Source organism: Drosophila erecta, unplaced genomic scaffold (assembly GCF_003286155.1).
Source record: "Drosophila erecta strain 14021-0224.00,06,07 unplaced genomic scaffold, DereRS2 tig00000305-arrow-arrow-pilon, whole genome shotgun sequence".
Lineage (NCBI taxonomy): Eukaryota > Metazoa > Arthropoda > Insecta > Diptera > Drosophilidae > Drosophila > Drosophila erecta.
The window spans coordinates 199150-343328 of record NW_020825220.1 but is presented as its reverse complement, the minus strand read 5'-3'; the positions used below and the strand labels follow the sequence as shown (position 1 = coordinate 343328).

At 40.1% G+C, this 144179-nt stretch overlaps 4 protein-coding genes and 2 long non-coding RNA genes across 6 annotated transcripts; 3 read left to right on the top strand and 3 right to left on the bottom strand.

Annotated features, from left to right (window-relative positions):
* The first annotated feature begins 24837 nt into the window (after nucleotides 1-24837).
* On the top strand, nucleotides 24838-25965 carry LOC113564681. The gene is made up of 4 exons (XM_026983521.1): nucleotides 24838-24911; nucleotides 25477-25645; nucleotides 25708-25860; nucleotides 25960-25965. The coding sequence occupies exons 1-4, from the start codon at nucleotides 24868-24870 to the stop codon at nucleotides 25963-25965; spliced, it is 372 nt and encodes a 123-aa protein (XP_026839322.1). The 5' UTR covers nucleotides 24838-24867.
* Nucleotides 25966-47621: 21656 nt separating this feature from the next.
* LOC113564672 lies at nucleotides 47622-89590 on the top strand. The gene is made up of 2 exons (XM_026983515.1): nucleotides 47622-47771; nucleotides 89214-89590. The coding sequence occupies exons 1-2, from the start codon at nucleotides 47635-47637 to the stop codon at nucleotides 89437-89439; spliced, it is 363 nt and encodes a 120-aa protein (XP_026839316.1). The 5' UTR covers nucleotides 47622-47634; the 3' UTR covers nucleotides 89440-89590.
* On the bottom strand, nucleotides 49169-50436 carry LOC113564675. Its single transcript, XR_003408232.1, has 2 exons — nucleotides 50212-50436; nucleotides 49169-49443 (listed from the first exon to the last, which is right to left on the bottom strand). It is a non-coding gene; the product is annotated as an uncharacterized LOC113564675 (long non-coding RNA).
* A 6392-nt stretch (nucleotides 89591-95982) lies between the features above and the next one.
* Nucleotides 95983-96303, bottom strand: LOC113564676. The gene is made up of 2 exons (XR_003408233.1): nucleotides 96225-96303; nucleotides 95983-96168 (listed from the first exon to the last, which is right to left on the bottom strand). It is a non-coding gene; the product is annotated as an uncharacterized LOC113564676 (long non-coding RNA).
* Nucleotides 96304-97436: 1133 nt separating this feature from the next.
* On the bottom strand, nucleotides 97437-117635 carry LOC6543504 (fatty acid synthase). The gene is made up of 10 exons (XM_026983508.1): nucleotides 117407-117635; nucleotides 104824-105341; nucleotides 102954-104771; nucleotides 102470-102893; nucleotides 101106-102383; nucleotides 100425-101037; nucleotides 99831-100105; nucleotides 99419-99768; nucleotides 98258-99353; nucleotides 97437-98197 (listed from the first exon to the last, which is right to left on the bottom strand). Exons 1-10 carry the CDS (start codon nucleotides 117542-117544, stop codon nucleotides 97523-97525), a joined length of 7185 nt encoding a protein of 2394 aa, XP_026839309.1. The 5' UTR covers nucleotides 117545-117635; the 3' UTR covers nucleotides 97437-97522.
* Nucleotides 117636-121499: 3864 nt separating this feature from the next.
* LOC113564680 lies at nucleotides 121500-135283 on the top strand. Its single transcript, XM_026983520.1, has 3 exons — nucleotides 121500-121548; nucleotides 134407-134493; nucleotides 134552-135283. Exons 1-3 carry the CDS (start codon nucleotides 121500-121502, stop codon nucleotides 134839-134841), a joined length of 426 nt encoding a protein of 141 aa, XP_026839321.1. The 3' UTR covers nucleotides 134842-135283.
* Nucleotides 135284-144179: the final 8896 nt, after the last annotated feature.

Here is a 144179-nt window from a genome sequence, read left to right as displayed (position 1 = left end):
AGGTAAATAGCAATACTGGTAAATTAATATTTTATTGTTAACTTTTTTTTTTTAAATTTGTTAAATTAATTTTTCAAACTAGCATCAAAGATTCTATTGAATTTAAAACAGATCAAAGTGCGCCGCAAAATAAGATTTTCATTTCGATTACCTAAAGCTCATACACTAATAATTGACCAAAGTAGTTTAGTATTTACGTATTGCATATTTGAACACTCCTCTTGAATACAGATCATTCAAACTTAATAATTAAAATTTATACTTAAAAACTCAGGTACAATAATCCAAGTTAATTTTCATAAGTGTGAAGATCTAGCAATCGTGTACATTTTGCATGTTTTACTTTACATGGGTTTTTTGTTAGAAGCATGCCATATATTCACCATAACTTCAGTTGGACAATATTTAAGTTCAATTAATTCTCACAATAAATTTCTCGTACATAATAATAACAAATATCTATATGTTTTCATCTTGCATGTGAAACTGGGTTTTTAACTAGATACATATTACTTAAATTGTCTACAAATATCGTAATATATATCTCATTTATATACAAATTCATTTAATTTAAGACTGTTTGTAAATAGGCTGCTTGGGTGCCTGGGAAAGTGTCATATATTCAGTCTCTGTGCTCAATGCTACTGACGTCTTGTTCTTGCTTTCCCATGCAAAAGTGCTGTAGACCACCATTTGTCCAGTCTTCTGATATTTCACCTTCAAATCCATCGTATCGTCGTATCTGATTTGCTGCTGGTATATGCTCTCGTTGCGATAGCTTACATACCGAGTTCAATAAATCAGGTCGCGTTGAGATGGCTATATTCATGAGTGTCCCTATAGTTAATTGGTACTTCACTTGGTTCACCAGCTGACACGATTGACTTTCTCATTTGGCTTGAAAGACTGCATCTAACGGTACTGAAAAGGTACGACAATTGGGAATGCAATACTGCTGCAAGAGCTGCAAAATATTATGCAGCTGGTTTATAGTAATTGCGGCAGTAGACCCATCTCGTTCACTGCTCATGCCAAGAAATTGCTGAATCGGCCTCTTATCGCCAATCTGAAATGTATTAGAAATTACTTTCTATATCCCCTTTTACTCACCAATATCTGAACAGCAGACTATAAGGTCGTCAACATATTCCTTTTATACAAGCATGGTTTGCTTGCGCACGCTGTAAAATCTTTTCGTTGTAGCATCTCGTCTAGCCTCAAATTCCGCATTCGACCAGACTGTTTGAGGAATTTCTGTTCATGGATTTCTTGAGCTCCAAAACCCGATCATTGCCAAGCTTAAATTGTTCTGGCTGCTTCATATATCTCCATTTAGGTATGCTGTTGAGACATCTAATTCGTGCATATGCAGTTCCAGTTCAGCCACTATTGCTAAGACCATTCGAATTGTGGCATATCTGACCACTGGTGAAAATGTCTTCTCGTAGTTTACGCCGTAGGTTTGCTCGCAACCTTTCGTCTGCAGACTTGCTTTGTAACCCTCGATTTCGCAAATACCCACCAGCATCCAATTCCTTTTTGGCCTGGGAGCAAGTCTGCATCTCCCAAGTCGAATTTTGTATTAGTGCGTTGTACTCCTCTTGCAATGCCATTCTGGCATTGCATTGTCGCTGGCAAAAGCTTCTTTAACAGTTTAAGATATTCGTTGTTAGTTTTTTAACATGTTGACAAAATCCAGTCCAGTTCAGTTGTCATATTTGACTTCTTCTTTTTCTCTGCTGTCGTCTACAATTTCCCTATTGAACTTTAGAGGTTACATGTTATCTTGTATTTCACCCTTATCTGAAATTGTATAATTAGTGATTTGATTTGAACAAATTCAATTTCATGAGAAACTTATTCTATATGTTCGATCTCTGTCTCTGCTCTCAATCATAACCTTGGCGACTTCTTTCCCAGATCTCTACCCGTTGAGCGGAATTTCTCACATTCCATGACTTCATGACCTAGTTGTTGATATTTTTCGTAGGTAAGCAGCAGTGTGCGTGACTTCAGCCCGAAACTTTTTCTCTAATGCTGCAAGAAATTTCATGTGCGAACACTACAACAGTATATTGCCGACGAATTCCATTTCTTTCTTTTATTGTCGAACGTTCAGTTTTGTTATCCCTTCGCAATATTTCAATTGTTTTTCCCGTTTAGCACTTAGCCATTTTGTTGAACGATTTGAAAATGTAAGCTTAAGGAGAGTCTGAACAAAAGTATATGAGCAAATAAACTTAACATCCTGAGTCTAACGCGGTCTTACTAGCGATAGCGTCTTCTCCGCAACGATCTTCCGATCTTCTTAGTGCACGTGCTGAAAATTCTGTCTAAATCCGCCTGAAGCTAGAAACTGCTCCACTGATATCGGCATAAATATTTATATTTACGTTAATATAATGATATCCAATTTAAAAAGGACGAGTGAATACTAAGCTTAGATAGTTGGGTTCGGAAGGCGCGATGACAAACAGAGACTGTACACCGAATCACCTAAGAATGGGGCTCAAAGGCTTGCATGCATGGCTAGGTTGGTAGTGGTTGAGTCCATGAACCCATGCTGAAAGCAATTGATACAGGGTGTGGACTCCGCAATTCTTTTCTCACCACGCCAGGTCCTTGTCTTCTGCTTCTGTAGCACCCTCACCGTGGTGATTTGTAGCCTCAGCATTGCAGCATTTCCAGCTCACTTACGGTGTCTGTCCTCCAACTTTTTGAACTTTTGGACTTTTTTGGACTCCTTGACGGGTTGTATATCTAGCGTACGCCTTTGGCCTGGGTTACGACTGTCTTGCCGCACGCACGGTTCTTGACTGGGCGACTTGCGCTCATACTTTATCCTCGTACCCGTTTTCTAACTGATTCCCCGCGTGTTCTAACTAATTACCCCGAGCTTGCACCGTCCCTTTATAGGCTAAGCGTTCTTTTGTTCGTTCTGTAATTAAGTCGCTTATACACATTCGCTGTCGTAACCCGTACATGCGCGCAAAATTGCCAAATTTCGCAATAAATAAAAAAAAATTAAATCTATTCGTTCGAAATCGCTACATATAAATCCTATATTCATTTCGTAACAAGTAGCAAATAAAAAAGCTTATTATATATATAAAATATAATATATAATATTATATAATAATGGCCCACAATAGTCGATTAGGTTGCACTTTGCACTTTGCTGGTGGGATTCCCATTACGTACTCCCAAGTCACAGGCTTCATTCCAAAATATCGGACGCATTCATTAATGACGCCAGCAACGAACTTACGGCCACCAATCGATCAGAAGCTTTGCAACGTCTGCATGCAAATATTTCTCATGATAATGAACAATGAGTGCTTTGGTGACTGAATGATCATTTGGTAAAAGTATCTGATGCCGAAATCGTAGTCCAAGCTAGCATTCTGAAGCCTTTTACCGACTTGAAGTAACCCATCGAAAGCGAGTACAGGCCTAAGCGAAACCAGCTTGCTTTTCTGTGGTAACGGCTTGACCTGGCTAGAAATCTCTATTCTTTCGTCAAGTGAGCCTGCTGGATGCTCCTTAGAGAAGTACAGATCCCGAATTGATCTCCTCCACTAAGCACGGCCCGTTAATGGCATATATTTGGCTCTGCAATTTCAAATGAAACGAAAATGAAGGTATTCAAGTACTCGCTGCAACTTTACTGCATCTTACAAGGACGACCAATTCGTCCAGCTTTGCAGAAGGAATGGAGGCCTGTTAGTTCAAAGGGAATGCTCCCGAAAGTCTCTGGGTGTACATCTTCGCGATCATTTCTTTCGTCATCTTCTGAATTTTAGCGATTCTTTGATACGAATATGTTAAACTCCCTCGGAGGTTGCCGAAGCCACGCCAACACAATAGACGAGTCTGACCAGCAATGAAAGGTGCAATCGAAATCTATGGATTCCTTGACGTTTACGGTTAAAAAAAACCAATACAAGAGCTGCGGAAAGTTATAATCTATGAATTTTTAAGGCCTTTAGTGGAGCTACTCTTGACTTGGCACAGAGAGATGGACTTTTGATTCCCCATTAGTCTGCGATCGCAAGCACGCTCCATTGCAGAATCCATGCAACACAACGGAAGCCCTAGGTTGCATAACGAATAGTGGAAATTTTAAGTTCTGTACAACCGATAACTGTGAGGTCAACTTTCATCATGACGAAGGAATTGGATCTGGCAATGCGTCATCCCAATCCGCGTTAGCACTCAATAGAGATTGCAGATAGATCTTAGATTTCGTGACAATTGGGGTTATTAGACCAAGTGGATCATACAATTTGGCTATTATTGACAAGGCAATACGCTTGGTGGGTCGATGATTGGTCGGTATTTGAGAAAAATGAAATAGAAGTTGATATGAAGCTGGATCCCTGGCTAATCCCAATACCTTGGCGATATACGATCCATTGTGAAATTTGTCGCAGTCAGGCTCGCCTTCCAGGGCTGCTGACTCATTCGACACTATTTACGGATTGGGAAGTGGCATCGCGACATTAGTTCCTTCCCCTGACGGAAAATTTCTAACAGTCCCCTCCAGAGATTAAATCGTCCACATAGAAATCTCTACGAACAAATGATTCTACGAAATGATTCCTTGGGTCGCATGACGAAGCTGAAAATTAGGTGGATGGTGCGTATGGGTCAAGACTCATGAGCATTAATGAGTTTTTCTTCACGCGACAATATTTTTTTTGCCTTTCTATGGAAGACTCGGACTCAAGTTTAAAAATGGAGAACACTTTGGCAAATATTGATCCTTCGCATCGCAAAATAAACAAATCGGTTAATTTAATAAAATTGATAAAATTAATTGATTGATAAAACCCCCCGCGTCCTATGATCCAGTTTCCAAGCGACGATGTGAGTCCTTGTCCATCCAAAAATTGTTGCGTAGTGGGATCGAATTGCCCGCTGATGTGAGCTCATGGAAACACTGAGCTCCCGAAGACCCTTTGATAATCCCTTCTCGAGACTTTTTAAATATAGCCTGAACATGTGTAAAGTGTAAAATAAGCCTTTTTATACCCGTTACTCGTAGAGTAAAAGAGTTACTAGATTCGTTGAAATGTATGTAACAGGCAGAAGAAAGTGCTTCCGACCATATAAAGTATACAAATTTTTGATCAGGATTAATAGCCGAGTCGAACTGGCCATGTCTGTCTGTCCGTATGAACGCCTCGATCTCAGGAACTACGAAAGCTAGAATGTTGATTAAGAATGCAGCTTCCAGAGACAAAGGCGCAGAGCAAGTTTGTTTCGAAATATTGCAACACCTACTCCAACGCCAACAAACCGCCCACCCTTTTGAAAAATGTGATATTTTTTAATTTTTTTTATAGATCCAGTAAATTTCTATAGATATGCCCAAATATTTTTTCCACGCCCACGCCAACGCCCATTAACCGCCCAAAAATGTCACGCCCAAACTTTTATATAATATTCAAATTTATTTTCATTATATTATATTTTTTCCCCAATTTCTACCGATATTCCAGAAAATGTTGAAATTTCTCGTTCGCACCTCCACTAGCTTAGTAACGTGTATCTGATAGTCTGGGAACTCGAATTTAGCAGTCCTTCTTGTTATAATTAGCATTCGAGGTTTTGAGCGAGCGTATGGTCTTCAGTGCCACGTCGCTTAAACTTGACGATAGATACTGTAATTTTTCAATATCATTTGAAGATCCATCCAGTCAGAGTTGTATCCATGAACCGAAGCTTCCTAGATTGAACAGATATATCCGCATTGTAAGTAATGTCAACAGATGTTGAATTGGCGGCGATTCAAGCCGGCGACTTGCACTGAGCATCTAATCATCAGCTTAGTTTCACCTTCACATCCATGAAAACTGCTGAAAATTCAACCCGATGGTCACTCTAGATCTCCGTAAAATCCAATTTTTCGAATGATGTCTGCGTCGGATCGAACTCCAAGCTTAAGAAATCGATTCATTCCACTCGCGCCAGTAAATCAGCTTTATCACACTGATCATCCGAATAAACGCTTAAGTAAAATTTCATCGGGTTGCTTTGCGCCAAATTGATTGTGCCTTGGCTCGGTAGAAGTTCGCTTCACTTGGGGATTAATTTAGAGCTCTTATCGAGCCCGATACGGAAAAGAATCAGACATTTTATGATCATGAGAAAAAATAAAATAAAATGTCCGATCGCGTCAGACATTTTACCTTTCGCCCTTTACTTTTACCGTGAAATTGTAGAGGTAACAAGCGTCACCGAGGTGAAATGTAATCATTAACTTTGTTGGTGTTGTCCTTGCCGGCAAATCGCCTTCCTAGCAACAGCGAATATAACTGGTTAACGACTGAATAAGTAAAAAACTAGTAATATGTTGCCCTAGAAACTAAGGAAATTGTATAAAATGCTGACTCGCCCTAATCAAGTTCAGCGCTCCGTGCTAAGAACGGACAGCATCGGAAATCGGAAAAAGGGTCCGGGGTACCGCATTGCGCTGCACAAATGCTGAGTCGGCTTTCCGACCATGAATTCATGGCGTGATGCATTGGAGCTAGGGTAAACTCATATTTTCCCGTTTCTTTGTACTGTAACGAACACGACTGTTTATCTACGTCCGAGAGTCTTCTCTGTCTAACTAACTTGCCGATTAAGTTCAGGGCTGGAGTGCATCGTTTTGACTCTCGAATCGCAGTCGTCACATTCCCAATATGAAGACAGAGACAATATGAAAAGCGGACGTGAAGGTTTAGATGCAGATGGAAAGAAAGTTAGTTCAGCTAGCAGTGGAAGATTTAGGTGGTGGTTTCTTCCTGTCTATACCCGCCCTCCTGGAAATATGTTCGAATCAGTCATAATCAGTTCCCCTTTGTTGCAAACCGTTCCTCCCTCAGGCGACTTTCTGTAGATTTACTTAATCATATTATTCTTCATCGTGATAATCTCCATTTAATTATTAATCATTGAATATATTCTAGTAACTAAGCAACACGTGTGGACTATGTTTTTTTGTTTATAAAAATGGTTCTTCATGGAAATTTAAATTTTAATCGTCGCTTCAAAACTATCGCAACTATACCAAAAGTATTCCACTATTTGACACTTATCTCTAAGCGATCTTTAATATATTTAAGTCAATATTCAAATCTACGTGTATCTTTGTCGGACTTAAGTTCCTGGAGGAAACACATACATAATAATAATTGCGGCTATACCGTACATACGGAAGTTCCCACGAAGTCAGCAGGCCTGATGACGTCCGATGTTATGCATTAATTATGAGGTTATGAACAAATGCTCTTTACAGACTCGAAGTCCAACAAAGTGTACACGTTAAGTTTAAAGGTTACATCAAATCTTATGCTTAAAATACTTGTAACTTTTAAACCGAATGCTATAGAATTTTATTGAAACAGAGCTTAGTTCATTTGATCACATGCCGCTCACTCTTTAAGGACTCTGCGGGGGGTGAAGTGATCAGCACGTAGTAAGCAGATTCCATAATGATGATCCACGCGTGGATGCGGAGTCCATAATGATGATGATCCGCACGTGGAATGCGGAGTCCGTAAGACGATCCGCACGTGGAATGCGGCGTCAGCAATGATGATCTGCACGTGGAATGCGGAGTCCGTAAGGCGATCCGCACATGTATTGCGCCAGTTGTTCTTCGGCAGATTATGTCGTCTCGGCTCGTCAATTGAGTCTCATCAACCTTCCAGGGGTAATGGCCACTAGGGGTGCTCCGCCCATGGGTGATGGTAGCGCCAAAGTTTCGGCCGCGTGTCAGTTGAAAATAAGTATCATCAGATTTTGTCGGAATAGGTGCTCCAGCTACGGCGATTGTGACTTGGATTAACACGCGGTTTTATTTAATTTTGCCAGTACTACTTTTCACGTCTTCCTCCATTCAGATCAGTATAACCAGAGACCGAACTGACGCCGAAAATAAAGGCAGTAAGCTTTAATGACCTTCAATGTGAATTTCTTTACTGGCTTGAGAAAGGTAAATTTCGAAAAGTGATCTAAGATTATGAAGATTCAAATATTTCCTCGCTTAGATTGCGGGAAGGGTGCTATAAAATCAACGCACAGCCTTTGAAAGGGCTGATGCGTAACCACTGGAGATCCCATCTGTGGCTTTAACGATCATATGGGATATTTTGAATTTTGACACAGTTCACACTTGCCTACAAAATCCCTTACGTCGACAACCATACGTGGCCAGTATAATAAATACTTACGGATGTGTTCCAGAGTTTTGGAATTCCCGCGATGGGCAGCTACTGGTTGACAGTGCGCAGATTCCAAAACGGATTGTCTAAGAACAATCGGAACAAACAGCTTCCACTCGGTGTCGATATCTCCTTTCAGTGATGGAAACTTAGGACGATGGTATAAATACTTATCAATGACTTGATAATCTGGAATTGCAGCATTTACGATTTTTTCTTTTAGCTCTAGATATTCCTTGTCTAAAAACGCGTGAGAGTCTAATTTGATTGCAGGGATCGTGATAGCGCATCTGCCACTTTATTTTGTGATCCTTTCCTATGTTCTATACAAAAATAGTAACCCTGCAACTAATTGGCCCATCTCTAGAAGCCGGCTGAGATACTTTTGGTTCATTAACCACTTAAGACTGGCGATGATTATTTTAAACGGGTGTCCATCGATGTACATTTGAAATTTCTTTATCGCCAGTACCACTGCCAAACATTCCAACTCAGTCACCGAGTAGTTTCGCTAAGCTTAGTTTAGTTTTTGTTCATATAAGATAGCTCATTTCCCTCCTTGTTTAGCTGTGCCAATAATGCATCAATACTATAAAAAGACGCATCGCATTGGATGATAAATGGTCAGTGGTAAATGAGATGTCGAAAAAAGGGTGCCGAACACAGTTTGGATTTTATCGCCTCAAAAGATTCCTGGGCAGCATGAGCCCATTCGAAAAAACTGTTCCATTCAGCCGGTCAGAGATTGGCGCAGTAACAACTGAGTAGTTTGGAAAAAATCTCTGGTACCACCCAGTCATTCCTAAGAAGCGACGCAGCTGACGCTTTGTTTGGGGTCTCGAAAAATCTTGTACCGCTCATACCTTCTCTGGGTTGACTTGAAGAGTACCTTCGCCCACGATATGACCGAGGTACTCCACCTTTTTCAATCAAAAACTGGCTTTTTCGAATATTGATCATTGATCCAGCATCTCGCAGGCGACTGCAATTAAATGGCTTAAGTGATCCTCAAAAATAGATGACATGACCAGAAGGTCATCTAAATAGACGAACATGTGATCATTCATTGCGTAGGGAATTACTTGATCCATAAGGCGACACATAGTTTGTGGAGAATTACAGAGGCATGCGTGTGAATTGATAGAGAGGCCTATTCGGTATGGTAAATGGTGTCTTTGGCTTGGAGGTAGCATCGAGGCAAATCTGCCAAAATTCATCCTTGAGATCGATTTTAGAGATACAATGTATCCTTCTTCGTTACCTCATTCAGACAGTCTAGACAGAAACGATACTTGCCTGGTTTTACTATTAGTATACCTAATGATGACCTTGCGGAACTTTTTGCTTCTCCGATAACCCCTAGACTTAACATTCGATCGACCTCCGCACATAACCGCTTCTCTTTGGCCAGCGATTTTGGATAGAACCTTTGTTTAATTTCGCTTGTCCGGTATCGATCGTATGTTCAATTAACGTAGTCTTTTCCAGTCCATCTCGTTCAAACGAGGGAAATAAGTCCGTCGTCGCTTGTAATTCACGTTGTTGGAAGCAGTTAGCTAAAGTTGGGTCCTTAGATTCTTCTCCGATATCGTTGACCTTTATATATGTAAGCGATAAATGCGCCAACTAAACGCTTATCTGTAAGTTATGCACAGTTAAAAAGCGAAGAGGCAAAGTGCGTGCAAAATAACGGAATCGCCTGTTTAACAATTGTCGGTCTGCAAACCTTTAGTCTGTAGCCGATATTGCACTTCAGGCTAGAAAATTCCTTTATTTTGTATTACATTTTGTTTAAATCCATTGCACAACAATATGACAACAATATAGCCTAATTTTCCAACTAAAAACTCAGCCTTTGGGAAACGCTATAAATTTTATTTCTTGGTAATTTGCGCTTAGAATAGCGGCGACAACAACAAAGGTATTTTGCTGCGAAAAAGTTCGCCGACAACAATGCTTAGCGATAAGGAAACGAAGAATGACAAAAAAAAAAAACGACCGCCGGCTGCCGGCTGATATGCACTCCATAGAAAAACCGAGAGAGAGCTGCTAATGCTGCGGCTGCTGCCTTACATTATAATAGGCACAGAAATAACATTGTTTAGTATTAAGTATCTAAGGAATTCGATTTTCGATTTGGCTGCTGTCGAGAGTCAATAAAAATTCCTTTTCTTAGTTGGAAACAATATTCGCGTGTACTTATGTAAGACATTGTTAAGTTATGCCTGCTATTTTAGGACATTTCTTGCCATTCGGACTACAATCCGAATTCAAAATATGGTGTATGTGTAGGGTTATGACCCTTTTCCCGTTTCAACCCAAGACACGCAACTTACTATCTACATAAGTGTGTGCTCTTTGGACCTTATAACACTTGTTAATGATCTTGGTGTTCTTCTAGTTCCTAAACTAAACTTCAGACATTATTTCGTCATAATATTTAATATAGTATTATAATAAGGACAGAGGTGTGCTTGGTTTTAAAAAAAGGTGGTCAAATGAATTTAATGATCCTTACATGACCAAAACCTTATTCATTTCGCTGCTCAACCGTTTGACGTGCACAATGCGAAGTTCAGTCAGACCGCATTGAATCGGTACAAAAACACTTTCTTGCCTTACGGCGCCTAAATTGGTATGCAAACCTTAATAAAACGTTAATAAACTTACCTTCGCTAGCCAACCATACAACGATGCTTGTAAGAGTCTTTATGTGTATTCTTATTCGGGGTTAAGTTGATAGTCCCTACTTGTATAGTCGGCTAAACTTTTCTGTGCCAAGTAAATTCACTAGAAAATACGCTCCCCTAATTTATCCTAATATCTGTAATTCTGGATCTCTTAAAGCGATCATTATTACCTTTTTTACTACAAAATGAGATCTTACTTATTTTTATATATTTGCTTGTTCTTTACTGTATTCCTATATCGCGTCGTTTGATCTGAGCCTGTTCCGAGTCTTCCGTAAGAATTGAGATTTCAGCAGAATGCATTGTACCTATGAAACTCTTCGATGATGATACTACTTTGAACTAGTTGGTGGTGGCTGTATCGGTCACGGCTGGGCAGCTGTTCATTATCAGACACACAAAGATAACAAATCCCACATTAACGCGGAGAATCGGATGCCTGAACTGTAGATGATTTTTATATCAATATTTTGTAAAATTTTGGATTCTACATTTTCTATCGTCTGTTAATTTAGTTTCAATATCTTAGTTAAATCTTAATAGCTTGGATTAAGGATTGTCTTTTATCTTTAGATTGCTTGCTCTGAGTCTTATTATAACAACTTTTTATTGGCCCTCATAATGATTCTTGACGGCAGACAACGTCTCGCACGTTATTATCTTATAAGGTGCCGCGGTACACAGAAGGCATTCAGATGTAAAAAACTCTTAGAAAAAAAAAAATATTTTATAAGAGGTATGCCCAATGGTGTAATCCAGTTGATGTGGAACGGTACAGACAATACAATGGGAATTTCAGTTTTAGAAGAAACTCTTATTAATTAGTATATCTCTGATGTTTAAAATAGCATCAGGACTATACTCTCTGGTGATTTATTTATTCTAAAGAAAAAAAGAACGTTATAATCGAGTATACTCTATAAAACTTATAGATAAACTCTAAAAACTATACTATAATACTTTTCTCATATCGATAGAAATCGGGATATAAAATACAATGAACGAAAAGTGTTCTTGGTTTACCGATAAAACTACCTAAACAAATAAATAAAACATTTTTTAAAAGTGCGGGCGTGACAGCTTATGGCGGTTTGTAGGCGTTAGAGTGGGCGTGGTAAGATTTCGAAACAAACGTCTATGTTTCTATGTTGTATTAACTGTATTTCAAGTCATCTTTTTCCTTTTAGCACGCTTTTTTCGTCATCATTCTAAATGGGTCAATTTATTTCTAGATGGAAAATTGCTGACATTTGCAAGTAGTCTTCATATTCCCCACAAGTCTTGGTGCAGGAGATCGTTATTTAGGAGGCTGGAAATAGTCAATGGCAAACAGAATGTCAAACAATAAACAGAGAACAGTGGACCTTATCCGCTTTGCTATGGTGATTTAACGTTGGACTTTGCAATCGCGACGGCCAAGGGCTAAGAGGACGTACGGAGAACGTGCTGTTGAGCCAATAAACCTTTTTGTATTAACTATTTTCTACGAAATGAAAAGACAGTTTATAGGTAGCGTTGCAAAATCGAAAGTGTATATGCGATTTAATTGTAGAGAAGGCAAAGGTGCCAGCGAGAGAGAAGGTGAGCTTAGATGCTTAAATAACAAAAGATTATCGCACATCTGAGGTGCCGTAGAGTTTCATTAATTAAAGTTGGTATGCTTACACTTAAAAAACGCAGACGCAGCTCACTCACTGCACGCTTCGTTGATCCTGCTGCTGTAAGATCCTTCAGCACGATAATTGAATTACAGTCATTAAATTCCAACGAAGACTTCTTCAGCAAGTGAGCTAGATGAATGTACTAACAGCTTAGCAAGACTCTTCGACGAAATTGAATAATATCTTGAGCAGCGATGCAGGAATCTGAATACCATGCAAGCTATGCGGCAGGCTATCAGGTGGAAACCAATAGAATTTATGATTTGCGACGAATTGTCAGTACTGTCGTCTCTGTTAATGTCGTAGGGTGCCAAAAAGTTATGTTGCTGCGCCTCGACAGACGATTCCAACTCGGTGCCATCTGAACGACTGCAACCTCCAGAAACAATCTAGTCTAAGCGAGTCTTTTGAATTAGAGGTAATTCCGGCAGAAACTTGACTTGACCGACGCACGGCAGCTCGTAGAAGGGAACGATGAAAATCCAGCTGCAAATATTATATATTGGATGCAATAACAGCAGTGATGTCGGTCGAGTATTTAGACGTTCGAGATCGTATTGAAACATTTACTGACGAACCATCTGTCTCATAACTAGAATCGCATTTTCCGGTAACACAAGCGGTTGATTTTCTCTTCTTAAGTTGAAGCTGGTTTGTAACCTTATAACAGGTGCGGTTGAGAACCCGATTCGAGAAGGGCACGGCAAGGAACAACGGTTCCTAAACTGAGTCACAAAGGTCACTAATACGGTTACAGTGGACAACATCTTTTCTGAGATCCTGTGCTAGAAGAGCAATAGGCCTCCCAGGCAACGCCGAGAATTCTACGGAATGATGTGAGCCAGAGGCAATCGTTTCTCTATGATGTAGTCTTACTTGATCATCCCTGTTTCGATGAGGCCCTTGGGCCGAGACATTACCTAATTGCGATAAGCAACATTTGCCTTTCGAGGTCCAACGGGATTCCTTGCAGATTCCTAGCAGGGCAATTATTGGTTCCCCAAATATACAGACAATTCAATTTTCAGTATTACGTTATAAACATTATTCGATAATATTTCCAAGCTTCGGGATTGATGTCCAGACTTGGACTGCCTCTAGCAGAACGCTCTACCGAGCCAGTATATGTTGGGGACACTCAACAGCAAGTAGTGCCGGGAGTGGTGTGACCACAATTCGAGGCATTCGTCGCTTGCGAAACGTTCGGTGGTTCTTCAGCCGTTTGCAACATAAGCTAGACATAGCTAGCATTTGGAGAAACAGGAAATTACTTGGAGTGTGATCGGCAGGCACGGGATGTGGGGTGTGGGGCGTCTGGTGTCAGCGTTTGGTGACGAGTAATGTTTGAGGGATACCTTTCGTCGAAATCAGTTTCCTTCACAAGAAGTAGAAAACCGTTACTGGTAGCTGGTGTAGTTTTTTCCGTCCTCTCTGTTTTATTTGTAAACTCAACTACGTAAGTCCGAGTCAGATGGTGTGTCCTGCGTCCAGCTTCCAGCATCCCATTAAAGTTAGACAGGAACATCGTCCCGTCTTCAACCAACTGTATACGCGCCACCCTATAGGAATTTGGGGACCCAAGCGCTCTCGTCCTTGCCGTCCATTGCCATCTTGTCATATTTAACCATCACTTGTTTCCCTAAAAAAATCGTGGGGAAAAGGAAAAGTAAGCGGTTTTTTCGGGCGACTTTAGGCGTTGCCGGAATGTATAAAAGTGCCGGTGCATTCGTTAGTACGGACGGGGTCGAGTCAACTCGTTGATTTGGTTGCAGATGATCACTGCGCTTTATGGAGTAGGGCCGTCATCGTGTGCTTGTCTCCACCAATGCCGTTGACACTCGTTGTGACCTTGTTAATTCGTCTCTGGAATTTATGTGAGTTGTCGAACAAGCCCGCGTTGATCGTGACCTGTTGGTCTGCCAACTTTACTACTCTCTTCTGTGCACGAAGAATAGCATCCCAATCTGATACGTCCGGTGAACCCGCAATCCACTTCCAATCGGAGCCGATCCAGTCCAGTGAACCTCGCCTCTGCGGCGTGCCCAACAACCTTGACAACTCCTCCAACGACTCCTGCACGTAATGTGACCCGATCATTCACAAATCGATTATGTGGGCTAGCTTAAACTGCCCGTTGACACGCCAGACGTTGTAGCCAGACAAGCGGAGCATCGTACTTGAAAATGTTCGTTGCTCCCACCGTATGGGCAAGGACGACGCAAGGACGACAACATTTCAATTGTGTCGAAGAAAATAAGCTTATAAGTACAATTTTTTTGGTGAAAGTAGGTTAATTTTATTTTGTTTAAAGTGTGAGATGTATTTTGGGTTTTTCCTGTGATATTTTGTTTTTAGCAAGTTTATTTAGCAAGGTAACTGCTAAATTAGATAATAGTTCACCTCCTATAGGTACCAGTGCATTTCGAAACCCCTGTGCGTTCGGGGTCAAAAACGATTTGGTTACGTACACGTCGATGGGGATTTCTACATGGGAAGGAAGTGTGACGTGTTCTCATCCGCGATATGGACGGTACAACATCCTTCGGTAGCCGAGGCAGTATCAGAGCTTCCCCAGTCAAAATAATGGTTCATGGGAAGGATGCATGGCGTCGGCAACAACGTTAGACTTTCCGGGTTGTACGCAGTTGTACTTATCTAGTCTAGCCCTCCAACCCTTCAACTTGGCGTTAAAATTTCTGCCCTCTAAGGCACGCTGGTGTCAGCGCTTGGTGAAGAGTAAGGTTTAATGATGGAGGGGTCCATCAGATAACTTAATTGGAGGGTCATAAACTACATATTAACTGCCCTGCGCACTCGCTCTCGGTCTCTTCCATACAAAATCGAAAGGCTTAAGCGTGCAGACTGCGCTCTTATGATACATTTATTTGCTGTCCTGCTAGTTTTTATTTAAATTCATTGTACAGTGGTCGGAAATAAAAAAAAACACTATTACTTATACTTCCCTAAGGTAATAAAGCCTGATCAGCCAATGACTTATTCACTGTGCGATAAAATGGTGCAAACTAAGTGCGCTTTGTTTTAACGGCCGAGGAAATTATGACCTATCTTGCCTCGGGGTTGCGAACTAGATGAAAGCGTGGTTTGAAGGGACCGATCTGCATTGTTCGCGTGGCTAGAGTTACTTTTCGTCGAGCTTATAAGCTCCTTTCCTCGCTAGATTTGCACTTTAATTGCCATCTGTTATTAGAAAAACGACCCGCAGCCCCAGGCAAGTGATCAACAGGACTCCACAGCTGATCACCTGTTGATTGCAGCAACCCCTTAAGTTGCTTAAAAGATTTTGAGCAATCCGATCGATCTGTTGTGGAGGGATTCCCATTTGGGGATGCTAGAAAGTCCGATTTGTCTGAAGTGGTTTCATAACCAGGAATTCCACCTCTTCCGATTAGCTTACCACCAGAAGGGAATATTGTGTCCGGACTATGTGCACCAGTTTGCTCTTCAAAAACACAATCTCCAGTGCCAAAAACCCTCTCAGTGATTCCACTAAAGAAACAAATTTTCGTTTTTAGGCTTTCGCTGGATGAGAAATCATGCGATTAATGTCTTATTGCTATAACTTACCGCTAATTCCGCCGTCTCCTGAATTTAAATCATTTGTTCGCAATCCAAACCGTCTTAAATAAGCTTTCCGATAAGGACAATTTGTAGTTCTAGATGATTTTACTATTTTTACTATTTCTATTTTTTTTTTATTCACAAAAGAAAAATAAAATATCCTTCTCCATGGCTGCATTACCGGCCTGCTCGACAGATAATTTTCAAAAGTTAGTCATGATCGAAATTATCTTGCTCGATTATTGGATATATGTAAGTTAACAACAGAAACTCTTATTACTCCTCTCGACGGCCGATACAATGAACTCTTGGTACTTTGTCTGCAAGAATTGTGCAACAATGTATTCTAAAGAAAACAAGAGTTCAAAATCACAAAACAGCAATATTATAAACATCCGCCGCAACGAGTCCCACGCAACGCCGAAATTGCAGAGATTGCAATTTAATCCAGTTCAATCAAGTTCAAGCCACTCCAATTCTTCGCCAAGCTGCCGATCACTTTGTCCGCGACGACGCCAACGTTCTTCCGACGCCGCTGCCAGACACCCACTAGCATAGGGCTTACTTTAATTTTCAATGTTCAGTTCTTAATTTGAATCCGAAATAAGAAGGTCAACTCGCAAATTGGACTCGAGTTTTAAACAAGTGAGATAATAACTGGCGCGTGAAAGTGTTAAAAGAGATTGACAAATATTGTGAATAAAATAAAGAAGCGTAAAGCGATAAAATAAAATTACCACTGTACTGCAAATAAATAAAGCAGTATAACAAATCACAATCTTGCGAATCCTAAGGGACCCTCCAATGTAGAAGAGCAAAACCAGACACTGGTTTAAAATAAAATAAATTCACTTTAAACAAAACACACAGTTTTTTGATCACATCCCTTTGTTAAACCTGAATAAAGTAAATTTTGAAATTAAAGCAATTACAATTTGTACAAAACGAAATAAGTTTTAGGATTCTAAAAATTTTAAATAAATTTCAGTTAAATAAAATTTTAACGTCCGATTAAATTTTGCTATTAAATATTTAAATTTGAAGTAAATTCCATTTTTGATGTGCTATAAAATTTTGCTACAAAATATTATTGATTATTAAACAAGTTTATTAATATTAAATAAGTTTTGTTTAAATTTTAAAATCAAACACAAATTAACTAAATAATTGTAAGGAGTTATTAATCTCAAGTGACAAAATTGAAAATATTTTGGTTCCCTTATTCATTTTTTATACATTTAAGTCATTGATTTTAATGCTATAACCATACATAATTACGCGTAACCCATACTAAACAAATAACCTATTCGATATCACAGTAATTCTCTACCTTGCAAATCTTATGGAAGAATCCAAACGTACGTTGCAAAGCAGCAAATGAATTCGCGTATTTGGAACATGCAACAATATCAGTGTACGGAGATTTCACAAGCAAGACTCTTCGCCGAAGTTCCAGTATTGGCTTTTCTGTTAATACTGTGGTGGCCCATCAGCTATGGGGCTACACAGAAAGGGCGGTCCATGGGCCCAGAGAGGAGACTCGTTAAGCTCGGTGGGAAGAGCTCCTCGAATATCTTCCGGACTTAAAGCAGTCGGAATGTAGATCCATTCCATTGTAACGGTCATTTCTTGAATTGCACAAGCACGTTGAATCTTGATGGCTCCTCCTGAGTCCACCACATATGAGTCGCACAGCAATAGAATTTCGAATACTTTCAAATTAGATATTTCCGCTATACGTCGAGCTGAAAGTTCAGCCCTGCAAAGCTCAAGCTTAGGGTTTTCAAAGGAGCTAGGAGACTGCGAAAAAGTAAGTGGCTGCAGTGCGATTGTTTTCTAGAAACGACATACACGTATAAACAGGGCCCCTAAGCTTCGATGCTGGCATCGCAAAAACCATGTATCTCTAATTCAGAGCTTTCAGAAAGGGTCAATCATGAAAATGAGGCGTTCTGAATTTGTGCAAAACTACTGCATATATGTCGCCATTCTGAATCTTGCGCTAAAGGAAGGCTTCCGTTCCAGGATAACTTTGCCTTGCAGCTGAAATTTCAGCTTTTTCAGCTGAAGAAAAATGTTGTTACTGGGTTAATCCAAGAAGATCATAGAATCGAGCAATTGCGCATAAATCTGAACGTCGGTAAGGCGTTGCTGTGGATTGAAGGGTACAAAATAAGAACAGCAAGGCTTCGTAACATACCTCACAGTATCCAGCTTGAACATGCACAGATCATCTTAAGGAGGATCTCTTCATAAATGCTCCGCAACTATCTCATCAGGCTAAACCCAGACAAACCAGTAAATTTTAAAGATGTCTTCCGTGATTGCAACTGAATGCGAGTGAAAACGAGGAATAATCTGGAAAAGTTTTGATTGAATTAATGTACAAGCCATAAAAACATCGTTTACAGAGTATCCTAAGGAAGCAGACGCTGCTCCGCTGGTCCTCTTTCGTTATACAATTATAAAATATCAAAAGGAACTTGAGCAGTACCTCAAGACGTTACTATTAGGATTTCTCATTAGATCGAACAACCGCGCGAGACGACAGTAAGGCTCGGAGCGACGGCAGCCTCAGGAAACAAACAAGCGTAACCGAGTCTTTTACCGAATTAGAGATAGCCTGCACGACGCACAGCAGCAAATATGTAACGAACACGACTGTTTATCTACGCCCGAGAGTGTTATCTGTCTAACTAATTTGCCGAGTAGGTTCAGGGCTGGGGTGGGTTTTTTTGACTCTCTTATCGCCGTCGTCACAACACCAATAAGTAGACAGAATCAATATGAGCAGCAGAAGGGAAGTTTAGATTCAGTTAGGTACGAAAGGCAGTTCAGCAAGCAGGTGACCTCCTTTAGATTTAATTAATTATAGTATTCTTCATTGTGGGGATCTCCATTTAATTATTACCGTTAAGCATCTTCTATTAACATAACGATACGAGGTTAATAATATGAATAATATAATATATAATATGAATATATTATCTCCTCTAATATATTCTTCAATGAAATTCAAATTTTAATTAACGCTACAGGTATCTATACCCTAAAAAACACACCAATATCTTTAGCGGATCTATAAATGATATCCACTATTTCCTACGTCAAAATAAAAATCTACGTGTTCCTTAGTCGGGTGCGAGCTTTTGGAGGAAACACATACTTAAAAGTTTAGTACTAACGGCTATGCCGTACTTGCGAAAACTTCCACGTAGTCAGCAGGCTTAATGACATTGTCTGAGGTTAGGTTAAATTATGCATTAATTGGGACTGAAATTTTTATTTAGTTTATTAAAAGAATACCGAGAACTTGGTGGCAAGAACAATAAATGTATTATGTCGGCGTCGAAAAATAATGCGTGTACGCTGGACGATTTCAATTTTCAACTTATATTTTCACATCGTACTTAGAGCCTAGTTTAACGAAAGTTGGCGAAGGCGGCGCTAATTGGCAAAGAGCGAGATAGTTTATTGTGCTCCTCCTTTCGCCCTAAACTAACTTACACTACACTTCGAAATTTTCCTTCATCATACAGAAACAAAAATCAATAACTACATAACATAAAATCAGCCAACACCGGCCCCCGTGAATGCCTCCACAGCATTAACAAAACGGTAGCGACGCCGGCATGTGGATCGCCCTCCGAAAAACTGCCCCGTAGCTCCTTCCACTTGCCTCGAGCTTGGAGGCTCAGGACATATTCCTGGGACCATCGCCGCCAAAACATTTGCCTGACTGACGAGACAAGCCGCCATCGCCGCAAGCAACTGTTAGAGGCAGCCTGTTAGAACACGCGGGGAGTCATTAATAATACGTGCACGAGGATAGTGAAGCTGTCCAGACAGTCCGAACAGATCCCGAAGTCGTGCGCGAGGTGTACCAGTACAGAACAACCCGCTAAAAAATCCGAGGACGGCCAAGCAAAAGTGCGAGGACAATCACCGTGAGTGAGCGCGGAGTGCAACCAAGACCCAGCGGATCACACGATATGGATGCTTCAGGGACCTGGAGTGGTTAGAAAGGTACTGGGGAGTTCTTGGTTGTGTCTTATGACAGAAGCGGTCATAATAGACGTTCTCGGGGCTTTGAAACGATGATTCTGGGAAGAGGTCTGGTTCGTCTTAACGGAGGACACACCTTGTGGCACCGCAACCATAATATCGTAGGTCTCATACCGAGTCCTAGGTCTCAGACGTCGAGGAAACGACGATGCACAGCAGACGGCGAGGACCGACGAATTCGGGAGTATCCCTTGAATAAAGCTTGCAAAAATCTGAAACCTAGTCACAAAGCATAAATTTGACAGCGAGCCGAGTCTGCCAAGCGGGATTACGATCAAGAGACGTTGAGTATTCTGCGGAGAAGTCAGAATACCAGGCCAGGCATTATAATCTGCGAAGAATGGAATGGAATTCAAAGATCGGCGACGTTATTTGGGCCAAGCATGACAAAGATACAACAAGTTTTGTGTTCACAAAAAAACATGTGTTATGTGTTGGCGGCGTCTTTATTACAAATGACGGCTCACACTTTAGAAGATATCGAAAGTTTAAGGTAATTGATCGAGAGAACGATCACGGGAAACGGAAAATTTAAGAAACGATAATTAAGCGGTGTTTAGTTTGGAGTAAGTGTGATTGAAGAACGAAAGTGTGGAGAGCAAAACGAAAGAGAGCGGATAGCGAAACGCCACGGTGTAAAGCTTTGCAACAACTCAAATCGAGATCACACTCTGACGTTGATACGATGATACTCCCAATCCCAGGAAGAACACGTGTGCGTGGAAGGATTGTCTTGAAGACCCGATCTACAGTTTCAGGGATTGGCTGGTGTAAGCCTGGCGGGTGCATGATGCGTTCGTGGAAACTGAGTAGACGTAGTACCTGATTGTCCAGTCGGACTAGTCTGAAGAGCACATCCGTTGGCTACCGTCTACGCAGGCCAATGGAGTACTCCGTTATGATGCAGGACAGTGTAACCGCGGTCGCCAAGCCATCCTTCTTCAGGTACGACCGCACCATATTGATGAAAGGCTAGGGTGAACGTTCCTCTTTAACTGGGCAGTAGACCTACGAATAGCGTTCAGGTCCTATCGCGCGGACAACCTAGGGGCATGAACCTAGCAGACGAGTATGAGGAGGTTCATGAGGAACGGGATGCGTTTGCTTCACGTGTTTGATCACACGCAGAAGGTGTAACGATGCGGGGGAACGTGGGAAACAGACCCATGAACAGTCGACACCACCCCAATTAGTCCTATATAGGCGACAGATCGCAGCCTTATGATGGCCACCGATAACCTCCCACAGAGTCCAAGACAACGGTTGCTGTTCTGCTGGATGTGCGGCAATGTTGCCGCAAGTGCTGACACTCCAAACTAACTGGTGACGATTGGTGGGCACTTATAAGTCTACAGTTGACACCGTGGCAATAGTAAGCATCGTTAGCAAAGAACTAGCGCACAACAAACCTGCCCGAGGAAAGATTACAAGGACGCTAAGAAAACGCCTCTGTAATATTATATTCTCGACCAGCTACGGGAGGCACGCTTTTTCAGCGGCGAGTATCTTAAGGATGGGTACTGGCAAATGCCTCTAAAAGAAGCAAGTCGAAGGTTGGCGGCATTCACGGTGCCTATTTCAGTGGGGAGTAATGTCCTTCGGGCTACATTCAGCATTGACCACGTTTCAATAGCCGCTGCACTAGGCGACTGGACCGGAAATGCCACCAAGTACCAGGACGACATCAGTATAATTGGGCACACTCTAGACGAGCACAAAGAAACCTCAGAGAAGTGTTTTGCAGCTAAAAGTAGGCAAACCTAAGGATAACCCCGAAAATGCCAGCTTTCCAAGCAAGAGCTGTTTTACCCTTAAAGGGATAGATTCGCATGCAATCACAGGTAACTTCCGCCATAGCCCAGTTTTAACCACCCTCTTCATTCCTAAAATGGAGGCAGTAATCATTGTACCATTGTTTCATGCCGGACTTCCCGCACATCTTAAAGCCGCTTACCGACATCCTCACCAAGGACTCAAAATGGCATTGGGCACAGGACCCTCAAGAAGCCTTCGAGAAGGCGAAGGCAAGATTAGTAACAGAACCAGAGCTAGCTTGCCCCGACTTTGAAAATATGTTCATCCTTATTCGTGGTGAAGTTTATATTCCCGACTTCGTTAATCGGCTAAACTTCTCTGTTTCAAATAGATTCACTGATCTTAAATCGTTGTAGATCTAACTATGAATTAAGTGAGCCCTACAGAGCATTATATTGTGACTATAATATACATTATCCTTATATCTGCAGTTCCGCCTCTCTGTCGCTTTTAAAGCAATCATTACTTACTTTAAGATCATTATTGTAGGTAATGACTTTTTACTTTCATTACTTTTTTTTTAACACGGCAACACCACTCGGTCGAGTGGCAGGGGAACGGATGCTAGCGATTGTGAAACTTGTGCTATTCATACACAGGATACTGAAGATGGCGGTAAGGTTATCTCCAATTCCAGTCGTGCCCTAAACTGAGCCGAGAAAAACTATTTAACAAGGAAAAAAATGAGCTTGTTGATTGTTTGGGCGATGCGTATGCTAAAGCCATACTTAACGGACTGCCATTATAATGAAGTATTGTTTAGCCAGTAGCCAAAAGAGCTTTGGGAAACTTACTTAGGAGAGAACCATAACTATTTTACAGCGGCCTGCCAATGACACATGACATCAAAAGAACGATGACACGACTGGCAGCACGGAACCAATGGCAATGTAAAAAAACCCGAGGACCTACGTATTAGACGTCTGCACGAGTGCACTCAAAATTTTCAGTTAATTGAGTACTCACAAGCTTAAGTCGCAATTCGGCGCGCCGAAACGGTTTCAACAGAGTTAATTGCGCATTGGCTAGCGTTGTTTTTGTTGTATGTGGAATGAGTGAAACCAAAGCGGAATTGATAGAATGATTGGATGCAGAGTAAATGTGTAGAGTACTCGGATAAAATTTTGGCATTCTCTTCATTCATGGCATGCAGAGCAGACGCAGCAGAGCAGAAAATTGTATAATAATAAAAATCCAGAGCTCGGACGAAATCGTAGGTACTTTAGTAATTGTAAATTGTAAAAAAAAATAATATATGTGTAAATAGAATAACAAATTAATAATTAGCTCAATTGAAGTGTTTGTCTCCTTTAACAAAATGTTTAGTCTACCACGTGCTGTCTTTTCAATGTGTTTGTATTACAAACAAACTTTGTAATCACGTAAGTGTATGAAGCTTCTATGTTGGTATATTTAGAATTTATAATTATTGGCTGCATGTTTCGTTTATAGCTTTCGGATGCAGACGTATCTACGCCTAAAGACATTAAATCCAAACTTTTAAATGGAGAGTATATTTTCAACCTTAAAAAGGGAAATAGTAAAGTTTGGGAAATATTCTCCAATATAAAATAAAAGGATGGAGAGGACATATCTGGTGTAGTTGCCTGCAAAAAGTGCTACAGTGTGTATAAATTTACTGGAAGCACTTCAAACTTAAATTATTGCTAACAATTCTAGTACAGTAAACCAAATAATGTTTCTCCATTCTGTTATTGAAAATTAAAATAAATAAAATATATACTTATACATAAAAATTATTTCATGTCTTTCTATTTTTCTATGTCTTGCATTCAAAAGCAAAACGAAAACGAAAAAAAGTCACCAATGCGGCGCACAGTTAAGCGTTTACGTCTAGTACGTATGCAAATGTGGAGGCTGTGCGAGGTAAAAAGCGTACAGTGATCCGTAAAGTATGGCGAATTGTGCTGCAGAAAATGAAAAACAATAATAAAGGTACAAAACGTTTGGGTTAGCAAACTTACCGCTAGAAAAGATTTTTCTTAGGGATGGGGGCGCTTCAGTAATCAGCTTCAGCTGTCGATTGGCACTGAACGATAGTTCAGCAGGATGACCTGCCAGTTACGACGAAGAGTGGAGACACCGAGTATCAACGCGAAAGGGGATTATATAAACAAGCAAATCGCTGAAAGAGTCATAATCAAAACCCGAGTGAAAAAAAATTGAAAACAGACAGTTATCTCCAGGACACGAAAAGCATTCGCAGTCAATTTTTCTAGTGTCAAAAACATTTTAAGTGTTGAGCCGTTTCTGGGTATAACTGTCTACTTTCGAAAATTTATTCCGGATTACGCCTTACTTGCCAGACCACTTACTCACCTGCCGAAAAGAAATGTACATATATGTCAAAATATGTAGGTAGGGGCTTTAGTTCTCCAGCAAAATAACATCAAGTGGCACACTAATCTGCATTAGATTGAAAGAACAACAAACAAAAATTCACAAGTACTTCTTGGAAGTGAAATCCACATATTTAGCTACCATACAGATGAGGCATAATGGATAACGAGTGTAATCTCGTTACTGGCAGTTCCGCTTTTAAAATGACCATAGAATAAACAGACGTGAAGTACTACGATGGCTTATATATCTTCAACATTTCTTATTTACCATTGAACATCGGAAACTATAGAACGTTTTTCAATATAATAGAAAAGTTCAAAAGTGATTTCGCATTTCTTCGGCTCTTTATTTATTTATTTCTAATATACTATGAGTAAATGTAAAATTGACAAATATTATTTAAGTTTGATAGATTTCCTATCAATAAACATGACGAAAACATACTGACGGGTTTCGCAGCCGCCGGCATTGCATAAAATGTTGCTTATATTCATTGCCAACATTAGAGGTACAATTTATCTGTACGGCACCTTATATTTCCTTATATTACTTAGAGCTAAGTTCGTCTCCCTCGCGCTCGAGCTAAGTTCGTCTCTCTCGCGCTCGATCTAAGCTCGTGTCTCTCGCACTTGCACTCTCTCAGAATCTCGTTCGCACAAACAAGTAACCCATAATTATTCAAAATCGCTACAAACTAAATCGTCTTTCATTTCGCGGAAAATAGCTAATAAAAAAGCTCAACATATTTATTAATAGACCGTGATTTGTAGTCTGCAGTTGACCTTTCCAAGTTAGCCATTAGAGCCAAGTGTTAGCCATTAAAGGTATATAATGTTTACGCTTTTCCTTGAATCTTAGAATGGTTTTGCCAAACTTTCTAAACATTAAATCAAAAAAATTAAATAATTATTGAAAACTCTGAGCTGGAGAAGAAACATAAAAAAAATTAAAAAAAAATCAAAACCTTTTTCAATTGTTCTCCCGTCGAGATTTTAATCAAACGGTATTTAAACTGTATTATAAATTAATTATACATTGTGAAATTTCTTTTGAGCTCCTTTAAATAAACTTACATTTTGATTGAAGGTTAAGGTCCCGCCACGATAATACCACAAATGTCCTGGACGAAGAATATATCCGATGGACGATTATAAACGAGGAAGTTGATGTTGTAACCCCAATGATCGTATTGCATCTTAAAAAACTCCGAGTCGAACATTTCCAGTTACCTGACATCAATGAAAGTATCTGCATAGTGAGTTTTAAGACAGTTTTGCAATTCATCATCTTAATAACCTGAGACAATATTATTTTCAGAAACCATTCTTTATTACATATAAGGTTGGGGTGTACCTTACCGATGGAATAGTATATAATCTTAGAGGTATAGCTCGAAATGGGAATGCCTTCATGACATACCAAAGAAAAGTATTTCAAAGCCGGTTTTATTTAAAAATTAATAAGCTACAGGTAACTTTTATGCAAAACTTGTATATACTAACTTGTATAATTTTAACAATAATATTATATACTCGTAAATATTAATAAAATATCTCTTGAGCTACCAAGCTTTGAGGTGTTGAATGCGATTGTCTGCAATGACTGCAAACAATGCAAACACGTTGTAAAACAAGGTAGAACGAAACCAGGGGTGTTTTCGCTTCAACAGACGCTGTATAGGCTTTCTAGTCCCTCAAAACGAGAAGTTGGTGTTCCAAAAGTGGAAAGTGTGAGGACCTAAAAGTCTGCCTAGCGGGTCGGTGAAAAGAGCCGAAGAGCGGTGACCCGAAACTCTGCAGAAAAGACAAGGAAAAGAGATGTTACTACTGGTAACTAACAACTGTTTATAGCGTTGGATAGTACTTTGTGCTACAAATTATCATTAAATAACTTAAAAAAGTATTTATTTAAAATCCTTGACGATATACAAATATAATACAAACTTATACAACTTATAATACAAATATTTTGGGATGTTTACACTTTTAAAAACATGATAGAATGCTATAGTCCAGTTCCCGACTACCAGAAACCCGGTTTGTGCGCGTGGCAAAAAGTTTTTTGGCAAATCTATAGAAATTTACAAGAAATAAAACAGGTAAAAAATATCACAACATTTTTAAAAAGTGTAGGCGTGACAGTTTTGTTCGGTTTGTAGGAAGTTGGAGTCGGTTTTTTTTTGCAAATCTATAGAAATTTACAATATAATATATCACAACATTTTTTAAAAGGTTGTCCGTGACAGCTTAGTGCGGTATTTGTTTCCAAATGTTGCCACGCCAACAGAATAATAAAGTTTAAAAAAAACAGCAAAAATTAAAAGTTCGAGCGTTAGAGTAGGCGTGCCCAAATTCAGTTTTTTTTTTTTTTTTTTTAGCATATTGGTAGAAGTTTGAAAGGCATATCAGAAAATTAAAAATTCAACACATTTTTCCAAACTGTTGGCGTGGCAGTATTAGGCGGTTTGTTGGCGTTAAAGTTTGCGTCGCTACATGGGTCAATATTCTTGCGGTGCGTCCATATCTCAACTTTCTAGTTATTGAGATCGCGACGTTCAATGAATCGAGTATACCCTTATACTACGAGTAAAGGGTATAAAAATGGTTATGTGAATTATTAATATTTAATGCTACTGTCGGTTTGAAGTAGCAACGTACTTAGCGCATTTTCTGAAATACCGCTCTCTTTGTTGTTATCCACACCGTCGATGCACCGGTACCACCTGTCGCGCAGTCAGTTGTTGTTTCGGTCAAACTACACCAACTTACAATTCTTTACCACGACCTGGCTGGTATGGTTGAAATCTGTCTAAACTTTTACTTCAACTAGTCTGAATTGTTTGATCTAAGTCTGTTCCGTACAGATTGAAACTTTAGCAGAATCCGCTATAGGTGTAGGTGTTACGGTGGCCGTGCACCTTACTTGCTGTAGTACACTTTCAAACTCTTGGATGATGACATTATTTTGGATGAAATCATTGTATGGCTGATTTTTATAGTATGGGCAACGCCCAAATTAATAATGTTTTCAATGTTACACAAGTTACTTGATTTAATTTACTCCAGTTCTGTTGTAAACCCTTTAAATTCACTCGCTGAATTTACTTTTTCCTGTTGTGTTATACAAAGTAATGCGCATGGTTTCATTATCACGTAACTACCTGTCGTAGCACGCTCGGACCTGTCTGAAAATTTGGGGCGGAGTCTCTCCTTTCCAACGCGCTCGGTCTCAGTTCGCTCTGAGCAATAGAAGTGGTAGGACGTGTCGTAGAGCGAAGTCATTTTTTCTGTTGTTTCACGGTGCGATGGAGCGTTCGCTGGAACAGCGGTACGCCATAAAGTTTTGTGTGCGACTTGGCAAAAATGCATCGGAAACTTATCAAATGCTTCGAGAGGCCTTTAAGGAGGAGTGCATTTCGAGATCTCAGTGTGGAAGGTGGCACAAGGCCTTCAAGGAGGGTCGAGAGGAGGTCACCGACGATCCACGTTCCGGACGTCCAACAACAGCACGAATTGATGAAAACGTTCGCCGTGTGAGAGAAACTTTGAGTTCAGACCGTCGGTTAAGCATCCGGGCAATCGCTGACATCCTAAACTTGTCAACATTTGTGGTACATGAAATAGTGACGGAGGATTTGCAAATGCGAAAGGTCTGTGCGAAGCTTGTGCCGAAGGTGTTGACGGAGGAGCAGAAAAACGTTCGAGTTTTGCGCTGTGAAGAATTGTTGGCCTTGTGCCACCTTCCACACTGAGATCTCGAAATGCACTCCTCCTTAAAGGCCTCTCGAAGCATTTGATAAGTTTCCGATGCATTTTTGCCAAGTCGCATACAAAACTTTATGGCGTACCGCTGTTCCAGCGAACGCTCCATCGCACCGTGACACAACAGAAAAAATTACTTCGCTCTACGAAACGTCCTACCACTTCTATTGCTCAGAGCGAACTGAGACCGAGCGCGTTGGAAAGGAGAGACTCCGCCCCAAATTTTCAGACAGGTCCGAGCGTGCTACGACAGGTAGTTACGTGACAATGAAACCATGCGCATTACTTTCATAACGCACCCTGTACATAAGCAGCCACTAAGTTGTAACATTTAGATTCTACATTTTCAACCGTTTGTTAATTTAGTTTATAAATGTAATCTCAATACTGCTAGATTTAATGTTATTAAGGATGGCCTTTTATCATTAGATTCAAGTTCGAATAGATATACGTTCGAATGATTGGGTCTATATAAACCTCCGATCTTATAATAAACATTTTTTATAAAACGTCATAACGACTCTTGGCAGCACCCAAGGTGCGAAGCTCTTTTAAGGTTCTGCGGTACCCCAGGTTTTAACAGGTGTTAAGGACATCAGGTGTTAACAAATTTTAAAAATACATCTTATAAGAGATTTGCCCCATGGGGTAATCAAGTTTATAGGAAAAGGTACAGAGGTCCTGAAGAAATTCTTATATAATCAGTATGTATCTAATAGAGCTTTATTAATTCTAAAAGAAATCATGGTCAATACCGTCAGTTATATGGAAACATTTTAGCTAAATCGATGTTCTGTAGCCTATTTCTCGACCAACTTTGAGTCGGCTGTTGTTTTGGAGACGTTTTAACAGACGTATGTTTACGGGTATATTTGCAACGGTGGTTCTGGGAAGAGCAAGGCTTCACCCTAACGGACGACACTTTTTGTGGCCACGCCACTATTACAACATAGGTTATCGTGGCCGACGAGGTAAGGACGCTGAGAAAAGCCAATGATATCACTTAACCAAAAGCTAGCGACAAAACCAGGAACCCGGTAATCGGTTTTCTAATTAGTTGAGTTACCCGGATTTGTCCATGCAACTTTTCTTTATTTGCGTTCGTCGCAATTTTTTCTTGTAAATCAAATGGTTGACAAAAATAAAAAATATATTGACCTCTGATGGAGAACTTATTTTCCAACATTCTCCCCGCGTTAAAAGGTCCATCTTTCAAACAATAATCGAGGAAGAGAGGCAAACTTATGAATTGAAATTTTCCAAATTCCTGTTGTCGTCCTTCCTTCAACATCGTTTCCAGGAGTCACGACACAATATTTCCTACGGGCCAATGCTGCGATGGCAGGTTATCCTCATGGACGATGACTAACTGCCCAACCGCCAGATTGCGTTCTTCTTTGATCCACTTGCTGCGAATTTGAAGATTGTGAACGTAATCCCTATGCCAAAGAGCCCAAAACTGTCATCTATCCAGATACCGCATTTCCTTTCCTGGAGGGAGTCAGATGAAGATGTAGAGCATCGCCTTTGGTGTAAAGGTTAACTCAGTGCCGATTAATAGATGTCGTTCGGATCGTCAGATGCTGGTGCTATCGGTCTTGAGTTGAGAATGGTTTCGACATCAAGGAACACCGTCAAGAGCTCTTCGAATGTTAAAGATGCGTTAGCTCAGTTGTTTAATACCAGCATCTTTGCCGACTTGACGGCAGCCGAAGTGTCATGCCCTGGGGGGAATAAAATAAAATGAAAATCCTTTGTTGAGCTGTAAGTTTTAACAATTTGATGGCTGAGCTGAGCATTTGTGTTTTGAATTCTTCGAGTTTGCGAGCAGTGCCAACAAAGCTGGTTGCGCAAACCATGCGCAATGGCACAACGCCTGGAGCAAAAAATATGCGAATGCAGAGCAGAAATGCGTTTTTAGATAATTCAGACACTAGCTCGATGTGAATGGCCTTGAGGCAAAGCATCGCTGCATATGTCTTATGTGGTTGCTTGCCACGTATTTTGTAAGAAGTTGAATCCTGTCACTAGAAAAAGCCTCTCTAGTGTCTAGGTGAGCAAGCGATCGGCTGGTAGATTTCCCATCAATTGCGTCGTGAGACGAGGCTTAAAATGGAAGCATCTAGTGTAATTTCGGACCACCTTTCGTATTAAGTTCCTGGCGTTTATTACCCAAATCCGTTCCCGTAAAATGGATAACATGATTTTAGGACCAGCATGAATGCTGCTGTGATGAAGATGTTTTACATTGAATGAAATCCTAGCGTTTCCATGCCGACCGCCCATTCTCATCACACGTACTTCCGCTTTGCCAATGTTAAAGTTATGTACTTTATGCAGGGACTTGTTGTTTGCCAGTGATGTCATTTCATTACAGTATCTTTCTTGCTGTATTAGAGAAATAAGCCATATGGTGTCTTGAAGCTTGGCTGCCCGGCAACCACGCGACACGATATCCGCAAGATTTTTGGCAGATAAAACATGCCTCCAACTACGCTTTTGTGTTCTTGAAGCTCTGAGTGATTTGCTATGAGGCAATGTAATTTCGATGTCAAGTTTGTCTGAAGTTTGGGTAGCGATTGTACCTTTGTAGAAGCCACTTTGGATTTAGATACTAGTAGATGTACTTGGATTCTGTCGATCTCATCTGCTCCTGTTAATAGGTCATCCACATATAGATCCTCTCGGAGAGCTGCAGCTCCCAAAGGGTAATCCTTTTCATATAGGTCAGCAATGTGACTTATTCCTCAAATCGCCAAGAACGGCACTGATGACATGCTATAGGTCACAATTAAAAGTTAATTTGACGAATCGGGCCTCCACAGGATCCGTTGATACCATCGGTCTCTTTCACCGATTTTACGTCGCCGGTGACTGCGTACCCATGACGCCAGTATGATAAGAATGTTAAGATCAGGTCTTGTTGAATTGTTGGGCAAACTTTTAAAAGTTCGTTTAATGATTTGCAGGAGTTAGTTTTAGCAGGCGCATCGTACAAGACTCTGAATTTTGTCGTAAGGCTCTCTAGTCTGAAGATGCATTGGTGCGGGATGTAATAGTGAGGATTGTCGCGATCCGCGTGCTGGATGATGAATTGCACGTATACCATTTTGAGCTGAGCATCGCGCTTAAGTCTGCATTCTAATGATTTAACCCGATTTTTTGGGTTTTCGTAGGAGGCTCCCGAGAGTTCTGGTGGGCCTTTAAATGGGAGGCGTACCTTGATCCTTCCATTTCATTCTAACGAGGTGTTTTTACAGAAGTGCTGTTCACATAAAGGTTTCTCCTGGGTGTATTCGGTACCAATAAAATCACAACCTTCTATTTGCCAATATTTCTTAATCATTATGTGTTTGACTGAGATAGGAAACATGATGCTGAGGATTCTGATATAATTGACCTATGTTACCTCTGACTATCCAACCGTAACCGGTATGTATATAGGTATGGCATGTTGTCCCCAAATCGTCGTTTCCCTTTTCGTAATCCTTCAGTGTTGATGAAAATTTGTATTTTAAGTGACTGATTGAAGAAAGGATCCGCAAGATGAGTTTCATACGGAACTTCCCATTCTGACGTATCGAACGATTCCTGTGGTTGCCGGGCACAAATTTTCTTGATGATAGCGAATGTCGACGACCAACTGAAATCGAAGAATCTGTATCGAAGCGTGGCAAATTTGTTGAACTTAATTGCTTGACTGGTACTAGAAACCCCACTCACTTCTTGTTTGACTCGTTGTTTATCCAGGTTAAGTCGCTTTGCGGTTCCCTCCGTGATGAAACTAAATTCAGAGCAAGAATCTAATAGCGCGCGAAAGACACGAATGTGTCCAGATTTATCTTGGATTTGAACCAGCGCCGTTGGCAGTAGTCCTTTCCTGGCTGAGCGAGTCAGCGTTAAACCAGATGGAGACGGCTGATCGAAAATCATTGAGTTATTTGTGGGTGCTTAAAATTTGTGCAGTAATATGTGGTGCGTGCACTTTCCTTAATTCTGTGTCTCTTTCAAATATTGTGCGATGGAAAAAAGGAAGTTCTTATGGTACGGTACGGGTCATTTACAGGATATGCCATACAACTAGCTATGTAGATTTCCATAACTACAAAAAAAAATCCCGTGTGGTCAGATAAACTCTGCAAATTAACTGAAAAATCCAATATGGTCGGAAACAACATTTTATTACAATTTTTGATTCCGTGGGTTTAAATACCTCTGTGTATCAAGAAATTTACAACATGGCAATTGTACAACTTTCTGAGATGCACTTGGCAAGTTATACGGATTTATCAACCAATCTGAAGGGCATAAGCGAAACTGGGGAAATATGAAGCAAAGCATTATCATCATCACAGACATCATTATTATGGTACTTATGTACTACAATAAATAAAAATACTAAGATGCAAGCTCAAAGTCCGAATCATGTTATGATTAAGCTAAATCAGTACTCGACTCTTTCTACACCTGCTAGTCAGAGAGGAAATTACTACACTTTTAGAAGGGACTTAACACAAGACAGACAAAACAATCCTCTCAATTTTCGACATTCAACCTCAAATAGTGTGAATGGAAATAGACCGGTAAAGAGACAGCGAAAAAGTCAAAGTGGGCCAAGCAGGATGGATGTAAATATTAATCAGACTACCTCGGGCACTGAAGAGACGTGGGAGGACGAACCAGTCCCCATGTCCGAATAAGCTACCATATTTATTCATATAAGGAAATGATCGACACAGGTTCCTAAATCAAAATCATCATTTGATGATACACTATACACTATAAAGGTACAATAAAATGAAAGAAAATTTGTATGATACTGTCCGTACTTCGCTATGTCCGTTTGCACAAATTCGATGTACATACATTTACCGATACTTATGATTTCCTGTTAGGTCAAAAATATCTCGAAGAACCGAAAGACAAGATTGATTGAAGGAAACTAAAGCGATTACAGGCTTGAAAGTCTAAATGTTGAGGAAGTTGAGTGTTTAAGGAAGGTCCTATACGATTATAAAGGCATTCTGTACAATGAAAGAGAAAATTAGACCTTCACAAGTACTATTAAACATGTCATCCAGACTCAGCATTAAGATCCAGGTTACCGTAAACCGTATAAATACCCCCAATGCGTTGATGAATAGGTCAACAAGCAAATTAATGAAATGATAGAACATGGCACAATTCTCAAATCGAAGTCACCTTATTGTTCTCCCATTTGGGTGGTCCCCAAGAAGGCAGACGCCTCTGGGCAGCAAAACGAGTGCGAAATCTGTAATATAGCGAAAAAGGAACACAGAAATACGAAATTAACATTTGAAACAACTCCGGAAATATTCAACGTAAGATAAAAATACATGATAGACTTCTATCTCACCGAAAACCAAATATTTCTATTATGCAAAGACGTATATTCGAAATTTGCATCACTAGTTGAGGTGAAATATTTAATGACATGCGAAAACCACAAGAGATGAAAGCGGATAAGCACTCAGCCTTCATGTGCAAGTTAACAACTAAGAGCACCAACATTTATGTCAACAATACACAAACACTAAGTACTTCATATAAACAATTCTGACGAGCCCCAACTGAGTTCAGCGCTCCGCGCTACGAACGGTCTGCAACAGCAAACGGACACCCCTTATCCGGGGTACCGAGCTATGTTGCATAAATGCTGAGTCGGCTTGCCGACCATGGGTTTATGGCGTTATGCATTGGAGCCAGAGTAGATCCACACTTTTAATATTCTTTTGTATTTAGTCTTAAGCCATTGAACATTCTCGCTGAGCCCAAAGGCCAGCGATCGACGAAGAGGGCAAAGTCACGCCCTCCAACCTAAACTTCTTAAGAAGCTATTAATCCCTGGTGGCAGCATCGTACCGAATACCACAGGAAGGAATATCCACACCGTCTGGAGACCACAGGATACATCCCGACGGAGGAATACATTAATTGGCGCCCAACGTGCATTAAGGACCTGGACTTAGTAATATCTTAACATAACAACGTAGTTAAGAGTACAGGCCATGTAAGTTTGATTAGTGAAGTCACTTGGCAACCTGAGGAATTTAGTGTGGAATATTAAATAAATAAAAAAGCTAACAGCCTTTTTTTTGCATGCTTTTCGGGAGCAATATTTTCCACAGCATACTTTTACCAAACGTAAATTCTACTTTACTTTACCTTGAGCTATTGATTTTACACAGCTTACTTTTTACAAGAGTAAATTCTGTAGCATACCCCAAGTTACTTTTACCAAACGTAAATTCTACTTTACTTTACTTTGAGCTACTGCCCAAAGAAATTATAAATATTTCTTCTGCGCAGACCTTTTCTTTGTCGTTTTTAGGGGAAACATTTTTTTTTTTTCGTTTGTGTCGCGCATATATTATATTTCTCGCGCGTGCAATATCATATCGCATAGCCGACCGACCGTGCTCGGAAAGAATTAATTTGCGTGGTGTCAACCAATGGTAAATGAGTTGGACGGCATATAGAGACATAAAAGTCGAGGACGATAGTGACGACGAGTTTGGTGTAGAGCCAGTAGGTTTTTGTCCGAATACTACAAGTAACACTGCAGCCATGGACGCCGCACAGCTACAAGCTATTATAGCTGGAGCTGTTAGCCAGGCTTTGGCTGAACAAGAAATCAGACTAAAGCAGGATTTCCAGGCACAATTAGATGAGGTTAAACAGCAGATGCAAAACTTGCGTGTAGAAGCACCACAAGTAAAGGCATACGAAAAAATAGTCCCAGACCCTACCGTACGGTGCGAGGTCAAGCTTGACATTGTGAAGACATTGCCAGACTTTTCGGGGGAACAGGAAGACTATGTTTCATGGCGGCAGTCAGCCGTAGACGCATACGAAATCTTCAAACGGTATGAGGGTAGCGAGGCACATTACCAGGCTGTCTCGATTATCAGGAACAAAGTTAGGGGTCAGCGAGAGGGCTACTAGTTGCCCATAACACAGTCCTAAATTTCGATGCCATTATTGCTAGACTGGACTGTACCTACGCGGACAAAACGTCGCTGCGCGTACTTAGGCAGGGACTTGAAACAGTTAGGCAAGGAGAGCTTAGCCTAATGGAATATTACGATGATGTAGAGAAACGATTGACGTTAATAACAAACAAGATCGTTATGACTCACGAACCGGACAGTGCTATTCTATTTAATAATGAAGTTAGAGAGGATGCTCTCCAAAGGTTTTAGAGGACAAGGCAACCACCTATGAGCACCGAAAGGATCGAAACCGCTCAAAGGAGCCGCATGGAAGATATAGCAGGGCCGAGGACAGCCTAGGGAAAAACCCTCATTTTTACAAGAAGCAGGGTAAACAAAATAATTTTGCCCAGAATAATAACAGCTATCAGAATCAAGCACCTGAGCCTATGGAGTTAGGCTCCACTGTAACCCAACATAGGCAACCGACCTCCTTTGGAAGCGGTCAGCCTACAAACGCCAAGGCCGAGAGTACTCGAGGCCAGAAAAGATTGGGCTCCGCTCGCATGACCGGTCAGAGGCGTCAGAGGTTGCAGAACACTATGCAACAGGCTGAAGAGAAGAATGACAGCGAGTATGATGGCGCGGCCGCAGCGGCCGTTACCGAGATAGATGACGAGTCTGATGAAAATGATCAGATCAATTTTTTAGGGAGCGCTCCCGACTGCCGTTCATTAAACGACAGCTCCAAGGGAGACTACTAAAAATTTTAATCGACATAGGGGCGGCAAAAAACTACATCAAGCCCGTAAAGGAGCTTAAACATGTAGTGCCCGTCGATTCCCCTTTCACGGTTAGTTCCATTCATGGCTCTAACAGGGTTCACCAAAAATGTTTAATGAATATTTTTGGAAAAATATCTGCGTTCTTTCTTTTGGACGCACTGACACCATTCGATGGTATAATTCGATTTGACCTCCTAGCTCAAGTAGGAGCAAAACTCGACGCAGAGAAAGGTACGATAAACTATGGTTCTGTTTCTGAAAAGCTTTAGCATCATAATTGCGATAATGTTAATTTTACTAACGTAGATGACATCGCCGTACCAGAGCCTGTAAAAGCTCAATTTCGAGGTATGATCGAAAACAGATCTAAGGCATTTTCAGCCTCTAACGAGGCACTGCCGTTTAACACCTCTGTTGTCGCCACAATTCGCACAAGCGATGATAAGCCGGTATACTCCAAGCTATACCCGCATCCCATGGATATATTTGAGTTTGTAAAGCGAGAAATCGCAGACATACTTCAGAAAGGCATCATTAGAACCTCTAAGTCGCCGTACAACAATCCAACATGGGTTGTAGACAAAAAAGGCCAGGATGAATTGGGGAACAAAAATAAGCGTTTGGTTATAGACTTTAGGAAACTTAACGAAAAAACCATCGCTGATAAGTACCCAATGCCAAACATCCCCATGATACTGGCGAACTTAGGAAAAGCTAAGTACTTTACGACGTTAGATCTAAAGTCCGGCTACCACCAGATATACTTGGCCGAACATGACCGCGAAAAGACCTCTTTTTCGGTAAACGGCGGAAAGTATGAGTTTTGTCGGTTACCGTTTGGGTTGAAGAATGCGTCAAGCATCTTCCAAAGAGCGATCGACGAAGTCTTACGAGAACAAATTGGCAAATCATGCTATGTCTACGTAGATGACGTCATTATTTTTTCTGAAAACGAAAATGACCACGTCAAGCATATAGATTGGGTCTTAAAAAGCCTGTGCAATGCCAACATGAAGGTATCCAGCGAAAAGACACACTTCTTTAAGCAGAGTGTTGAATATCTGGGATTTATTGTTACCAATGGAGGTGCAGAGACCGACCCAGAAAAAGTAAAGGCCATAAAGGAATACCCAGAGCCTACAAAGGTCATTTTTGGGTCTGGCCAGTTATTACCGTTGCTTCGTGAAGGACTTTGCGGCGATAGCGAGGCCTTTGACAGACTTGCTGAAAGGAGTAAACGGCTCTATCAGCAAACACATGTCCAAGAAAACACCTATTGACTTCAGTAATTTGCAGAGAGATGCATTTGAGAGGCTGAGAAACATCTTGGCTTCTGAAGATGTAATTCTCAGATACCCCGATTTCAAGAAGCAATTCGATCTAACGACGGATGCTTCTGCGAACGGTATTGGTGCGGTTTTATCGCAAGATAAAAGACCCATCACTATGATCTCTAGGAAAGAAAGCGAGTCACACTACGCCACAAATGAAAGAAGACTGTTGGCCATAGTGTGGGCCTTAGGCAAGTTACAACACTACCTCTACGGCACTCGCGATATAAATATTTATACGGACCATCAGCCGTTGACATTCGCGGTGTCCGATCGGAATCCAAACCCGAAGATAAAAAGATGGAAAGCGTATATTGATGATCATAACGCAAAAATCCACTACAAACCGGGTAAGGACAACCATGTGGCTGACGCTCTTTCTAGGCAAAACATTAATGCCCTACAAAATGAGCCTCAGTCAGACGCTGCGACTATTCACAGCGAACTGTCATTGACCTACACGGTCGAAGCGACAGACCAATCGGTAAACTGCTTCAGAAATCAGATTGTTATAGAAGAAGCACGTTTCCGAATAAAGCGAAGCTTGGTGTTGTTTCGTAGTAAAACTCGCCACTTAATCAATTTCGCCGACAAAAGCCCCATTTTGGAAATGCTGAAGGAGGTCGTGAACCCCGAAGTCGTGAATGCGATACACTGCGATCTGCCCACCCTGGCAAGTTTTCAACATGATTTAATTTCTCATTTCCCGGCTACGCAGTTTTGATACTGTAAGAACATGGTGATTGACGTTACCAATAGAAATGAGCAGTTGGAAATTATCACGACAGAGCACAATCGTGCACACAGGGCGGCTCAGGAGAATACCAAGCAAGTTCTCCGCGATTACTATTTCCCCAAAATGAGCAGCCTAGCAAAGGAAGTGGTTGCAAATTGCAAAATATGCACCAAAGCCAAATACGACAGGCACCCTAAGAAACAAGAGCTCGGGGAAACACCCATACCAGGCTATACCGGCGAAATGTTGCACATCGATATCTTCTCAACTGATAAGAAGCAATTCTTAACATGAGTTGACAGGTTCTCGAAATTTGCAATAGTGCAACCAGTGTTGTCCAGAACAATAGTGGACGTCACGGGGCCCCTGCTTCAACTCGTAAATTTGTTCCCCAAAATCAAAACGATATATTGCGACAATGAAGCCGCCTTCAATTCAGAGACTATCACCTCCTTACTTAAAAACAACTACCACATTGACATTGTGAATGCGGCCCCGCTGCATAGCCTGTCAAACGGTCAAGTGGAACGATTCCACAGTACGTTGACAGAAATAGCCAGGTGTCTTAAGTTAGACAAAAAAATCAGCGATACGACAGAATTAATATTGAGGGCAACAATAGAGTATAATAAGACCCTACATTCTGTCACTCAGGAGAAACCAGTCGAGATCCTCCACACGGGTTCTGATGATCGCTGCCTAGGCATAAAAGACAGGCTGGTAAAGGCCCAGCAAAACAACATCGAAAGATGCAACCCAGCTAGGCAAAACCGTGTTTTTGAGGTAGGAGACGAAGTTTTTGTCAAAAACAATAAAAGGTTAGGAAACAAGCTAACCCCGTTATGCACAGAACAAAAGGTGCAAGCAGACCTGGGAACGTCTGTTCTTATTAAGGGGAGGGTGGTCCACAAGGACAACCTCAAATAAAATTCCCACTTTTATTTGCCTATTCCTAGTAGTAAGCCAGATTTAAGTATATGTGCCGTGGTCTCATTCTACGTTTGGTTTGCAGGTTCGCCATCATAACACTCATCACCCTGGCAGTGGCAAGTGCTCGGATTACCGACTTTTCCCACGCCAAGTACATTCCCGTCGTAGATGGAGATGTATTGGTGTTCGAGCATCGTAACTGCCTGAGGCATTCAAGCAACCTGTCTGATTATATTTACATGGTAGATGAAACAAAGAAATTGTCCGCTTCCTTTCCACAGTCGCATATGCGCAAGTTGTTAGACGTGGATACGGATCACATTATAAACTTGTTGTCCGTTTTAAAAATACACCGTATCGCTAGAAGCTTAGACTTTTTAGGTACAGCTCTTAAGGTAGTTGCGGGAACTCCCGACGCCTCAGATTTTCTAAAGATCAAAATGACCGAAGCCCAGCTAATAGATTCCAACTCCAGGCAAATTAATATAAATTCCGAAACCCAAATACAAATAAACAAACTGACCGACACCGTGAACAAAATTATTAAAGCCCGAAACAACGACTTGGTCGACACCCCGCATCTGTACGAGGCATTACTAGCGAGAAATGGAATGATGACAACAGAAATCCAAAATTTAATTCTCACAATAACATTGGCTAAAGCTAACATAGTAAATCCCACAATCCTTAATCATGCGATTTGAGCTCATTAATTGAACAAGACACTCCAATAGTTAGCTTATTAGAAGCCTCTAAGATTAGGGTTCTTCAGTCCGATAGCATTATTCACATACTAATAGCCTATCCTAGGGTGAAGGTCAGATGTAAGAAGGTTCTCGTATACCCGGTATCACACTATCAGGCAATCCTGCGACTCGATGAAGACACCTTAGCAGAGTGCGAGGAAGACACCTTTTCGGTCACCGAGTGCATGGAAACCACGCACAGCACTTTCTGTGAGCGATCCCGACGCGAAACCTGCGCCCGCTCACTCCATGCGGGAAATACAGCCCAATGCCACACGCAATCCAGTCACCTTAGGGCAGTAATGCCTATAGATGACGGCATAGTTATCATCAACGAGGCAACAGCCCGCATCAGCACGGACGGCGGCCCAGAGGTGCTCGTCAAAGGAACACGTCTTGTTACATTCGAACGATCAGCTACCATCAACGGAACGGAGTTCGTAAACTTCCGGAAAACAATAGACAAGCAGCCTGGCGTAGCAAGATCGCCACTACTGAACATCGTCGGCCATGACCAGGCACTGAGCATGCCTTTGCTACACCGCATGAACAACGACAACCTGCGCTTTATCCAAGGGTTCAAAGACGAGGCTGACGCCGCGGGTTCCCCCAAACTTTGGTTTGCTGCTGGAGTAGTCCTTAACATTGGTCTGATTGGTTCACTCATCCTTTTTCTGGCATTAAGGAGAAGGCGAGCCTCCGCTGAGATTCAACAAACCATCGATAAACTCAATATAACCGAGGACGGTCATAATCTTAGAGGGGGAGTAGTTAACAACTAAGAGCACCAACATTTATGTCAACAATACACAAACACTAAGTACTTCATATAAACAATGCTGACGCGCCCCAACTGAGTTCAGCGCTCCGCGCTACGAACGGTCTGCAACAGCAAACGGACACCCCTTATCCGGGGTACCGAGCTATGTTGCATAAATGCTGAGTCGGCTTGCCGACCATGGGTTTATGGCGTGATGCATTGGAGCCAGAGTAGATCCACACTTTTCATATTCATTTGTATTTAGTCTTAAGCCAGAGCTTTAATAAAGAGCAGCTATTCACTCCGGCAACAGCCGTAAATATACCATTTTCTTATTTGAACATTCTCGCTGAGCCCAAAGGCCAGCGATCGACGAAGAGGGCAAAGTCACGCCCTCTAACCTAAACTTCGTAACAAGCTATTAATCCCTGGTGGCAGTATCGTACCGAATACCACAGGAAGGAATATCCACACCGTCTGGAGACCACAGGATACATCCCGACGGAGGAATACATTAATTTGCATAGCTTTGCAGAATTGGTTAAGATCTGAGGGCGTTAACATATCCGTCACTACAAGTAAAAACGGAGTATCCGATATAGAGCGGTTTCATAAGACCTTAAACGAAAAATTGAGAATCATTGGTAGTGAACAAAATAGAAGAAGAAGTACAAGATTTGAAACAATCGTATATGTCTATATTCAAAAAACTAAACACAAAACTACTAAAAGATTTCCGGCGGATATATTTTTGTATGCAGGAAGTCCAGATTTTAATGTTCAGCAGAATAAAATCGACAAACTTAATAAGGAGAGACATAATTTTACAATTGACACGAAATATAGACAAACTTCACTTGTAAAGAGCAAGGTAACCAATCCTTTCAGGAAAACAGGACAATTGGATGAAAAATATTTTGCAGAGACAAATCGCGATAGGAAAATGACTCTTTTTCTCTATAAGTCAAAATTTTAAAAACAGAAGAAAATTAATAAATACGATAATTCCAGACCATCCGAAAAAAGCTACGCGATGTCACATACTTCCCGTTTTACTTATTTGTATGATACATCTTCTCACAATGGTCCAATGCAGTAATATAGAAGTAAGCCCGCTCAATGCAAAGAATGGATACCTTATATCCAAATAGGAACATACCGATTCCGATAAGCTACGAATATCATTATTTAAGTATAAATCTAACAAGGAAAATGCTAATGGTTGAGAACCTATTAGAAGAAGCAAACGATTTTTCCAATGTGCCCCAAATTCAATATTTATTTGAGAAAATTAAACGGAAATTTAATGGTTCGAGAATTATTAAACGAAATAAAAAAGGTCTTTTAAAAGTAGTAGGAAAGGCATATAAGTATTTATTTGTTTAAGTGTTTATGTCATTGGTTTTCACGGTATTTTCTGGCAGGTTATTAATCATTAACTTGGCTTAAAACAGATACGAACGAAATTTTAATTATTTCCCATGTTCCAAGCGAATTCAAAAAATTTCCGATCTTGTGTTTTAAATGGGCAATGCCCGTTTTAATGGGCATTAGAATTCAAGCATGGTCTAGCGGCTGCCAAAGCGCGTGCCTAAAAGGAACTGCTGGATAGCGTAGACAGATATACCTGGGGTCTTGCCTATCAGCTCGTAACCAAATAGCTAAGGCATAGTGACCCCATTTGACCCTGATGTCCTGCCTAGCATTGTATGCGAACTATTCCCAATGCAGACTTATTTTAACGGCCAACAGCAGTAGCTCATGTACCCGATTTCCCTTCAGTCACAAAACTCGAAGTCGTCGAGGCAGCCAAGCGAATCAAACCCAACAAAGCTTCTGGCCTGGATGGCATTCCTGAAGCAGTTGTCAAAGCAGTACACCTTTTTAACGAAGTGGAAATGTCAGAAACTAGTCCTGTTGCCGAAAGGCAAGGGACCAGCACATGCTGCAAACAGCAGCCGCCTGCCGCAGCATTATACCTGCTGGATATCGTTGGTCAATTATTCAAACGGAACCTGTATACTCAAATAGAAGCACCGAGAGCATCAACGGCCTAGAAAGTCATATGGCTTCCCAAAGGGAAGAAGCACCCTGGACGCATTCATGGCTGTGAGTAACATTGCCAAGAACGCCCTTGCTGGTGGTTGGAATGTCTTCAACACCGCTAGATGGCCCATAATCCTCGGAGCCATGAACAGAATGGGTAGCCGGAGTACCTGAGGATCGTCGTTGGCAGTTACTTTAGAGACCGTGGCAATAGCAGCAGTCGCCAAATCAATCGCGGATCTCCAAGACAGATGAAACGAACCATTGAAACCATGAAACGTTTACGAACTATGCCAGATACGCTAGCAAGAAGGCAGTAATTACAGTTACTTCATTGACTAGACTCATGATCCCAGATATCCGACCAGGAAACTACTAGTGGCGGTAGCAAAAGCAAGGCTGCAATATGCTGCACCAATCTGGAGCAATGCCACTAGTAAGGGATCATACTTGAAAGGAGCGCGCATGGTGTTGGGAGTGTGGCAGAGCAGATGGCAATAGTTGCAACGGGGGAGTTGGTGCTATCATCTTATCCCTGAGTTAGCGGTATGGGGAGAGTGTAACCACAAATGCATGGACTACCACCTAACACAGTTCCTCACGGACCACTACACAAGGCGTTGACTGATGATCCGCTCAGGCTAAGTAGTTTTTCCGCCGCTATGTTGGTGAACAATGAGGCATGGGAGCTGGGACATAGAATCATCACTAAAATGATGAAACGAGTCCGAGCCGACGAGATGGCCAACAGAGCTGGAGGCTAAAAAATCACGTTTCCTGAGTGGTGGCTCGTCTTGTAAAAGGCGACTAAAGGGTAGAAGGAGGAGCGCCTCATGGCCAACTCTTAAGGAAGGGAGTTCGATCGGGCTTTACATCCTGCTCATCGAAGTCATACGTTGACTGGTAGTTCCGGTGAGCGAGAAAGGACTAAGAAGCACACGGAGGTTTTTGTTTTAGTACGCAGGCAAATAGAAGGCACTAGGAATAAAAATAAAAAAAAAAAAAAAAGCTCAAGTGCATTAGTAAACAAAATAGCCACACTTACTGAAAAGTCAATGAGATACGGGAGCTCATTCAGCGCATTGTAAAGCGCATTGTTTGCCCTTTTAAAGTCAAAAGGCGTAGTCGCCAGTGCGTATGATTGTCATTGTAGTCACCGGCCGCTATGAATCGGTCCTCAGAAACTACAAAACGAGGTAGACACTAGCTTGCAGCTACAGTGACGGGATTGAATGCTTATGGAAGTATATTGCAGTAGCCCATTTCAGTTATAAAGGATAGTTTGTCTTGGAATGTCTTGTCTTGGAGTTTGCATGGAATAGGTATTCTGGAATATATGGATATATGTGCTTATCTGATATATGTGTCTTGGAGAGGAGAATGACGTCAATATTTTTTTCGGATAAGAAGTTTGAGGGCAAGTTTGTTTGTAAGTTTGGGAAAGTTCGAGCTTTTGCCGAGAAACGCCATTCGCAGTCAACATAAATATTTAAAGCGGAGACATTTATTGATGTGGATGACACAAGAAGATGTATAAGCTGTATTCGCATAAGCTCTTGCATTGGGGTTTTCATGAATATCATAAATTCTTTTAGGCTTGGCTAGAGTGAGATCACCAACGTTTAATCGTTGATATATGCTACGTTTGTTCGTTCAAAGTAGTTATTTAACGGATTACAAATTTAATTCCAGGTTATGGGGCACTAGCGAAGGAAACGCTAAGAGTGATACGATGTATGGGAGGGCCTGCTGTGTAAGACAGGCCCGATTAAGGCATGGTAAGACTGACGTGGGTGGTCTGAGCGTGTATTTATTCTGCACGTTGGTTAGGGAGTCTTATTAGTTCTTTGTATACTACAAAGCCACGCCCATCGCTGTGTGGGTTTCACCGCAGTTGCTGCACATTTTTACAGAGATGTCTTCCTTGTTCTTGTGGCAGTTCGCTGTGCTATGAGCTTCAATACAGACTACGCAAATATATTTCAGTGTACAGTAACCTTTAGTGTGACAATATTGGCAGGTAGTGCACTGCACTGGGCGATTACGCTTGGCTCATCCACTTCATTTTCTTCATTGTCTGCCTCTTACTCGATTTTGAATATTGGTTGTGGTTCCTTATTTTTGTATAATATATTATGTTCATGACCATTTTCCCATATTTTTCCAGTTGCCTTAATCTCTTTGAGAACCTATGCGCTTTTTAGTTGGTAGGTATACAAGTTTTTTTCTTGAATCATCCAAAAATTTGGTTACTATACTATGGTTTCGACTTGAACTTTTGTTTCATTTATGTTCAATTTCTTGAACAAGAAAGAAATAATTTTACTACTGAGTCACTTACTCTCAGTTATCGACCACTTATAACTAATTGGCTCTACAGATTGACAGGCCATAGAACCAACTGGTTACGGTTCGCGAAATATGTTTGTACTCACATGAAACCAGTATTTATCGATAAGGATATCTAGATAGAAGAAAACTTATTGCTGCAGCCAAGAGGTCTTGGCCCCCTCCAGACACAGACATAATGACAAGTCATAAAAGACAAATCGTGAAATCAAACAAGTAGTACCTAAAAAACGAGGACTAAGAAGAGAAGGGTAGAATCACAGATCCCCAAAGGGTAAAGAACACCTAAAAATAGCAAACGTCCAGCATTTATGAATCAAACAACTTTCGCCCACCAGCAAAACGAAACCTTTAGGAAAATTACACAAAAATCTTTACAAATCATGCTAGCAAATCAGTTGTCTTACCGGCAGTAACTAAAATACAGTAACTTACCAACAATAAATCCAATAACATTCAGGCAAAATAAGGAAGCAACTATCCGATCTAAAGTACAAGAAATTACTTGGCCATGACTTGAAGACACCAAATATAATCATAAAACTCCCACTGTGTGCGGTTCTCATCTTATGTCATACTTCATCTCTCGAATACTATCCCCAAAGGTGGAAAAGCCGGTCGTAGTTTTGATTCCCAAGCCAGGCAAAGGCAAAACACAACCCCCATCGTGCAGACCAATCAGTCTCCTACCGTGTCTCTCGGAACTGTTTGAAAAGGCATTTTAAAATCGTGATTTAGATGCCCAATGAACAGTTGCCTGTCATTTTAAAACAGTGAAAATATAGTTTGCGGACTGGCGTATTAAGATAAGCAACGACGCCAAGTCGTTTACGCGAGTCTGCAGTCAGAGCCGACGGAAGCGCCGTTCAAATTGACAGAGACAGCGAGAGACGAGAGACGAGAAAGATTACCTCGCAGCTGAGGTGCCGTAGAGTTTGATTGTGTCTCCAAAGTTGGCATGTTTACACTCAATAAATTTAGGAACTCCTGGCGGCTGCGAGACCCGACACCCTCCCTCGCTGGAAGCGTGGCTTTCACGAGAATCCCTGCTGCTGAAACATACTTCGGTACAATGATTGGGTTACGGGTCATTAGAAGTTCATCGTGGTCAACGAAGGGTGACTGTGATCGGAAGTTTTCCAAGAAAGACTCTTCGACGAAACTGTAGCACTGGCTTCTCTGTTAATGTCGTAGGTGGCCAGTTAGTTAGTTTTAAGAACACGGTCCATGAGCTTCCTTATTGGGTGGAATAGCCACGACAGACGATTCTAACTCTGTTACATCTGAGCAACTGCCACCTCCAGAAATTTGAATTGGGAGCAATGCCGGCACAAGCTTGACTGGACCGACGCATAGCAGTTCATAGAAGATGCTGAAGCCCATCAATAAATCTACGCGTTAAGAACGATGAAAATCTGGGTCCAAGAGCTTAATATTTTAGGGTATGTTCCAAAATGTCAATGTTAAAGCGGGGCTGACTTTCGGTAAAATTGTAGGCTATAACAGCACTGATGTCGGTGGAGTAGACATTCGAGATCGCATTAAAATATTTACTGATATCCTGTGCTAGAAGAGCAGTAGACATCCCAGGCAATGCAGAAGGTTCTGCGGCATGTGTCGCCAGAGTCTGCGTAACTGCTCCAGAAATGATGCTATGGATTCCTATGTTGGAATTTGTTGTAGCTAATTTCTGAAGGCTGGGCCTCCAAATGCTCCTCCCATTTGGCCTGGATCGCCGGATCCAATGCTATAGCATAGTTTCCTTCCGAAATTTTTAGTGAGCGAATTGCTGTAGTTTTTGTATGTCTGTGAGATCTGGATGGCTATCTATGATCGTAGTAAATATAGAATAAAAATCTAGCCTATCAGGATAGCCTCCAACGAATCTTGGGAGATCAAGAGGGGTAGATTCAGCGCCCTATGCCGGAATGGACGCCTCTGATCGCCACAATTACACGGAGAAATGCCTTCAGCAAAGGTTGTGTGAGAGTGCATTTGCGAGTTGCACTTTGAAATCACCTCCCGAACTGAGGATTTAGGCGTTACATCATTAAATTTCTTACTCAGATTACTTTCAATTTCGTTCAAATCAAGTTCTTCGAGCCCGTTGAAAATTTTCCTAAATGTTTGTGGTAGCTAGCTCATCGATCAGCTCACATACAGAACGGAATTGTCAAAAGAAATTAATGCAAAGACAAGAAGTCAGGTAAGTGGTCTACTGTATTATAAATTGCAGTCGCCTTGCAATATTCAATTTTGCTCAACCAACGGAATTCCGTTTATTTCTCATTGCCTTTAATCCTTTCTAAATATTGCAGACAACTATTGTTGTTCAACACTTAACAACAACAGCGATATAAGCTTAGAACACCTAAGCTTTAAACACCTTTTTTATGATTTGCGCTATGCATAAATAATAATTAATGCACAGATCACGACGGGGTCACCATAATTCGATCTAAGTTGTTACGAAATGAAAATAGGATTTATATGTAGCGATTTCGAACGAATCGATTTTATTCTTTTTTGTTATAGGGAAATTTGGCATCGATGCGCGCATGGTTGTGTTACGAAAGCAAATGTGTATGAGCGACTTAATTGTAGAACGAACAGAAGAACGCTAAGTTTAGGGTCCAAGCGCGAGAGAAAAAGAGAGAGAGCGCAAGAGCTTAGGACTGCTGGCGCCTGCGAGACACGACAGTTTACATAAATGAACATTTTTGGGACCTGCAGAAAATTGTATCATCATCTGTCTTAATTTATGTTATTGTCTTATATATGTTTTATAGAACTAATAAGGTAATTTTAATTTAAAAACTTTTTATTTAACAGTTTGAATACAATTGCATGCTAGATGTAATGCATTTCAAAGGATTGGCACGAGTTATTGGATCATTGGATAATACGATCGTATACGCTGATCTAGTTATAAATGTGTCCAACTTCAAGCTTCATCTAACCGACTTTCGAATAATTCAGTTCAGGTAAGACTAAAATGTATAAAAAGTATACACAAGTGTATACACAACAAATCTTAAAATAATACAAATATAATATAAATAAAAAAAACAAGAGAGAATGCTATAGTCGAGTTCCCCGACTATCAGATACCCGTTACTCAGCTAGTGGAAGTGCGAAAAAGACATTTTAAAATTTTCTGGAATATCAGTAGAAATTTGAAAAAAGAAAAATAATAAAATGAAAAAAAAAAATTGTGGACATGGCAGATTTTGATGGTTTGTGTCTGTAGAAATTTACAAGGCTAATAAAAAAGTGAAAAATAGGACAACATTTTTCAAAAGTACGGGCGTGGGAATTTTTTTTCGGTTTGTGAGTGTTAGAGTGGGCGCGCCAACATCATTTAACAAACTTGTATCTGGAATGTGCATGCCTAATCTCAACATTCTAGCTTTCATAGTTCCGGATATCTCGACGTTCATACGGACGAACAGGCGGACAGACGGCCATGCCCAGTTCGACTCGGCTATTGATCCTGATCAAGCATTTATATACTTTATATGGTCGGAAACGCTTTCCTCTGTCTGTTACATACTTACCCGTAAAATAGGTATATCTGTTGAAAATTTACACAAAAAAAAAAAAAAAAACGATTTACTTTATATTCATTTAGTTGACCGCAGTACCGTCTTTTAAATTCCCGGTTTGAAAATGTTGTGATACAGGTTATTCGCACTAGAACCTAGTAATGGCAATCAGCCAACAACTATTTTGCCATAAGCATACAATATTCACTGTTGAATTTATTCACTAAGCATACAATATTTTTGATATTCTTGAGACGCCTCCAAATTGGATGGTAGCTGACTCTAGCTATTTGCGTCTGTATTAGCTCCGATATATAATGCCTTCGATTTGTGGTGTGCTTCTTCAAAAGCAAGCGAAGAGGCACAGGTGCTTACGAAGACGTTTCCAATTGCAAATGTCATCCACGGTTGACCTTGGTTCTTCTTGGTTACTCTGTACTTAAGTGCATCTCAATCTGAGTTATAGAGAAACACGTGATTGATGAAGTAGCTCTTGAATCTGTCCACCAGTTCAGTACGTCTAGGTGCTTAGAACTTCTAGGGTGGCGTCCCATTTTGCCGAGCTAAAGGCATTTCTGATGTCCAATATCACCACCAAGCAGTATGCTTTGCTGCCCGAGTTACCGATCCATCGGTACTATACACCACCCCTCCCCCTAAACCACCTCGCCTACACAAATAGAAGACATCGAACCGGGAAGCTTTGCGATACAAAGTTGCAACATAAACATCAACGGCGAGTCAGCTGCCGTCATCCGCCCAGAGAGCTGACACCACATTCTTTTCGCTCAGACAGGGCAACGCATACGATTCCATATACATACTTATAAACATACTTATACTTTCTGCTGTGTCAGATACTTTATTTCTAAGAACCTTAACATTGTAACACATACATACATATTCACTATTAGCTTATTTAAGACGAAAGGAAAATGCGACGATCAGTCGATTTTGAGCACCAAGAACCAACATATCCATGTTAAAATCTCGAAATAAATCACTGATTCTCGCAACAAATTACTGATCGTATTCCTCCTCACAACCCCCCTGTCTTCCGCATTACAATACCTCACGAAGCTCCCCGGAGGTAACTGGCGCAGCCGGGAAACTGGAATGGAAAATACATTATTAAACCTTTTATTAGCCTTACTGTAAGTAGTTGTGGGAAAAGAGCGAGAATGAAAAATATGTTCAAACAAAACAAAAAGTGCAAAAATGTCTAAAAATTCTAAAAGTAATCACAACAAAAGTTCTACTACAATACATAAACCGCCTTAACAAACATACAAATCACTTATATATATAATAAAAAAAAAAAAAAAAACTATAACAAATACGCTGTATTCGTGAAATATGATGTGTGATGTACTTGTGTGAAATCAATCGCTGAAAGTCACTGCCGAAGTTTATTAAGGCCAAGAACCACATCATTATTTTCACGTGTACATATATATATGCGCAAAACAACTAAAGCAATATACACACACACAAATATTTCAAATGCAGAAAATGTAGTGTACCTGTGTGGCATCAATCGCTGATAAACCACTGCCGAAATATTAAAGGCCTGGTACTACATCGCAACAATACATACATATACAACAAAAATATATACGCAACATAACCATACATACATACGTGTAAAAGTGACGTGTAATGTACTTGTGTGAAATCAATCGATGATAGTCACTGCCGAAGTTTATTAAGGCCAAGTACCACATCATTATTTTCACGTGTACATATATATATGCGCAAAACAACTAAAGCAATATACACACACACACATATTCCAAATGCAAATAACATTATTCGAGCAATGAAATGTATGATTCTTAAGGCTGGATACAAAACCACAAATCACATATAAATTGCACACCTTAATAAAAAGGAAAACAACAAGAAATCCTTCCATGGGGCATACCAATCTATCTCCATCCACAACTTCAATAACACCAACCTCTTAGCAAAAGTGCCGCTAGGGAAAACACTCGTGATAGGAAACTATAAAAAAATTAGCCACATAATTGATCTATCCGAATACACCAACTGTATCGAAAAATTATATCACACTATCGATACCCTAAGACACGATGAAACACTCACCGACTCTATATTAATACTAAATGCTAAGCTCGCCCAAACTCAAAGTAAAATAGACGCACTAACACCCTTTTCACGCCACAAAAGAGGTCTTATTAACGGGTTAGGTAGTTTAGTCAAAGTCGTCACTGGCAACATGGACGCCAATGATGCAAAGAATATAGAAACGGAAATTAACCACCTAAAAAGCCAATCCACCACCATCTCAAATAACTTCAAAATACAGAACTCATTTAACGATGAAGTTCAACTACGGTTCGAAAACTTAACAAGACACATTAACAACGAACAGAATTTAATTAAAAACTTCTTCGAAAACATTCAAAATACAATTTACAAAAAAATATATAACAATGAAGAAGAAATAAAGAAACTACAGTATATAAATAGGCTTAATTATAATATAGATTTATTACTTAGCCATTTAAATGACATTATAGGAAGTACACTGCTTGCCAAAATTAATGTTATCCCAAAACTCATCTTAGATAAGACAGAAATAACCAAAATCAAAAAAATTTTTGAAACCCAAAACTATACAATAATATCCGAACAGCACATTTATAACCTGTTAAAAATGAACACAGTCAATTACCAAGACAAAATAATTTTCAGTATCAAAATCCCTATTTTTATTAATTCTAACTATGAAATGGCAAGATTAATTCCTCTTCCAATTAACTCCACACAATTTGTAATAGCACCTAAGTACTTAATATATAATAACAAAAGTAATAGTATGTGTTCAACTATGTATAAATGCCCTGTAATTGAAGAACAATTCATCTGCGAAATCGATTCCATCAATAATCTTAAAAATAATACTTGCCTGGGACACCTTACCCAGAATAAAACCAGCTACTGCGACATAAAGGAAACGGGACTCACGACTGATGTCTTCGAACCGGAAAAAGGCTTCATATTTATATTTAACGGGTACAACCTCCCAATCATCTCCTCCAACCAAACCATAACGAACATCAACGGATCGGCCATAATTAAATATAATAATTGCATATTACGAATCAATGAAATTAACTACGACAACACGGTGGTATCAACAGAAGAGCATCCCGACTTCTTCCTACCACCAATGCGGAAACTAATAAAAAATGCCTCTGTCGACGTACTTACCTTAGAAAGACTTCACCTGGATACGATCACAACATCCAACAAACTACTGGTCGTCACCGCAGGAAACGCTCGACACTCGACAACCCTGTACATCCTCTTCACCATATCCCTAATCGCCGTAATACTCACCTGGACACTTCGTAGGGACACCCACATCTTCCATACCGGGTCCGAACACATCCTTCCAATCGTCGCTCCACCAATTCCTCCGTTATGGCCGTCGCTCCAAACTGGGGGGGGAGGAGTTACCGATCCATCGGTACTATACACCACCCCTCCCCCTAAACCACCTCGCCTACACAAATAGAAGACATCGAACCGGGAAGCTTTGCGATACAAAGTTGCAACATAAACATCAACGGCGAGTCAGCTGCCGTCATCCGCCCAGAGAGCTGACACCACATTCTTTTCGCTCAGACAGGGCAACGCATACGATTACATATACATACTTATAAACATACTTATACTTTCTGCTGTGTCAGATACTTTATTTCTAAGAACCTTAACATTGTAACACATACATACATATTCACTATTAGCTTATTTAAGACGAAAGGAAAATGCGACGATCAGTCGATTTTGAGCACCAAGAACTTGCGGACATATCCATGTTAAAATCTCGAAATAAATCACTGATTCTCGCAACAAATTACTGATCGTATTCCTCCTCACAACCCCCCTGTCTTCCGCATTACAATACCTCACGAAGCTCCCCGGAGGTAACTCCCGCTTAAAAGTTTTTCCTATTTGATCATATTGGTCTGTGTAAAGATGATTTAAATGTATGTGTTCTAAGACTGTGTGTTTTTGTTCAAATCTAAGATTAAATTAGTGGTTTCCATAGGTATGTGAACATGATGATAAGGTTGTTCAGAAGGTTTTTGTGTTTTTATTTTTACTTTTTGTTGGCAATAGAATTTTTGGTTTACTGAAAACTCGATGTTTCGGAGTACAAACTACAAAAAACAATTAAATTAAAAAGGTTTTAAAAAGTTTAGCAATAAATTAATGTAAGTTATGACTTCCATACTCTTCCGCGTTTGTATCAATGTGCCGGAGGATGCAATTGTCGAGGAAACTCATACCACTGCCTTAAACAGGGCAAACGAAGTTCGTGTTTTATACTGCTTAAAAGGCCCACGCCCAGTTGATCTTCTCTCCCATTTGATATTGGTAATTTTATTCCCAATGGAAAGTTCGCATTCCTTACATGCTTGCCAATGGAGATTTCTACTACTTACTAGATATAAACTACTTCAATTTGGAGCTTGATTTCATATTTAGTTAAAATGTTATTTGCCAGCTATTGATAGGCGATCGCAATTTATACAAATACACTTTACACTTGCATGTGTTACAAATTTGCATGTGACATGCAGGTGTGAGGAAGCGGATGAGCAAAGGTCACAACACAGGCCCATGACCAGTGGGCACCATCAGATCCATTCCACCATCCATTCACGAAACCCGGATACCGGCTAGGAGCAGGCACGACGGGTGAAGAAGTCGAAGTGAAGAAGACGACGTAGTTTCCGACTTAATTCCTGGAAACGGAGCTCGTAAAATTTCGCTCTTCGGTTGGAACATCAACTATATCAGCATACACAACTCAAGAGAATCCGAGAATTCATGCTGGTTAAAAACTCCAGTATATCAGAAGTTACGGGCTACTTACCGGCGTTTCTAACAACAAGGCCACGAGCTCAGGCTACCGTGCTATTAGGTCCGGAAACGCTAGGTACAGGAAGGCGGGGGAACCTGAAGAAAGTTTCCCAAGACCGGGCAAGACATTATAATATGCGAAGCAATAGAAGCCTAGGATCGGTGACCTTGTTTGGGCCAAAGAGCACCATTTGTCGAAAGTGGCAGAGGGATTTACTGCTAAACTGAGAGCGATGTTCGATGGACCGTACCAGATTATGGATTTCGTAATAGTAATATAATATGTAAGATCCGCACCAGACAGACAAAAAAAATCGACCTATTAGTGCCCTTCTCCTGGAAAAGGACTTGGGCCAAGGGAGAACCATTAGGCTCCAGGTTTCCAGCGTAAGCTCGTCGTAATCAGATCGCGGGATATTGTTAAGCCTCTCACCTGTCCAACATAACGAGAATAAATATAAGAAGTGCCTGTAAAAACAATTGGATATCGTGCCGTTCGGCAGTCAACAGTCCTTACTGCCCCACCAACTTAGCTGTCGCTTGATCGGTAAACGATCGAGCTATATTTCGGCCACATTCCCTTCCCTTCACACATTCGTGTGCCAAATGGATCTTCGCGGGGCTTGCAATACGATCCTCATTTGTCAAGCTTGTTCGTCAAACGTTATGTCATAATTTTTGACCTACTCCACTTCTCGTGTCATTACCCTCTTCGAAAATGGCTTACCTACTCATTTTATCGTTATTGGATTCATATTATATTTGTATTAATTAATATGTTGGTGGTTAGTGACATGTGTAATATAAATATTAAATTCTAGTACACAAAAGCTATATAAGTTGACAATAATTTGTTTAGCGAAGAGTATCGAATTCCTTATCGGGCCACAGTGCACATGTCAACAAAAGCTGCTGGATATTCACGACTCCAAACGTTGCTCTGAGGGCTCTTATCTTTGTGCATCAATAACAAGGCTGATAGTCGCCGCGGGCTAGTTATCTTTATTTATAAAAAAATATTACTTTAAATTTAGTCATATTATATTTATTATTTTAAATTTAGTCAATGAGATGCATTGCCTGGAAGAGGGTAACAAATTAAAAGTCTTCTATGTCTTATACATTTCGGTTAACACTATTACAAAAATATATTGATCGTAAAAAGAAACGAAGTTGGCACGAGTATGTATATATCAAAATATAAACAAAATACGGAAACTGTGTTCAGCCAGAAGTTGGAATTATACATACATATACAGTGGTGGACACTAATTTAGCACACTATGCATGGTCGATTTTCTTTTCTTATTTTCTCAGTTGGTAAAATGATTAGATCAGTAATATTTATTGTGCGGGTAGGTTACTAAGTAGAGAAGAAGTACCGTTATTTTCACCTCTATAGCTTTTGTACACCAGCGACCTTCAGCTATTTTAAACCGAAGTTTTTTGTATTTACCGAAGTAATAAAGCACAATTAATTAATTTAATATCGAAAAAATTCGCTTGCTTCCAACAACTGTAAGTATAACGATCAAAGTGCTCAAGTGTGCTAAATTCGTGTCCAGCCGATTTTGGGGGTGTCTGGATAAAATCGAATGGCAAAGAAAGAATACAAAAGCTAGAGAGGTGAAAATAACGGTACTTCTTCTCTACTTAGTAACCTACCCGCACAATAAAATATTACTGATCTAATCATTTTAACAACTGAGAAAATAAGAAAAGAAAATCGACCATACATAGTGTGCTAAACTAGTGTCCACCACTGTACATGCGTCAATTCAAAACCTGCTGCTTGAAGAACCTGAGACACTTCAGACTTAATTACCTTTAGCTCCTCTACAGCACCAGTTAACATGTAATTGACGTAAAAATCGGATCCAATTACGTCGGCAGCTCTAGGGAATGAAAATCTTGCAGATTCACTAAACCTTTTTAAACACCGAAGGCCAGAAATGAGGCTTGTATAGTCTCAAGGATTCATAGGGGTCTCTCCTCAACACTATGAGTTGAAGCTTCCTATCCGCTTCATTAACCATTACTTGACGATACATTTTGCTTACATCGGCAGTCAGGGCATACTACATGCGCAGCCGGAAGCGGAGTAGCGTGGAGTACAACTCTTTTTGAATAGTCGACCCCACCATCAGAATGACATTTAAGGCCGCCTGAGACGATGTTTTACAAGAAGCATCGAACATGAGGCGCAACTTTGTCGACGGCCTTAACACGCATTGATGAGAAATGACATAATGTAGAGTGAAAGGGATTTTGTTGTATGTAGGCGACATGTGCCTTAGGGCGAGATATTCTTCCATGAATTCCAAGTACATGGTATTCATGTTAGGATATCGAGACAACCTTCGTTCAAGCCACAAAAACCGCCGTTTTGCAACCTCGAATGAGTTGCCCAACCCAGCCATTCGGATCGGACTTAAACGGAAGCCTATCTTCAAACCGACCTGATGGCAATACCTGGGAAGTCTTCCTGTAATTATCTTCACATGACTTGTGCTCAGGCGAAAGAATTTTCTTTTTATTTGGCATTTCCTCCAGTGGCCAACATTTCTTTGGTGTGCTGTCAATCAGTTCTAACGGTTCTTAAATACACCTGAAACTATTCACAACTTGTTTCGGGAGCGGATATTTTTATCGGCCCGAGACAATACAACCAAGTTGTAAAGTTGGTACACCCTATTTGTAAAATCACTTTGAAGACTCGCACATAAAACCAGCCAGAATCAAAAGCAGGGGGAGGGGTACAACCATTTCGTTGAGATATACGGAATGCAACCAAGAAAATGCAGTTTGACAGTAAACGAGTGTCTGATGACCAGTCCAACGGCCGCAATCGTTCACATGGAAATTCTGCTTTAGTAACGGGCTTAGTTCATCGACAGGGAATTGACTCCCAAAAAAGGGTAAATATGGAATATTACTCCTAAGTGACTGAATATTACTCCTATCAGACTGATGACCGGAGTAGCCAAGAAAAAGCTCTAAGCCGGTGTAAAAAGACCTCAGCCGACCGAGACCGACAGAGAGTGGTGTTCCTTTTTTTTCCGGGAGATGTCACTCTCGTGGGAAGACCATCTTAAGAGACAAGGAATTCGATCCCAAACTAAAAAAGTCATGATTTCGTTGTCAAGAAGTCCAGAGAACTTAGAAAGGACATCTTCGCTCCACAAAATTTCAGGATTCCAGAGTCCTGGACTGGAATGATAGAGGGGCAGGCAAAGGACACCTAGTAAAGGAAGATCCACTTTTTAAAACAACAGACAGGCAGTGAAGCGGGCGCCTTGCGACAATTCAAAGCAACATACAAAAAGTCTCAAGATGGGCGGCAAGGAGTCCATTGCCTCCGACAATACAGGCAATGAGATCAACACTGTGGAAGTAATCGACCACAAAGCCGAGATCCTACACTTGATTTCATCGCGGTGCTGTTGGTGTTTCTGGCGATATACAGATTAGTGAATACCTACAAGCGGTCAGTGCAGCGGCGTCGTGACCATCACCATACATTGGAAAGGATTGTGTCCAGCATTGTGTCCAACATCGTGAAAGGCGGTGTCCGCTTAACATATAAGAGCTCAACATATAAGGCTGTCAAATATCTCCGCCTTTTTGTCTTTTGAATTTCGCGGCTATGTACAAAGCGCTACAGAGCTCGTATCTGGCAATACTATACATAATTTGAAAGGTCTTGACATAACCTACAAAACGACGCTATGCGTTCAACAGTTATAGACGTGTAAACATGGAGTTCACTAACGCCGAAATTCGCGCTATTTTAAAGTTTTCCTTCGTTAAAGGCAAATCCGCTAAAGAAACGTTCCGTGAGATTAATGGTGTTTTGGGGTATGGTACTCTATCACTTCGAACCGCGGAGGAATGGTTTCGACGATTCAGAGCCGGTGAAAACGACACCATGGATAAGCCAGCCAGCGGAAGACCTGTGACGACAAATACCAATAAAATCATGGAATACATCGAGTTAAACCGGCATGTGGCATCTTGTGACATCGCCCAGGAGATGGGAGTTAGTCACCAAACCATTTTAAACCATCTGCAGAAGGCTGGATACAAAAAAAAGCTTGATGTTTGGGTGCCGCATGATTTGACGCAAAAAAACCTTCTGGACCGAATCAACGCCTGCGATATGCTGCTGAAACGGAACGAACTCGACCCATTCTTGAAGCGGATGATGACTGGCGACGAAAAATGGATCACATACGACAATATCAAGCGAAAACGGTCGTGGTCGAAGGCCGGTGAATCGTCCCAAACAGTGGCCAAGCCGGGATTGACGGCCAGGAAGGTTTTGCTGTGTTTTTGGTGGGATTGGAAGGGAATCATCCACTATGAGCTGCTCCCATATGGCCAGACGCTTAATTCTACCATCTACTGCGAACAACTGGACCGCTTGAAGCAGGCGATCGACCAGAAGCGTCCAGAATTGGCCAACAGGAAGGGTGTAGTGTTCCACCAGGACAACGCCAGACCACACACTTCGTTGATTTCTCGTCAGAAGCTACGGGAGCTCGGATAAAACCTCTATCGCATCCACCATATAGCCCGGACATAGTGCCAAGTGATTACCACCTGTTCCTGTCCATGGCGAATGCCCTTGGTGGTGTAAAGTTGAACTCAAAAGAGGCTTGTGAAAAGTGGCTGTCCGAGTTCTTCGCAAATAAGGAGGGGGGCTTCTACGAGGGAGGTATTATGAAGTTGCCGTCTTGATGGAAACAGATTATCGAACAAAACGGCGCATATTTGAACTAAATCCGATCACTGTAACACTTTTTATAAAGCATTGAATAAAGAGCAAAAAAAGGGGATATTTGACAACCTATTATATGCAGTAGCAATAAAAATTAGCAAATTAAACTCGCATAATTACGGCCGAACATAAAACAGCCGGCACCCAAAAAAAAAGAAGCAAACAAACAAAAATAGTGAACCTATGCATTTCGTTTACAAATGCCAGCAAAAACACAGTCTCGATCATACCTTCGTGGAGTGCAGACGCGTTTTTGCTTCGCTGCGAAATTCTTTGTGTTGAGTCTATGGACTAAGCCCGGCGCTTAGAGTCGCGGTGTCAGTGATCCCGTTCACCGCTAGTTATGCTCTACGCGATTACAAGTGAAAGAAAAACGGATAAGAAACAATTGCAAATTGCTGCCGTTTCAAGTCTCAGAAAAACGCTAAACATTACAGCCTGAAATCATTGAAGTAAAAAAGAAAACAATTCGTCTGCTCAGCTGGGACTCGAGCCGAGAGCCGCTTGACTGCCACTCGGCCACGGCCGCCTTATTGGAGCCTATCCAAAGGGGCACCGTGAACCTGAAGTCGGTAAATCCTTCACTATGTTCGAAAGTGATTTTGATATTGCAACGGATGTGACTGCGGCCCAACAAAAAATGAGAGATGCTCTAAATAGCTCATTGAATGAATTTAGCGCCCTATATGCACCGCCCTATATGCACCACGTCCCAAAAATAACAAGCGACGCTTAGAGTCAAGGTCCCCCAAGTCGATCGCCGAAATCACAAAGAACTCAAAAAGCCCACAACCAACTATATCTGCCAATCAGTTCGCGGTTCTGTCGGATACGGATACAGAAGACGAGACGTCTATCGATCTTCAAAACCCCAGCCACAACAACCCAGGTCAACTCCAATTAAGCCAGCTGCAGCACCAGCAGCACCAACCAAGCCAACAAAAACAGCTCCACCAGCAGCAGTTCTATCTTAAATCAGACCTCAGGCAGTAACGTAACTCCACCGTCTCACAAACCAACCCCAAATGTAGTAAAAAATTGCGAATCTCTGAACGGACTCATCAGATTTATAGATAAGACCGTTCACCCAACAAAATATTCCATTAAAAGCCTTCCAGATAATTCCGTTGCGATCCTGGCTTCAGACTCAGATACGTACAGAGCCGTAACGAAATCGCTTACTTTAAAAAAGGTACCAGCTAGCTACAAGGGCTGTCTCGTCTACCAGCAGATAGTGAGTCGACGTACTTCCCATCGTAGCCCTCCTCAACAACCAGCTATTGCACCAGCTGCACGAATAGGCAGTGTACCTATGCTTTCATACGGGAGCGTTGCAGGGGGATCCATCCAAACGCAGCAGGCCAGTCCGCAGCAATGGAGCAGCAACAATTTCCTCCACTAGGAAGTAGGAACCGGAAGCAGAACAAACAAAGCCAACAAAGGGATCGCAACCGGCAGACGCTGCAACCGGTGCTGGACTCAAACTCAAGACCAGAGCACCATCAAGGTCCACAACCTCAGCCTCAATCGTCTCTCCAACCAAACTTATCCCATCAAATGCGAAAACATCATACTGAACAGCAATGGCAGCGACAAGAACAAATGATTATGAGATCTGATGAGAAAATATCCATCCTCGTAGCCCAGATTGACAAGAGGTTCCAGATGATGACGTCAATGATGACGGTCATCACTGGCCTTATTTCGCAACACGCTCCAGGAACTGCCCTAGCTACCTCTGGTGTTCTTCCTGTTCGTCAAACCCAACCATGAGTCAAATTGCACTTAAAATTGGCGTGTGGAACGCCGATGGGCTGGCCAACAAGGCTCTGGAGCTGGAGCTTTTTGTGCGAAATCATAACATTGATATGTTGGTCAGCGAAACACACTTCTGCACCCGGTCATACTACAAGCTTCGTGGATTTGACATTCACCAATCCAACCATCCTGCTGATCGTCACCGTGAAGGCTCTGCAGTGCTCATAAAGTCCTGTCTTAAATACTACCAATTTTCAACTATGGACATTGATGTTCCTTGTGTTGCAGTCAAGGTTAAAACGGACCAAGGCGAAATAGCATTTACATCTATTTATTGCCCTCCAAACTTTCTGCGCACCAGCGATGACTTCAACACATTATTCGAGGAACTAGGACCCAAATTGCTGATTGCCGGAGACTGGAATGCACACCATCGACTTTGGGGCTCTCGAAATTCTACAGCCAGTGGAAGAGTTTTGGCTGAGTATATCTTCGGTTCAAATATCCAGCTCCTTGCAACCGGAGGGCCCACACACTACCCGTACAGCCAGCGTACGCCATCAGCAATCGATTTTGCAATATACGGAGGAATTCGCTCTGAGCTTTTATCCATCACAGACAGCTTGGAACTTAGTTCTGACCACATGCCCTTGGTAATCGAGCTAAGTACTGCTGTTCACAAGCTCTCTCGAAAGACGCATATTCTTCCTCAAAACGCGAATATTCCTCGGTTCCAGGCAGCAGTAAACCAACTTGTTAACCTTAACATGATTCTAAGCTCCCCTGAAAACATTGACGACGCCACCGAGCTCTTTGTCCGAAACATCCACAACCTCAATCCTCAACCTGCGGACAAGGTACTATAAACTCACCAGACCCACCTCATGCTCTTTTAAAACCTGAGGTCCTGGATCTGGTGAGGTCAAAAAGAGCCTTGCGTCGCAGGCTCATGCGTTCCAGAGATCCGGCCGATAAAAGAGCTAATCGTCGTGCTGAGGACGAGCTGAAGAAGTTGTTGCATAAAACAAAAAACGATTATTTCGCTAATTTGCTACGAAATGCTGATCCCACAAAAGCACACGGATTTTACCACTGGAAAGCAGCAAGATCAAGAACGGCAGCCCCCTCGCAGAATCCCTATAAAGCGTGCTGACAACAGTTGGTGCAGATCTGATGCTGAAGTTTCCTTGGCTTTTGCTGACGAATTGGAAGGACGATTTCAGCCATTCGACCTTGCGAAGCCTGAAGACGTCGAAACAACACTGACATTTATTAATACTGCATGGCCAGCTGCAGAGCCCATTCGTCATGTGAGTCCGAATGAAGTTTGTCTACAGATACAAAAATTGCACCCCAGTAAGGCTCCAGGACTCGACGATCGATAGCAGAGTTGCCAAGCTCTGCCAAAAAAGGGTATACTCTTTCTTGTGCTCCTGTTTAACTCCATGTTACGTATTCACCACTTCCCTACACAATGGAAGTGCGCTGTAATATCGATGATACCAAAGCCAGGCAAACCGGAGAATCTTGTTGCGTCATACAGACCAATAAGCTTGCTGCCCATATTCTCTAAAATTTTCGAGAGAATATTTCTTAGCAGAATGATGACAGTTAGTTGTGTTCAGGACGCCATTCCAGATCACCAGTTCGACTTTCGGAACCACCATGGGACCCCAGGACAAGCACATCGTATAACGCAGCATATCCTAGATGCCTTTGAAAATGGGCAATACAGCTCTGCAGTCTTCCTAGATGTGAAGGAAGCATTTGATCGAGTGTGGCAAAATGGCTTGCGTTTTAAGCTAAAATCCCTCCTGCCAACTGCGCAATATCTCCTCCTAAAATCATATCTGCTGGAGCGAACATTCATGGTCGAAGTGAGAGGTGAAAGATTCTGTATAGAACAGGACCCAGTACACTACCCTGCGTAACGCCAGTTCGACTGCATCTGATGGTAGATCTTTCACCTCTCACTTCGACCATGAATTTTAAATAAAATTGCAATTGCAACTTGCGGGAAGCTTAGGAAACTAAACTGGTTGTTGAAGCCAGCGAGCCAGCTAAGCCTAAGGAACAAAGTGCTGCTCTACAGAGCCATAGTGGTCCCTTCGATGACCTACTGCGTGCAGATATGGGGTACGGCCTCCGATTTGAACATTATGCAAGTGCAAAGGGTTCAAAACCGAGCGTTGTGCACGATCACAAATGCGCCCTGGTATGCAAGAAATGTGGACATTGCAAACGACCTCAACATCGTCACTGTTAGGCAACAGATCAATCGCCATTCAAGTCGCTACAACTATCGGCTTCAGGCCCACACGAACCACCTAGTGACTTCTTTGGCTAACCCGACGTCCAGGCGAAGACTAAAGAGGCGACATCCAGGAGTATACATATATATCTCGATATGCAATCTTTACATTGTGTACTTTTTTTATGTGTTTACATTTTTTTGTTTAATCTACAATTATTGGTGCACGAATATATATGTATGTATAATCCCATTAACATGCATTGCAACAAGCAGTATTGAAGGATTAAAGGCTTAAAGTGTGATAAGTTTGGCGTAACACAGTTCCCGTAATTTTTTTGTTTTCTTACCAATTTTGTATTCTTCCGATTATTATATATATTATATAGTGACATATCCCATAGCCCCTTAGCTGTGTACACACTACCCCCACACTACCCATTATGTACCCCCAATCAATACAAGATAAGAACCAGACTGTCATGTGAAAAGTGGATATAACTGAGACAAATCATCCACTGATAGACTAAACATTTCTTGCCTAAACCCACATAATTGTCACGTTCCCACGTTTAAAGTTCGGACTCGCAAACAAAAGTTTTAAATTTCAAATAAACAAAATCGTAAGAATCTAAGAGCACTTGTATCCAAGAGCGAATGCACTTGAATCCAAGATAAATGCAGATAACTCCAAAGCTCTCTCTAAATCCTAAAATCCGAAGTCCATACTTGAATAGCTCGAAACCGAGGCTTGAACGTCAATCAATCTAGATCAATAAGAAGAGTTCAGTTTAAGACCTAAATTAAGAAGGTCAGTGTTCTTCAAAATAAAGTGTTCAGATTCATAAAATAATAAAATCAGATAAAATCAGATCAAAATAATAATCAGATAATAAAAATTATATTTTCTTTACTTGTAAATATTACCAACATATAATTGGCGCAGTCGGTGGGATCATCATTAAAATAGGAAGTCCTTTTAGTACGGTACTGGTTATTTACAGGATATGCTATACAACTAGCTAACGTGACCAGCGAATTAAAACAGTGATGGTCAGTGTGCGGTCGGAAACAAAATTTTATTAAAATTTTTAATTCTGCGGGTTTAAATAAACCAAGCATAATAACATTCTAAAACTCTGTGCATTAAGAAATTTACAAATACTACAATATGGCAGTTCCACAACATTATGAGATCCACCTGAATCAATTACTTGGCTAGATTAAAGAATGGCATTACTACGATGGCACCCTGGCAAGTTGTCTGGATTCTTCAACCAGGTCGAACAACTACTCAATCTCCCACCCAAGATGCCAGGAAGGCACATGTAATATATGGAGCGGTGAAACGCCTGAACGGACTCAGCGCTGAAAGCTGTATTGCAAGCAAGAGCAACGACATCGATGGAAATTAAAAGAACATTAGCAACATCATTCAAGGACCATAGACCATACGTAAGTGAGGCAACTGATGGAACCAATATACCCCAGTAGCATTAGTAAGTTTATAGAAAAATTAGAATTACAATTGGAATATTTTTGATAAACTAGAATTAGAAAATTACCCAATTAATAAGTAAAAGTACACTGAAATGCTAAAAAGAACGATTAAAACTACAATAGATCGAAAATTGCCAGATAGAAGGTACATGTCACTAGCGCGTAAGGATATTGATAGCATTGCCAAATTAAAACAAGCCACAATGGAGTTAGGTCTATATGACGCTAACCCCGAAAATCAATACTTTAATAAATTAGAAAAACATAAGCAAAAGAACAAGGGAAATATGTATCAAAACAATAATCAAAGATACTTTAACAGCAGACATAATAATTATGGTACTTACTACCCTGTAACGCATCAAAACATTAACATGCAAACCCCAAATCAATTTATGACTAATCAAATTCAGTACTTGACTCGTCTTATACCTGCTAATCAAAGGGGAAATTACTACACTTTTAGAAGGGATTTAACACAAGACAGACAAAGCAATCCTCTCAATTTTCAACCTTCAACTTCAAATAATGTGAACAATAATGGGCCGGTAAAAAGACAACGAGAAAGTCAGAGTGGACGAAGCAGGATGGATGTAAATTTTTATCAGACTGCCTCGGACACTCAAGAAACGCGGGAAAACGAACCAGTCCCCATGTTCTAATAAGCAGATATAAAGGAAAAAAAGACGTGACCGCATCCACAAAATTCCTTGACCCAAAACAAAAGGACGAATCTGCACCAGTGAAGGAATTCGATCCGAAATAGCAAAAGGTTAAGAGCGCACCCGCAAAGTGCCTTAAACCCAAGCTTAAACCAGAGCTTAAACCAAAGCTTAAACAAAATGAGGAGACCGCATCAGCAAAATGCCTCACTCCAAAATAAACATTGACACAGTGGACAATGTAAAACACTTTGATCCCAAGTCAGTTGACGACGATATAGTCAGCTTCGCGATAAATAACGAACATATAAATTAGAGGAAGCTATATGGAGAAATTCAGTACAAAGAATGTTAAAATTGCAGCTAGACAAATGTGAGTATATGAAGAAGGAAACCGAATTCCTGGGACACATTGTAACCACAAACGTCATCAAACCCAATCCAAATAATACTAACGCAATTACGAATTTTCCATTACCTAAGACACCGAAAAAAATAAAATCATTTTTGGGATTATGTGGGTTCTACCGCAAGTTCATTGCCAAGTTAGTTAAACCTATGACCCTTAAACTAAAGACAGTAATCGATACCAAAAATAAAGACTAAATTAAATCTTTAGAAAGGTTAAAAATTTTAATCATTTCAGATCCTATACTGATATCAAGATTTCTCAAAGCCATTTTCTCTGACAACTGATGCAAGTAATTTAGCTATTGGTGCCGTGCTTTCTCAAAATCATAAACCCATATCTATTATGCCAGTAGAACACTGAATGAACGCGAGATTAATTACGCTACAATCAAGAAAGAATTGTTAGCATCGTTTGGGCAACGAAATATTTCAGGTCAAATTTGTTCGGTAGACCATTTGAAATATTAATTGATCATAAACCTTTAGTATGGCTTAATAACATCAAAGAGCCAAACATGACGTTACAAAGATGCAACGTAAAATTGAACGAATTCGATTACAAAATTAAATATCTTCCGGGCAAAGAAAATGTACCATGTAGCAGACGCCCTATACGCCTAAAATAATTCCGAAAATATTCAACGTAAGAGAAAAATACGTGATAGATTTCTATCTCACCGGAAACCAATTATTTCTATCATGCATAGACGTCTATTCGATATTTGCATCACTCATTGAGGTGAAGAATAGAGATTGGTTAGAGGCAAAGAGGGAAAACCACAGGAGATTGAAGCGGATAATAATAATAATAATTATAATAATAATAATAATAATAATAATAATAATAATAATAATAATAATAATAATAATAATAATAATAATAATAATAATAATAATAATAATAATAATAATAATAATAATAATAATAATAATAATAATAATAATAATAATAATAATAATAATAATAGTAATAATAGTAATAATAATAATAATAATAATAATAGTAATAATAGTAATAATAATAATAGTAATAATAATAATAATAATTCACCACTTTTTTCAAAATGCTCAAAAAATATCGTGAGCCGTAATGTGATACACTGCGACCTACCCACTCTGGTTAGCTTCCAACATGACTTGATTGCTCAATTTCCGGCAACACTGTTTCGCTTTGTAAGAATGTTGTATTGGACGTAAGCAATAGAAACGAACAGTTAGAAATTATCACTGCAGAACACAATCGTGAGCACAGAGCGGCTCAGGAATATGTAAAGCAAGTCCTCCGAGATTTCCATTTCCCCAAAATGAGCAGCTTAAAAAAAGAAGTGGTTGCAAATTGCAAATATGCAGCCAAAAATGACAGGCACTCAAAAAAGCAAGGCTCGGGGAAACACCCATACCAAGTTACACCGGCGAAATGTTTCACATTGACATCTTCTCAGCCGATAGGAAGCAATTCCTAACATGCGTTGACAAGTTCTCGAAGTTTTCAGTGGTAAAACCAGTGCAGTCCAGAACGATAGTGGACATCACAGGGCCCTTGCTTCAACTTGTAAACTTCATCCCTAAAATCAGAACAATATATTGCGACAATGAGGCCGCTTTCGATTCTGAAACTATCACCTCCTTCCTGAAAAACAAATACGGCATTGGCATTGTGAACGCGGCTAGCTACATAGCTCGTCAAACGGTCAAGTGGAACGGTTCCACAGCACCTTGACGGAAATCGCCAGGCTAAATCGTCTTAGCCTAGACGAAAAAATCCGCGATACTGTATAACTAATCTTCAGGGCATATCAAGACCCTACACTCGGTCACTCAAGAGAAACCGGTTGAGATTCTCCAAACGGAATCCGATAATTGCTGCGAAGACATTAAGGACAGGTAGACATTAAAGACAAGGCAGACCTGGGAACCTGTGTTCTCATTAAGTGGGCGGTGATTCATAAGGACAACCTCAAATAGTTAACCCAATTATAGTAAGCCACATTATTAAATAGAAAGCCAGCCACATTTTTAAATAGTAAAATTTAAGTTAAAACACCATGGTCTCACTCTACGTTTGGATTACAGACCCTCACAACGCTCATCACCCTAGCAGTGGCAAATGCACGGATTACCGACTTTTCTCTCGCCCACTACATACCAGAAGTAGACGGAGATGTATTTGTGTTTGTGTTTCACTAGTATGAGATAGAAAAATTGTGCGACTCTTTTCCGCAATCGCATATGCGCAAATTACTAGATGTTGATACAGATCATTTGAGAACCTTAAATAAAACCACAGAATTCCAACTCAAATTCCAGTTAGATTACTATAAACTCAAAAACAAAGAGCAAGCTAACCGTCACCAATAATAAAATAATCAGAGCCCGAAAAAGCGATTTGGTTGACACCCCACATCTATACGAGGCACTTCAAGCAAGTAATATAATGCTGAAAACAGAATAACGAAATTTAATTTCACAGTAACATTGGCAAAAGCTAACATAGTAAACCCCACGATCCTTGAAGAAGACACTCCAATAGTTAGTTTATAAGAAGCCGCTATAATGAGGGTTTTCCAATCCGATGACATACTCCATATATTTAAGTCAGATGTAAGGTCTCCGTCGGTAGACGTTACCGGGTAGGTAACAAAACATCAAGTAATCCTCCGCGCTTAGAACGTCCAGCAGCGGTAATCGGACACTGCCTATTTGCCTTCAGTTCTGTCCAAGATCGGAAAGCTTGCGCTTCACGAATAAAACTTTGCTCCGGCTTTAGCCGTAATAACTTTGTCCTATCAGGCCAGCGATTAGGGAGTAAAGTAACTCTCCAACGTAATCATCATAAGAAGACTTTGTTATAACCGAATTATATTATTAGTTCCGCTGGAACACACCTCAACCAACGCACTCTGACACGCCGCCTATGTCGACGCGAAACAGGAAGGAACTTAATTCGTACACACTTATGTAGAAACAGCAAGTAATTTGATTGGGGTTGAATAAGTACATTTTTACTGCAAATGAAAGTCTACCATGTCTATATCGGATGTTGAATTTGTGAACGTTGTTCGTCGCCCACGTGTGGGCGGTAGAGTAGTCTCTGATAACGATAAAGAGGTTTTAGTCTACTTCCGTGATTGGCTAACTGTTCACACTTAGGACTAATAGATCGGCATTTCCTCCACTTATGGGTGTCAATGACCAACCCGGTAATTACCGGAGTATAATTTTCATGTGAACGATTGTGGCGTTTAGAATGGCGATTTGATACTCGTTATTTGCCAAACTGCATTTTCTTTGTTGCTATCAGTGCGACTAAGGAGCGAATTTCACCCCTCCCGTTTGTTTTTTTTGTGAGAATCTTTAACTGATACGGTTTTATAAACGTAACATGCTCGAAGTGATCGATGGTCTCTGCATCGCGTGCAATAAATTCGCAAAAATATATGGTATTGTACTTTATGAGCTTTATGCACTATTATGTATGTATAATAGTACCATTACCATATGGAATACCATATGTATTCTCGACAGCGCATGTCGGGAACCACATTCAGTGATTTTTTGCGCTGTTGCATTGTGGAGTCGAATGCTTATAATTTGAGACTCCATCGTGGTAACCTCCCGGAAAAATCCTTTTAGACTAGCTTAGCATTCAATTTCAGTTATGTTTTAATTCCACTGCCCCTTATTTAGTTTGGCTAAAATATATGCGATCGACTGTTCACGTCCGAGTCATCGGGCTGGAACAAGACTTCTCCCATTCCTTTCCGTTTTAAAAGCCTGGAAACACTGCAGTGTGGGCGAAATTTTTTAATGAATCTACGGATTACCACACCATGCCCAAAAACATTCGCATTTGTGTGACGAAACTTGGATGTGATAAATCTCTTGTAGTCATGACCATCAGGCCGTCTTTTGTCTAATTTTGGGCAACAGTGGTATTTTTCAAAATGTGTATTTTAAATCAATATATATACAGGTATGCATCTTTGATGGTCCGGGAATTACCCTTTCAGGCGTCGAGACAAACGCGATTTTTCCAGTGTTACTGGACATCCAGCTGATGTTGCTTTTTCTAATATACGATCAAGCTCAGCATATACCAATTTTCTTTGTGCTGGTGATATTGGCAAGTGACGTTGTGTGATTTGTCGGTCTTCGTTTGTTACTTCGATTATATGCTGCTCCAAGCTAGCATTTCCTTACCCTTTTCCAAGACAGTAGTGTTCAAATGTATTTTCTCGGCCATAAGCTCCTACCCTACTTTTCCAAGGAATGTTAGGCTGTCAATAACTTAAAAATACTCCCTGTTACTCGGGTTTCGCCGCTGATTGCTATGTATACACATTAATCGCTTAGTTTTCTTATCGGCCGCGTTCAGATTTTTAAGAATGCTCCCTTGCCAATGCAATTCGCAATAGCACCTGTATCCAGTAATGCTGGTATTCTTTCTCCGTATTCAGTATTAGAAAAGAAATGGCTATCACAAACCAGTGTCCAATAATTTATGCTTGAGCCTTCGAGGTTCTGCTCTGTTTTTTAGTTCTTGCAACCCTATTTAGCTTAATTGGTCATACGGTTCTCTCTCGTTTAAAATTTTCCGTTTAAAAAAACGGACAGCAGCGGAAATCGGACACTTTATCCGGGGTACCGCATTGCGAATTCATGGCTTGATGCATTGGAGCTAGAGTAAATCTTCCCATTTCTCTGTATTCAGTTCTAAGCAGGCACTTTAAGAATAAAGACTAGCAACTCCGGCACTTCGCCGTTAAATACATTTGCTTTATATAAATCGTTCTCACTGAGCCAAAGGGCCAGTTAGTCAGCTAAGAGGGCCAAGTCACGCCCTCCACCATAATCATCGTAAGAAGTCACCCCACCTAGATAAAACCTGAACCAGGGAGACTTACCGATCAGCGTATTTCCTATCTGCCGGAGCTACTTAACTGGAGGACATCTGAACCATAAGGAATTACATAATTGGCGCCCGACGAATATAAAGAACCTAATATCTTAACAGGGTAGTTAGGAAGAAAAACATGGAAGTTTGATTAGTGAATTCAATTCCGCAACTTTTAGGAAATAATTATTAAATAAATAAAGCGAACAACTTCATTGCGCACCAGCGCATGCTTTTACTGAGTATTGTTTACACCATAAATAAGTTGTACTGCATACCCCAAGCTTCTTTAAATACTGTTACCAAGTTACTTTGAGTTATTGCTGCCCAAAAGAATAAATAGAAACAAAATGGTTCTTTTGCGCAGACCTTTCGTTTTGAAAAAAAAAAGAAGAAACAAATTTCTTTTGTTGACTTTTATTTCTCGCGCACATAAATATGTTGTACCAACCATCGGTACAAAGGAAGATAGAATACGATAGTGACGATGACAACAATACGAGCTGCTCATTTGCAGGCAATCATAGAAGAAGCCGTTAGCCAGGCCGTAACTCAACAGGTTGATGGAATCGTTTCAGACCCAACTAAATGAGGTTAGGCAACAAATGCAGAACTTGCAAGTGAAAACACCAAAGGTAGAAGCATATCAAAGAATTATCATAGATCCAAACATTAGATGTGAGGTACAACTTGACGTAGTAAAGTCCATTCCCGAGTTTGAGGAGGACCAAAACGATAATGTGGCGTGGCGGCAGTCAGCCGTGGACGCCTACGAAATTTTTAAGCCATACCAAGGCAGCGAGCACACTACCAAACTGTCACAATTATTAGAAATCAAATCAGGGGGTAGCTAGAACGCTACTGGTGTCCCATAACACTGTACAGAATTTCAATGCACTTATCGGAAGATTGGACTGCACTTATGCAGACAAAACATCGTTGCATGTCCTCCGACAGGGACTGAAAACGGTCAGGCAAAGAGAACTTGATCCAGTACTACGACGAGGTAGGTAGAAATGCGGTTGACACTAGTAACGAAGAAAATCATTATGACATACGAACAGGAAAGCGCTGCTCTGTTCAATACTGTTGTCAGAGATGATGCAGTCCATGCGTTCATCTCGGGTCTCAGGAAACCGTTGAGAGCCAGCTCAACCCAGGAATTTTCCCTCAGCCTTGGCTTTAGCTAGGGAATCCGAGGCGAGCATGGAGCGCACCGCCTTTGCGAAATAACCAAAACCGTTCGCAGGAAAATCAGGGAAGAAGTAGCAGGGCCGAAGATAATAATCAAAATCATAATAATCAAAATAATGGAGTTTGGCTCAACTATGGCACATCACAGGCAACCCACCGCCTTCGCTCAGTCTGCCAATGCTAGGGGCGAAATAATCGAGGCCAAAAAAGACATGGAACTGCACGCGTGATGGATGAAATACGTCAAAGAGTGCAGAACACCATACAACACGCCGACGATGAAAGCGACAGCGAATATGATAGGTCGGCCGCAACGGTCATCGCCAAAAAACTACATCAAGCCCGTAAAGGCGCTTCAAAATGTCGATTCCCCTTTTAACATTTTTGGGAAAACAGCTGCGTTCTTTCTTTTAGACGCACTGACACCCTTTAATGGCATTATAGATTTTGATTGTCTAGCTCAAGTGGGAGAGAAACTGGACGCAGGGAAAGGTACAATAAATTATGGTTCTGCTTCTGAATAGCTGCAGCATCATTGCGAGAATGTAAATTTAACTACCGTGAATGACATTAAATTACCGGAATCTGTAAAAATTTAATTTCGAAACATGATCACAAACAGATCTAAGGTCCTCCCGTTTAACACATCCGTTGTTGACTTGATTTGCACAACTGAGGACAAGCCAATATACTCTAAACCATATCCCCATCCCATGGGTGTGGCTGAATTTGTAAAACAAGAAATAGCAGATTTGCTAGGAAAAGGCATTATTAGAGTTTCAAGGTCGCCTTTAACCCGACATGGGTTGTTGACAAAAATGGTCAAGATGATCTGGGGAATAAGAATAAGTGCTTGGTTATAGACTTTAGGAAACTTAACGAAAAAACCATCGCTGACAAGTACCCAATGCCAAACAACCCCATGATACTGGCGAATTCAGGTAAAGCCTGGTACTTTACAACGCTAGATTTAAAGTCTGGCTATCAGCAGATCTACTTGGCCGATCATAACTGCGAGAAAATCGCCTTCTCGGTGAATGGCAAAATGTATGAGTTTTGTCGACTACCGTTTGGATTGAAGAATGCTGGAAGCACCTTCCAAAGAGCGATCGATGATGTCCTACGAGAACAAATTGGCAAATCGTGCTATGCTTACGTAGACGACGTCATTATTTTGGGTTTTAAAAAATTCAAATTATGTGATGCCAACGTGAAGGTGTCCAATGAAAAGACCCAATTTTTGAAGCAAAGTGTGGAATATCTTGGACTTATTGTAACCAATAGTGGTGCAAAATCCAACCCAGAAAACGTAAAAGCGATAAAAGAATACCCAGAACTAACGAACCTGTATGAGCTTAGGTAATTTTTAAGCCTAGCCAGTTACTACCGATAAGACTTCGATAAAGACTTCGCGGCAATCGCGGGGCCTTTGACACATTTGCTGAAAGGAGAAAATGGCTCTATCAGCCATGTAGGAACACTCCTTCGAACATTCACTTCGGTAGCATGCAGGGATGGAGGGATTCGGATGGATGCATTCGAGAGGCTGAGGCCGAAGATGTGATCCTCAGATACCCTGATTTCCGGAAACCCTTAATTTCAGGAAATGAACCCGCGTCAATTCTGAGACCATCAGATCTCTACTAAGAAATAACTACCAAATTGAAATCGCTATATAATTAACCCCGCTATACAGCACATCAAATGGTCAGGTGGAACGGTTTCACAGTACCTTAACAGAAATCTCTAGATGTCTTAAATAAACAAGAAAATCAGCGATATGCTAGAGCCAGACCTGATGGCAACAGTAGAGTGCAACAAGACCCTACACTCGGTCACTAGGGATAAACCAATTGAGGTTCTTCACGCGGGGACCTACGAACGCTGCCTGGACATTAAGCAAAAGTTAATCAAGGCCCAACAAAATAACATCGAACGAAACCCGATACCGTGTTTTTGAGGAGAAGAAGTATTTGTCAAGAATAATAAATGGTTAGGGAATAAACTAACCCCCAATTGCACTGAACAAGAAATGCAAGTAGACCTTATGTTCTTCTAAAGGGGAGGGTGGTCCATAAGGACAACCTCAAAAAGGTTTCCCCAATCATAATTATATAGTAAGCCAGAAAAACGTGAAATCAAGCCGCCTCACTCTACATTTGGATTGCAGGTTTACCCTCATAGCACTCATCCCCTTAACAGTGGCAAATGCACGGGTTACCGACTTTTCCCATCCAACTATATCCCGGTCGCAAACGGAGATGTGCTGGTGTTCAAACGACGCCATTGTTTGAGGCACTCGAGCAATCTTTCTGAGTTCACGGATATGATAGAAGAGGCGCAAATTATTAGATGTTGACATAGGGCATCTGAAAACTTTATTGGGAACAGCACTTAAAGTGGTCGCGGGCACTACCGACGCCTCAGACTTTTTGAAAGTTAGGATGACAAATTATGATAAGGATGCAAGCCACAATTAACTAAGAAACAAATAAATAGACTAACCGACACTATAAATAAAATTATCAAAGCCCGCACGAACGATTGGGTTGATACTCCAAATCTGTATGAGACTCTTCTAGCAAGAAATAGAATGTTGACAACAGAGATTCAAAATTTAATGCTCATTGTAGCTTTGGCGAAAGCTAGCATAATAAATTCTACAATTCTACACTATGCCGATTTGAAACCAATTATTGAATGAAGATATTCTAGTACTTAGTTTACTAGAAGCCGCAAAAATTAGGGTTCTTCAGTTCGATGAAATATAGCATCATCAGGAAATCCTACGGCTCGACGAAGACACGTTGCGACACAGTGCGAAGCTTACACCTGGGCGATCACGAAATGCACCGAGACCATGCACAACACCTTTTGCGAGCGGTCCAATCGCGAAACCTGCTCCCGTTCATTCCACGCAGGAAACACGTCCCAATACCATACTCCACCCAGCCACCTTAGGGAGATAATGCCCGTAGATGGCGGCATCGTTATCATTAACGAGGCAACAGCAAGTGTTAGCACGGACTGCGGCCCAGAGGTGCTCATTAGAGGAACGCATCTGGTGAACTTCGAACGATCAGCCATCATAAACGGAATTGAGTTCGAAAACTTGGGAAAGACCTTAGACAAGCAGCCAGGCGTTATATGGTCACCGCTGTTGCTGCATCGAATGAACACCAACAACTTGCGCATCATACAGGACATCAAAGACGAGGTCGACGCTGCAGGCTCCCCTAAGCCACGATCCTTGAACAAGACACTCCAATAGTTAGTTTATAAGAAGCCGCTATAATGAGGGTTTTCCAATCCGATGACATACTCCATATATTAAAGCCAGATATAAGAAGGTCTCCGTCTACCCGGTAACAAACCATCAAGTAATCCTCCGCGCTTAGAACGTCCAGCAGCGGTAATCGGACACTGCCTATTTGCCTTCAGTTCTGTCCAAGATCGGAAAGCTTGCGCTTCACGAATAACACTTTGCTCCGGCTTTAGCCGTAATAACTTTGTCCTATCAGGCCAGCGATTAGGGAGTAAAGTAACTCTCCAACGTAATCATCATAAGAAGACTTTGTTATAACCGAATTATATTATTAGTTCCGCTGGAACACACCTCAACCAACGCACTCTGACACGCCGCCTATGTCGACGCGAAACAGGAAGGAACTTAATTCGTACACACTTATGTAGAAACAGCAAGTAATTTGATTGGGGTTTCTCTAAATATTAACTGAATAAGTACATTTTTACTGCAAATGAAAGTCTACCATGTCTATATCGGATGTTGAATTTGTGAACGTTGTTCGTCGCCCACGTGTGGGCGGTAGAGTAGTCTCTGATAACGATAAAGAGGTTTTAGTCTACTTCCGTGATTGGCTAACTGTTCACACTTAGGACTAATAGATCGGCATTTCCTCCACTTATGGGTGTCAATGACCAACCCGGTAATTACCGGAGTATAATTTTCATGTGAACGATTGTGGCGTTTAGAATGGCGATTTGATACTCGTTATTTGCCAAACTGCATTTTCTTTGTTGCTATCAGTGCGACTAAGGAGCGAATTTCACCCCTCCCGTTTGTTTTTTTGTGAGAATCTTCAACTGATACGGTTTTATAAACGTAACCTGCTCGAAGTGATCGATGGTCTCTGCATCGCGTGCAATAAATTCGCAAAAATATATGGTATTGTACTTTATGAGCTTTATGCACTATTATGTATGTATAATAGTACCATTACCATATGGAATACCATATGTATTCTCGACAGCGCAAGTCGGGAACCACATTCAGTGATTTTTTGCGCTGTTCCATTGTGGAGTCGAATGCTTATAATTTGAGACTCCATCGTGGTAACCTCCCGGAAAAATCCTTTTAGACTAGCTTAGCATTCAATTTCAGCTATGTTTTAATTCCACTGCCCCTTATTTAGTTTGGCTAAAATATATGCGATCGACTGTTCACGTCCGAGTCCTCGGGCTGGAACAAGACTTCTCCCATTCCTTTCCGTTTTAAAAGCCTGGACTGCCTTTTTAGGCATGCCAATTTCCTAATGCCGTTTAAGACCATCAAAAAGAAACACTGCAGTGTGGGCGAAATTTTTTAATGAATCTACGGATTACCACACCATGCCCAAAAACATTCGCATTTGTGTGACGAAACTTGGATGTGATAAATCTCTTGTAGTCATGACCATCAGGCCGTCTATTGTCTAATTTTGGGCAACAGTGGTATTTTTCAAAATGTGTATTTTAAATCAATACATATACAGGTATGCATCTTTGATGGTCCGGGAATTACCCTTTCAGGCGTCGAGACAAACGCGATTTTTCCAGTGTTACTGGACATCCAGCTGATGTTGCTTTTTCTAATATACGATCAAGCTCAGCATATACCAATTTTCTTTGTGCTGGTGATATTGGCAAGTGACGTTGTGTGATTTGTCGGTCTTCGTTTGTTACTTCGATTATATGCTGCTCCAAGCTAGCATTTCCTTACCCTTTTCCAAGACAGTAGTGTTCAAATGTATTTTCTCGGCCACAAGCTCCTACCCTACTTTTCCAAGGAATGTTAGGCCAAAGGTATTCCAAAAAATCATTTCCAAGCTGTCAATAACTTAAAAATACTCCCTGTTACTCGGGTTTCGCCGCTGATTGCTATGTATACACATTAATCGCTTAGTTTTCTTATCGGCCGCGTTCAGATTTTTAAGAATGCTCCCTTGCCAATGCAATTCGCAATAGCACCTGTATCCAGTAATGCTGGTATTCTTTCTCCGTATTCAGTATTAGAAAAGAAATGGCTATCACAAACCAGTGTCCAATAATTTATGCTTGAGCCTTCGAGGTTCTGCTCTGTTTTTTAGTTCTTGCAACCCTATTTAGCTTAATTGGTCATACGGTTCTCTCTCGTTTAAAATTTTCCGTTTAAAAAAACGGACAGCAGCGGAAATCGGACACTTTATCCGGGGTACCGCATTGCGAATTCATGGCTTGATGCATTGGAGCTAGAGTAAATCTTCCCATTTCTCTGTATTCAGTTCTAAGCAGGCACTTTAAGAATAAAGACTAGCAACTCCGGCACTTCGCCGTTAAATACATTTGCTTTATATAAATCGTTCTCACTGAGCCAAAGGGCCAGTTAGTCAGCTAAGAGGGCCAAGTCACGCCCTCCACCATAATCATCGTAAGAAGTCACCCCACCTAGATAAAACCTGAACCAGGGAGACTTACCGATCAGCGTATTTCCTATCTGCCGGAGCTACTTAACTGGAGGACATCTGAACCATAAGGAATTACATAATTGGCGCCCGACGAATATAAAGAACCTAATATCTTAACAGGGTAGTTAGGAAGAAAAACATGGAAGTTTGATTAGTGAATTCAATTCCGCAACTTTTAGGAAATAATTATTAAATAAATAAAGCGAACAACTTCATTGCGCACCAGCGCATGCTTTTACTGAGTATTGTTTACACCATAAATAAGTTGTACTCCATACCCCAAGCTTCTTTAAATACTGTTACCAAGTTACTTTGAGTTATTGCTGCCCAAAAAAATAAATAGAAACAAAATGGTTCTTTTGCGCAGACCTTTCGTTTTGAAAAAAAAAAAGAAGAAACAAATTTCTTTTGTTGACTTTTATTTCTCGCGCACATCAATATGTTGTACCAACCATCGGTACAAAGGAAGATAGAATACGATAGTGACGATGACAACAATACGAGCTGCTCATTTGCAGGCAATCATAGAAGAAGCCGTTAGCCAGGCCGTAACTCAACAGGTTGATGGAATCGTTTCAGACCCAACTAAATGAGGTTAGGCAACAAATGCAGAACTTGCAAGTGAAAACACCAAAGGTAGAAGCATATCAAAGAATTATCATAGATCCAAACATTAGATGTGAGGTACAACTTGACGTAGTAAAGTCCATTCCCGAGTTTGAGGAGGACCAAAACGATAATGTGGCGTGGCGGCAGTCAGCCGTGGACGCCTACGAAATTTTTAAGCCATACCAAGGCAGCGAGCACACTACCAAACTGTCACAATTATTAGAAATCAAATCAGGGGGTAGCTAGAACGCTACTGGTGTCCCATAACACTGTACAGAATTTCAATGCACTTATCGGAAGATTGGACTGCACTTATGCAGACAAAACATCGTTGCATGTCCTCCGACAGGGACTGAAAACGGTCAGGCAAAGAGAACTTGATCCAGTACTACGACGAGGTAGGTAGAAATGCGGTTGACACTAGTAACGAAGAAAATCATTATGACATACGAACAGGAAAGCGCTGCTCTGTTCAATACTGTTGTCAGAGATGATGCAGTCCATGCGTTCATCTCGGGTCTCAGGAAACCGTTGAGAGCCAGCTCAACCCAGGAATTTTCCCTCAGCCTTGGCTTTAGCTAGGGAATCCGAGGCGAGCATGGAGCGCACCGCCTTTGCGAAATAACCAAAACCGTTCGCAGGAAAATCAGGGAAGAAGTAGCAGGGCCGAAGATAATAATCAAAATCATAATAATCAAAATAATGGAGTTTGGCTCAACTATGGCACATCACAGGCAACCCACCGCCTTCGCTCAGTCTGCCAATGCTAGGGGCGAAATAATCGAGGCCAAAAAAGACATGGAACTGCACGCGTGATGGATGAAATACGTCAAAGAGTGCAGAACACCATACAACACGCCGACGATGAAAGCGACAGCGAATATGATAGGTCGGCCGCAACGGTCATCGCCAAAAAACTACATCAAGCCCGTAAAGGCGCTTCAAAATGTCGATTCCCCTTTTAACATTTTTGGGAAAACAGCTGCGTTCTTTCTTTTAGACGCACTGACACCCTTTAATGGCATTATAGATTTTGATTGTCTAGCTCAAGTGGGAGAGAAACTGGACGCAGGGAAAGGTACAATAAATTATGGTTCTGCTTCTGAATAGCTGCAGCATCATAGTTGCGAGAATGTAAATTTAACTACCGTGAATGACATTAAATTACCGGAATCTGTAAAAATTTAATTTCGAAACATGATCACAAACAGATCTAAGGTCCTCCCGTTTAACACATCCGTTGTTGACTTGATTTGCACAACTGAGGACAAGCCAATATACTCCAAACCATATCCCCATCCCATGGGTGTGGCTGAATTTGTAAAACAAGAAATAGCGGATTTGCTAGGAAAAGGTATTATTAGAGTTTCAAGGTCGCCTTTAACTCGACATGGGTTGTTGACAAAAATGGTCAAGATGATCTGGGGAATAAGAATAAGTGCTTGGTTATAGACTTTAGGAAACTTAACGAAAAAACCATCGCTGACAAGTACCCAATGCCAAACAACCCCATGATACTGGCGAATTCAGGTAAAGCCTGGTACTTTACAACGCTAGATTTAAAGTCTGGCTATCAGCAGATCTACTTGGCCGATCATAACTGCGAGAAAATCGCCTTCTCGGTGAATGGCAAAATGTATGAGTTTTGTCGACTACCGTTTGGATTGAAGAATGCTGGAAGCACCTTCCAAAGAGCGATCGATGATGTCCTACGAGAACAAATTGGCAAATCGTGCTATGCTTACGTAGACGACGTCATTATTTTGGGCTTTAAAAAATTCAAATTATGTGATGCCAACGTGAAGGTGTCCAATGAAAAGACCCAATTTTTGAAGCAAAGTGTGGAATATCTTGGACTTATTGTAACCAATGGTGGTGCAAAAACCAACCCAGAAAACGTAAAAGCGATAAAAGAATACCCAGAACCAACGAACCTGTATGAGCTTAGGTAATTTTTAAGCCTAGCCAGTTACTACCGATGTTTCGATAAAGACTTCGCGGCAATCGCGGGGCCTTTGACACATTTGCTGAAAGGAGAAAATGGCTCTATCAGCCTTCTAGGAACACTCCTTCGAACATTCACTTCGGTAGCATGCAGGGATGGAGGGATTCGGATGGATGCATTCGAGAGGCTGAGGCCGAAGATGTGATCCTCAGATACCCTGATTTCAGGAAACCCTTAATTTCAGGAAATGAACCCGCGTCAATTCTGAGACCATCACATCTCTACTAAGAAATAACTACCAAATTGAAATCGCTATATAATTAACCCCGCTATACAGCACATCAAATGGTCAGGTGGAACGGTTTCACAGTACCTTAACAGAAATCTCTAGATGTCTTAAATAAACAAGAAAATCAGCGATATGGTAGAGCCAGACCTGAGGGCAACAGTAGAGTGCAACAAGACCCTACACTCGGTCACTAGGGAGAAACCGATTGAGGTTCTTCACGCGGGGACCTACGAACGCTGCCTGGACATTAAGCAAAAGTTAATCAAGGCCCAACAAAATAACATCGAACGAAACCCGATACCGTGTTTTTGAGAAGTATTTGTCAAGAATAATAAATGGTTAGGGAATAAGCTAACCCCCAATTGCACTGAACAAGAAATGCAAGTAGACCTTATGTTCTTATAAAGGGGAGGGTGGTCCATAAGGACAACCTCAAAAAGGTTTCCCCAATCATAATTAGATAGTAAGCCAGAAAAACGTGAAATCAAGACGCCTCACTCTACATTTGGATTGCAGGTTTACCCTCATAGCACTCATCCCCTTAACAGTGGCAAATGCACGGATTACCGACTTTTCCCATCCAACTATATCCCGGTCGCAAACGGAGATGTGCTGGTGTTCAAACGACGCCACTGTTTGAGGCACTCGAGCAATCTTTCTGAGTTCACGGATATGATAGAAGAGGCGCAAATTATTAGATGTTGACATAGGGCATCTAAAAACTTTATTGGGAACAGCACTTAAAGTGGTCGCGGGCACTACCGACGCCTCAGACTTTTTGAAAGTTAGGATGACAAATTATGATAAGGATGCAAGCCACAATTAACTAAGAAACAAATAAATAGACTAACCGACACTATAAATAAAATTATCAAAGCCCGCACGAACGATTGGGTTGATACTCCAAATCTGTATGAGACTCTTCTAGCAAGAAATAGAATGTTGACAACAGAGATTCAAAATTTAATGCTCATTGTAGCTTTGGCGAAAGCTAGCATAATAAATTCTACAATTCTACACTATGCCGATTTGAAACCAATTATTGAATGAAGATATTCTAGTACTTAGTTTACTAGAAGCCGCAAAAATTAGGGTTCTTCAGTTCGATGAAATATAGCATCATCAGGAAATCCTACGGCTCGACGAAGACACGTTGCGACACAGTGCGAAGCTTACACCTGGGCGATCACGAAATGCACCGAGACCATGCACAACACCTTTTGCGAGCGGTCCAATCGCGAAACCTGCTCCCGTTCATTCCACGCAGGAACCACGTCCCAATACCATACTCCACCCAGCCACCTTAGGGAGATAATGCCCGTAGATGGCGGCATCGTTATCATTAACGAGGCAACAGCAAGTGTTAGCACGGACTGCGGCCCAGAGGTGCTCATTAGAGGAACGCATCTGGTGAACTTCGAACGATCAGCCATCATAAACGGAATTGAGTTCGAAAACTTGGGAAAGACCTTAGACAAGCAGCCAGGCGTTATATGGTCACCGCTGTTTCTGCATCGAATGAACACCAACAACTTGCGCATCATACAGGACATCAAAGACGAGGTCGACGCTGCAGGCTCCCCTAAGCCACGATCCTTGAACAAGACACTCCAATAGTTAGTTTATAAGAAGCCGCTATAATGAGGGTTTTCCAATCCTATGACATACTCCATATATTAAAGTCAGATATAAGAAGGTCTCCGTCTACCCGGTAACAAACCATCAAGTAATCCTCCGCGCTTAGAACGTCCAGCAGCGGTAATCGGACACTGCCTATTTGCCTTCAGTTCTGTCCAAGATCGGAAAGCTTGCGCTTCACGAATAAAACTTTGCTCCGGCTTTAGCCGTAATAACTTTGTCCTATCAGGCCAGCGATTAGGGAGTAAAGTAACTCTCCAACGTAATCATCATAAGAAGACTTTGTTATAACCGAATTATATTATTAGTTCCGCTGGAACACACCTCAACCAACGCACTCTGACACGCCGCCTATGTCGACGCGAAACAGGAAGGAACTTAATTCGTACACACTTATGTAGAAACAGCAAGTAATTTGATTGGGGTTTCTCTAAATATTAACTGAATAAGTACATTTTTACTGCAAATGAAAGTCTACCATGTCTATATCGGATGTTGAATTTGTGAACGTTGTTCGTCGCCCACGTGTGGGCGGTAGAGTAGTCTCTGATAACGATAAAGAGGTTTTAGTCTACTTCCGTGATTGGCTAACTGTTCACACTTAGGACTAATAGATCGGCATTTCCTCCACTTATGGGTGTCAATGACCAACCCGGTAATTACCGGAGTATAATTTTCATGTGAACGATTGTGGCGTTTAGAATGGCGATTTGATACTCGTTATTTGCCAAACTGCATTTTCTTTGTTGCTATCAGTGCGACTAAGGAGCGAATTTCACCCCTCCCGTTTGTTTTTTTGTGAGAATCTTTAACTGATACGGTTTTATAAACGTAACATGCTCGAAGTGATCAATGGTCTCTTCATCGCGTGCAATAAATTCGCAAAAATATATGGTCTTGTACTTTATGAGCTTTATGCACTATTATGTATGTATAATAGTACCATTACCATATGGAATACCATATGTATTCCCGACAGCGCATGTGGAACCACATTCAGTGATTTTTTGCGCTGTTCCATTGTGGAGTCGAATGCTTATAATTTGAGACTCCATCGTGGTAACCTCCCGGAAAAATCCTTTTAGACTAGCTTAGCATTCAATTTCAGCTATGTTTTAATTCCACTGCCCCTTATTTAGTTTGGCTAAAATATATGCGATCGACTGTTCACGTCCGAGTCATCGGGCTGGAACAAGACTTCTCCCATTCCTTTCCGTTTTAAAAGCCTGGACTGCCTTTTTAGGCATGCCAATTTCCTAATGCCGTTTAAGACCATCAAAAAGAAACACTGCAGAGTGGGCGAATTTTTTTAATGAATCTCCGGATTACCACACCATGCCCAAAAACATTCGCATTTGTGTGACGAAACTTGGATGTGATAAATCTCTTGTAGTCATGACCATCAGGCCGTCTTTTATCTAATTTTGGGCCACAGTGGTATTTTTCAAAATGTGTATTTTAAATCAATATATATACAGGTATGCATCTTTGATGGTCCGGGAATTACCCTTTCAGGCGTCGAGACAAACGCGATTTTTCCAGTGTTACTGGACATCCAGCTGATGTTGCTTTTTCTAATATACGATCAAGCTCAGCATATACCAATTTTCTTTGTGCTGGTGATATTGGCAAGTGACGTTGTGTGATTTGTCGGTCTTCGTTTGTTACTTCGATTATATGCTGCTCCAAGCTAGCATTTCCTTACCCTTTTCCAAGACAGTAGTGTTCACATTTATTTTCTCGGCCACAAGCTCCTACCCTACTTTTCCAAGGAATGTTAGGCCAAAGGTATTCCAAAAAATCATTTCCAAGCTGTCAAAAACTTAAAAATACTCCCCGTTACTCGGGTTTCGCCGCTGATTGCTATGTATACACAGTAATCGCTTAGTTTTCTTATCGGTCGCGTTCAGATTTTTAAGAATTCTCCCTTGCCAATGCAATTCGCAATAGCACCTGTATCCAGTAATGCTGGTATTCTTTCTCCGCATTCAGTATTAGAAAAGAAATGGCTATCACTCACCAGTGTCCACTAATTTATGCTTGAGCCTTCGAGGTTCTGCTCTGTTTTTTAGTTCTTGCAACCCTATTTAGCTTAATTGGTCATACGGTTCTCTCTCGTTTAATATTTTCCGTTTAAAAAAACGGACAGCAGCGGAAATCGGACACTCTTTATCCGGGGTACCGCATTGCGAATTCATGGCTTGATGCATTGGAGCTAGAGTAAATCTTCCCATTTCTCTGTATTCAGTTCTAAGCAGGCACTTTAAGAATAAAGACTAGCAACTACGGCACTTCGCCGTTAAATACATTTGCTTTATATAAATCGTTCTCGCTGAGCCAAAGGGCCAGTTAGTCAGCTAAGAGGGCCAAGTCACGCCCTCCACCATAATCATCGTAAGAAGTCACCCCACCTAGATAAAACCTGAACCAGGGAGACTTACCGATCAGCGTATTTCCTATCTGCCGGAGCTACTTAACTGGAGGACATCTGAACCATAAGGAATTACATAATTGGCGCCCGACGAATATAAAGAACCTAATATCTTAACAGGGTAGTTAGGAAGAAAAACATGTAAGTTTGATTAGTGAATTCAATTCCGAACTTTTAAGAAATAATTATTCAATAAATAAAGCGAACAACTTCATTGCGCACCAGCGCATGCTTTTAGTGAGTATTGTTTACACCATAAATAAGTTGTACTGCATACCCCAAGCTTCTTTAAATACTGTTACCAAGTTACTTTGAGTTATTTCTGCCCAAAAGAATAAATAGAAACGAAATGGTTCTATTGCGCAGACCTTTCGTTTTGAAAAAAAAAGAAGAAACTAATTTCTTTTGTTGACTTTTATTTCTCGCGCACATAAATATCGCCGCCTCGCAAAAGCCGATCAACTGTGCTCGGCAAAAATATATGTGTGTTGTACCAACCATCGGTCAATGAGTTGGGAACGTAGATCGAAAAGGAAGATAGAATACGATAGTGACGAAGACAACAATACGAACATGGACGCTGCTCAGTTGCAGGCAATCATAGAAGGAGCCGTTAGCCAGGCCGTAACTCAATAGGTTGATGGAATCGTTTCAGACCCAACTAAATGAGGTTAGGCAACAAATGCAGAACTTGCAGGTGAAAACACCAAAGGTAGAAGCATATCAAAGAATTATCATAGATCCAAACATTAGATGTGAGGTACAACTTGACGTAGTAAAGTCCATTCCCGAGATTGAGGAGGACCAAAACGATAATGTGGCGTGGCGGCAGTCAGCCGTGGACGCCTACGAAATTTTTAAGCCATACCAAGGCAGCGAGCACACTACCAAACTGTCACAATTATTAGAAATCAAATCAGGGGGTAGCTAGAACGCTACTGGTGTCCCATAACACTGTACAGAATTTCAATGCACTTATCGGAAGATTGGACTGCACTTATGCAGACAAAACATCGTTGCGTGTCCTCCGACAGGGACTGAAAACGGTCAGGCAAAGAGAACTTGATCCAGTACTACGACGAGGTAGGTAGAAAAGCTGTTGACACTAGTAACGAAGAAAATCATTATGACATACGAACAGGAAAGCGCTGCTCTGTTCAATACTGTTGTCAGAGATGATGCAGTCCATAAGTTCATCTCGGGTCTCAGGAAACCGTTGAGAGCCAGCTCAACCCAGGAATTTTCCCTCAGCCTTGGCTTTAGCTAGGGAATCCGAGGCGAGCATGGAGCGCACCGCCTTTGCGAAATAACAAAAACCGTTCGCAGGAAAATCAGGGAAGAAGTAGCAGGGCCGAAGATAATAATCAAAATCATAATAATCAAAATAATGCGGCCCTTAACATGGAGTTAGGCTCAACTATGGCACATCACAGGCAACCCACCGCCTTCGCTCAGTCTGCCAATGCTAGGGGCGAAATAATCGAGGCCAGAAAAGACATGGATCTGCACGCGTGATGGATGAAATACGTCAAAGAGTGCAGAGCACCATGCAACACGCCGACGATGAAAGCGACCGCGAATATGATAGGTCGGCCGCAGCGGTCATCGCCAAAAAACTACATCAAGCCCGTAAAGGCAATTCAAAATGTCGATTCCCCTTTTAACATTTTTGGGAAAACAGCTGCGTTCTTTCTTTTAGACGCACTGACACCATTTAATGGCATTATAGATATTATTGTCTAGCTCAAGTGGGAGAGAAACTGGACGCAGGGAAAGGTACAATAAATTATGGCTCTGCTCCTGAAAAGCTGCAGCATCATAGTTGCGAGAATGTAAATTTAACTACCGTGAATGACATTAAATTACCGGAATCTGTAAAAATTTAATTTCGGAACATGATCTTAAACAGATATAAGGCATTTTCTGCCTGTAAAAAGGTCCTCCCGTTAACACATCCATTGTTGCCTTGATTTGCACAACTGAGGACAAGCCAATATACTCCAAACCATATCCCCATCCCATGGGTGTGGCTGAATTTGTAAAACAAGAAATAGCAGATTTGCTAGGAAAAGGCATTATTAGAGTTTCAAGGTCGCCTTTAACCCGACATGGGTTGTTGACAAAAATGGTCAAGATGATCTGGGGAATAAGAATAAGTGCTTGGTTATAGACTTTAGGAAACTTAACGAAAAAACCATCGCTGACAAGTACCCAATGCCAAACAACCCCATGATACTGGCGAATTCAGGTAAAGCCTGGTACTTTACAACGCTAGATTTAAAGTCTGGCTATCAGCAGATCTACTTGGCCGATCATAACTGCGAGAAAATCGCCTTCTCGGTGAATGGCAAAATGTATGAGTTTTGTCGACTACCGTTTGGATTGAAGAATGCTGGAAGCACCTTCCAAAGAGCGATCGATGATGTCCTACTAGAACAAATTGGCAAATCTATGCTTACGTAGACGACGTCATTATTTTGGGTTTTAAAAAATTCAAATTATGTGATGCCAACGTGAAGGTGTCCAATGAAAAGACCCAAATTTTGAAGCAAAGTGTGGAATATCTTGGACTTATTGTAACCAATGGTGGTGCAAAAACCAACCCAGAAAACGTAAAAGCGATAAAAGAATACCCAGAACCAACGAACCTGTATGAGCTTAGGTAATTTTTAAGCCTAGCCAGTTACTACCGATGTTTCGATAAAGACTTCGCGGCAATCGCGGGGCCTTTGATAGATTTGCTGAAAGGAGAAAATGGCTCTATCAGCCATCTAGGAACACTCTTTCGAACATTCACTTCGGTAGCATGCAGGGATGGAGGGATTCGGATGGATGCATTCGAGAGGCTGAGGCCGAAGATGTGATCCTCAGATACCCTGAATTCAGGAAACCCTTAATTTCAGGAAATGAACCCGCGTCAATTCTGAGACTATCACATCTCTACTAAAAAATAACTACCAAATTGAAATCGCTATATAATTAACCCCGCTATACAGCACATCAAATGGTCAGGTGGAACGGTTTCACAGTACCTTAACAGAAATCTCTAGATGTCTTAAATAAACAAGAAAATCAGCGATATGGTAGAGCCAGACCTGAGGGCAACAGTAGAGTGCAACAAGACCCTACACTCGGTCACTAGGGAGAAACCGATTGAGGTTCTTCACGCGGGGACCAACGAACGCTGCCTGGACATTAAGCAAAAGTTAATCAAGGCCCAACAAAATAACATCGAACGAAACCCGATACCGTGTTTTTGAGGAGAAGAAGTATTTGTCAAGAATAATAAATGGTTAGGGAATAAGCTAACCCCCAATTGCACTGAACAAGAAATGCAAGTAGACCTTATGTTCTTATAAAGGGGAGGGTGGTCCATAAGGACAACCTCAAAAAGGTTTCCCCAATCATAATTAGATAGTAAGCCAGAAAAACGTGAAATCAAGCCGCCTCACTCTACATTTGGATTGCAGGTTTACCCTCATAGCACTCATCCCCTTAACAGTGGCAAATGCACGGATTACCGACTTTTCCCATCCAACTATATCCCGGTCGCAAACGGAGATGTGCTGGTGTTCAAACGACGCCACTGTTTGAGGCACTCGAGCAATCTTTCTGAGTTCACGGATATAATAGAAGAGGTGCAAATTATTAGATGTTGACATAGGGCATCTGAAAACTTTATTGGGAACAGAACTTAAAGTGGTCGCGGGCACTACCGACGCCTCAGACTTTTTGAAAGTTAGGATGACAAATTATGATAAGGATGCAAACCACAATTAACTCAGAAACAAATAAATAGACTAACCGACACTATAAATAAAATTATCAAAGCCCGCACGAACGATTGGGTTGATGCTCCAAATCTGTATGAGACTCTTCTAGCAAGAAATAGAATGTTGACAACACAGATTCAAAATTTATCCTCATTGTAACTTTGGCGAAAGCTAGCATAATAAATTCTACAATTCTACACTATGCCGATTTGAAACCAATTATTGAATGAAGATATTCTAGTACTTAGTTTACTAGAAGCCGCAAAAATTAGGGTTCTTCAGTTCGATGAAATATAGCATCATCAGGAAATCCTACGGCTCGACGAAGACACGTTGCGACACAGTGCGAAGCTTACACCTGGGCGATCACGAAACAAGTAGGTCATGCAGGAATGGCAAAGACCATAAACAAAAATAAAAAGACATTACTGCCAGTATTGGAGGAATATGACTTTTTCGGTCAAAGAATACGTTACGTACATACGTAATGCAAAAATGCCAAAAATCCAAAACGACAATTCATATGTAATGTGTAACGAAATAAGATGATGGAAGGTAAGGGAACCTGTACTTGCGGGTACCCGCTTTATAATCCGGCTCCAGCTCGTCGGCGTTGGGGGTGGTGGTCTTGATGGAAAAGATACCTCGATACAGGTATCTTATATTGAATAAGATCGAGAACTCAGTGTGCTTGCGACAAAACAATATGTGATCTAGTATACAAAATCGAATGAATTAAGTAAATATATGTATTTCTTCGTTTATATGGTTTTTATTAAACAGCTTAAAAGTGTAACAATATATTTATGTTCTTTAAGATTACACATTTATTTATATAGACTTAGATTTAGTAATTAGATTTAGTAACAACCGCTCTTGGCAATTTTTTCAATCGACTGTCGACTCTACACTCTCCTTTTCTATCGATAACTTCCTCTTGTCTAGGGTTGCATTTTAATCAGTGCTGCAATGTAGAAGTATCGAAACATTTAATACCTATTACCACTGCGAGAATTCTTACTCAAACCAATTCCCACATATATTCAGAAAAGGATAGTTCTAGAAAAGGATGCGAAATGCGGATGGAGATGCGGGTGTATTTGTGGGCGCGGAATGCGTAGAAAATCATTAAATGTAGGTAAGTTAATTATAATACAATAGATACTAAAATGATTAAGTACTAATTATATTCTTGTTTAATAAATTATTTTCTAATTAGTTCCTTTGATTGGTGAATAAAAAAATACAAACGAGTTGTTCATTTGTAAATTCGGTTTGATTATAATTAATATTTAGTAGTTAACTGTATAAATATCATTTCAATTCAATAAAGTGTACCCATTGTATTCTGTAGATGCAATATTCTGGGGTACAAATTATTCAAAATATAATGAAAGTAAGGTTATGAATTCAAAATATTTTCAAAACCAGAAACCAGATTTTCGCGCAGATATAAGGTTAGGTAAGACAGATTAAAGCAACCATTTTTATTCATAATTTATGTTCCTAATATGCAGTATGTGTATGCGGTTGCTTATATCTAATAACCACTGTACTCCAGTAAGGTTATAAGTAATGTCAACCAAAACATTCCAACACTTGTTGCAATGCGCATATAAACGCTGGACTTTAGTTTATGTGTTATATGTTTCTCGATTTCTGAATGTTCAGCATACTTACGCTGCCCAGCTACAGCCACATCATACATGAATATGTACATATAAACGGCATAAGCACATGCCTTCCTTAGCATACCCAAAAAAGCATATGTAAGTAATATATAACACAGCCGGTCTGCTTCTATACATTGGAACTTAATGCTTTAGGATTTTTGCAATTGTAATGTGCAAAGCAGACGGCTTGGCTTATAGGAATCGGCACGAAGGGCGTCAGTATGATGATCGGTTAGCAACAGTCTGAAAACCGCGTTAATTGTTGTGGTATGCCAAAAACGCATTCAATGTTGTTGGTGTTACTCCCGTAACTCTTAAGAGTCCCGTTGTTTTTTAAATAGTTTAATTCATTTTGGCAAATGGAGATGAAAATTCTGTTATCGTTATTTTAGCGACTTCTTTAATGAATGAACAAATATCTAACTATGCGTTTCATATATTTTTTTAACAGTAGTATTCAAGTGCAATTGGACCAACCTCGATTAATCAAGCAGATGACCAGCATTATTTTAAGCCCAATCACAAGTTTGTTTAAAGACCTCATTACAACGTCGATAGCTGATGGCCTAAAAGAACAAATGCAATCGATATTGGATGATTTTAATGATGAGGATCCTTTACAACTGCAAAAATTTGCAAGTAAACTACTTTCAGGAATAACTGGAAATATTTTTTGAGACCAAATGTAAAAATAACTGAAACTGTTATGTATTGTATTACCTTTTTATAAAATGTATATTGTGGCTAATAAAAACATAATTAACCGATCACGATAAAGTTATAGGAGATAACTGTATATACAGGTAAAATAATTTTAGAACATTTTAATTGCGCTTATACATTAAGATTTTAAAAAGAATAAACTATTTTGTGAATCTACTATTACTTCTTTTGAATAGCAAATGTGGGAAGTTTATCGCCGTACAACTATACGACTCTACTCCATATTGAATATGAAAGTAGTAGAAAATCCAAAACTCGAAAAGATGATCTTAAGATTAAGGTCAAGGTAAGACAAAAGGACATGTTTACCATATCAAAGCTAAAGTTGAGGGGGAAATACAATATGGAAAATGGATTCAGAAAGTACACCATGGAAATCGTTTTTTTATTCCCGGTTCTTGTGGAAGAAAAGGTTATGCCAGTTTGAGAGTTCGTTCCAGATTGCAACTTTTAAAGTGTTCGTTTTTATTTTATGACAACACCTATCGTTATGCCGACATTCATTTTTGAAAATGTTTTGCTTTAGATGCTCTCTCTTTTTCTCTGCCTGTTTGGGGGTATACTTAGTTGTGTTGAAGCTGTAATAAGTTCCTCATTCTGAATTGCTATGTTACCTGTTATGGTTCCTGTATTTAAATGAATGGTAAATACGAATAAACAACAAACATTGTGACGACGTCAAAAGATGACGACTCATACTTCTCCATGATACCCCTTTTAAATATGGTCAAAATTACATTTCAATTACATTAATTGAAAAATAATAGCAATATTATAAATTATGTGAGACCCTTCTTAAAAAAAAATTTACCTAGTCATAAATATAATTCTGAATTTCACACAATTCTATATTTCATGATGTAGCTGCAAAACGTTATTGTTGAGCTAATAAGTTTTCTACTAGTTATTTTTACGGAATGAAACGTCGATTTATATGTAGCGATTTCGAAAATAAGATCAATTTGGTTTGTTAGAGCAAATTTGGCGTCGATGAGCCCAGGCATTGGTTTTGAAAGCTTATGTGTAATGGGCGACTGAATTGCAGAGCGAACAGAAGAACGCCAAGTCAAATATGCAAGCGCATGAGTACAAGAGAGACAGCGCGGGAGGGGCGACCTTAGATGCTCCCGCAGCTTTATTCCCTCGTCATCGCAATATTTCACAAAGTCTTGCGATGTAAATGCCGAGCCTCTATTTGAAATAATGAATGCTGGGTTCCCAAAGCTAAGATTTGGTTGCTGAGCTTCACCTCGTATGCTGTGGACATCGTTGGGTGGATAGAATATTACCGCCAAAATGTGTTTGTAGTCCTTATGCGTTGACTCAAGCGGACCCACAAAGTCAATATGGTATGTAAACAATGGGACTTCTTCTTTGTGTAGCTGGTGTATAGTTCCTTTTTGTTTGCCTCGTTTGCAATCCGTTGAAATGCACTCACCAAATAATTTAAATGATAGACAGGCTCGTGTTTCCTTTTTAAATCTTATTTTCTTATTTTCGTACTGTATCTGCTTGATGTTCTCTCGGGCTGATTTCCTGCATCAAGTCCTTTAATTCATTGCAGCCGACTCCTGTGAAATGCTCGTACTTCTTTGCTCAGTATTATTAATAATTAGCTGAACTCTTCCAACGTAAGTATACCAAGCAACTGGCCATTCCATTTTTGCAAGCATTGTTACGACGATCTTATGAATTTTTCGACTTGGCCATTTTTCCGTGGTACTCTTGTCGCTATGAGCAAATGTTGGATGTTTTTTAATTCGCAATACTTCTTGAACGCCAAAGATATAAAAGCAGTTCCTCAATCAGACATGAAATGTACGGTTTGCTTCTTGAGACAGGCTAACCCTTCATCGACACCGGTGTAACGAGTTGGGTAGAGCCAGATATATTTCGAAAACCATCCACTACGACAAGGAGAGATTGTAGCGCTTGGATGTCGTCGGATGGACCGACGTGATCGATGTGTTACGTAACGAAGGACCTTTTGACCTTTGTCAATTGAAGTTAGAAACACCTCCCTCTTGCCTGTTTTTGCATTTATGATAATTCATCTGATACACCTCTCGACTGTTTGTTCTTTTACCTTGGGAATGAAGTGTAATTTTTCGGTGAGATTCTGTGTCTTCCTGGCAGAGAAATGTCCTTGATTGTGTGCGTTCTGAATTATCTCATTTTCCTCGGCTATGGACAACAACAAGTTATCGATTTGGGTCTTTCAAAAGAACGTCGTTTTAGATGTAGAAGTCCTAAATTATGTAGAACCATGTACATTTTATTTTAGGTGTATACCCTAAGTTGTCCCACGCCACAGTCCGTTGGGAAGGGGTGAAGACGTCAGCGTCGATGTACTCGGCTGCTCTGTTAGGGCTGTTTGTGTCGGAGGTCTTCTTCTCCGTTGATGACGTAAATATCGACGTAGTCGGCTTATCGGTAGCAGTAAAGTACTGGCACTAGAAAAACTTGCATATCTCACCATATCGGGAAAACCAGTGTGAACCAGGCCTCTAAAGGCGTTTATGCTAAATCTGCATGCAAAAATACTAGGGTAATCACTTAAGACTTACCGTCATTACTTACCGACTTAAGTTTACTCACATCGTTAACTACTCTCCCCTTAGAAGTTTTACCGTCCTCGGTCATCTGGAACTTGTCCCTCGCGTCTTGTCTCTTCCTCAAAACTAAGATAGAGCAGCTAATGAAGACGCTGGTTCCCATGCCGACCGCAAACCAGATGTCAGTAGTTTCAGCCGATGTCACCTCCTTCTGAAGCCCTTGGATAACCTACAGGTTTTCGTTATTAACGCTTTGGAGAAGTAGTATGCAGAGCCTTGGATCGTGGCCGATGATGTTTAGCAATGGGGATGCATTCATACCCGTTGTTTTCCTATGAATTCATGGTGCAAACAGGAAAACAAACAATGAACATAGATCCATCGTCTTCAAAGTTAAGACATCCCACGAACTTTAGACAGGGAAGTAATAAACATGCCCGTAAGAGAGGGTTTTCAATGTTGAGCAAGCCGCCAATGCGGAAGAAGAAGAAGAAGATTGCGCACCTGCGCAATCAGGTATGGAAACGTATCTGAGCAGGTAAAACTCTACGAATGCGATACTGTGAACTTCACAAATATCGATGACGTAGAAGTCCCAAGTTCAGTGAAAGCTGAATTTAAAAACAAAGATCCTTAAAAGGAAACAAGTGTTGTCGCACCTAACGAGGCGCTGCCATTTAACACCTCGATCATTGTCACATTTCGTACGGGGATTAACGAACCCGTATATTCCAAGCTTTATACGTATCCCATGGGAGCAGCGGATTTTGAGCTATTAAAGAATAGCATTATTCGGCCGTCTAGGTCGCCAATCAACAGCCCAACATGAGTTGATGAAAAAAGGGGACCGATGCCGACAGCAACAAAAACAGCGTCTAGTGATCGATTTCAAGAAACTGAAGGAATCAAGCATTGTCGATCGGTAACCTATGCCTAGACTTAAGATCGAGGTACTACCAGATTTATCTGGCTAAAAAATAACCGCGAAAAACTGCTTTCTCCATAGACGGGTAAAAGTATGAATTTTGCCGTCTACCCTTTGTTCTGAAGAATGCAGAAATAATCTTTCAAAGGTCGGTCGACGACGGGCTTCGCGAACAAATCGGGAAAAGTTGTTACGTCGATGTAGACGATGTGATAATTTTCTCCGAAAATGCGGCGGACCACGTCATACACATTGACACAGTTCTTAAATGCCTTTGTCAAGCCCACATGAGAGTGGCCCCAGAAAAAAACAAATTCTTCAAAGAAAGTGTTGTTACATTAAACAAAGTGAAAACAGATTCAGAAAAGGTAAAAACCATAGAAGAGTATACTGAACCAAAAAATTTATTCTACCTCAGGTCTTTTCTTGGATTAGCCAGTTACTACAGAAGTTTTGTCAAAGACTTCGCTTCTATAGCTAGACCACTGACCTCCATACTTAAGGGAGAGAATGGCACTGTTAATAAACAGATGTCAAAAAAGGTCGCATTTGAATATATAGAATATTTACATATAATATATATGAATTTGGCGCATTTATTATCTTCTAAATAAATATGAAAATCCATAGCCAATAAATATTCTTTTATAAAGCACATACAAAATTAATTTAAATTCATTTAAGCGGTTAAGAATATTTAAAAAATGAATTAATAATTTAAAGTAATTGTATAATTTTTTGAGTATATACTAGAGTGTATATAAGATTCGTTCAGAAGTATGTACCAGGTATAAAGCAGCGTTTCCGACAGCGTTTCATGATCAGTATTTCTCTCCGAGACGACTCAGTTTCAGGAACCATACAAGCCAGAATGAAGATATTAGCTCAAAACGTATTATAGAATGTTTCCACACCCACAAACCGTCTGTAACTTGACCAGCACACTTTTGAAAAAAAATTGTTTTTGTTTTCATTTTATCTATATTTTCGATTTCTATCATTATGATGGTTTCGACTCACTCGCCTTGAGTCCTTGATTGGGGTTCTGTGACAAAGGCGATCATAAAATACGTACGCCATCCAAGCCGGTTTGAGTCCAAGGACCAGCGCGGCCAAGAAAATCCCCCACGTGGCACCTTTCTCCTTTTCTACATAATTCTTTTTCTAACTTAAAAAAACTAACCCTTTGCCTCCTTATGGCCTCCTTCATTTCGCTAGTTCGTTCGATTCTTGAATATGGATCACTTACTTGAAGTCCGCAAAACAAAAAAAAAAACAAAATAGAATTCTATAGTCGAGTTCCCCGACTACCCTAAGCTAGTGGAAGTACAAACAGGAATTTTAAAAATTTTCTGGAATATCGGTCGAAATTGGGGGAAAAAAAAATTTTAAAATTATACATATGTAACTCCAGGATTTAAATATAATATTAATTTAATTTTCTTAGCAAAACAGCTTTTCCCTTTTTGTGAAGAAAGTTTCTTCCTCAGGCTCATTGTTTTTATGTCCATTCATTAATTATTTATTTACTAGTTAACTTGTTATTTAAGATCTAAAATTTATAATCTAAAATGGTTTACATTGCATACTGTAATATAAATACGCATTAATAGGTACACCCCATTATACACTGAACATTAATAATTTTCTTTTGCTAATAATATTTTTATTTTTGACTTTGAAATATAAGGTTGTCAAATATCTCCCTTCCTTTTTGTCTTTTGAATTTCGCGGCTAGCGCCATAGCGCCAAGTGATTACCACCTGTTCCTGTCCATGGCGAATGCCCTTGGTGGTGTAAAGTTGAACTCAAAAGAGGCTTGTGAAAAGTGGCTGTCCGCTTTCTTCGCAAATAAGGAGGGGAGCTTCTACGAGGGATGTATTATGAAGTTGCCGTCTAGATGGAAACAGATTATCGAACAAAACGGCGCATATTTGAACTGAATCCGATCACTGTAACTCTTTTTATAAAGCATTAAATAAAGAGCAAAAAAGCGGAATGGAGATATTTGACAACCTATTATATGAATTTGGCGCATTTATTATCTTCTAAATAAATATGAAAATCCATAGCCAATAAATATTCTTTTATAAAACACATACAAAATTAATTTAAATTCATTTAAGCGGTTAAGAATATTTAAAAAATGAATTAAAAATTTAAAGTAATTGTATAACTTTTTGAGTATATACTTCGATCAGAAGTATGTACCAGGTATAAAGCAGCGTTTCCGACAGCGTTTCATGATCAGTATTTCTCTCCGAGACGACTCAGTCTCAGGAACCATACAAGCCAGAATGAAGATATTAGCTCAAAACGTATTATAGAATGTTTCCACACCCACAAACCGTCTGAAACTTGACCAGCACACTTTTGAAAAAAAATTGTTTTTGTTTTCATTTTATCTATATTTTCGATTTCTATCATTATGATGGTTTTGACTCACTCGCCTTGAGTCCTTGATTGGGGATCTGTGACAAAGGCGATCATAAAATACGTACGCCATCCAAGCCGGTTTGAGTCCATGGACCAGCGCGGCCAAGAAAATCCCCCACGTGGCACCTTTCTCCTTTTCTACATAATTCTTTTTCTAACTTAAAAAAACTAACCCTTTGCCTCCTTATGGCCTCCTTCATTTCGCTAGTTCGTTCGATTCTTGATTATGGATCACTTACTTGAAGTCCGCAAAACAAAAAAAAAACAAAATAGAATTCTATAGTCGAGTTCCCCGACTACCCTAAGCTAGTGGAAGTACAAACAGGAGTTTTCAAAATTTTCTGGAATATCGGTCGAAATTGGGGGAAAAAAAAATTTAAAAATTATACATATGTAACTCCAGGATTTAAATATAATATAAATATAAATTAAATATAACAGTAGGCCTGGGCAATTAAACGAGATTACATTATTTATATATGTTCCCTACAAACTCCCTGTTTGACTAAGAAAAGTTAATGTTAAAAGCTAAAATGTCTACAGCTAATACTAATTTTAGCTTTATGCCGAAGTCTTGCGGATTAATTAAGAGAAATGGCTAAGCCGTGTAAGTAATTTATTTAATCTTAAGCTGCATTTTTCTTTTCGTTTGCGGTGGTTTGAAATGTTTCGCGCGTGGTTTACCAAGTCGTAACTAAGTGTGCACTACACTTGAGTTGTGGCTAGCAGTGCTAGTAGTAGTTAAAATGCGCCGCTATTTGCTTTGTCTGAAAACGACTTAAATTAGAATGTGAGTATTTAAATCTAAACAGGATTCACATACCGAATCAATAAGAGCCTCAATGTTACTCGTTCTTGCTGAATATAGTTAGTACGGGATCCACAGCACAACTTTTTAAGTGTTTTTTACTTACACGTGGCTTATTTTCTTTCGTTGGCTAATGAAATAAGTTTCACGTCTGTACTATCTGAGTTTTTTCCAAGAAAATACCGATTTGACACCGAAAACAATAACGACTAGATTCTAACAGTAGCAGTGTGGCATTTCGGGCAGATCCTGCGTTTTAAAATTTGCATGAATAGCTAAATGGTTATTTTTGACTTCGATGTTTTCAAAAAACCGTCCTCATCGCTTTTTAATATGTCAATCAAAGAATGTAATTTTCCGCCTGCCTGGATGCAGTCCATAGTCGTCATGCTCTTAAAATACATCCAATATCGCGAATTGCTGAGCCTATATTCCATACACCAAGTCTATTTCTGCATGTCATGTGCCGGGTGCCGATCTAAAAATTTTCTTGGGCTTACATCAATAATAAGTCACAAATTTTATAGTAAATACCAAACTGATTCTATATTTACGGACTTTTTGAAATCTTTCGAAGCGGTAAGAGAAAAAAATCTACTGACAAAATTTCCGAAACAATTTTTTAATATGGATATATTCTTATTTCAAGCAATTAAAATAATCTATGGTGTGTCTCAAGAAAGCGATTTCCACCATCTTTTATTCGGTATTTTAATAAACTACAAGTTATTAAGTCTGCAATAGTTTTACTGTTCGCAGACGTTGTTAAACTGTGTTTGTTAATGTCACTTTCTAACCCTTTTTCTCGCCTACCATTTTAAATCTTGGCTAACCATCCAAATTCATATTTTCGTTCCATTCTATTGATTTATGTTTTTTTTTCATTTACAAGTGTAGGTCCAAAGAGTTCGATGGTCCTTATACAACCAAGCGTTTCTACGTATCTCTTCTTCGTCCATCGATGGCGTACTGTTCTTTTTTGCCACAGCAAAGTATAACCGACCGAAATTCGTGATAATACAGTGTCCTATATTTGATTTTGAAGCAGTGCATCCATAAAAGTTACCTAGTTATTATTAAATATTACTTAAGCCTGGCGAAAAAAAGGGGATAGGAAAACTTCTGTGACAGCATCGGGATTTCACCGATCAAACCGTGATACTTTTCATTTTGATTTGACATCTGCAGGAGATCTTGACAGAAATAAAATAAAGAAAACAAATGAAATTTATGTGATACATATTTCTCTTTTATTATTACATACATAAATAATTTTTAATAAGTGGAACAATTAAAAGTTTTTAAATAAATTTTTATACTACTGAAACCGGCTTGTCATTTCTTAAATATTCTTCAAAATGTTTATCTTCCATAAGTACTGGATCAAAATCATCAATTATCTGACTTAACGCAGGATTATCCAACATAGTTGTATGATTTCCTTCGATTACCTTCAGTGTTACTGTTCCAGATGTCAGTAACGAAATGCAATAATCTTCATCAATATCTTGCAGAGAAGCTTCAGCTGGCCGGACTAAAGTAATTGGAGATTTAATTTTTGTTATACCATCTAAATCAAAGGAAGCAGCCATTTTTACTCTGTTGAACATGGCTTTTACCATTGTCGAAGAGTATTCCTTGCTGTATATATTTTGCTTTTCAACATATTCCATAAACAGCGACATTTTTTCTGAGAGGCAGTCAACTTGGTGAAAGACTGCGGACACAGATTCCTTAGATTCTTCTGGAAATATATGATTAACAATACTAGAAAAAAGAAGATCGTAAAGGTCGTTATCCGAAAATTGTTCGCCCAAGTGCAGATTAGTAAGTCGTTTCAAAAAATGTGGTGCTCCATCTAATAACATTATATGTCCACGGAACCCAGAATTTTCGAGCAACTCGGCAAGCTGTAAAGCTATAAACGTTCCATATGAATATCCAATGATATAAAAGGGTTCTGTTTGCTTTAAAATGAGCTTAACTTCCTGTAAAATATAATGCAATAATTAATGGGGTGTACATCGTATTTAAAACATGTTATTTACATCAAAGCTTTGGTGTGCCACATCTTTAAGATTTTCCAAATGTGCAAACTGATGAAGCTGTAGAACGATAGCTCGACTTTGCAGATTTGATCCTAATTGGTGCCATGCACGTCCAGCTGTACCCTCTAATCCAGGTATAAAAATGTTTGGTTGAAGGTTCTGCTTTGAGGGTGCTGCAGATGTCTTGAGCGGGATAATTACTTTGTCACAGTTCGCTTCATCGCCTAAGTTTCGAATCAATAGGTCCATTCCCAAAAGCTTATTGTCGGAAGCAAATATCATTTTCTTGCCATCTGTATTTTCTTTTTCCTTAGCGTCAATGAACTCTTGGAGCTTTTGAAAAGTAAGGAGTCGTAAGTCTTGGGGAGTCAAGACTAGCTCGAAGTCGCGTTCTAAAGTTTGCTTAATCTCAACAGCCATTAAGGAATCCATACCCATTTCTGAAAGTGTTGTACCTAACGAAACTGATTTTAAGTCTCGTATTCCCATTATATTCATGACGGCGTCAATAACACTTTCATGCCCAGACCGCAAAGATCGTTTTTCAGCGACGACCATGCTTGAAACAATTGATGCATTACCGATAAGTAAATGGTCAAGTTCCTGAATACATGATGAAATTCGTTGTTGTAGGGTACCTCCTATTTCCATGTCAATTTTGTCCTCTGCCATATCTGCCACCAAGCCCACTTCACCAATTGCACCCCATTGAATAGCTTTACCTGGAAGGCCGTCTCTATTGCGATGCTCAATTATACGTTCCATAACTGAATTGGCCATTCCATAATTTGATTGACTTGCGTTCCCCCGACCACAAGACACACTGGAAAAAACTACAAAATGTTCCAGCTCGGGACAATAAATGCGGGAGAGATCATCTAAGTATTTGGTTGCGATAGCTTTTGGTGCAAAGCATTCTACAAATTTGTTTACATTTTGATTTGGAAAAAGGCAATCTTTTAACACAACTGCGAGATTGAAAATTCCTCCCACTGGGCCCATACCAGTAGCCTCAGAAAGCAGTTGAGTGCATCCCTTTTTTGATGTTATATCTGCGGTGCTGATAGCGACTTCGCAACCATAACTTTTCCAAAGCCTAATTTGAAAATATAAATAAATATAAATAAATTAAAATATAAATTAAATATTGAAATGACTTACGCAATTCTAAATAACTGATAATCTTTTGTAATTCCACGGCTGGAACTAAGCAAAAGTTTTCGTGCTCCACGTAAAGCCATCCAATCAGCCAATTCCATTCCAAAACCTCCTAGGCCACCAGGAATGACATAAGTAAAATTTTGCTTAAAATAAACTTGACTAAGTACGCGGACAGGTAAAGTTGATGGATCATGGGGCTGTTCACGAACTTGAATAACAACTTTTCCTATGTGTTTGCCACCAATCAAATGTCTAAAGGCCTGTTCAATTTCATGAGCAGGGAACACTTTAACGGGTAATGGTTGTATGATTCCTTTAGAAATGTCCAAGTCAATTAGGGCTTTTAAATGCTATTTAAATAAGAGATAAACTTGAGAGATTATATTTCTGTGTTTTTTAATTAACCTATTACCCAAATATCTTCATCAGGAGCCACAAGAAGGCTATCAGCCAAGACCGCATGGAAAGTAATTTCTTTTAAAAAGCAACCCAATCCAATCTTGTTATCGTTGGCCATATCAAATTTTCCAATTTCCAAGAAATGTCCTGACTTTCCAAGGCAACGCAATGAAGCCAGCAGCTTTTCTTCGGATAATGAATTCAAAACAAAGTCCACACCTCTTCCATTCGTCTCACGCTGCACCATAAGCTCGAATGATGTGTCTCGAGAATTTCCAATATGGGTCTCTAAAATTTTAAAAATATTTTTTATTCTATATTAAAATTTATCTAGCCCGGAGTGAAGTATCGGCTTATATATTGCTTGATTAAATCAACGGTGAATGTGAGTAACCAACTCAATACTTGAAAACTGAGTTCCTAGTACTGATGAGATTGACTTGTTACTACCCCAGTAGTCTATTTTCTCAATGTGTAGATTTTTTTAAAGTCTAAGCCAAAACTTATTTCCGAGCTAGAAGAAACTTTTTTTTTTTATAAAATAGGAAGTCTCAAAAATATGTCAAAATTTATGAATATGTAATTTTAAAACATTTTTGAATATTACCTTTAAGTTTCGGAAAGGTGTTTAATAGGAATTCCTTTTTTTGAGCAGTACTACATGTTGTGAAAACTTCCAAGTTATAAGCCAGTGCGACTCGGATAGCGGCTAAACCAATGCCTCCAGTACCAGCATGTATAAGAATGCTTTTTCCTTTTCTGATATCGGTTGCCATAAAGAACGCATAGTATACAGTTATATACACCACTGGCACTGTAGCTGCCTCTTCTAATGACCAGTGATCGGGAATATCCCAAATAAGTTTTGATGGCTTTTCTACATAGGAAGCAACACCACCTTTTACGACCATGCTCATTATTCGACGTCCAGTTAACATATTGATGCCAGAGTATTCAAACCCCAAAACACAGTTTTGATCTATTCGGCTTGAACCATATAATTCAACTGCTAACCGACCAGTTGCTAGCATTACATCTCGAAAATTTAGGGAAGAGAAAGCTATTTTAATCTGACAGTTTTGTGAATCAGAAGGTCCCTTTAGCCATTGCAAGCTCGACAAATCTCCACGTTGAATGACGTTTCCGTAAATGTGATCTAGTCTCTTAGATGGCTGATCACTTTTGAGTAATGGCAAATGCCTATAGTTTCCCCAAGAACCCTTATTAAAGATAAATTTATATATTTTAGGGGAAAAGATATATATACAAATTTAAATGTAAGACTTACATTGCGATAGATGTTAAATGCCAAACCCAACGAATACTGCGTCGAATAAAAAGGGTGAGACAAGTCAAAATCTGGAGCACTGTCATCATCAATAAAAAAACATCTTATCAAATTACCATCAGGTTCCTTTCGCAAACAGTTTACAAGACCAATTAGTCCATTAAATACTTCGTTAAACGAATACACAACAACTGGGGCTTTTGTGATAATTGCAGACTGCAACTCTAAAATCCAGTCAAATGTTTTATCGTACTGAGATACTTTCACTACAACTGGCTGCACTTCTATTTTTTTCGAAATTTTCTGCAACAGGACAACATTTTCTTCAGTTTTATCAATCGAAATTATTGTAATTATACGAAAATACTCCAATATTTTACAAGACACATTTTTAGTAGACTTTTGTCGGAGCACAATATATCCATTGTCGACTAGTACACTGCGAGCAGTCGTAATTTCTTCATGTATTTCGTCTTCTTCATAGCCTCCCAATAAAACAATATGACAATTCGTTTGAGTAGACAAGCTATTATTTTCAATATGAACTCCAGCAATATCCTCCAGATTTTTAGATGTTAAGAGGATATAATCGCCAGTAATGACAGGTAAATCTTGAATTGCTTCAATAAATTCAGTTAACATGAGATTTATTCCATCCGTACCAACTTCTACCACCTTCAATTTTAGGGTAGGATTATTCTCAATAGCGACTTGAACGCAAACACGGGCAGCATTTCTTAAGGAAATAACAGAGGCTGAGGAAAACGGGAGAAATACATATTCCTCAAGAACTGGAACTCCTGGAGGTCTTCGTCTTTGCACTAGACTGGCATGTAACCCGACAATTTCTATTCCACCCGCTGTGATCCGATCGTACATTGGGTCCACATAAACATCAAAAACTCGATTTTCAGGATCCATTTTGGTCATTAAATCAAAATGATGCACTCCATTTATCTTAAGTTTCCGAATTTTGGTGGGTAATAAAAGATTTCGTGAATCAGATCCCAATATCTGAATTTGAAGCATTGCGTCCATGAAGGTAACCCAATTATAATTCCATTGAACCTGTCCAAACAAACCATCTGAACGGGCCAAATGAACGGCTTGAAAAGCGCCATTGTAATGATAACCACGCAATTTTAGCTCCTTGTAAAAATCTTTCTTGGCAATCATGGGAAACTTCGATTTACTTTGGTAATTATAAACCTCGGGAATAGATGGTTTTTCAGTCTCACGGATAATACCGGTAACTACTGAGCTGCCCAATTCTGTTATCTAAATTATGGTTGATTTATGTAAATAAATAAAATATAAATATAAAATATAAATAAAATGTTAAAAATAAATAAAATTGTAAATACCTCAAATTGTCCAGTGCCATAGTGAATCATAACGGTTAACTCCACTTTACCGTTAACTGGCATACTTGTAGCTCTTATGAAACGTATATCCTCGAATTCAACGGGTACATCCATGTAACTAGGCCCATGGTACATAAGTGAAAATGTTTCCCAGACATATTGAAGATAGCATGTAGCTGGAACAAGGATTTTTCCATCTATAATATGTCCACTCAAAAACTCTTCGTTATCGCTCGCTAAGTTAACTGAAAACACGCGTTCTCCGCTGGACTTCGTTTTCATATTCTCGTATTTCGTTACGAACCAGTCCTCACTATGATCCCAACGAATAAGCGAACTAACACAAGGTGTTGTGCGCGAAACGGGAAACTGTATTCTTTCATATAAGTTTGCAACCGGCAGTAAAACTCCATTTAAATATATTCTACAAGACAAACAAAATTATTTATACTTAGTTACAATTTCCGATATAAATTATACATACTTTCCAAGAGCCGACAAAAAAAATGCCGAATTATTTTGGTTACCCCTGTTCGTTAGAGGAATATGTACACCACTAGGCATTGACCTTTTAAGAATAGCTCCTAAAAGTCCATGAGGCGCTACTTCAATAGTTAATGAATTTTTGGGTAACAACGAAAATGTTTCATCAAAAAGTACACTATTTAACAGGTTATTCGTATGATATTCTGCAGAACAAAACATTGCTTGGTCCTTATTCCAGTCGATTTTAGGGACACTAGTACTCAACCATTTCTTAGTTCTAAGTTTAGGATGTGGGATTATTTCCTTCATATATTGAAGTAATGGCGACCCCATATGTGAAATATATTGTGAGTGATAAGCAATATTTGAGCAGGGCACTTCTTTTGCAAAAATGCCCTTCGTTTTTAAATCAGCTACAAATTGGGAAACATCATCAAGTGGACCAGATATGGTGCATGAATCCGGGCCATTATGACAAGCCGTTTCGATGGACTTCGGAAGCATGTGTTGAACAGTTTTATAGCCAAGACCAACCGCTGCCATTGAACCCCTGATTTTTTCGAGGTCCACACTAACTCTTCCTCGATAATAGGCAGCCAAAATCATTTGTTCAGCAGTCAGGCCGCCATCCGCATATGCGCACCCTAATTCGCCTACAGAGTGACCAATAATGTAGTCTGGCTGGAAGTTTAGAGAACGTAAGACATCTGTTAGCCCGATCTGTACAGCGGCAATTCCCACAAACGAATTTAAAATATTAAGGTAAATTTCCGGATCATTGGATGTTAATATATGTATAAGATTAAGGCCTTTGGACAATAATATTTGGTGACAAATTTCAATTGATTCCCGGAAGCGAGGTATTATCATTAACGATGTTCCCATTTCGTTCCACTGTGATCCCATTCCGCTATAAACCCAGACAATGGGGCGCTTAAGGCCAGTGTAATGCTGCACATCTGTTGTCAATGACTTGCATGGTCGAGTACCTTGCTTGGCAAAGATTGCATACCCCCGGAATACCATACCAGACACATCTTCCTCTTGTATATTTTGCAGCAATCCAATAAACTCAGCATCCAACGGATGTTTTTCTACTGCATTAAAAATCTCTTGAACAGCTTCCTCTGTCCTTCCTGCCCATGTGAGTAGCCGCGGCACATCATCTGGTGGTATTCCAAAATTTTGCTTCGACTTTGGGAAACCTTTTAACAGTGCATGTGCATTAGCTCCTCCAAACCCGAAGGAGTTTATCCCAATATAGGGTTTCGGTAGAGGCATTACGTCTTTTACTACAATCAACCTACCCTCTGCTAAGGGTGCAATAACTTGTTTTACCTCCGTAAAGTTTATATTTGGAGCAATTAAGCCAGTTTCAAAAGCAAAGCAAGCTTTTACTAAGGAGCAGATTCCAGAAGCTGCTTCGGAATGGCCAACATTTGACTTCACAGAGCCAACTAATAATGACTCTTCCCTTTGACTACATAAAACATTATCGATTGCTTTGCATTCTTCTGGATCACCGACTACTGTTCCTGTACTGTGAGCTTCCAAGTAGCCCAAGTCACTTGGTTTATGGTCAATATCCTTGTAAAACTGGTCAAGCAACTTCTCTTGCGCAATACCTGACGGATATGTGATACCCTCTGGCTTATATCCATCACAGTTGGTTTTAGAATAAACAACGCTTGCATAAACTCGCTTAGCATCTTTTTTTTTTTGTAAGAATAAGCAATTAATGGTCTCCGATCGAGTGTAACCACTAGCATTCTTATCAAAGGGACGACAAAACCCATCTGGCGCCAGAACGCCTAGCCTAAAATATTAATTTAAAAATAAATTATTTTAAACTGTATTTTCTGGCTTACCGTGCAAACTGAAGAGTTACAAATGGGTGAAGTAGTAAATTAGAACCACCTATGATTGCCGCGTCAATTTCACCATTTCGAATAGCGCTGAACGCATTGTCTAAAGCGTACATCGAACTAGAACAAGCTGTATCAAGTAAAAATGAAGGACCTTCTAGTCCTAAGCAATACGAAATTCTATTAGCCATCATAGCTCGACTGCAGCCAGTGATTCCGAACCCTCCAGAAGAAACCTTTTCATAAAACCAAGTTTTTTCAGATTCAGATATACAAGAGCCTATATACACTCCAGTTTTTGATCCACGTAGGCTTTTTGGATTAACTCCAGAATCTATAACAGCTTCATAAGCTGTCTCAATTAGAATACGTGTTTGCGGATCCATTGTGTGCGCTTGCTTAAAATGAACTCCAAAGAAGGTTGCATCAAACTTTTCAAGTTCACAAATTTTTCCAGATCTTTTTGGTATCTCCGGATTAAAATGACGCCATCGGCGTTCATCATCGTCAACCATATCAATCTGAAATATTGAACATTTTTTTTATTAAATTTAAATATTTAAAAATTATTTTTGAGCTTAATATGGCGAGGAAATGAAAATATGCAAGTAGTCATATTAACAATTTTGGGCGTCGGAATGGGTGTGAAAAATTATATTTTGAAATAAAAATAATATATTTTGGGCATATCTATAGAACTTGGCAAGAAAATAATAAAATCAATTAGATTTTTAAATAGTATGAGCGCGAAAGTTTTGAATAAAATAACCATCAAAACATGAGCTCCTAATTTACTACACTAAAACCTGTAATTGTGCATACGGTATTAGAGTACATTTCCTACGATGAATAATTAATAATTAATTGTCTACCTCTTCAGATTCCCAAACTCTTCAAATTGAACTCGAAGTTTAATAAAGTCACTTTCCAAAATATGCACATACATACATACTTTAAATTCATATATACATATTTAGGTGCATTCCAGTAAGAATGCATAACAAATTTCAAAACTATTTTTAAATATCAAAAAGAATCGGCAAAAAAATCGTAAAAAAAATTATGAGAAACGCTTAAGTCAAGTGTATCATACACCCTTTACTCAGCTAGTAAAAGTGCGAGCGAGAAATTTCACATTTTTTTTACAAATTGATAGGAATAGGGAAAAACAACAATTAAATGAAAAGAAATTAAAAGATGTTTTAAAAGTCTGGGCGTGGTCGTGTCCCTGGAACCTGCATGCTTAATCTCAACTTTCTAGCTTTTACAGTTCCTGGGATCTCGACGTTCATACGGACAGCTGGACATGGCCAGATCGACTCTGGCCTGATCCTGAAGATCCTTCAAGAATATATGTACATATATACTTTACATGGTCAGAAACGCTTCCTTCTGCCTGTTATATACGTTTCAACGAATCTAATATACCCTTTTACTCTATAAGTAACGAGTATAAAAACAAGGTAGAATGCTATAGTCGAGTTCCTAGACTGTTACTCAGCTAGTGGAAGTGCAACCAAGAAACTGCAAAATTTTCCGGAATATCGGTGGAAATTGGGAAAAAATTAATACATAAAATAAAATTAAAATTTTTTAAAAGAGTGGGTGTGACAAATTTGTGCGGGTTGTAGGCGTTATAGTGGGCGTGTCAGCATTAGTCAACAAACTATAGATGCGTCTATGTCTCTGGAATCTGCATGCCTAACCTCTTACTCTACGGGTGGTGGGTATAAAGACGGCCACGCCTACACCCTTTGAAAAGTGTGGTAAATTTTTGTATGTATATAAGTTAACTAAAGCTAACGTCGCTCCCGCGGGCGCATGAAATACGACGACATCGGCATACTGCAACGTAAGCATTATGCCGGATGTCGTTACGTAGCCGGCAGACACTGCTTATTGCGTGGCCGCTACGAATATGAGATCGCAACAATATGTTTCGTTTTCATGCTAGCTCCTAAGTTTGAATTCTTGTATCTTATATTCAGTTCTAATTTTGCCTCCGACGCTACAGCTCCGCTTGGCTCGGTATAATAAAGCTTAAAAAGTAAACTCCTAATCTTTTATTGTCACGGCTCCGCCTGACATCTGATTAGTAAAAGCCGCGCGCGTTAACCGCCGGCAAACCTTTCATAATTGGCGCCCAACCAGTGGTATTTGACAGAGCGTCATTACCCACGAACTTAAAAATCTCTAAAAATCTAAAATCTAACTAAAAGTAAATAAAACTCAGCCACGTCAACAGGGCTGTAGTGACAAACATCAAGTGCCAACAACAAAAACAAGTGCTTGTGACCACTGTTGCTTACAACAGAACAATCTGACAAGTGGCTGCTGCTGACCTACGTCAATACAGGCAGCACAGCGGAAACGTCATTGAACTCGCCTCTTGAGTGCAGTTGGCTGAGGTGCGCTATAGCGCAAATTTAATTTCACGTAACACCGAAGCCGCTGGATCTCTTCGGGCAGCGACTTATCGCCAGATTAGCGCGCAAGCTATCTGGACAGCGGGGAGGCAGAGACAATCAGCGTACAACAACAGACACCGACTTCAGTTTGGGACGCAACACAACACCAAAAAATGTAAGTGGGAACCTTTCTTTAAACTGCTCTAAAACCTGCGAAATAAAAATAAGCATATAAGCACAGTTTTTGCACATGCGCGCACAAATATTTTTTTCCGTCTGCCTTTGTTTCGTTTGTTTTGTTTGGTCGTTCAACGTAATACGATCCGTGGAATTTTGCAACTTTATTGCCCCCATCCTCAAGCGTTGTGTTCGAGTTTTCGTTGTTTATATTAGAGGCATATGACTTCACCCTTCCTCTTCTATAGAACCACTCGCCGACAGTGTAGTGATTCTGACTCTGATTGCGACAATCATCGCATTCGCTTTCCAGTGCCAAGACGCACACCCTCACCCCCACCTCGTCCTACAGACAGCGTCATGGACCCAGACCAGTTGAGACTCATAATACAGGCAGCCGTCACCGCCGCCTTAGCTGAGCAATCCGCTGCAAATAAGGCCTTGCTTGACAAAGTCAACTCAATGTCTCAGCAGCTGGCAGCAGCTGGCAGCAGCGCACATTACGCCACCAAAGGTGCAAGCTAATGCACCCATAGAGATAAGAAATGATATCCGCTGTGACGAGCCATTGGATGCCATCAAATGCTTGCCCGAGTTTGCAGGCGCACATGAATCGTATGTTTCATGGAGACAGGCGGCTCTCGCAGCCTATCGTATTTTTAAGCCGTACGACGGCAGTTCACGCCATTATCAGGCGTTTATAATTATAAGAAACAAAATCAGGGGGGCCGCGGACGTTGTTCTAGCCTCTTTCGGCACAGACGCGATTATAGGTCGCCTCGACTTCACGTACAGCGACAAACGTCCAGTTCACGTAATCGAGCAGGAGTTGGGCACGCTGAGACAAGGTAGCATGTCTCTACTGCAATATTACGATGAAGTCGGCAAAAAACTTACATTGTTGACTAATAAAGTCAACATGTCATACGATCCGGTCCTAGCAAAGGGCCTCGGTGAAAAGTTCCGCGAAGATGCACTACGTGTGTTTGTTTCGGGACTCAAGCGTAGTCTTACAGATGTGCTGTTTTCAGCAAAGCCAAGGGACTTGCCGTCAGCTCTGGCGCTCGCGCAAGAGGTGGAATCGAACCATGAAAGATATGCGGTCGCTGCCAACTTCGCGAGGAGCATTGAAGAAAGAGAACACAAGGCAAGTGCCCAGCAGAGGGTCAAACCCAACAAGCAGAAGCGCAGGCAAGCGGGTCAAAGAACCCACATTTTAGTAGGCAGAACAAGCAGCAGGGCCAATCCGGCCAGCGGAATGCCGAGCAGCAAACTCACGCCAGTGCTCCAGAACCAATGGAGGTGGACCCTTCGCTGTCAAAATTTAGACAGCCCACCCAGGCCTCCGCTGGCGTCAGCAAGCGGTCGGCCATGTCCGATCGCTCTAACGGAAGGGGCAAGCAACAAAGGGTGAATCATGTAACCCAAAATGCTGGACAGGGGCAGAACTCGTACGCCGAAGCCGCCAACGGCGCTGTGGCGCAGATCGAGGACGATGCCGAAAGCGATTCTGACGCCCTCAATTAGACGAAGAGTAGCAGGGCAGGATATGAGCTTCCTCATCGATACCGGCACGTCCAAGAATTACATCAGACCACACAAGGGGTTGCGTGGCGTCCGTCCGGTTAACTCGCAATTCACTTTGCATTCCATCCATGGTTCAACCACCGTCACACAAAAATGCTTTGTTGCGTTGTTCAACGTAAAAGCAACATTCTTCGTTCTACCAGACCTGTCAACCTTCGATGGGATAATCGGTCTCGACTTGTTAGCTCAGGCTGGGGCGTCACTCTGTTTGGCCTCCGGTCAGCTCAAGTGGGGTACGGAAGTTGAGAAAATCTCTGCATTTGTACTGATGTCAACTTAACCGATGTGGATTGCTCAGATGCGCCTGCTTCAGTGCGGGAGACTTTTCGAAAATTATTAAAGGCCAGAAAAAAGGCGTTTGCAGACCCAAACGAGGCCCTGCCATACAATACTTCGGTGGTCGCCACCATCAGAACGGTAAGCGAAGAGCCCATCTATGCCAAGCTATACCCATATCCCATGGGCGTAGCCGACTTCGTTAATAAGGAGATCCAAGATCTTCTAAGAAACGACATAATTCAGAAATCGGTATCTCCCTATAACAACCCCATATGGGTAGCAGATAAAAAGGGCACCGATGATGCGGGCAACCGCAAGAAGCGCTTGGTGATAGACTTTCGCAGGCTTAACGAGCTCACCATTCCCGACAAATACCCCATGCCAAATATATCAATGATACTAGGCAATTTGGGTAAAGCCCGCTATTTTTCGACACTGGATCTCAAATCAGGATATCATCAGGTCGTACTAGCGGAGCGCGATCGCGAGAAAACTTCTTTCTCGGTAAACGGAGGAATGTATGAGTTTAAGAGATTGCCGTTCGGCCTCAGGAACGCCGCCGGCATCTTCCAGCGAACGATCGATGACATCCTACGGGAACAAATAGGCAAATTTTGCTATGTTTATGTTGATGAGGTGATCATCTTCTTGCAAGACGAGGAGGCTCACATCAAACATGTAGAGTGGGTGTTAAAGAGCTTACAAGAAGCGAACATGAGAGTATCAATCGAGAAATCGCGTTTTTTTAAGAAAAGCGTGAGCTTTCTTGGGTTCATAGTCACCAGTAACAGTGCAACAACGGACCCAGAGAAGGTCAAGGCCATAAAAGAATTTCCAGAGGCTAAGACGGTATTCGAAGTCAGATCGTTTCTGGGCCTCGCGAGCTACTATAGGTTTTTCATCAGATACTTCGCTGCTATAGCAAGGCCCATCTCAAACTTATTAAAGGGCGAGAATGGAATAGTTAGTAGGCATAGATCAAGAAACATTCAGGTGCATTTCTCTGAGTCCCAGCGAGAGGCGTTCCAAAAGCTGCGCAATATATTGGCATCAGAAGACGTCATGCTCAGATACCCGGACTATAAGAAGCCATTTGATCTAACGACAGATGCTTCAGCCCATGGTATAGGTGCGGTGTTGTCTCAAGAGGGCCGCCCTATAACAATGATTTCAAGAACTCTTAAAGACAGTGAAGCCAACTACGCGACTAACGAGTTATTGGCCATCGTTTGGGACCTATCTAAACTGCGGCATTACTTGTATGGAGTGAAAGATATAAATATCTTCACTGACCATCAGCCGTTAACATTTTCTGTGTCGGAATCAAACCCAAACGCAAAAATTAAGAGGTGGAAGGCCCGTATAGACGAGTTCAATGCTCGAATATTTTACAAGCCCGGTAAAGAGAACCTGGTACAGACAACAGCTTAAGAGCCCGAACGATTCACAGTGAGGTGTCTCTCACCCACACAATCGAGTCAACAGACAATCCATTGAACTGCTTCCAGAACCAGATAATACTGGTAGAAGCACGTTCCCCGTCTAAAACTACCTTTATTCTATTCGGGAATAAAAGACGCCACACGGTTAACTTCGTCGACAGGGGATCTTTATTAGACGAACTGGTCGACATAATCGTCCCAAGGGCCGTAAACGCCTTCCATTGCGATTTGCACACGCTCGCAATGATACAAGATGAGATAGTCCGGAGGTTCCCAGCCACAAAGTTCTGGCATTGCAGGAACCGTGTCGTGGACGTACTCAGAATCGAAGAAAGAAGGGAAATCTTAACTGCTGAACATAATAGAGCGCACAGAGCAGCGCAAGAAAATGTAAAGCAGGTATTGTCGGAATACTATTTCCCGAAAATGGCCAAGCTGGCCAACGGAATCGCGCAGAATTGCAGGACTTGTGCGAGGGCAAAGTATGACAGGCACCCGAAAAAACAAGAACTCGGTGAAACGCCAATACCGTCACACACAGGGGAAATGTTGCGCATCGACATTTTCTCTACCGACAAAAAGCTTTTCCTCACTTGCGTCGAAAAGTTTTCTAAATTTGCCGTCGTGCAACCCATCGAGAACTATTGAGGACCTGAAGCCAGCGCTGCTTCAGCTCATGAACTTTTTCCCAAGGGCAAAGACCATTTATTGCGACAACGAACCTTCGTTGAAGTCGCACACGATCGTGTCCATGTAACAACTTTGGTGTAAGCGTTACAAACGCACCACCACTGCACAGCACCTCCAACGGGCAGGTGGAGCGTTTCCATAGCACATTACTGGAGCTAGCCAGATGCATAAGGATAGACAAGGGCATGAGTGATACCGGCGAGATAGTAATGTTGGTATAACAAGTCGATTCACTTGGTCATCAACAGGAGACCGGCTGACATCGTCCTAACACACCCTGATGAGCCACAGGTAGAGATCCACAGTAGGATCCAGAAAGCTCAAACCGCGCTAAGGGCCAAAGAAAACGCCTCGCGGCAAAATAGGATATTCGATGTTGGCGAAAAGGTGTGGGAAAAATCCAACCGAAGACTCGGCAACAAGCTCACGCCGTTGTGCGAAGAAAGAGCTGTAGAAGCGGACATGGGGACCACGGTCCTTATTGAGGGGAGGGTGGTCCACAAGGACAATTTAAAATGACGCGCCCAGTAGCGTGGTTAGTGTACCGCTTAATTTTAAATTCTTTTAGCCACTTGGCGTTATTTTTAATAGATCTAAGAGTAGCGCCATCCGCGCACATCATATTCTTAAGCATTTTTATTATTATTGGTGTTGGGTTCCCCCTTGTCTACAGAACAGAAAAATCAATCATTTAAACTTTCACCCACAGGACCAACCTTATCCTTCTCGTATCTCTATCATTGGTATCGGCTCACATCACCGATTATTCGCGCGCCAAATACATTCCCATAGTCGATGGCCAAATCTTGGTGTGGGAGAATTCCGCCTACGTGAGGCACTCCGCGAATCTTTCGGAGTACGCACGTGTGGTAGAGGAGACAGTCAGTCTGCTTGATCACTTCCCGCAGTCACACATGAGAAATTTGCTGAATGTAGATTCAGCACACCTCCGGGACTTGCTGGATGCGCTGGGCGCGCACCATCGAATGGCCAGAAGTTTGGACATCCTGGGCTCCATACTAAAGGTTGTAGCCGGCACACCTGATGCCAGCGATTTGCAAAACAGTAGGGTCGTAGAGGCGCGATTGATCGACGCGAACAATAGGCAAAAAGAAATTAATACAAAAATCCAGAGTCAAATTAATAAACTAACTGCCACCGTCAACTTAATCCTCAAGGCAGCAAAAGCGTCACAAATTGACACCGGTCATTTGTATGAAACGTTGCTCGCGAGAAATAGAATGATCATGATGGAGCTTCAGAATTTAATGTTGGCCGTGACACTTGCAAAAATGAACATTGTTAGCCCAAATATTCTTGATCACGCAGATTTGAGTTCAGTTTGGCTAGAGGAGCCTACCAACACCCCCATAGGGGACCTCATGTCCGTATCGTCCGCAAAAGTTCTGCAGTCCAATAACGCATTACACTTTATCATTAAATTTCCGGTAATTAAGTTCGCCTGTAAGAAAATCTCTGCGTTATCGCAGAGTGCGAAAACGAGATCTACACCGTCAAAGCTTGCACCGCATCAACCACCTTCTGTCAGCTATTATCAGGCAGCTCATGCGCGAAAGAACTTCATGCAGGCGGCGCGGCGCACTGCGAAATACAACCCAGCAGCCTGGATCCCATCACCTATGTAGATGAGGGGATCGTCATCATCAACGACAGGGCCGCCAAGGTACAAGTGGACAACAGCTCTGAAATCTGGGTGCATGGTACGCACCTTGTTACCTTCACCCGACGTGCCGTCATTAACGGAACCCTGTACGTCAACCAGAACCGGATCCAGAGCAGAGTACCGGGGGTAGCAAAATTCCCTCTGCTTAACTAAAGCTAACGTCGCTCCCACGGGCGCATGAAATACGACGACATCGGCATATGCAACGTAAGCATTATGCCGGATGTCGTTACGTAGCCGGTAGACACTGCTTATTGCGTGGCCGCTACGAATATGAGATCGCAACAATATGTTTCGTTTTCATGGTACCTCCTTTCACGCTATAGCTCCGCTTGGCTCGGTATAATAAAGCTTAAAAAGTAAACTCCTAATCTTTTATTGTCACGGCTCCGCCTAACATCTGATTAGTACAATATAATATATATATATATATATATATATATATACTGATAGAAATTTGAAAGACACATACAAAAATTTGCCACATTTTTCAAAACTGTAGGCGTGGCCGTCTTTATACCCACCACCCGTAGGGGAAGAGGCATTAGGCATGCAGATTCCAGAGACATATATATATAAATATCTAAGATTATTTTTACATTTATTATTTTTTTGCCAATTTCGATCAATATGCCAAAAACATTGTTTACCTTTCTCGTTTGCAGTTCCACTAGCTGAGTAACGGGTATCTGATAGTCGAGGAACTCGACTATTGCGCTCTTTTTTTTACTAGATAAGTTAATGGCGTGAAAGGACTTGTATCAAAAGGACTTGTGTCAAAAATGCTATCAAACACTGGTTTTTAGTCAGCCAAATGCAGAAACCCACGTTAAATGCATTCAAGTCAATATATAATGCTGCAGAAGCGTATTTCCGACTTATCAATTTTCATCTTCCTGCCCAAAATTGTAATTAAAAACAATACAACAGGCTACAGATTTCCTCTTCTCCGAAGTCATCGGTCACTCGGAAGCGGACTGACAGACAAAGAAACATGGCTATAAGGACTGGGCTGATCCCGATCTAGGCCTTATATACTTCCTTTACTTTACTAGTAACGCCTATAAATATGAATGTGCCTTGTAAAATTAATAATACAACTAAATAAACAATATAAAACAATTTTATATAAATTGACTGTTGAGAAGAAAATCATTTGTAACATTGTCTAGTAAAGGCATTGTTAAATGAGCTTTTTATAAGATTCTCTTATTCATTCATTGATGGAGAGATGTAGTCATCGTTTTGTGAATATCCTTTTATTATACTTTATTTTTCAATCCTGATCAACAGTCATAGTGTATGTTCTTTTCCAAACCATCTTAACGTTGATATCTACTTCTTCAAACGCTTGATTTATTTCATCCTTCGTTATCATTCTTTGTCTATGACTCTTGCGACACTTTCCGTGATCTTTGCGATAATAAAAATGTTCCGAGACATGTCCTATTTAATAAACAATCAAGCAGGGTCATGTCGGTTAGCAACGAAAACCATCAAAAATTGAGAAGCAAAATAAGCATGTAATAAAAGCTTCAGCAGAGCTGTCTAGCAACAGCATCCTAGCAAAGGCTGGAGTACAAGCGGAGTCAAGGGCTGCCAGGTCAAACGAAAATGGACCTTGGACCCCGGCAAAGCGGAGAGACCGGGAGCTAACGGTACCGCGCTCGACCTTGGACAAACGTTAACGTTCCACACCGTTTGGACATACACAAAGAGGACGCACCGTGAATTAAGGAGACACTTGAGGCCCGGGGCACAGACCCGAGCGCAAAAGCGAGTAAGAACATATTGGATTAAGCTCAATAAGTCCTTTGGTTTCGCCTAAGATAAGAAAACAGTGTTTGTTGAGTTATTTAATAAATCCTGGACCAAATCATTAGTTTCGCTCGATTTCCAAGAAACTGTCATACGTATGCATGGCAAAAAGTTTTATGGCAAACCAATAGAACTTTACAAGGCTGAAAAAATGAAAAAATCTCAAATTTTTCAAAAGTGCGGGCGTGGCAGGTTTGGGCGGCTTGTGGGCGTTAGAGTGGGCGTGGCAAAAAGATTTTTGGCAAACCAATAAAACTTTATAAAGTTAATAAAAAATATCAAATCATTTTTTTTTAATTGCGGGCGTGGCAGTTTTGGTCAGGCGTACGGTGGGCGTGGTAACATTTGGAAACAAACTTGCGCTGAGTATATGTCTCTGGAATATATTTCATACTTTATATAGTCGGAAACGCTTACATCTGCCTGTTACGTACTTTTCAACGAATCTAGTATACCCTTTTACTTTACGAATAAAAATAATAATATATAGTAATAATAATATTTTCGAAAAAATTTGAATGTGCATAAACGTTCAACAGATTGCCTTTTATTTTAGTCTTATAAACAAGGTAATCGTTAAATACCATTTTCGATGAACAGCTTGACCACTTAAAGCACTTGAAAACTGCTTTTATTCCGTATGACGTTTTAAGATGGCACGGAATGGGTTTAATTTGTAAAGACCTTAATGATCATGCACAGGTAATAGGCATTTTCGGTACTTTAACATTAGTTCGTAGTACTAGTAATTATAAGGTTCACCTGAGAATAAGACTAATGGTTTTCTATTATTCGACAATTTATATTTTTCTTTTAGTTTCATCAAAATAGGAATCATAGGAAGTGTCGGAAACTAATTGAAAACACGAAAGGGCACTTGTTACTATATTTTAAAAAACGATGAATTTTCAAACTTTTTTTTTTGTATATCGATAGACATTGTCAAGAAAATAATAACACTTAAAAAAATATAAACATTTTTGAAAAGTGTGGGTTTGACATTTTTTTTGCGTCTTAGGGCTGTTAGAGTGGTCGTCGCCAAAGTCATAGTAATAGAAAGTAGTAAAAATAATAAAACAACGAAAAATGTAAGCTTCGGCAGGAATAAGTTTATATACCTTTTCAGAATTAAGGTATTTAATAAAAGAAAAACTGTTTTATACCGAGTAAGAACAATTGATAGTCAACAAAATTATGATTTCCATTAATTAGGTACTAATTTTGAAAAAACAAACAAAACAGCTGCTTCAGGGCTATACTAATATGCTATAGCCCTTCTATATGCTATAGAAATATGCACAACAAAATCAAAACATTTTTAAGGTGGAGTCACAGTTTTTGGCGGCTTTTGGACATTTGTCTGAAACAAGCTTCGTCTCTAGAATCTGCAGGCCTAATCTTAATGATCGACTATACTTTATAGGGCGGCAATGCTCCATTTTACCTGTTACACACTTTTGAAAGAATGCTTTTATTAAACGAATATTGACATGGAACAAAAATAATAGTACTGTTGTTTTTCAAAGTGTTCTTAATCGTATTAACCAGATTTTTTCAACATATAAATTTGTTTTTTATTTGATCAAAGTCGGTGTACTATATTATGTAGCTGCCAGAGAACAGTCTCAAAATTACTTGTTAATAAATGCAAAAGAAATTATACACGAAGATCTGTGATTCAGAGACAGAAAAAGTTTTTTTTTCATTTTATTATTTTTTCCCCAATTTCTACTGATATTCCAGAAAATTTCAAAATTCTCGTTAGCACTTTCACTGAGTAAAGAGTATCTGATAGTCGGGCAACTCGACTATAGCATTCTATATTTTTTAAATAAAAAGCGGATAATTATATTTTAAACAATAAAATGTATACCCTTACAAGAGGAATATTTAATAAAGATAGGTGCGTATACGGAGCGATAAGCAGACCGACAGACATATTGGGCTAGTAATCCTGATCAAAAATAAATATATATTACTGTGTAGGGAAACGCTTTCTTCTACCTGTTATATACATAATTTCAAACAAAGATAAATATCCGTTTTACTCGGCGAGTAACAGGTATAATAATATTCTCGAACAAATTTGAAAGTGCATAATGGTTCAACAGATTGCCCAATTTTTTGGTGTAATCGTTAAAATGCATTTTCGATGAAAAGCTTGACCACTTAAAGCACTTGAAAACAGCTTTTATTGCATATGTTCTAAGATGGCACTGAATGGGTTCAATTTGTAAAGACCTTAATAATCACGCACAGGTAAAACACGTTTTCCGTACACTAACATTAAGGTACGCACTGATCCGGCCAGGTTCTGTATATACATAAGTTACTACTATACTTATGCTCAGGAAATTAATATTGTCTTTCACGCATATGCACTTATGTAAATATCTTAATAATCAAGACCTTGTCACAGTCGAGAATTTTGTTTACTTTCGTTTTTTAATTCAGTTGTATGTGAATCCTAAAGTACATTTTTTGACGTGTTTTACATTTACCTTGTTGTAAAGCTTATATTGGTATTCTGTTACGTTGCGGCAGTTCGGAAATTTTCCTGCCATTCCAGATATTACTATATCATCACCGTTAGTATCAGGAAACGATCTAGAATATTTCTTATTTTTGGTTGACTCCATTTTTATTAAAATTTTTTTTATTAATTCTGTTAAATCAATAGTTTTTTATATTTGATGCAATTGTTAGCTCCCCTCTAAATAAAATAAATAAAAACGTATAGACGAATTGCGGAACAATTTTCAACTAGGCTTCCAAAATTAAAAGGCGCTCTTATATACATACTCCATGAACTTCTGTTCTATTATCAATTCCACAAAAATGGTAAGTAGTTTGACCACAAACACTTTAAGGTAATTAAAGGTGCTGAATCGTATAAATAAGGTGCTCATGTAAATTAGGGCAACGTTAATTTACAAAGCATGTTTACTGGCATGGTTAATGTAGTTGACGATACAGTTGAGGTGAATATAATAGCCAGCCGGCTCTGCTTTATTTATAAAAATGTCTTATATATTTCTATATTTTTTTAGCTTCGACATGCTAGACAATTTACCCAGTTTTGCCTTTACGTCCCTCAAAACTAGTTACACATTTTAAAAGCAATGCTTTTGGAACTTATAGAGAACTTCCTCTATGTGCTGGAATGGGCTTGAGGGGACGACAATTTTATAAAGCTATCTTACGAATGCTTTAGCAACAGTAAAAATTGTAAATAAGTGGGTTTTCTTATATTATTTTTTACGTTTAGCTTGCAAATAAACTTTTATAAAATTCGGTCAACTACAAAAAGGAAACAGATAGAATGCTATAGTCGAGTTCCCCAACTATCAGATACCCGTTACTCAGCTAGTGGAAGTGCAAACGGGAAATATTAACATTTTTTGGAATATCAGTAGAAAGTACTATCGAAACGATTGTACTAACCATTTCACACTTGCTAATTGCTGAATCGCATTTCCTTTATTGCTATTAATCTGACTCCACAAGCGAGTTGCACCCATCCCTTTGTTCAAGGTTCGTGCTGTTCTATGTGTAATTCTTTAGGTCAATTTTATGAGGGTGCAAAAAGGATATGCGTACGACATCTTGATTATAGCCTGATCTGGTCTTACTATTTATATCACGCACCCGTAAACGTGGTTCCCTTAGTTAATAGTATATTGTGCAATCAAGTAAGTTAGCTGCGCTGGAGCTGGTAACAATTGAATCTTAAAATTGATTTAATGGGTTTTTTTATTTATGTACTTTATAAGGAACATTTACGTCAAACAGGCTTTAAAAACTGTCAAATTTCTAGGATGCGATTTAGATATAAATAATTAATTATTTAAGTAATTTAGTAATTTAGGAAGTTAGCAAAACTATTATTTCAGTTAAAAACAACAATTTTGAAAGCTTGTCCAACCAGTGTGAGTTGGTAGCGTTTACATATTACATATTCCATTTGTCGATAAAATAGGTCCAGAGCCACATATAAGAGTTATTAAAATCAATACGATCTAAACATATAAAAATACAGTTTTCCCACCCTTTTGATAATTGTAAACATTTCACGCGGCCTAACGTCGACAAACATAAACAATTTTTTATCTTTTAAACAAAGGGCCCAGCCTGCGAACCCATAGTCAGCATAAACATATTGATCAATCCCAATTAATTAAATATAAGATGCTGAAACCCTATCATCAGAACTGTATTGATCGAACTCTTCTAATTAAAGTCGGCTTTCCCTGCTCGAGTCGTTGTCACCGATAAAACTTATAGTTATAAAGATATATACCTTATGACTGAATGACGATTTCTAATGTCTACTAATTAAAATAATCTAATTATGTCATCAATATTGGCAGCAGCTAAATCCCCAAAAATCATCTCAGACGTATCCATTATTAATTTTCTTTTATTTTCAATTGGGACCAACTTTATCTGGCCCTTTATAAATAAAGATGACGGACTATACATGCAGCTATATAGTATAGTCGGACGGACTATACATGCAGCTATCAGGATGCACATTACAGGACGAGCCCGATCTATGTTGACGAGGAATACACCACAGGACTGGACGGAGAATCCTCTAATCAGCGAGTTCTACAGCGCCTACCAAGTGCCTAGATACCAAACTAAATTGTATCACATAATAACATAGACAGAGTAATATAGACTTTAATAGAAGCCGGGATAATAACAACAGTTCAAATAATAATTACATATTTTGGAAATCATTTTTATCCTAGAAATTAGAGTCATTAGTCTTAGAATCAGATTAGCAACGTGTGGGCGGAATAGTTTTCGGCGGTTTGTGAGCGTGGCCACAAGCTTGGGTGCTCTGGATGTCTCTGCTATGTCTCTGGAATCTGCATGCTTAATCTCAACTTTCTAGCTTTAATAGTCCTTCAGATCGAGGAGTTCGAGATAGAGGCGTTCGACTCGACTACTCGAGTATCAAGAATAAATATATCCTGATCAAGAATATATATTTCATATTGTCGGAAAAGCTATGGATATTGATTACTGAGGACTGATCGAAGTAACTATCATTCACATTTACATTATATTTTTCCCATTGCAAACATGGGTGGTTCCAAGAAGGGTCATTATGAATATACCAGAATTCCCTTTAGTCTTAAATACCTGCTCCATTTCAACGTTGTATGAATAATATATTGCACGACTAGTATATATAGACTATATTGTTATATTAACAATATCTTTACAAGGACACATTCACTCTCTTAAAAAAGCCATCTGATCTTCGTAGATCTAATCTTAAATAGCAGTTATATAAATGTGAATTTTTGAAACGCAAACAGAACTTTTAGGAAACATAATCACAACCGTATGTATTAAAGCAAATTCATTAACACATCTGTTTTGCCGGTGCACCCAGAAAAATTGAAAACGAGATAAACCGATATCGGCTGTGCTCAGCTTACCAGTGGTCTCAATCATTCTCATGAGAAAAACCCTTCTTGATTTTGAGACGAAAACGATCTCAATGTCTATATTTGGGGTATTAAAAGCCTTTCCCCATTTGAACGTAAGTATTACTATATTTGTAGTATCGGTTGCCGAAATGTGTTCAAACATATGTGTGCAAATATATAATATATTATGTATGTGTAATATATATATATATATATATATAAATATATGTTTAAAATATGTGTGTAAATAGTATATATGCTTCACATGTAATTAACATACATTATATACATATTAAAACAATTAATCATTTTTGTGTCGAATATTCAATTAATATAACTTATTAAAAGCAATTCTTTACTTTATGTAGGTGCATTTTCGTTATTTTATCTTAATCTTCGACAATCCATACATATGTGTATGAAAAACAAACTTTAATTAAATAAATAAATAAATAATTACTTTTTACTAACCTAACATAAAATGTTGTAAAATATAAAAAGAATGTAACATTTATGTAAGGTAGAATGCAATTTTATTTTGGATTGGTCTCGAAAGCGAGGTCGTTGAAATTCGTTTTTCAATATTTTGTCTGTGTGCATAGATACGTATGCCCATTACTTGTAGAGTAAAAGGTTCTACTAGATTTCTTAAAAACTATGTAACAGGTAGAAGGAAGTGTTTCCAACCATATAAAGTATACAAATTAAACAAAATACGTTTGTATTATTAAATGGTTCTTTTATTAGAGCCATCTGCTCTGAATTTTGGTCTGTTACGAACTAAATACAAATCAAATTTATTAAGGCCACCAGGCAGCGGACTCAGCAGAGCGCTTAGTCAGCTCCTCGTGCCGTCTGGAGTTTCAGGCCTTCAACGGTCACCCACCGCGCACATGCCCGCCTAGCATTACGCTGACCCTTGTACATCGCTTTCGTTAAAGTGAAATGCGTTACTGAGCTGGCTCAGCGTCGTCGATATTATTGTTGGCACATTCGGTCTTGGATGGCATTTCGGCGGGTCGTTGCACCCCTCTGACTTGTTCGTGTTAAGTCCTCCTTGTCTTAAGATGAAGTCGTCCCGGATTCAATGGTCTTAGACGGTTGTTGACGTTTGGCTTTCAGACGGTAGATGAGAAAGATTATGACCATGGTTATTGAGGCTGTGGAGGAGACAGAGCAAAAGATCCAGGTGTTGCGTGATGGCAGACTGGATTGAAGGTGGTTGATGTGCTGCAGATTTTTAACGCTCATCCGTGAATTGATGACAGACTAAGGCGCTCTAGATGTTTCAGAACGTTTACTTGAGCCATGGCTGAAACTGCGGCTTTTTTCTTTGATGTTCCGATATTGTTGACGTAAAGGGTGCCGTTTACTTTAATTTTTTCGGTATATGATACCAGGTAAGTTCCTAATATTAATATACTAATATTCCCTTTTCGTCGGTGATATTCATCGTTACATCGTTGGTGATGAGCGTTCCCTCGTCATGGTGACTGGGTCCAAGTGTCCAGGCTGGGTGTTGCAATGGGCGACCATGCCAGAGATGAGTTGTTGTGCGCAGGTTGGCGCTTTCGATCTCCTGCAGAAGGTGGTGCCCGCTGATACATTGCAGTCCTTGACGGCGAAGGTTTCCGTGACCATCCTACCGTCCTCGAAATCTATGATTCTATTTTCATGCTATACCAGGAATATTCTTATTTTTCTACAAGTTAACAAAGGCTTTGGAAATTTTATTAAAAAGTACAATAGGTCTCGATTTTTAAAAGTTTTTATGCTAGCTACCTCTAAAATATCTGACACGCTAACGCTTGTGGGATGTTTACTTTCAATCTCCCTTACGTCATTCAAGATTATTGGACCTATTTCGTTTAATTTGGAAAGGGTGATTGCAAGTATTAAATTTTCAAGTGTTGAATTACAACACGGTTTTTTGCCAAAATCGTCTCGTACAAATGTTCTGTGTCTAAGTTGTCCGATTTTAAAATAGAATTCATGGATGAGGTCAGTGTGTTTAATTGCAATTGTATTTTGTCGTTTATTTCTATCTGTCCGTTTACCGAGTCCGTTAGCTGCCGTTAGCTGTTGAAGTAGCAAGTTTCCTAACCTAAGTGCGAAAAATATAAAATATAGAGAGTAAGAAACGTCACTAAAGTATAAAAAGGTGATAATATAAAAAAATTTATAAAAAAATATAATATTAAATTGGGCACCCTCTTACCGAAGGTTGTCCTTATGGACCACCCTCCCTTTAAAAAGCAATATCGTGCCCAGATCAGCCTCAATGACCTCTTCTGAGCAGAGTGGCGTTAATTTGGTACGCAGGCGTCTGTCGGTTTTTAACCAGACTTTTTCGACTACTTGGTACTGCAAATTACCTTTGTGTGCATTTGAGTACCTATCTGTTTTCTCTTGAGCCTCTTTGATTTTGTCTCTTATTGTGCCCGCAAGATCTGGTGGAATAGCGTGAACTATTTCATGAGGCTTTTTATTTGTAACCGAGTGGACAGTTCTGTTATATTCTATTGTTGCGAATAGAATAAGGTCGGTCGCCTCGGTTATGTTTTGATCTATCTTGATGCACTGTGCGATTTCCGCTAGGGCGCTATAAAATCTCTCAGCTTGGCCATTAGATGTGCTGTGCAACGGGGGCGCATTTGAGACCTGTATACCATACCTATTTTCTAGGATGGTTCGTATGGTTTGTGAGTTGATAGACCTTTCATTGTCGCAGTAAACTGTTTTTATTTTGGGGAACAGATTTATTAGTTGTAGTATCGGAGTTTTGATATCTACGATTGCTCTTGAATCGATTGGACTAGAGTGAATTTTGAAAATCTGTCGATACAAGTTAGAAAATGCTTTTGATCAGTTGAAAATATATCTATATGGATAATTTCCCCAGTATAACCGGGAATTGGTGTTTCCGCTATGGTTTGTGACGATTGTATTTTGCTTTGGAATACGTTCTGCAATTTGCGGTGATTTCTGCCGCTAGCTGGCTAATTTTGGGAAAAAAGTAGTCACGAAGGACCTGTTTTACTTTTTCCTGTCCTGCTCTATGGTCTCTATTGTGTTCCGTGGTCATATTTGCCCTTTGTTCGGTACTGTTTGCTATATCAATCACCATGCTCTTACAATGTCTACATGTCGTCGAGGGAAAATTCGAGCTGAATGAAGGCGAGTATAGGTAGCTAGCAGTAGCTAGGTAGGTAGGTAGGTTGCATTGCCGACATCTATTTTTACTAAATCTGTTAGTGAGCGAAGCAATGTTGTGCGGTCTGTAAATCGCACAATGTGACGTGTTTTTTATTTAAAAAGGATGATTGACTTTATAGACGGGAAATCCGCTTGTTCGATCACTATTTGGTTCCTGAAACAGTTTACAGGTTTTTCTGTTGACTCTACAGATCAACGAATCCTCGCTGTGGATATCATTATCTAAAGCATTTACGTTTTGCCGCGACAAGGCGTCGGCTACGTGGTTTTCTTTTCCCGGCTTGTACCAATTTTTGCACCAATTTTTCCGTTGTCACCTTTTAGAATATTCGTCAGAAGTTTTGCGATGCTAGCATAACTGGCCAATCCCAGAAACTGAACAATGTGGATGGAGGTTGAAATTCTTTTATAGCCTTAACCTTTTCAGGTGAAGTTTTAATTCCCCTCGGGACACTATGAATACCAAATATTCTACGTTCTCTTTAAAGAACTTAGATTTTTGTACAGACAATCTCATGCCTGCATCGCACAATATTTTTAAGAACCGTGTTTATATCGTTGACATGGCTCTCCAATGTTCGACGTAGACATAGCAAGTTTTACCGATGTGTTCTCTCAGAACATCATCTATGGCCCGTTGGAAAATACTAGGGGCATTTTTTAAACCAAAGGGAAGTCTGCAGAATTCATACTTCCCGTTGTTGGCCGAAAAAGCTGCCTTTTCTCGATCGCTCTCTGTGAGCTCAATTTAACGGAAGCCCGACTTCAGATCAAGAGTCGTGAAGTACTGAGCTTTTCCAATGTTCGACAGTATGGTCGATATGGATGGTATAGGATACTTGTCATCAATTGTTTTCGGATTCAGTTTCCTGAAGTCAATAACGAGACGTTTCTTCCTATGACCTTCTTCGTCCAAACCCTTCTTATCAACAACCCAAATTGGGTTATTGTATGGCGACCGGGATGGCCTTGTTATTCCGTCTGTTAGAAGTTGTTTAACTTCCGTGTTGACGAAATCGGCTACACCCATCGGATATGGGTAAAGTTTTGAATATACGGGTTCCCCGTCAGTGCGGATCGTGGCGACCGTATTTATATTAAAGGGGAGGGACTCGTTTGGGTCCGCAAAGGCTTTTGATCTGTTTTTGATCATCTTTTTGAAATCTTCGTTGACGGCGTCCACGTCATCGATGTTAATAAAGTTTACATTTCTGCATTTTGAGTAAAAAATTTGCTCCGTACCATGATCATGCTCGATGATGTTTTTTGTTAGATCAATTTTTGCGTTGACCCTTTTTAGCACATCTAGTCCAACAATTCCGTCATATCCGTTCAGGTTGTTTAACAAGAAGAAATATGACTTAACATTGAATAGATGGATCAGACACTTTTGTTCTATTTTTGTATGACCATGGATTGATGTGACTTCGAATGGTGTCTCCACCGGTTTGAAGTGTTAGAGGTTAGGTTAGGTTTCTGTTAGAGGTTTTATGTAATTTTTGGAGGCTACTGTATCCAACAGTAACCTAATTTCCCGCCCCGCTATCGTACGAATTATGTACGGCAGCAGGGACGTTCCCCTAAAAAATTACATGATTCGGAATCGGACGTGTTATCTGCCTCGATTTCCGCTGCTTCGTAGGATGACTTTACCCTATACTCCTGGTCATTTCACTGCTCTTGAGTCGTCTGCTTGAGCTGTCTGCTTGCCCCTGAATTTAGAACGTGATGTGGGGCCGACGTCCATTGGTTCAGGACCTTGGTTTTGCGTATAGCCTTTCCGAGGATTATTTTATTCATTGTTCTGTTGCGTTTGGCCTTTATGTCCTTGGTTTTTAGAAAATTTAGGGACTTTAGCTTGAATACTAGTGCCCTGTGCATTATAGTTTTGGTTTTTCTGGAAAGCACCCTGGGAGTTGTTGTGGTTATTACCTTGTGGGGTGTTATGAAAACGGTTACCCTGGCGACGGTTTTCCGAATTGTAAGATTTTTCTTCTAAATTTTTATTAAAGCTTGCAACGAACCAGGCTCGTTCATTGCAAGACTCTGCCCGTTGAGCCGGCTAATGCTGATGGCAAATCTTTGGGCGCAGCTGAGAGAACTACCCGGTCACAAAAGCGTTCAAAGCGTCATGCCGTGATCTATTATTTAAGATAGCGGCAGTACCTGTGTCATAAGACAACAAAGTCTTACTAATAATAAGAGTTAGCTTTTTCTCAATCTCATTATAAAAAGTCATTAGGGGAAGTTCTCCTTGACGCATAGTAACCATTTGCTGCTGCGTAACCTCGATGGGAGTTTGTTCTGCATATGCGCAGTCCATTGTAACTATTATAGCATCAAAATTAAGTACTGTATTATGTGACGTAAGCATTACTCCCGCGGGGCTTATTACCTTGTTACGTATGATTCCTACGGCCTGATAGGTTCTAGAACTACCCAAATATGGTTTGTAGATTTCGTAGGCGTTAACTGCTGCGGTTCGCCATGCGACATACTCATCTTGTTTGCCGTCAAAAATTGGTATGGACTTCACCAAGTCTAGTGGTTCATTACAAGGGATAGCTGCGTTGTGTGGTATTTGCTCGCATAACACTAAGGGTCCACCCTTATTTATTCTCTGCCTATTCTCAACCTCTTTAAGCTTGTCTGAGAATATTTTTTGTTGATGCTCTAGTGCGCCATTTACGGCCGCTTCCATGAGTCTAATTACATCTTTATTACTAATGGTACCTGAGGTTTTCGCCTGTTCCTGTGTTGGTGTTGCCTCTTGTTGAAGGTCCTGATTTTGATTTTGAAATTCTTGATCGTTAACCATTTTTACTTTGTCTGTAAAGCCGTCTATTAAGTTTTTTAATTCTATATCTTCATCGGTCTCAGTACCGTCAGTGTAACCCCCTTGTTGGTTATTAGTTCTTATGTCTTTATAGCTCTGTATTAAGTCCTCGTCACTGTCGTTGTTTTCGTTACTGTTCCTATACATCGGACAATGATAAGTTTATGATTATTTATTTTATAATGTTTATGAGAAAGAATTACTTTTTAGGAAAGACTTTAATTTTCCTTCTTCATTTTTTTAAAACATTTGTAAATGAAAATCACAGTACTTGAACTTTTAATTGCAATCAATCCCTTTTTATTTGTTTTATGTCGTTATTTATTATGTGTATTTTTTTTAAAAAGAGGTTGACGTTAAAAGAGGTAAATTGAAAATAAAGATCTCACTTACATGATATATTGGTATATTAAAATGCAGCGAAGACGGTAGCTGGTTGATCCGTTTATCCTCTGGCTGTCGTTGATTTAGCTGTTTACTGTTGATACGCAGGGGTTTCACTGTTGCTTGTGGAGCGTTGTTTTGTTTTTGTATTATTTTTTTGTTTTTGTGTTGCTGTTCACTGTTGTTGTGCAGCGATCGAGTCCAAAGTGTTTTCAAAGAAAACCCGATTACGAGACCTTGATTTCTAGATCTTTTTATTACGGATTTTACGTTATAACGACACTTAAGCGCGTTGGGCGTCAATTAAACCAAATACGTTTGTATTATTAAATGGCTCTTTTATTAGAGCCAACTGCTCTGAATTCTGGTCTGTTACGAACTAAATACAAATCAAATTTATTAGGGCCGCCAAGTCTTCGGTTGGAGGCAGCGGACTCAGCAGAGCGCTTAGTCAGCGCCTCGTGCCGTCTGGAGTTTCATGCCTTCAACGGTCAAAACTCTCACGCCCATATTTTTACAAAAAAGAGTGATATTTTTAATTTTTGAACATATCTTGTAAATTTCTTTAGATTTGCTAAAAAACTTTTTAACACGCCCACTCCAACGCCCACAAACCGCCCAAAAAGATTTTCCGCCCACACTTTTAAAAAAATTTGATATTTTTCCACTTTTTTATATATGTATATTGAAAATTTGGCAAACAACTTTTTGCCACGCCCACTCTAACGCCCTCAAAACGCACAAAACTCTCACGCAACACTTTTAAAATTATTTTTATTTTTTCATAATTTTTACTGATTTTCCAGAAAATTTTGAAATTTCTCGTTTGCACTTCCACTAACTGAGTAACGGATATCTGATAGTCGGGGAACTTGACTATAGCATTCTACCTTGTTTATTATTAATATTTACCAAAAAATGTGTGTGTAGTTTTAAACTTTAATGAGTTTACAAAAACGTGTTCATTCAATGTGTTACGCTTGAGATCTCGGCATCGACTGCTCGTTAATTTTCTTGAATATAGAGATATTTTCTCACGTTCTTAGAAACGACGACCACTTCACATCTCTCGACCTACTTGCTCTCTGGCTTGTTTCTTATTCCTACATTCAGGGCTCCTGACTAAGTGTTCGTAAAAATTGTTTTTGGAATCAGCTAGGCTTGTTCAAAGGACCTTCGTCATCTTCCACTTTGTCAAAATCATGCTGGGTGTTCGTAAAAAATTTTTCATGAACTCAGCTACAGTGAATGTTTTCAAAGGACCTGCGCCATCTTCCACTTTGTCAAAATCATGCCTGTTTGTAAGGACCAAGAAACTTTTCCTTTAACTTAAGATACACCATACTTATTGGAACTAGATCGTTGACTTTGTACTGCTTTTCGTCCTTTCTATTAAAATAAAAAGTTCGCCTGTTTTCTTCCTGCAATGTTTCAATATTCTCCTTAGCCTCCTGCCGCATCTGATTAAGCTCTTCTTCTAACTCCTGTACCAAAGACTACTGAACCTGCTTGTTAAGCTCTGAACTGTGAATAACACGAATGTCAACACCTGATAACAGTTTGAACGGATATATTTTATTACTTCTGGGTTCGAAATTGTTTATCAATTGCTGAATTTTACCGACATGTTTGTATCAATTTACAAGGTTCTCTAGGCTCATCTTTGACAAAATGGGTACTACGATTTTGTGCATTCTTTCCACCTGAACGTTACCACGAGGTACACCTGTAACGATCAATAAATGCTGGATCTGTTGTTCATCGCAAAATTCCTTGAAAAAATTTGATGTGTAAGCTGAACCACGGTCTGACACAACCCTGAATGGGTTACCAAAAATTACCGCCTGTCTCTCTAATCCCTCCTGTCTACCTGCTTTTGCCTTTACTAAAATGCACTCAAAACAACTTTTGAACTACTTTCAGCACTTTGTTTTTAACTTAGCAACGAAATACGATTTGCCTTCACAAGCCACAAGCGTGTAGTGCAGGCCTAAATCGGAGACCGCTTGGTCTGCCGCGATAGAGACAGAGACACTTGGGGACCGCTAGGTCAGCCGCAAGAGCAAGAAAACCCTAATTCGGGTACCGCTAGGTCAGCCACGGGAGAGAGAGAGACGGATCGGTGTACCAAGCCGGGTGGTAGACGGGGAAGGAAAATTACTACTACTTCGAGTTATTACCATAACCTGATCTACTGATCCGGTTTTACCAAGACTTTGCTGCTGACTACTGGATTCGTGCTACTAGGTAGGTTTACCTCACCAGATCGCTGTCCGCTGCTCAGTCTCAGTACACGCTTTATAAAAGCCCTGGCTAGGCCAAGTGTTTCCGCCGTCTGTGTGGAATTTGCCTGGTTGGCAAAGCCTGCTTGGTCCAGTGTGACTCTTCGCCCGTGCTCGTAGGCGCGAAAGCACAAACATTTTGAATTTGTGTTAAGTCTATTACATTCTCCTTATATATATTCTTTGTGTACTCTAGGTTTTGACCTTCAGTTTATTAGGTATTCTTTAATGTGCACGGTACGCATCACCCATTGGAAATGGTACGACGATTAGTTCTCTGTCTGGGTCCTTGAACAATATCTGATTAGAAATGTAGTATTTTTTATAGACCTTCGTTTCGACTAAACTGTTGACTGCTTGTGTTAGCTTATGTATTATAGTCTCTGTCAAAGCATAACATGAGAGAGAGCGTCTACATGCCTTATCTTTGTTCCTGCTTCGATTTTGTAGTCATAGTCTTGTAAAAACATCGCCCATCTCGCCACTCGCAACAGAACTTTTTCTTTTTCATCGTCATGGTAAGCCCATTACAATCTCTTAAACTTGGTTCCTAGGATATACAAATTAATTTATAAGTAGTGGATCAGGGGACGGTCCCCCGCTGCAGTCACTGTGCTTTGGCCGGTTGGCCGATGAGCGTAGTCCATAGGTAGCGGGTGGTCGTTCCTCGCTCTAGTTGGATATCACTAAGAGCGTCTAGCCGGCTGGCTGTAGTTCCTATGTTAGATTAAGAAGATTATGTTGGAAGGGGAACTACCCTTCTTAACTGCTGGCCTACAGACACAATCAGCTTTCAAAATGATAGAAGATATTTAACGGCTGTTGTCGGAGTAATTAGCTAATTATTAGTAGAGGTCTCGCTTAGAACTGAATACAAAGAATATGGAAAATATGAATTTACCCTAGCTCCAATGCATCACGCCATAAGCTCATGGTCGGCAAGCCGACTCAGCATTTATGCAGCGCAGTTCGGTGCCCCGGCTATTGGGTGTCCGATTGCCGCTGCTGACCGTTCTTTGCGTGGAGCGCTGAACTCAGTTTGGGCGCATCAGCATTTTTTATATGAAGCTACTTAGTTGCTAGGGCATTATAAACGTGAACTATGTTGCTGCTTTTATATTGGTCGCTCTATCAGTTGTTAACTTACACAAGCCTTTTGTCAAAGTCAAGTAAACACAAGCAAGTCAATTCTGCAATAATTGCTAGTACTTCTCCTTGATCCTTTTGCAACAGTACTGTACAGTTGCAACAGTACAGTAAAACCAAACTAAGACGCGTCAAACTAAGACGCGTCCGTATGTATCTGTGGATCATACAGTTTAAGAACTGGTTTATTGGTCAAAGCTGCTTTTAACTGTTTGAACGCAACTCTCTAAATTCGATTTGCAATATTTCCTCATAAGATCTGACAAAGGTTTAGTTATGACCGCATGTCCATCAACGAACTTCCCAAAAAAATATAACTTTAGTCCAAAAATCGTTGTATAGCCTTTCGATCAACACAGCCGGTGATTTTGATATGCCAAAGGGCACGTACAAAAACTCGTATTGGCCTTTCTGAGGTATACTTTTGGGAGTTGACCTCTACCGGAACATGGAAAATCCCGTTGGGTAAGCACAATGCTGTGAAAATTTCCCCTTCTTGTAATTTCTCAATCACTATGGCCATTTATACCTATAGAAAATTGTGTCTAACAGTTTTCTCGTTTAACTTGCGAACATGGCCATTAAACGTTTCTGTTAATTCTTTGAAGCGTATTCTACTGGGTTTGATAATCTTTTGGTCAAGCCACTCCAGAACCTGCTCATCCATTACCCTCTGCTCAGTGTAAGCGATACGTCAAGCATGCTGAGACACTGGTTTGTCGTCATTAAACAAGATTTTCATGTGGATCGGACAATGAAAGAATCTTTTCGGCTTTTACTCTTTTATCATAAGTTATACAACACTTCATTGCGCATGTGGCAAATGCGACTACTCTTCCTTGATTGCTGTCTGCTATAAAGATACCAGATAACTCTGAAATTCGTTAAACAATTCCTTGCATCCTGGATCTGCTTTTTGAGTCCTGTCACAACATATCTGTCTGATCTCGGTAGAAAGTCGGTACCATTTCTCGTGATTTTCTTGTCTAACATTAGTAGAAGAGTTCTACCTAAAATCGCATCAAGTCATATGTATTCGTCGGGTTCCATATGTTACGATTTGACTTCCTCCGATTCAAGTCAAACATTTTTCACCTCCCGTCAGGTTTCCTTTTCCTAACATAAAATAAATGGCTGCGACGTAGCAAACAAAGATCTGCTCCAGTATCTACAAATCTCTTGAAAGTTATTTTTCCGAATCCAATGTATTTCAACTCTAGACCTGAAAACGTAAAAATGATTGCTTTGTCTCGCCTTACATCTGTACTACATTTGTGTTCTTCTCCTACTTGGCTACAATTTTGACATTGCGTTGAGCCGCCTTATGTCCTTGTTGGTTGCATCTGAAACATTTGTTGTTTCTTTTTGGACCGTCTCTTTTTATGTTTGACTCGTCCCTACAATTGAAACATTTGCTAGTCTTCTCCACTACTTTAAGTAACTCTTTTTCAGCTTTAATGAAATGAGAGTCATACTTGAATTGCATATGATCGCTTTTTCTGGTATTGCATTTGAAATTTGAACTGCCTTATAGTATCGGCTTGGTATGAAAAGCCTTTGTTGGGTCAAAACCCAATTAGAATAATTTTGTTTATATTTGGATTCCGCGCGTTTGAATGTTGTTAACATAACATCTGTTGTATGATGCTGCCAACTCGTACTAGCGAATGAGTGGCAGATAGGAAGAGAGAATAGAATTATCGCTCGTGTATTTGCGCACAACTCATAGCAGCAGCTGCCGGCTATATTCAAGGGTCTCCCGCTGCATCCCTGGACGTCGTTGGAGTGGACATACCATCCTTCAAGTGTAATCGTCACAATTTGAGTCGACATCTCGGTCCTTCATCTATACATCTATAGCCCCACAAGCACCCCCATACAAAACCGCATTCTGCCGCAACACATCGGTTGCACTCTAGGCTTGGGGAACGAAAATTTTCCACTACATCTCGTCGTCTCGCTCGCTCTCAAATACCTTGTACGGCAAGGCACTACCAGATCGAAAATAAATAAAGTAAACAAACATCTGCAAAATGTCTTCGCTGGAGAAACTCAAAGCTCAGCGAACGAAACCTTACACGTATGAGCAAATCCAGCCAGGTTTCGGCTTGAATTTATCTCCGTTGGAATTGTCTTGCCGTTTGTCGATTTTGGAATCATATTTTAAACTTGCTTTATCCTCAGGATAAAGCTTTAAACTCAGGAAGCCGTAGAGCAGATGGAGCCAGCTGCGACGCAGCGCAATACTCGCTTCGAAATAGAGGAACTATTTATGCACGTCAAGGTTTGCATTCAGAAACAATTTGGACCAGACGCAAACAGCACTGCCATTCATGAATCCACGGTTAATTTTGGGCACACATCTGCAGTTAAGCTCCCGCGCTTATCATTGCCGACATTTGACGGCAAATACTGCGAGTACAAAAACTTATCTTGTCGTTTAACCAAGTCGTTGGCCACCAGCCATCCATGAGTAAGATCAAGGCTCTGGACCGCTTAAAGCAGCGCTATGACAACCCAACTCCCGTATTCTTGGATAACATACCGTCACTCTTCGCATTGCGAACTGTCGCCAAGTCAAATGGTCAGCAGTTTCGCAGCCTAATCGATATCCGATTCCAAATATTTGGAATCGGATAAGAAGCCTACTGCTGAAGCCCCTATAAGTCAACCAGGTGGCCATAGGTCGCGCTCGCTGAGGAATCAGTCAAATCGGTCCTTCAATTGCACAACACAAACTTGTAACATCTGTTCACAGACAGACCACAAGACCTTTAGATGCCCAGAACTAATCAATCTCGCCCTAGATAATCGCCTCAATGCAGTAAAGCGCTACAAGCTATGCATTAATTTCCTTGTCAAGGGTCATCTTGTAGCCAACTGCCCGTCGACGCGGAGATGCCACTCATGTGCATTACCGCATCACTCGCTGCTTCATCGGCCGTCACCAGGATAGGCTGCAGCTCCCTTGTCACTACCTCAAGCGGAGTCTATACAAGTTTCGGACGCAGTCACACATACTCACACGGAATCTCATTCCGATTGTGTCATCCTGGCCGCTGCACTGATTTTGGTCAAGGATATATCTGGAAGCTACAGAATTGGAAGAGCGCTTCTGGATTCATGTTCTCAGGTAAATTTCATAGCTTCAACAAGTCTCGCCGCATCGATTTGCTTCTAGGCACGCAAACCTTCGTCGATATCTTAGCTGTCGGCCAAGTTATATTAGGAAAGGATCTGCCAGTACTTCAGAAAACGTTACTTGGATGGATTATGTCTGGTCGATGTCGAGTTCTTCATCAGTGCTCATCTATCACACCAGACAAAATTTAGGAATAAATTTAACGGCTATGGCGCATCGATTATGTGGAGATTCCCGAGAGTACACTTACGCCAGAGCAGCGAAACTTTGAGGAGTTCTATGTAAAAACGGTACGACGTAACTCAGATGGGCGGTTGGATGTAGACTACCATTTGACCATGGAGGAGCCTCATTCAACATCGCCAGAAGGAGAATCCTCTCTCTCTCTCTCTCGAACGCAGTCTATGCAAAAGGCATAAGGATCGCCAAGGATTCAAATCACTGCAAGTTTGTCCATGATGCTACAATCCAATTTTTGCAGCTACTAAAACTACGCTGGGACAAGTCAGTACCCCGAGGCATTCAAACAGCTTGAATGTCCCAGCTGCGTCGCGATACACACTCTTCAGATACATGGCTTCTAATCACAGCTAATCACATCGAAGTCCAGAGTGGCTCCCACCTTAAAGCTATCTCTGCCAAAATTAGAACTTTTTGGAGCACATTTGTTAGCACAACTTTATCAAAAAACTATTAAAAACTTCGCAGATAGAGAGCCCACCTTGTACTTATGGTGGGGCATGTTACGTACGCCCTATTTGTATATTTATAAGACTTTGCAGATTCGCACATAAAACCATCCAGAATCTAAGGCAGAGGAAGGTCTACAAACATTTCGCTTAACTATACGGAATGCAACCCAGAAAATGCCGTTCTGCAAAAAACGGGTGGCATAAAGTCCAACAGCCGCAATCGACCCCACGGAAATTTTACTCCAGTAACGGGCATAGTTTAGAAACAGGGTATTGACACCCAAAACAGGGGAAATATGAAATATGAAATATGACTCATGACCAGATTACCAGAGTAGCTACGAAAAAGCTCTGAGCCGATATAAGAAGACTTCAGCCAATCGAGACAGTTAAGTTCTTTCTTCTTCTGGAAGGTGTCATACTCGGGAGAAGACTGTCTGAAGGCAAGGCAAAGATTGCTGTCCAAGGTGAAAGGTCTTGATCTTCGCTTCAATCCTGCAGATTCCAAGGTCCTGGACGGGAAGGACAAGTGGCGGGCCAAAGAACAACTCATCAAGGAAAAGTCACTTTCGAGCCAACTGACAGGAAGTCAAGCGGGCGCCTTGCGAAGGAAGACCGCCAGTTCAAAGCAACACACAAGAAATTTCAAGATGGGCGGCACGGAGTCCAAGGCCTCCCACAATGCTGCCGTGGAGGTGATCGACTACAAAGATGAGATCTTGACGGTCGCGGTGTTGCAGGTGCTTCTTCAGACTAGTAAAGGCCTAGGAGCGGTCAGTGCAGCGGCGTAGTGCCGGTAACCATACATTGAAAAAGATTGTGTCCAGCATTTCGGAGCCTTAATAAGTGCATTGGGAAAGGCGGAGTCCGTTGGACTTTGTTCGATTTTGGGGTTTTTCCACTTGACCTTGGTTCTGGGATTTGGGTAACAGTTTTTATCTTATCTATTGGTTGAGTACAATTGCGAAGTGTAGGGTAGTATTGGGTATGCTTGTTGTGTGTGTACTGCTGTGTTGTAATAAGTAGGGACTAAGGGACTTATGGAAATGTCACTATATACATACAGTAGAATCTTATAGCTTATAGCGTCAGTCCGGTTATTGCGACGGAAACTCGATGGCTTCGTTGGTCCCCATACAAATTTATATGAAAGGACCTCCGGTTATTACGTCTGCGCTTTTAGCGACAAATCGACGAGATTTTTCATAATTCAACCGAATATTGCGTCGTGCCAAAAAAAAAAAAATACAGACAAATATTTGCAATAATTTACAGTAATAGTTTAAAATAATTACAAAAAAAAATACAAAAAGTTTTGAAAAAATTTTATATTTATATTACAAGACAAAAATTACAACTTCGAATCGGAGACAATTAGATTTGAAGTTGGAGTGCGAGTTGATCGCTTAGCAAACCCTTGCCTGAGTTTGAGTATAATCTAATGTTGTGCTTGTTATTAAGATATTATATATTTGAACAGAACAATTAAAAGCGTTTATTATATTATATTAATACTATTACTTATGCAATTTTGATTTAAAACCGTTTTTGATAATTTCCCAGATAAAATAATATTTGGCTCTATATAAATTACTCCAAGAGTATTATGGATTATAGAATATCTACACTCTGCTGGTGATTGATGTATACCTTTAATACACTTAATTAATAGTGGTTCTCTGGATTATTATTGTTTTTAAATTTGATTATTTTGAATGTAAAATTTATCATGAAATGTTGCAAATTGAATATTAAATGTTCTAGTCCTTGATCACCTTCATAAATTGCGCCTAACTGATTTATTACTTCAATACCTCCATTGACTGCTTTTATTGTTTCGTTTAATTCATTAGTTTGAACTAAGTTTTGGGAAAAATGATTGATTTTTTGTTCAAGTTCTTCTTTATCATTCTCATTTAACGTGCCAATAAGATATTTATATGCGGTACCCATAAAGGGTACATGAAGGTTATTGTGATTAGTTGTTTAATTAGGTTCCATTTGAGTGTTGAGCTGGAAATGTATTTACTTTTATTAGATTTGTAATGATCAATTTTTCATCTTCTATTAGTTTCTTCGTAATGTTTGTCATCTGTTTGTTTTATTTGACCTGTTTTCCTAAAAGGGTTAGTAGCTTTACTTTTATCTAACGGTGTTTGTCTATATTTGGTATCTACTTCGTAACTATGTCTGTTTTCATTCAGCTTATCTATTCTATTTATTTTTGTTTCTAGCTGGATGTCATATGCGGGTGTTCCTGCATAAATGAAGATGATTTATGATTCTTAGCTTTTCGTTGGTAGTTTTATGGAACCTTTCAATGTCAGAAATTCCATTTTTGCTTGTTGTGACATTTATGTTCACGATTTCGGACTTTAGCCATACATGTAATGCAGCACACATGAATGCAGAATCTTTATCGGCTTTATTTCGGACGGTTTTCCCATGTCATTAAAGATTCTGAGTAAAGCTCTTTTTGCTTCAAGCCAGTCTCTAGAGCTGACTTCAATTAAGGCAGCGTATTTATAATAAATGTCAATGCATGACACAAATGTTTTATTATCGATTAAATAAAAGTCGATGACATATTTTTCTCTCGGATTAAATTAATTAATTAATTCATAACTAAGTTTAGTGTCTTTATGTTCTGTTTTGCACATTGTAGATATTTCTCATATATATATGTCCGCATTAGGGGAGTCTTATCCGTTTTATATGTAAGTTTTATAATTTTGGTTCCGATCTATTCCACCAGTCAAACTTCACTGAGGTGATTTTCTCCTTTTTACCAATCTTCCTCATATTCTATTCGGTCTATACACAACACTGGCGTTCACTATATTGTCATCCCTCTCTAACACACTATTTATGACAACCAGATCGGACCTCACTCAGCTGCAGAGGCCGTCTGCACCTCTGCTGCAGTGCCTCTCAGAATTTCACCACAATGCTACAATTTCATCAGATTCCCAAAATTCCTAGAGACGCGCTCCGACACAGCCTTCCTGACCTATCACACGTCCTCGTGTGTCTTATCTACCATTCAAGTCCAATTCACACAATTTCATCAACTTAATTCCCATATTTTTTTTAACAAACTTCAATGTATTTTTCTCTTACATTTATTAACTTATAGAGCCGCTTACACAAACATTAATTGACAATTCATCTCATGATTGATTTTCCTTTTACAAACTTAATTATAGAGACATCTCCAATCTACGCATCAAAACTTCAAACTATTCATTTTTTCCATAACTTTAATTTCGCATATCAACATTGGCGTGTCTTCTCTCACACCCTTTCTCACATCTTTTGACCCCCGCCATAAAACTTCTCGTCCCTGCGACATCTTCCTAGTGACGTCCTAGTCCTAGTGACATCTTTCAACTCTTCTACCTCTTGGGAGTCACCATTACATTCTGCTGTCAATCGTCTGTCTGGTATGTTCGCTTATTAACTAACGACTTCAACTCATTTCGATCACCATCTAGTACATTAATTACCTGAAATGGGCCCTTAAATTTGGGGCCAAGCTTCGTTTGATGCCGCTCCTCGCTTATCAGTAACACATGATCGCCTACCTTATACCGAATTACTTTTGCTTTGTTTTTATCAAACCTTTGTTTATCGTACTGTGCATTCTTTTGCATGTTTTTTTTGGCTTGTGCCCTCATCTGTTCTGTATCGAAAGTGTCTTCCACATCGACTGGCATCAACCCAAAAGGCCTAGCTTCTCTTCCTATCAGCAGTTCCAAAGCACTTGCCTTAGTGACTCGATTTGTGGTGCAATTCATGGCTAGTTGGATTTCTGCCAACGCATCTTGCCATGATCGCTGACTCGTTTCCACAGCAGTAAGCATAGTCTTAAGAGTGATCATCACCCTTTCAACCTGCCCATTTGCTCTACTGGCACCTGTAGCTATTAAGTGCAACTCAATCCTGTTTGTTGAACAAAACTCACGGAACTTGTTGCTGGCAAAACTTCTGCCTTGTTCCGCTATAATACGACTGGGAACTTCAAAGAAAGACATACTTGACTTTATAGCATTAATACAAATTTCCGAGTCAAGATTTAGAGTATGATACAAGTGAACAAACTTAGTGAACGCATCTATCTTTTTTTGCTCTTTATTCAATGCTTTGTTAAAAAGTGTTACAGTGATCGCATTTAGTTCAAATATGCGCCGTTTTGTTCGATCATCTGTTTCCATCTAGACGGCAACTTCATAATACCTCCCTCGTAGAAGCCACCCTCCTTATTTGCGAAGAACTCGGACAGCCACTTTTCACAAGCCTCTTTTGAGGCAGCCTTTTGGCTGCCCTTGCGATATTCTACACTAAAGTCAAATGCCTGTAAGTACGCCCACCAGCGGTGTACTCTTGGTGTCAACTCGGTCTTTGTACGACTACCTTAAAATGAAGCGCAATCAGTATACAAAACAAATTTTCTACCGTGCAAATAATGTCTAAAATGTCTTACTGCATTATAGACAGCTAGCGTCTCTAATTCATACGAGTGATATTTGGCTTCTGATATTAACGTGCATTTGCTATAGTATTCGACTTTCCCTTCTATTTTATGCTTGAGCATAGCGCCATAGCCATCTGCACTGGCATCAGTATGCAATTCAATTGGAAGCTCAGGGCCGAATATGGTCAGTACAGGGTCACATGTAAACACTTTGATAATATCCTGCAGTATCTTCTCGTGTTCCTCCTTCCAAACAAAAGCATTCAGCTTAGAGGTTAACTGATACAGTGGCTTCATCTTCTCTGAGAATCGTGGAACGAATTGTCTGAAGTACGATGCCAGACCTATAAACTGCCTTAACTGCGTTGCCGAGGTTGGCTGAGATAAAACAGAAAGGGCTTCTATCTTACGAGGATTTGGTTTAATTTCTCCATCCTTGATGTAGAATCCTAGGTATTCTATTCCTGTACAAAGAAAATTTCATTTTTTTATATTGAACGAGAACCCTGCCTCTGACAACGCTTTTAACACTGTATTCAACCTCTCATATGCTTCCTCCTTTGTATTCGCAACTACTAGCACATCGTCTATGTAAACAAATGCATAGGAATAGGCTAAGTCTCCCAAAGCTTGAACAATGGCACGTTGAAAAATAGACGACGCATGTTTTAGACCAAATGGCATGGCCAGAAACTCGTACTGAAACTCTGTAGTCACAAATGCTGTTTTTTCTATAGAATCTGGATGAATCGGTATTTGATAAAATCCGCTGGCCATGTCTAAAATGGAAAAGTATTTACCAATCAGTGGCAATGGAAACTTATCAGAAATCGTATTTAAGTTTAGCTCATGAAAATCGATACACAACCTGTCACTGCCGTCCTTCTTTTTAACTAATAACATTGGACTTGCAAATGGAGAACTGCTGGGACGAATTACATTAGATTCAAGCATTTGTTCTATCTTTTATCTAACCAACAGTTTCTCATCTGTACTGAGTCGATATGGCCTTTGAACAGTTTTATTCTTATCAATTAAACGAATTTCCAATGCACCTGTGGTTACACACTTATTTGGTATCCCAATTACGAGACTATCGGCATACCTTTCCAATACATTTCTTAATTTACATTTATCATTATCACTTAATTATGTATTGGTGTCAAAAAGTATTTCCAAAGTGTTCTCAGGTGCACTATTTTGAACGGCATTAATGATTTTGGATTTGTAAATACTAAATTTATCAGATTGAATCAATACACCGAAACCAAGCTTTAATATGTCTTGACCAATCATTATGTCGTGCCTTAAATAGTTATCAATTACAACATGAAACAAAAAATCTAAATTAAATTGAGACATTTGGACTGTTGATAGTATTTGCAAGTGGCTCTTAAATATATTATCATCAATTCCTCTTAAAATAACTAGATTTTTACTTCTATTGCCAGCTAATTTGTTGCTTAATTTTTCTTTTACCAAAGAACATTCGGCTCCCGAATCGAAAAAGAATGGAAGGAATAATCCATTCTTCTTCTTCTTTTTATGTTTGATGTACCTTCCTTTCGAGCGCGGCATTCGGCGTATTTGTGGCCAACTTTCGCACAAAAATGGCACTTAGTCTGCGACTGCATTCTTGACTTCTTCTTTTCTGGGGCAGAATCATCTTCGTTGTTACGTTTCTTGGGGGCGTAAACTTGCAGCTGTTGTTGAAGCTCATTACGCGTAGCCACATTTGTCGTAAACACTCAACGCAACAAATTATTATCGATTTGTGCCATGTGAGCCAACGCTACCGATACCGCAATCTCCTCCAAATTCTTGACCTTCCACTTAGACAGCAACAAGGTGACATACTGGTTCCATACTGGGCAAAGCTCTCTCCAGGTTTTGGACGTCCATTCAAAACGGTTATGAGAATGGCAGCCGTCGTCTCAATCCCTACGAATCGCTGTATGAACCGTTCTTTAAACTGCGGCCATGTGATTCCAGCGAAGCATATCTGCGACAGCCATTGCGACGCACTGCCTTCTAGCGCTTTACTCAACGCTATTACCAGCGCACTGCCTACCAGCGCATTATCTGCAAAGATTAAGTCCACCGTGGTGCACCATGCAGATGGATCCGCTACAGCACTGTCAGCGCAGAATTTTGGCAGTGTGACGTGCAAAGACTTTGCATCTGACGCTGGTGCTCTCGTGGCGTGCATGGTTTTTATTATTTCCATGAGGTTACCGTTTTGTGTTTCTAACGCAGCCATATACTGATCAGCGCTGGGCTCTTGTGGCGAAGGCGATCCCACAAGGGGGATCTTATCCATTTTATTTGTAAGTTTTATAATTTTGGTGCAGCAGCACAGCAAGTTCCGATCTATTCCACCAGTCAAACTTCACTGAGGTGATTTTCTCCTTTTTACCAATCTTCCTCATATTCTATTCGGGCTATACACAACACTGGCGTTCATTATATTGTCATCCCTCTCTAACACACTATTTATGACAACCAGATCGAACCTCACTCAGCTGCAGAGGCCGTCTGCGCCTCTGCTGCAGTGCTTCAAAGAATTTCACCACAATGCTACAATTTCATCAGATTATGAAATCATGGAAACGATTCCCAAAATTCCAGGAGACCGCTCCGACATATATATAGTGACATATCCATAAGTCCCTTAGACTTAAGCACATGCCTACTTATTTACACACACAACAAGCATACCCAATACTACCCTATACCTCACAATTGTAAATCAGCATACCCCATATTACCCTTTATGCACTCAGCCCCTAGATAAGAATAAACTCGTCAGCAGAATCCCAGAACCAAAGCCAAGCGGTAAAACCCCAAGTAATACGAATACAGGATGTTATTTAAACAAATCACCCATTGGTAGACTAAACATTCTTTGCCTAATTGTCAAGTTCTCACGTTCAAAGTTCGGACTCGCAAACTCGAAAACAAAAGTTTTAAATTTCATATAAACAAAATCCTAAGCATCTAAGACCACTTGTATCCAAGAGCGAACGCTCTTGAATCCAAGAGAAAAGCAGATAACAGATAACAAAGCTCTCTCCCTAATCCTAAAATCCAAAGTCCATATTTGAAAAGATCGAACCCGAGGCTTGAACGTTAATCAATCTAGATCAATAGGAATAGTTCAGTTTAAGGCCTAAATTAAGAAGGTCGGTGTTATTATGTGTTGTATTAAGTGTTGTAATTATTCAGTTAATAAAAATTATATTTTTTTGACTTATGGAAATTACCAACCAGGAAATTGCCATGATCAGGAAAAATGCCTCCTGGTCAGCACTCGGCTCGATATTACCCAATTATTAATTCCATGTGGAAGAATAACGATCAAATACGAATTTAGTTCTTCATTGTGACGAGTTTCGTAATACGAGTTTGAATACAATAATTTGAAGTCTGCTCGAGTCTGATTCTCTCCCAAGAGTGCCGCTTGACTAGTCAACCACGAGTCGTTGAGCCCTCAGCCAGCCAGCATAAGTGCTGACCAAGCAACTTGACTCTCGCTGTCACGCTCGAGTATTGTAATGCTGAAAGTGCCGGCCCAGTACCTCCACACAAAGTCGATATTCGGCTGACACCGCGGAATACCAGAACTGTGCTGATGCTGATACGGGGGCAGCAGCGGCGGTGAGGCAGGAAACGCCTCACTAGCAGATCGATGTCCAGTTTAGCCGTAACACCAGCTGTACGGTGTGAGGGGCCAAGGGAAGCGTTTAGCTGGTGTTATAACCGAAATATAATAATATAATAATCCCATAATAATATAATCCCAAAAATAACCGAACTTTTTGGATATAAAATAAAATATCCATTATATTGTCTTTGAAATTTATTATTTATTCAAAATAGGTTCCATTTGACCCAACACAACGTTAGGAACGATCAACCAGCGCATGCATAGATTTTGTTATGTCATTTATAGCTTCAGTACCTCGGTTACGGCTGCTTGAATGGCTGGGATATCATCATAAAATGCTCACTTCATCTTGGTTTTCAGTTTTAAAAATAAAAAATAGACACATGGTCACATCAGGCGAATACGGAGGATGGTCGATAAGAGAAATCCCTTTTTTCATTAAAAATTGGTTCACTTTTTTGGTCTTGTGAGGTGTTGCATTATCGTGCAATAAAAACAGCTGTTTTCCTGCTGGATATTCTGGTCTAACACGACCGATTCTTTTTCACAAACGATGTAAAACGCTTAAATAGTATTCTCCATTAACAGTTTGACCTCCTGGAACAAGTTCCTTGTGGACAATACCCTTCGAATCATAAAAAGTAATCAGCATTGTCTTGATTCGAGACAAGACATTGTCTTGTTTTTGCTCGCCTTTGGACTTCCATTCAGCAGATTGACGCTTAGTTTCAGGGTCATATTTAAAGCACCATGTCTCATCACCAGTTATGATGGAATCAAGGAAGTCTGGATCGTTTTCACCAGTTTCAATAATGTCTTTGAAATGCTCCAAGCGAACGATTTTTTGATCTAATTTAATTCATGTGGAACAAATCCCGCATATACCTTTCTTTTCCCAAATCTTCAGTTAAAATTCTCCAAATAATATTCAATTCCTCAGCCAACATTCTCGTAGTAAAATTTGCATCGACACCAATGATTTCACGGACTTTTTTCACAAGTTCAGCATGATTACTAGTTTCTGGACGTCCTGCTCTAGGGTCGTCATTTAAATCCTCACGAGCATTTTAAAATCGTGTAAACCACGTATAAACTTGCGTACGACTCATGCAATCATCACTTGATTGTTCTATTTTAGTTTTGAACCAATGGCACACTTTTGGTTTTATTGAAATGGCTGTCACTTTTACATCTGTCATCCGACTTACATGCTTTTGAAAGAGGATGAGCGTATCTTTTTATTGTTGCAAATTTTCAATAGATGGCGCTGTATGTTGTATGATTTAAATATAAAGTTCGGTTATTTTTAGGACACATCGTGTATATATAATTATATGTTGGTAATATCCATATGTAAAAAAAAATATAATTTTTATTAACTGAATAGTTACAACACTTTATTTTTGAATAACACCGACCTTCTTAATTTAGGTCTCATATTGCACTCATCTTATTGATCTAGATTGGTTGACGTTCAAACCTCGGGTTCGAGCTTTTCAAATATGGACTTTGCATTTTAGGATTTAGAGAGAGCTTTGGAGTTATCTGCATTTCTCTGGATTCAAGTGCATTCGCTCTTGGATACAAGTGCTCTTAGATTCTTAAGATTTTGTTTATATGAAATTTAAAACTTTTGTTTTCGAGCTTGCGATTCCGAACTTTGAACGTGGGATTATTACAATTATTTGAGGGTTTAGGCAAATAATGTTTAGTCTACCAGTGGGTGATTTGTCTCAATAACATCCTGTATTCATATTACAGTCTGGTTCTTATCTGGTATTGATTGGGCATATTCTTGAACTTAAATGCTAGGTACAAGATTAAGCTTATTATCATAACGAAAGTTGTAACGAATATAATATGGAATATGTTGTAGTGCTTTACATGAGCGTTTAATAATTCCTTTGTTTGTAAATGGGATATTGGTTCTAATCTTGTAAAATTATTAGTAATATAAATCGTTTGCGTTAAATCTGCTAGATTGTTTG

Coding starts and splice junctions, on each gene's coding strand:
- LOC113564681 (XM_026983521.1), top strand. CDS start 24,868: ATGTTGCTTATATTCATTGCCAACATTAGAGGTACAATTTATCT. Junction 24,912..25,476: donor ATTAGAGGTACAATTTATCT/GTACGGCACCTT, acceptor TTTTGATTGAAG/GTTAAGGTCCCGCCACGATA. Junction 25,646..25,707: donor TCAATGAAAGTATCTGCATA/GTGAGTTTTAAG, acceptor TATTATTTTCAG/AAACCATTCTTTATTACATA.
- LOC113564672 (XM_026983515.1), top strand. CDS start 47,635: ATGCTAGATGTAATGCATTTCAAAGGATTGGCACGAGTTATTGGATCA. Junction 47,772..89,213: donor TTTCGAATAATTCAGTTCAG/GTAAGACTAAAA, acceptor TTTTTTTAACAG/TAGTATTCAAGTGCAATTGG.
- LOC6543504 (XM_026983508.1), bottom strand. CDS start 117,544: ATGGAGTCAACCAAAAATAAGAAATATTCTAGATCGTTTCCTGATACT. Junction 100,106..100,424: donor CACCTTTCCGAAACTTAAAG/GTAATATTCAAA, acceptor TTAAAATTTTAG/AGACCCATATTGGAAATTCT. Junction 99,769..99,830: donor CTCCTGATGAAGATATTTGG/GTAATAGGTTAA, acceptor TTATTTAAATAG/CATTTAAAAGCCCTAATTGA.
- LOC113564680 (XM_026983520.1), top strand. CDS start 121,500: ATGGTTATTGAGGCTGTGGAGGAGACAGAGCAAAAGATCCAGGTGTTG. Junction 121,549..134,406: donor GCAAAAGATCCAGGTGTTGC/GTGATGGCAGAC, acceptor AAAAGCTCTGAG/CCGATATAAGAAGACTTCAG. Junction 134,494..134,551: donor CGGGAGAAGACTGTCTGAAG/GCAAGGCAAAGA, acceptor TCAATCCTGCAG/ATTCCAAGGTCCTGGACGGG.